Source organism: Sturnus vulgaris, chromosome Z, assembly GCF_052056855.1.
Source record: "Sturnus vulgaris isolate bStuVul1 chromosome Z, bStuVul1.hap1, whole genome shotgun sequence".
Classification (NCBI taxonomy): Eukaryota; Metazoa; Chordata; class Aves; order Passeriformes; family Sturnidae; genus Sturnus; species Sturnus vulgaris.
Window position 1 is genome coordinate 16,029,848 of NC_142283.1, and position 137,944 is coordinate 16,167,791.

A 137,944-nucleotide genomic window follows, 5' to 3' on the forward strand; every position below is an offset into this window, starting at 1 on the left:
TGTCACAAGGCTTTGTTCCTTCCAGGAAAATCCAAAGACTCACTTAGGTCCGTCCTTTCTAAACCATGGCCTGGGTTAATTGTCATAAAGATGAGCAGTGTAAGCCGTTCCTCAGCAGATGCCAATCTCTCTAAGAAATGCTGGATTTTGGCCCAAGTGTTGTTGTCAAGAGGACTGAAGTTCAGGATTTCAGCAGCAAGACAAGAGCAGGCAGCTTGGCAGGCCTCCAGCATCTCAAGCACTCACCTGCCTTGCAAATTCCTCTGCTTCCTGTAGCCATGGGCTAAACTCCTGTTCTTGACCTGCGGCCTTCTCCAGTTACCCATGGCACTGGCACCTGTTTGCTCCTTGCTGTGGCACATTATGAGAAGGTCTAGAAGAAAATGACGCAGGAGAATTCCACAGAACCTGCACTTTGTATCATTTGCCATGTATGCTGCTTGCAACTCTCCCCAGCAGCCATGGAGTTTGCAGTTCTGTGAGCTATGCGGTCCATAAAAGAAGAGACCAAGGTAGCTGAGGAAAACGGGGATCAATCTACTCGGCTCCTGCAGGCCAGAAATGAGAGTGCAGCAAAGGACTGAAAAACAGAGCACTACGCAGCACGCATCCATATCCACCATGGGCAGGACAGAGACTGAAAAGCCACATCCATGGAGGAATCTGACCTTGCAGGTTTCCCACAAGCCCAAGGGAGTGGGTTTCTGCAAAAGCCTCAGGAGTGCCTTAGTGTTGGACAGAGAACATTGTCAAGAGAAGGGCTGGCTTGGGAGCTGGTGGAAGTGGAGGGAACGGGCAAATGCGCCCATGGCTGCACCCACACGGTGAGGGCCACTCCAAGGGCACCCCCTGCTATGCACAGGACATGGGCACAGCCCTGCGCAGTCCTTGCCATATGGACAACACAAATGCTGCTCCAGTGTTAGGCAAACACATATGGGTGGTTTGTTATTTGGCTGTTTTTCTCCACTAAGGTTTTCCTTCTTCCTTCAGCAAGTCCTTCACTTGGTGGCTGATGTTAGCCCTGCAGTAAGGGAGTGGGAATGACAGGCATTAAAACGTAGGGAACTGTCTGGGATATTAGCATAGCGTGATTTCATCCATAGTATTTAAGCAAGTGTTCTTAGTTTAGTCAGAGGCATTGGTGGCCAAAGTAGTGGCTGTGTGTGCTTGGTGTCTGTTTTGCTTTCCTCTTGGATCCTTTGAGCTATGGCTTATGGACTGCAAGAGGGTTTTGTGCTGCCTCGGCACAGAGGAGAACTTTCTGGGCTTCTCTTTTGTCTTAGCTGTGGAGGAGGTTCGGTCGCTAGGCACAAATTCACAGAGTAACCTAGAGCGACGCTATTGTGATGTCAGCGGAGGGCTGCCACGTCACAGCATTGTCAGCTGCAGGTTGCCCTGATGCACACAAGGCATCAGCCTTCAGAGCAGCTCCTGGCGTGCTCATTGCAGGAGGATCCTCTCTTGAGGTGTTCTCTGGCAGTAGTGTGTGCCCTGAAAAGGGAGTCCTTTTTTTTTTGCCTGCTCTTGTACGAGTCTGCAGACTCACGCAGGCATCCTTTTGTCTTTTTTTCCTCTTTTCCTTGCACAGTCCGGGGACTTGTGCAAGAGGATTTCTTTCCCATTTTTGTGTTTTGTTTCCCAATCCACGGACTTGAGCAGCCCTGCTGAAATGATGGAGCAAGTCCGTAGAGCAGTTGGCAGGGTTTTTACCTCAGTGTCATCCCGCAAAATTTTTAATGGTCTGAGACGTAAGTAAAAGTTTTTTCCCCTCGGGCAGCACATTGAAACAAAAGTGCCATAAAAATGCCATATGTTTGCTAAAGCTCCTGCCAAGGGCTTCAGCAGGAAGAAGGGGGTGTCTCCTGCCCAGCAGGGTGTGGGCAACATTCAAAATACAGACTGGGAGAGCTTTGGAGGCATCTTTCTAAAAACTCTGCGGTTCTCTCCAGAACCGAGGGAAAGCACCTTTTTTCTGCATTCCATCCTTAAAGGATGTGCCTGTCTAACTGCACCCTCTGTGCGTGCTACAAGAGCGATTGGCTTTGCGCTGAAGGGCAAAGTGCCGAGCAGTTTGTGTGTCCTCCTGAACCCCGGAGCTGGGCCTGTGCTGTGTCTGAAGAGAACGGCACGTGCTAACAGGGGTTTGGGGAAGCTTTTCTGGGGAATTGTTGACAGCAAGCGTGTGGGAAATACGGCATACACTTCACAAAAATGATTTAAAACTGTCCAGGAAAAAGAGTGGAGAAAAAAGCAGCTTCGGCTGTAGGGTTGACAATGAGCTACAATGTAGGCACTGACTGCTAAGGAACAATTTGCATTTTCTCAGCCAGTTATCTTGTTCCTTAGAGGCAAGGCCAAGCAACAGGTAGACACAGCCTAGGGTATTGCCCCATACCCTTGCTTGCTGTGCAAAAGGAGTGTTGCTCGTGGAGCGATGGTGTGCAAGAGAAATGCTGTATGCTTGGGTGGCCTTGTTCTGTGGGATTCCTGTGCACAGAGAGTTTCTAAGAGCAGCTGGTTCCTTTTCCCTCTCCCCTGGCAGGTCGCCTAAGACGTGGAAGGACTCAAGTCCATGTTTTGGTGAGTGGTCTGGGCACCTGTGACAATGCTGGTGTCTGAGAATTGTGGAGCAAGCTGTGGGCTTGGCCTGTTGCAGTAGAGCACCACTCTTACAGGAAAGAAAGGGAGAACGAAAGAAAGAGAGAGGGAAAGAAAGAAAGAGAGAGAGAAAGAAAGAAAGAGAGAAAGAAAGAAAGAAAGAAAGAAAGAAAGAAAGAAAGAAAGAAAGAAAGAAAGAAAGAAAGAGAGAAAGAAAGAGAGAAAGAAAGAAAGAAAGAAAGAAAGAAAGAAAGAAAGAAAGAAAGAAAGAAAGAAAGAAAGAAAGAAAGAAAGAAAGAAAGAAAGAAAGAAAGAAAGTTCACGTCAATGTCTGTGTGAGCGCTACCACCAAGATTCCATCAGTTTCCTCCTCATCCATTGAAGACATTTTAACTAATGAAAGTCAGCTTTTGCAGACAGGACGCTGCATGCTGATTGTAGCCAGGCTGAGATATCTCCTTCAGAAGCATATGCAGTCCTGTCCAAAAAAGAATCTCATCACCCCTCCTGATCTGAGTTTTAATGACTGAGTGTCGCACTTGAATCCAAATTCATGACTTCTCCTTACGATGGCTAGGGATAGGGCTCAGGAGAAAGAAGGTCCTAAATGACAGGTTACTCCCTGTCCCTCACACTGCTGTCTGTCTGCAGAGCACCACACCAGCAGCAGAACCTCCTCGGGCTCGCTCTCTTCCTCCAGAGGCTGAAGGGGAGGCAAAGGACAACAAATATCCATGGGCTGTCAGTCCAGATCCGGAGCATGCTGAACCTGTAAGTGGCAGCTTTGGCTGGTACACTGCAAAGCTTTGGTGCAGTGCAGAGCTGCAGGTTTCTGATCAGGCAGCACTTGCCGTTTGTGGTTGAAGATGCTGGGGCTGGAGTCCTGCCATGACGCAGCACTTCAGCCCAGCCACTGACACGTGGCAAATGGGATCTGAATTTTCACATGCAGGCATCATTTTCCTGGCATTCTGACAGGGACTGTGAACTTCCCTTGGCGTTCGATAAGCAGTAGCATGATGTCCTTTAGTGCTACTGGTGTGAAAGTGAGCCCCGCTGTGCACGGTGTCAGTGCAGCCTCTGTGTTGTCAGCGGAGAGAGCAGAGCCAAGGCACAGTTCACAGCCTTGTGGGGTACAGAAGAGCCATTGCTGCCTGCAGGGAGCTCCCCCCTCCACACACTGTCTAGCTAGCTACAGTCACTGCGTCGATGACACCCTTAACTCTGGCATGCCCCAAGTTTACTTGGGTCAGAGTGCTGAGGAGCTCTGCATGGCAGAGACAAGGTCTGTCTCTGAAGGGCTGGAAGGCAGTTCCTGCTGCGTTCTCCCCCGTGCTTGAAATCCTGAGGGAAAGCCAGTTGAGCAGAGCTGAGCAGGGAAATGTTCCCTGCTTCTATTCAGACACTTCATAGCACCTCAAGAGTTATTTACTTACTCCCACACAACAGCTTCTGCCTTCAGGTGAGCCGTGTGTGCACTTCCTGCCTGTCCCAGCTCTCAGGAGTCCTTATGTCTTGTTTGTGCTTTTTCCCTGCCCATTCCTTGCAGGCGCCAACAGGAGAGCTTCTTGCCTGTCAGGTCTCCTCGGCCCAGGCAGGAAAAGCCGAGTGGCAGGAAAGCATGGATAGAGTGCGCAGGGCCCGGCAGTTCAGGTGTGTGCTAAGCTTTCTCTCTTTTCTCTGGGCAGGGCTGGGCATTGCTGGCCTTTAGGAGGCCCAGCGCCAAAGAACAAATTTGGCTATCTCATCATTTGACTTGCTCAGCACAGCAAAGGGAAGGCAGCTCTTGGGCAGGTCTGGTTGCTGCCTCCTGGGACTCGCTTGTCAAACCTTGCCAAAAAGCATTCTGAACTGGAGCAGGGTAGAAGGAAGGGAGGTTCAGGCTGGGCCTCAGGAGAAGCATAGAACCTCAGAGGCATTAATGCAGCAGAAGAAGCTTGTCAGAGAGCTTGTGCAGATTCCACCTCTGGAAATTTGGAAAACTCCACTGGACGGAGCCTGGAGCAGGCTGTCCAGATGCCATAGCTGACCCCAAGTGCTTGGAGTTGAAGACTGGGCTAGAAGCTTCCTGCAGCCCCTGCCAGCCCAAACCATCATGGGATGCTTTGATTATGGGATTGGAAATTCATATCCACCTCCTCTCCAAGCTCTAGCTTGAGGACTCTTTCCTTGGTGCACTACTGAAAGCAAGAGGAATTGTTGCAGTACTCATCTAGACTTCCCAAGGATGTCTTAGCCAAAGAAGAATTTTTGCAAGTCTGATATGCACTCTATCAGAGAGGAGTGTAAGACCTAGCAGGCAGGAAGCTGTTAAGCTGAGAGAAGCTGAGCTTTCTGGAAGGGTTTTGTGGCTTCTGGAAGCTTGTTTGGCTTTCTCACTGGTGACTCTGTCACCTGCACGAATGACAAAGAGAGATGCTGGTCTAGGGAGGGAAGTGCAGCATTCTCTTGAGGTGCAACTAGAGGGCTGTTGGAAGTCCCCGAGAGTGCCCTACGTGGGACATGGTATGTAGTCCTGCATTTGCAAGGAGACTGTGTTGCTATTAATGGTTTGCTTGTCTGTCTCCTTGTTGTAGACGGAAGGAGTTGGCCGCATTTGAGAGGAAGTGCCACTCCTCACTAGAGAGGGCATTTGAAGTGGCGGCAGAGCCAGCAGAGCAATCGCAGCCTCGCAGGGATCAGCTGAAGGAAGAGTCAGTGCCAAAGGTATGCTCACCTTATTCCTAGGCAGCATCTCTGCGAGAGGGTGTTGTCCTAGCAAGACTGCCTCAAATGCTTCTTCTGGCAGCAAGCTAAGACCGAGAATGTCTTGTTGTTGTTGTTGTTGTTTCTCTACAAAACTGGTCCCCTCCGCTTCCAGGTTTGCCGCCCGCAGCAGCCAGCCCCCAGGGTTCTGGAGAGGCTGCTGCAGGAGTTGTCTCGCCAAGGGCACATCCTGTCCCAGGTGTGCAGAGACAAGGCGCTGCTGGCACAAGAGAACGCGGCCCTGGAAGCCCGACTGGCAGCCACAGAGCGGGACCTACGAGGCCTTTCCGAGCAGCTGGTAGAGGCCAGGTAAAGGCAGGGTGGGACATGATTGAAGGTCTGTAATTCCAAAGGTGGTAAGCATTATGTCAGGATTTAGTGCCTCCTGTGTGCTTTCCAACTGTTTCTCAGACAGAGAGGTGACGAGACACGAGAAAAACCAGAAATGGATACTGTGCGCTGAATGTTGTTTCTCTGACCGCTCAGGCTCTCAAAGCCTTTTGGAACACTGGCTTGGGACCCTTTGCACATTCCCCTGACAAATGCAAAGCAAGCCAACTTGGCACTGAATTGGTTTCCAGGGAAACTGTGCAGATGTTTGCTGAAGGCAGAAGTTTTCCTCTGCTTTTGGTTTCTCCTTTGGTGACTCTGAACATCGGTCTTTCCTCGCCAAGTAGTCCGACATGGGATTTTCACAATTCAAGGTTCTTCCATGTGAATGTTGCAAGTAGGATGCCGGTGCTTTGGGTGAAGCTGGAGGGTCCAGCAGAAAATCTTGAGACCTTCCTGAGCTAACTCTTGTGAAGTATAGTGCAGAACCTACAGTTGCTTACACGCAGCAACAGCAGGAGCAGCAGCAGGAGAAGGGAAAGGTCTTCAGCCTTCTCGAGAGTCTCTGGGGATTCTTGCTGAGCACTGATTCTTGCTCACTTGTCCACCCACCTCTGTAACCTGTCAAGATCCCTTTGGCTGCTTCCTCTTCCTTTCTAAAGAGTGCCAAGGCATTTGGGCACTGCTGCCTTAGTTAGCCACAAATAAATGTAGCAAGTGTTCTTGTTCGTGACATTCCAGAAGTTTAAATGACAGGATACCTGTCCCACCTGCGAGACAGTTCTTGTGCAGATAAAAACCTGGTTCTGGTTTCTTACTCATGCTGCTAGAAGCCAGAGGGAGCTTTCATATATGGTTTGGTGCATTCCTTTAGTCGCTTTTACTTCGAGAGTGTCTGGCAAACAAAGTATCTCTACGTACACTAAGAATGGCTTTAAACTTTGATGGGTCAGGCAGGAGAACCCTGTGTTCTGTCCAGCTGCAGAGTGACTTGGAAGTGCTGATGAGCTCAGGGCTGTGAGCAGAGGCTGGGCTTTTGCTCATTAGTAGAGACTTTGAGGGCACAGCCACCCATATGGGATATGTCAGACAAGAGCAATTGGAGCTTTGGCTGCTGAGATCAAACTCAGCTGGGCTTTCTGTGCTGGGCTAGGTCATGAGGAAAGGCTGGCCAATCACCTGGAGGGGCCTGCTTTGCCATTTGAAGTGGTAGAAATAGTCTTGCTGTATCTAAGTTTCCATGCAAGCCATTTTCCATACTCAGGTGTGGGAATCTTAAGGCAGACCTTCCCGGAAAACCTGCCCCAGTGTTCCTGCCAGGAACAATTGCTCTTCATCTTCACACCTTGTAGGTCAGAGAAGGAGAGCCTGCAGTGCAGCCTGCTGGAGGCTCAGCAGCACGTGTCAGAGCTGGAGATGGCCAGGAGCCGTCTGGAAGGCCAAGTTCGCTCAGCCGCGCAGGCCAAGGAGGTGATCCTGGGTGAGAGGCTCGTGCACTTTGTTTCTGGTGATCTTCCTGCCTGGTGCAGTTGCTCTGAAGCCAGCTCTGTCCGCAGAGCTTCCCAGGAGTGAAGGAGCTGGGGGCAGGTCCCTCCTTCGCTGAAAGTGAAAGGGCTTAAGGTCAGCCGAGTCCTCTGCTTGTGTAGTGTCTGACTGTTGCCGTTTGTCATGTTTGCAGCGGACGTGAAGGGCCTTCGGCGTGAGCTGCAAGCTGTAAGATCTTTCAGCAAGCAGCAATGTGAAAAGATGGCTCAAGAGCTGCGCTGGGCAGAAGAGCAGTGCAGCAAGGCTCTGCGACTCTGGCAGTGTGCTCAGGAAGAGGACAAGAGGAAGCTCCTGAAAAAACTGGTAGGAAACAATACGCTTGAGTATTTCTCATGCAAGCTTGGTGGGCTGGCTTAGCAGAAGAGCAGCCCGAGTATGTGGCATGGCCGCAAGCCTGTGCTGTCGGCTACGTTGTGGGAGGGATGAAGCTTCCATTTTTTTCTTTGGGGAGCTTGGCTGAGACTTCATCTGGAAGTGTCTTCTTCCTCTCATCAGGAGAGCGAGCTTGAACAGCAGCAGTTGGAGGCACAGGAGCTGCTGGAGCAACGGGAAAAGTCCCTGGCAGAGGTACAGAGGGAGCAGGAAAAAAGCCTGCTGAAGATGAGGCAGGGAGTTGCCATCATGCAACCTGAATGAGAAAAGCTAGAAAGCCAGTCAAGAGTCTTGGCTGCCACACAAGTGGTGTGTGGCAAGTTTAAAGCTGACTTCACTTCGTTTCTGTGCAGCTCCAGTGCAAGAAAAATGAGCTCTTCTGCAAGGTGCGCCAGCTGCAGCAAAAGCTAAAGCAAAGCCAGCAGCAGGTGGAGTGCCTGAGACTGGAGCTGGAAGAGGAGCAAGAGAATGGGCAGGTGAGCCTGACTAGCCAGGTAGCAGAGGGAAGGGCAGCAAGAGGGGCAAGAACTGGCGACCTCAGGAAAGGGGGGCAAGGCCTACTGCAGGCACTGGAAGCACAGAGCCTGGCAGGCTCCAGCGGTGAGCAGCAGGAAGAAGAGTTAGCATGGAAGGGTTAGAGCTGGATAAAGAAGTATGTGGCTGAACGGAAGTGCTTTTGAGAGTGGAACAGGAGAAACTTGAGCATGACGGCAGGAGCCAGTAAGATTCTTCTTGACAGATTATCAAAGCAGAGCTGCAGGATGCTCAAAGGAAGATGAAGGCAATGGAGAAGAGGCACAAAAAAGACAGGGAAAGGATGCAAGAGATGCAGCTGCAGTACAGGCTGGCTGAAGAAAAGCAGGTGAGTGGAGGGCAGTAGGCACTGCAGTCCCGCAACAAGTGGTGTCTCCTCACCTTTGCCCTGCAAAGCAGCAGGTGGATGGGGGCAATGACTCTGGCTGCCATGCTCTGTGGTGTCCATCACAGCTGATCAGAAGGACACTGGCTGGGGCCGCTGAACCTCAGCTGCTGCCCTGGCCAGCGGGGCTAGTGCTGTGGCCAGTGGCCAGAAACCCTCTGAATGTATTTCTGCTGTGCCTCTTAGTGCTCGCTTTGTTTTTTGAGGGCTTTGTTCAGGTGAACATGGCGGCCCACGCAGCTTCTGCACAAGTTGTCTCCATCTGTGGTGAATGCAGACCTCAAAAGGGGGTGAAATTTAAAGTTGCTCTATCTCTTTCACAGTCTCTAACATGGCTGGCTGTGACAAGCTGGAGTCTCCTGCTGCTTGGCGGGGTTTGACTTGAGGTGCAAGAGTTGAGAGCTCAGCTTGCAGCCTAACACAAGTGTTGTTCCTACGGGCTTGCTTTTGAAATGCGCAGTCTGGGGGAACTCTTCCAGCCACCGTCCTGACACAAACACCTTTCTTTGTCCCAGATGGATGCGGGCCATGCCATGGAAGCTGCCGCTGCAGCAGCATCCTCCAGAGAAGCCTCCTCTCCACAGCCTGAAAATCCGAGCACCAGCAGCTCGCCCAGCTCAAGCCAGGAGGCAGAGCGGCTGCACCAGGAGAGAGAGGAGCAGTGCCTGGAGCTGCTGAGTACGTCCTGTGCATTTCTTGTGCGACTGGGCAGTGTGTTGTGTGTGTGCCTCAGCATGAGCTGGACCACGTGTTCCTCCTCACTTTGGTGTCACACAGACATTTTGGACTCCCTAGAGAAGCTGTTGTTGTGCTTGGAGGCAGCCAGGGAGCACTTGGGGCGTTCCTTTTGCCTCTGAGGGCAGCTGGGAGAGGCTGGGCTTTGCCTGTGCTTCCCTATGCAGCAAAAGCAAAAGCGGGGGGAGTGTTTCCCGAGCAGCAGCAAATGCCGCAGTGAATGCTTGTGTGCTAGTCTGGCCAAATGGATCAGAATAGCTGGCTTCCTAGATGGCCCTTCAAGTCCTGACTTGTCACCAGTCATTGCAGACAGAATACTTCAGAGGAATCGATTGGCTGTGGGGCTGGTTTCACCCTGGTGTTGGGTTTATGACCGTTAGTCCTTCTACAATTCCTTCTACAGCTCATTTTGATAGGAATTCTACCTTTTGGTTAGTCCGACCTCCTTGAAAAGAACATCAGGTAACAGCACAAATAAGAGAGGAAGAGGTTATTTCAGTAGACCCCAAATGTTCAAAATTTATATTCTTAGAACAATCGCTAGGAAGCAGAGAGGAAGAGTGTTGGTTACAGATTTAAGCACAGAAGCATGAACGGGACGGGCCTGCTGTGGAACGCATCTCGAGCTGTTTTGTTTTCTTTCAAGCATTAGTCTGATTGCACAGGTGGCACAACGGGAAGATGTCAGCAGCTCATGTCCTCGGCAGCAGCCGCAGGACGTGATGTTACAACGGCCTTTGAAAGTTTCTTGACCAGTCACAAAAAGGAGAAGCGTATTGACAGTAGTTGCATCTAACCACTATCAGTACATGTACCTTTGGTTGAGCAATGCTTGCTTACTTTGAATACAATACCCACTTGTAAGCCTTAGAATACAATGCACAGAGCTCCAATATTAAGCTTAGACCTTGCTGATATTTTGCTAGATACAATTTTCTGCAGCTTAAAGAGTTCTTTCAGCCAAGCGTTAATACAATGACCATTGTTCAAGTTGTCCTTTCTTTCTACTTTTCATATAACTTTTCTGCTGACTACTGCTTAGCTCTACTTGCAGTTCTGCTGTTTCTGAGGCCTTTTAAGGTTTTCAAGGAATTTAAGAATGAAGGATTTCTGAATTGTAAGGATTGCCACAGAAGAGGTCTTTGTCAAGTGCAGCAAAGGAAGAAAAGCAGGGTCCTTTTTTTACAGTCCCTCTTTGATATGTTCGTTGCATGCTTAGGAAATGCATCAAAGAGACTCATCTATGTGGCATGGTCAGATGAAACTGCCTTGCAGGCAATTGTCAGGAGCAAGCTTGCAGCCCCTCTGCTGCATGTCCCTCCGGTCATGGGCACTTTGTCACGGCTAATGCCCAGCCCGTGAATGCTCTTGGAATAGTAAGCAGCGGCCTGAATCCCAGCACAGATCATACTCTAGGAAAGCACACCGGGGCCTTGGTGACTCTGCAGTACAACCAACAAAGCTGCTTCTCGGAACCGCTAATAACTGCCAGCGCTGTGCTGTCCCAGATTACCTGGTCAGGTACAGAACACAGCCCGTTTTACTCAGTGTCTGCCATCAGCCGTTGGGACAAAAGGTGGATTGATCTCTTCCTCCATGTGTCTGAACACAGAGACAATCATATTCTGTCTTGAGTGGGGTCAACATCTCGTAAGGGAGCTCGCTCTGGCTCTGGCTTCTTCCCAGTGGTTGTCAGTGCCCATGTGTGGGCTTAGGCAGCCTTTTTGTCATACGTGCCCTGCCACTGATGGCTGATGTGAGTGCAGAGGCTGGAGCCTTCCTTAGCTGTGAGATTTCAGCTGCCAGCCCATTGCTGCAGCTTTGCCTGGACTGGTGGAAGGATCAGCATCTCATTTGGGCAGCTGTCTGTGTCACGGCAGCGCCTGTGGAGCGGCCCTGTCCTTGTCACCCGTCTCAGCTGTGCCCATTTGGGACGATGGGGCACGTGTTCTACGGCCGAGTGCAGTGCTAGTGAGTGCTGCACCTCAGGCTGAAGACGAGCTGTTTAGTTCTTCAGTACAGGGGGAATGGGCAAAATTGTCTTCAGAACTTAGCCTGCTCATAAATGAAGGGGATCCCAATTCTTACAGCCACAGCTCTTGGATTTATATGAGCTGCTGTTCTTTGAATATGTCAAGGCATTTTTTAGGCAAACTGCTGAGAGGTAGAGAAGGCCCTCTCCTCTCCTAGAAACCACTCCTCAATATTCTATTTCCTCAGCTGAAAGCAGTTGGTGAAAAAAATCCATCCCAGATCCCAGAGTGCCTTTAATCTTTGCGAGTATGAAACCTTTTGTTGAATCTCACAAGAGAGTGTTTATTCCCAAGAAAGGGAAGAGGCATGATTTTTCAGCTCTCCTTCCCGTTTATAGATGACAACCAGTTGCCTTGGTGCCTGTTCTTTTCTGATCTCTGTTCACTGGGATGGTGTCTTCACGGGCTTAGTTTTTTCTCAAGGTAACCCGTCAAAGGAGTGTGGGGAACCTGACTCCATGCAGGCCACGTGTGCTACAGAGCTGCCTGTCTTGCTGGGGCTCTTGTTGTCGTTGTCGTTGTTGCCATGGTTGTTAGCCAACTGACCATAAATTGCTCATAGTCCCAGAGAGTGGAGCTGCGTTTGAGATCTCCTGGAAGTCAGGAACTCTGTTTTCAAGTTTGCTTCTTGCATTTGTTTTCTTTCAGGGCATGTTGTGAGCATGGGGAATCTGGAAAAGGAATACACCGGATGGGAAGTTATTGGCAGTGGGTGAGTGCAGCCACACTTACTTCTACAGAACCATGGGCCAGCTGTTTTGCTGCTGTAATATCAAGTGGGAAGTCAGGCAAGCTGCAGGCATCTTCGGACCCTGGCTTTAGATTGTCTCTGTCTCAGTACTGACCACTGGGCATCATCAAAGAGAACTGGATGCTGACAATGTCTTGCCTGCCTCAAGGAGCAGGACCTGGAAGCCCTCCTGTCCCTCGAGTGCGTGGCACCAGTTTGCTTATTTTCTGAGGAGATATGGTTTTGTATGATTGAAAGTATTACGGCCACACTGATTCAGAAGAAAAAATTCATGAGAGCAGCTTCCCACATGATAGGTGTCAGATAAGAGCTCTCAGTAGTATTTCTTTACATTATTTTGCGGAAAACAATATTCAGTGGTCAGGACAAGAAGAAAGGCTGCGTTGCGTTGCCTGAGTTTTGTAGAGAGAATCAAAAGAGAGTGGTGAGAAGGCCCAACAAGACTGTGTGTTTCAGTGCCTAGAAAGGCTCGAGACAGGCACAGACAGAAAAAAAAGGCAAAGAAAACCCCTGCCTCCATAATCTAGTGTGTACATTTGGGATTTGTCGCAGCCCTTTGTCTTCCTTTTGGATCCCGCTTATCTCTTGTGCATGCTGCGTGGCAGAGGGCTGCTGGGCTGCTGTGCTTTTAGCTAAAGAATAGATGAACTCTTGTGTTTGCAAAACACTGCAGGTAGCAGAGAGCTCCTGCCTGGGCAGCCTTTTGCTCCTCAGCACTCAATCGCTTCTCTGTTTTTGCCGCTGTTCTGTTTCTAGGAGTTTTGGAACCGTTTATAAGGCCTTTGAAGCTGCCACAGGACGAGCGGTAAGTGCCAACAGCCCATGAATAGTTTGCAACCCTTGAGTGCTTTTCCCTGGTGATGTTATCTGTGGCCAGAGCTGTGGGCTGCCTGTCTTGGCTGCCAAGGCTGTCGCTGCATTTTGAAGAGACTTTGTCCTTCCTACCTGCCTGAATGAGTGCAAGGATGGCAGTGGTATCTTTCAGAGAAGGACACACCTGCTTGGATTTACAGGATAAATATGCATAGATTAGCTGCCTGCAACAGCCATCATTCTGGCCCAATTCCTTTTTAGCCGAGGTTCAGACACAAATAGCATTTCCCATTGTTTTACATCACATGGTTCAGTTGGAAAATATAATGCAAGATCTAAAGAAAGAGAGATCTTGTCTGGGGAGCACTTTTGCTTTTCACACCTAGGGAACCTGGCACACATGCACACGCACACACATGCACACACCCCAACCTACACACACAGAGATCGATGAGAAGAAGCTGATGAAGAGCCTTAAAGAACACAGCCTTGTGTTGGTCCTGTGTCGGTGACATCCCATTACAGAGATGCTGTTTGTACTGCACAGTACAAATAGGGGTGTTTTGGAGAGTCCCAGTGCTCTTTGGGGCTAAAAGTTGAAAGTCGTGAATTCTCATTTCTGGCTCTCAGCAAACACAACTCCATCGTCCTGGTAATTGCTTTATCCACCTACAGTGCTGCGCTCAGGAACCGCACTTGGAGGGAGGTCTATAAGGCGTCCAAAAGGCCTAAAGCCCGCTTATAACCTGGGGTGTGTCCATAGTGTACCACACAAAGGGTTCTTCCTTTTTAAATCCACTAAAGAACTACAAGTTTAAACTGTGACAAGAATGTTCTTCAGTGATGCAAAATGCAAACGGAAGAAGTTAGGATGTGCTAGGATTGTAACTCTATTTTGAGTCGTCTTGGAGTTCTTTTTGGACAGCATTTTCTCCCTAATGTATACGTGCGCTTTGGTGCACAGTCAAGAATGGCAGCACTTTCTGAAACGCTGGTCAAAGCCCCTAGAAATGCTAATGTATTTTCAGCGGTTTTCATTTCTTTTCACAATCGAGCAAAGGGCAAAATTGAGGAAAATTGCTTTTGACTCGCAAAACGCGTGTAAATGAGAATAGCGGTGATAAACAAGGGCCATTTGAGAATTCTGTGTGTGCAGAGAGTGTTGTTGTTGCTTTGTGGTTGATGTTGAGAGTCCCTTTCAACTGAGGGCACAAGGCATCCTGGCCCGCCAGCGTGTGGAGAAAGAGGCTCTTGTAATGTCTGTTCCTAACGGCTCCCAACACGGTTGTAGGTGGCCGTAAAGCAAATTGATCTCCAGCACCAGGGCTGCGAGGAGGTTTTAAAAGAACTCCTGGTGATAAGGGAAAAGAAGAACCCCAATATTGTTACCTACCTAGAAAGGTAAGTAGTTCTGGTCTTTTTCTGGCAATGTTCGCTTCCATACTTGCAAGGCAGAGGTTTAAAAGCTCTTTACTCACTGGCAGAAAATTGATCTTTCTACGAACATCAGTCCACTCCTGTAGCAGGCATAGGAGGAGATAGCATTTTGTCCTCATTCGTGGTTCCTGCAAGAGACAGCTTGAAGATGGTCCTCAGAAGCGTGGCTCTCTTACTGAGCCAGCAGCCTGCACGTTCACTCGCTGCATGTTCTTTTGCTGTTTCGGGGTGTGATTTTTTCCGGATGTCGGAGGAGGAGGAGGTCTGGGAAACCAACACAGAAATGATTTCCCATGCACTGTTTTCACTATTTTCCATTGCCTTGCATGCCAAAAGACTAGGCTAAGAGAAACATCATTTGCCAGGTTTGAAATGGTTTTTCCTGTTTGTGACTGTCCTCTATGCAAGGTTTTCCAAAGGGTGTCGGCAGTGCTGCACACCCACGTGCCCTGGGAAAAGGTGTGAAAGCTGTGTCTCCTCGTTGCTGGAATTAATGGTGGGATTTATGTATGAAGATGATGAAGCAGCTGCTGTGATGTATCCATATGCTGGGATGCTTCCAGATTTATCTTTGCCATGGCAAAAGTGACTTTTTTCCCTGCTTGCCACCTGAGCCGTCTCCTTCTGTGCGGATGTGCGTTCCTCATTTGAGACGGCACAGATTGCAAGCACTGGATAGTCTAGGTGGAGCGTGTCTTCATTTCATTCCATCCTCATTTACGTGTGACCTGGAAACAAAACTCTACTGTAGGCATTTCTTCGGTGCAGCAATTTAACTGTGCACATTCAGCCCCACGCTGTTGTTTTCATCTTCCAGCTACCTGGAAAATGGGGATGTCTGGCTGGTGCTGGAGTACATGGACGGAGGTTCTTTAGCTGCAGTGGTGAGCCAGAAAAGGATGGTTGTAGGACACATAGCAACTGTCTGTCGGGAGGTAAGGGATCCTGCTTGTACTTTGGATGCCTTGGACAGGCTCGTCCTTTGAAAGCGCTGCTAAGTGAGTGATTCCGTGTTCAGAGCTTGCTTTCTGTGCTGCTCTTATTGTTCAGAGAAGAGCGAGCATCTGCACTGCACTGCTTGCCGGTGTCCCTGCCCTTACTATAGTCTGCTAATTTCTCTTATCTACTGGTGTTGAGCTCTGTCTCTTCTTCATTTTCATTTTCTGCCTGTAATTGCAAAGAAGTCAATGCAGAAAGCTTCTGGATGTGCCAGTGTTAAACCAACAGCAAAGGCAAAGAGGGACTCTGCTATCACAGGTCTCAGCTTCAAAGGATGGCATGGCACCCACCATGCTGCTTGCTGCTGAAAACTGACACATGAGCTACTTCGACCCTCGTCCTGTGGTCTCCCGCCCGACAATGATCCCCTTGGTACCTGAGGCAGGGACTTTTCCTTTTTTGGAAAACCATTGCTTGTCCTCAGGATGGGGAAGAGCGCATTTGCTGTAGCAGCAGTCATTGCACTGTCTTTGCAGGGCACAGTCTCCTGCAACGACTGATGTTTCCCCCTCAGAAAGGAATATGCCTTCCCTTGGAAAGATGCTGCTCTCCTAGGGATGCAGCGGCAAGCTCTTCCTCTTGGCAGCACTCACTGTTCCTGTGACATCTGTCAATCTTCAGGAGCAGTTTCCTTTAAAGCGTGTGATGACGTCGGATCAGGCCAACTTTTGTCCTCCTCTTTCTTTTTTCTCTCTCAGTGCCTGCAAGGCCTGGCTTTCCTTCATGCCAACCAGGTGATCCACAGAGACATCAAAAGCAGCAACATCCTTCTGGGCCAGGACGGCTCCGTCAAGTTAGGTGGGTGTTCCTGCTCAGGAGCCGCTCCCCGGGGAGGCAATGTGGGGCTGCTTTTGAGTGGCTGCCAGGTGCCCGGCAGTGGTGCTGGTGAGAGTGCACAGGGCACTGCTGCAAGCTCAGGGTGCAGCTGCAAGGTGCTGAGAGGTCTAGAAAGGAAACACGGTGTCAAGAGTAGGTTTGCTTTGTGCTTTGTGCTCCTTCCGGAAGGAGGGAGTTACAGTGTAAACCACCAGGTGAATGAAGAAAAGCCACGGTGTGAATAGTAGGGGGGGGGAGGTTGCTAAGTGGACAGTTGCCCATGTCCTTGGCTGCAGCCCTGAGGAAGGAGAGCACAGCTGCTTTTGCAGCTGGATTCCGCACTGCATTCTGAGACTTAGAGAGAGGAACTCTTTTCCTTGGTTTCCTACTTGAAGCAGTGTTTGTTTTTCTCCTCAGCTGATTTTGGCCTCTGTGCTGTGCTCGTCCCTGAGCGCAGCAAACGGAGGTCGATGGTCGGGACCACCTGCTGGATGGCGCCCGAGGTTGTGAGAGGAGAGCCATACGGCCCCAAAGTGGACACCTGGTCCCTTGGCATCGTGGGAATAGAAATGGCCAAAGGAAGGGCTCCTTATATTTGGAAAACCCAGGACACGGTAAGGTGCAAATACGCTCAGATGCCGCTGTCCTACTGCTCTGTCACAACGGGATTAGACAAAATCCCATTCCCACAGCTGGAACTGGTTCCACCAAGGCCCACTTGCCAAATGTCCCTGGGGCCCACATAAACTTCCAAGGCAAGACCTGTTGAAGGTTGCAATAGCTGGGGCTGCATTGAGGCCTTTTTTATTCTGGTTGGGAAGGTTCATCTCTTACCATCTGCTAGGCAAGAAATTGCCACTGCAAACTGCAGCGTAAAATATGGGCTCAAGGTGAGCGCTTAAGGATGTGGAAAGATCACACAGAGTTCTTGTGTTTCCATTTACTTCAGGCCAAATACCTGATAGGCAAGCGAGGGGCACCGTATCTGCACAAGCTCAGGCTACCCTCTGGCTTGTGTGAATTTCTGGGCTGCTGCCTGCAGATGGATGTGCACAGGCGAGGCTCTGCCGAGGAACTTCTGCAGGTACATTGCAAAGCGGCTGCAGCCAAACAGCTGCTCCCTGTCAGGCTTTGCTCCTCGGCCAAACTCCAGGGCATTGGATGGGCTTCCCCATAATAATCTCCTCTCTGGGCGCTTTTCAAATGAAAACCAAGTAGGATCCAAGACTAGTTGAGGTTAGAATGGACCAGTGAAGGTCATTTAGCCTAAACTCCCTGCCACTGGCAAGGGCATCTTCAAGTAGGTTAGGTTGCTCAGAGCCCCACCCAACATGTCCTTGAATGTTGCCAAGTGTGGGGCACCTCCCAGCTCTCTGGGTAAGCTGTGCCAGCATTTCAGCACTCTCCTGGTAAAGAGTTTCTTCCTTAGAGGCAATCTGAATGGACTCTCTTTTAGCTTGGCATCATTCCCTCTTGTCCTGTTGTAATGGGCCCTGCTAATAGATGTATCCCCATCTTTCTTAGAAGCCCTTCAAATATTGAAAGGTCTCCCCAGGGCTTGCCCTTCTGCAGGCTAAGCAAGCCCAATTCTCACCGCCGTTCCGGAGAGGACAGCTCCCACCTTCTGGTCATTTGCAAGGCCCTCTTTTGCTCTTGGATGGTGGATTCAGGTTTCCCTGGTAGCAAAGGAACTGAAGTACTGTAGTGCTGGGGATGAAGGCCTGAAGTGGGGCTTGAAGAGCACAGCAGAAGAAATCCCTGCCAAGCGGTTCTAGATTGGTCTGTGGGAAGAGAGGGGCGGTGGGAGGCTGACTGTGAGCATCCCAGGGCACCCAGCTTGTCCCTCCTGCCCCACTCTTCGAGCTTTCTGCCAGCCAAACGGGGACAGCTGAGCAGGATTTGTGCCAGCCCCATGCACTGCCTGGCCCACTCAAGTCGATGAGAACCGCTGCAGCTTTGCTGCCAGGTTTTGTGGCGGACAGGAGCTGGTGACTGGGCCACTTCCTTAGCTGCCCCTGCTGTGGAGGAAGATGGCAGGCAGCACAGGAGGGCGGGCATGCCAAGGCAGGCACTGCTCTTCCTGCAAGCCAGAGCTGAGTCCATCTGCACTCTGCCACTTGTGTCTGTGTGTTTCTGGCGCTAGAGGAATCCAGCTTGAGCCTCTTAGAAGGTCAGCTTGGAAAATCATGGTTCCTTTTTCCTTTGTGTCTTTTAAATTGGTTTCTTTTGTTTCTGTTTCCTTTGGACAGCATCCATTTCTCAAATTAGCGGAGCCTCTCTCCAGCTTCTTCTGAAGCCCGATTGCTGTCATCCCTGCAGCAAAGTAATGAAGGAAGCAGAGGAGATGGCAGGGACCACTTCAGCGCTTTGAGAACACAGCTCTGAGAGCAGGCAGAGATCCTGAGGAGAGAGGGGCCAGGAAACAGGCAGCCGTGACTGCGGGAACGGAATGTGACATCTCCTTTTGTCCCATCTGCTGCTTCTCCTTCCAAATTTCTGATTAGGACAGCATTGTGGGGGGGGCACAAAGCCATGACTAATGTGCAATTTTCAGTTGGGGCTTTGTGTGGTGCATGAAGGTTCTGCTGATTATCTGGGGAGCTTGGCTGGGACTTCATCTGGAACTTGTCTTGGTTTGAAAGACAAGTAGCTGCTAAGAAAGGCAGGAGCCTCTCTTTAAAATGGAGAATGTAAAATTATTATAATTTTGGAATTAAGGGGACACTCAGGCAAAGATATGGGGATAGGGATTACAGTTTTTTGCTAATATATCTAACAAGACAAAAAAAAAAAAAAAAAAAATTAAAAAAAACCAAAAAACAAAAAAACCTAACCAGAAACATAGCTATGAAATTAAAACCAAACAGAACAGGAACCCAGTTCCAGTCCTTCTCGGCCACAGGCATCCTTCCCCGTGGTGCAGTTACCAGTGGTGGACAGGGGCAGATCCCATGCAGCTGCAGGGGTGCTGGGAGTGATGGCGGCAGTACTGTGGATGGGAAAGGGATGGAGGAGAGACTTTGCACACAGCGCCGGTCCCGGTGCTCAGCAGGGTGCTTGGAGATAGCAGGCTGAGGTGAGAAGGCAGCAGTGCGGGGTCTAAGAGCCAAAAAAGATGGCTCCCGGCATTGGGATGGCGGGGGATGGTGGGTAGCAGCAGCGGTCGTCCTCCTTTGACTCCACAAGCAAACGAGAGCGAACCAGTGCCTCCCCATCTCCTGTTCTGGCTTCTGATCTCGCAGTTTTTCCCCCTTCCTCCGCCCCCCCCCTTTCCCCTGCCTTTCTCCTGCCACTAGCCACCCATGCTAGGTCCTACCCAACAAATTTCTTAGCATAACAATGGGGAAAATTCCACAGAGAGAAAAGGGAAAAAATCAACCCCCAACAAAGTGTCTTCCTCCCCTCACCAGGCAAGCAAGCAGGACCGACAGAGTTCAGAGGCACAGCAGAGGCTGGCGCAGAGGGAAAACTTCCTGACTGAAGTACAGAAGGAGGAGGAGGAGGAGAAAAGGCTGCTTGAGATGAAGGAGGACGTTGCCACTGCAATATATGATATAATGTAATTCGTGGATAGTTGTAAATTAATGCGGAATAAGCAGTTTTGGTATGAATAAAGTAACAAAGGAAACTCAGAAACCAAAAAGAGAACCACGGATGAAAAGGACGCAGATTGCTTCATCACAACATTGTAACAGCCAACAAAAGCAGGACAGCCCAGATTAACAGGTGAATAGGCGTGGCCACAGAGATGGCTCACTCCAAAACTGTCCAGGCAACACCCAAACGATGAGCTCCCAACAAGCACCTACGATTAAGATAACCAGAACCAGAAAAAATACATCTCAATACCAGCTTCCAGTAAACCAAGGCCTGCCTTCGTCAGAATTCATCATCTCCCAGCAAAACGCAGAGAAAGAAAACCACATGAATATGCGAAACGACAAAAGGAGACCAAGACCTCTGCTCCTGGCTAGGAAAAGCTGTATATAAACTGGACTGACACAGCGTTTTTGTGAACATTGGGGGATCCGGTGCGGTAGAGTTCGGATGGTAGCGTGTTAACACGGCGCTGATCCCGGGGTCGGCATTGCTCTTTGCAATTGTGGCTGTCGTGGACCGTATCCTGATCGTGAAATAAAGTATCGCTTATTTTTGATTATACTCAATTCCGATGAATATCTTTATTATTTATAACACTGCTAAATCAGCCCGCAGCACAGCAGCAGGGGAAAAGGCCTCTCAGCTGTGCAGGTGCGATAAGCTGCCATCAATGCACAGGAAAACTGCATTTCATCTTTATGAGGGAGAGGAAAACTGGTTTAGCAGCGGGAGAAGGAGGAATTATGCTCTTGAACTTTCCTTCTTTCCTTCTGTCAATTACAGGCAGATCTCTGTGGCTCATAGGTGTGCCCGTGACTGGTAGCAAAAGGGGGAATCTCCAGGGCCACATCCAGGTTTGGCCCATGAGATACTAGGAGTGGGAGAGTAGCCCTGGGTGGTCTCACCTCTAAACTGTGGGCAGACTGTGTCTTGGAGGTAGGTGCCATAGCCAAAGTCCATCCTTTCAGTCTATCTGGTGGCCAGGTCCAGGAGGAGGTTTTTGGGTTTGATATCTCGGTGCAGGGCCCTACAAGGGTAGAGCAGGACAGGGAGACCGGGACAGGGTGCGGGACAGTGGCCCAGGGACAGAAGGAACTAGAGCAAGAGACGCCGAGGGTGAGCAGAGTCGTCGCTGCCGCTGCTGCTGCTGAAGCGCCGGCACCGTTTGTCCCATCCCCGCTCGGCCGCGCGCGCCCCGGGGCGGCTCTGGCCACTTGGCTCCGGGGCCGAAGCGGGCTCGGCCGGAGGCACGGAGCGGCTCCTTCTTCCTCCTGCGACGACGCCAAAACCACCGACTCGTTTAGCCGCTTCTTTAATTTCCGTCCACCCTGCAACTTTCCCCTGGTGCTCGCATCCCCCGGGCCTCATCCCGCCCGCTCGACCCGCACTGCCACCTCTTGCTCACAAGCAAAGCGCTGTGCGCACATTCCCCTGCAGCATAACAAAGTGCTGAATGAGGAGCCTGCCCGTGCCAGGCAGAGCCAGCCGCGTGGCAGGGCAGAGCAGCAGATGAGGAGGGAGAAATCCAGGCCCTGCGGGGCAGCCATGCTCCCCCGAGCGCTCGGGGTGTGGAGGCGAAGCGGCGCCCGGAGCTGCGCTCTCCTGTCCAGCGCTGCTCGTGTTCCCTTGTCCGCTCCCAGGTGAAAATCGGAGACTGTGGATACGATGAAAAGAAAAGCATTGATCCGCTCTTCTTGCCGCCGTTCGGATGCCAATCCGATAGAGCAGCTCAGCTCTCAGCCGGCTCCCTCCTCCATTGCCAATCCAGCACTTTCACACTGGAGCAAAGGTCCTCTCTGCTGAGAAACTGCCAGCTGGTTTATTTCTCCTGCTGTTTATTGACACGGGTAGGAAACCAGAGCAGTTGAATCCCCAGTCTGTGTAAACACGTTAACTTTGCCACCTTAATCCAAGGCAAAGAGTCTTGAGCTGTGCACAATGGCACACAAATCACCTTTGTTGAAGCTGTGTATTGTCACTGGTGAGGGTAAAATATACACGCAGATCCTATTCCCTCTCTCTAGAACTCACACTCGACCAAAGCACTGTATACTTTTGAGATCTTACATTTGCATGTTTCTTGTGTTTCCAGCATTGCTTTCAGAGAAAAAGAAGGGAAGGCAAATTGTGTGTAGAGTGTATATAACATGGTAAGTCATAGGTCTTAGAATTGAGAGGAATTTGGAATTAACGTGATGTAGAACTTGTGCAACACGGAAAAGGCGAGCATATAAATAAAGAAATCCATGGATGTGAACATCTTCAATTGTTTCCTTCCATTTCCATTTCACTTTGGGAAAGCTGTTTCCGTTTTCCAAGAATCTTTTCCACAGTTATGTTTGTTCTTTTCAAGCTCTGTTCTTTACTGGAGAGCAACGCTGAGCTTCTGTGGCACACAAGATGTGCCACAGCGTCTTTTGCAGCTTTTCTCGGCTTTCAACACTGTGTGTGCAGCAAGACTCTTGCAGCAAAGCAGGACAAATGTTTTGAGAAAATGTTTTGCAACTTGTCCTTTCTTTTCCTTCTGGACTGGAGAGTTGTGCCATTGGCTAGGTTTTCATTTAGACTATTGTGCCCTTGGAAAAGAGGAGGTGGTACTAGGACTTGTTAGGGAATACAAGCCTGGGTGAACTCAGAGGAAGCAGCTGCAGAGCCTGCAGCCAGAAGGAGAGAGTTGTGCCATAGATAATCATTCAAACACCTCCAAGTACATCTTGAAAGTGACCTGGAATGTGAAGATGCTCTGACAGAGGTAGTTGGTTTTTGTGTTCAGTTCAGATGGTTCTGCAGTTTGTGCCTTGGTACAAATCAAGAGTACAATCAATTCCTTAGAAGCACCAGAAGAAGCATGATCCAACAGGGACGACAACTGAAAGAATTTGAAAAGGACAAATGCAGGGAATGACTTGGTTATCTTAGAAGGGTAACCTTTTCTCAGAATTCCTAAGATATTCTCGATGCTTTTGACCTTCTTAACGAGGCCCTTTGCATCCTAGATCTGTCAGGAAGTGTGAACCCAGAGATTGGGTGACTGCGGAAAAGATGACCTGTTCCTCTGCAGTGACACTGAGGGGGAAAGAGGAGCGGGGAGCCTGAGCACTCTGTGCACATAAAAATTCAGATCCCATTTGCCACGTGTCAGTGGCTGGGCTGAAGCGCTTCATCATGGCAGGACTCCAGCCCCAGCATCTTCAGCCACAAAGGGCAAGTGCTGCCTGATCAGAAACCTGCAGCTCTGCACTGCACCAAAGCTTTGCAGTGTACCAGCCAAAGGTGCCACTTACAGGTTCAGCATGCTCCGGATCTGGACTGACAGCCCATGGATATTTGTTGTCCTTTGCCTCCCCTTCAGCCTCTGGAGGAAGAGAGCGAGCCCGAGGAGGTTCTGCTGCTGGTGTGGTGCTCTGCAGACAGACAGCAGTGTGAGGGACAGGGAGTAACCTGTCATTTAGAACCTTCTTTCTCTGCAGCTCTATCTATAGCTGTCCTAAGGAGGAATAATAAGGAAGTTTTGAAGGAAACAGAAGTCTAAGTCTTTAAAACAAACTTCAAATGCGTTAATGAGACCCATTAGACAGTACTATGGATGGTTCTGATGAGACATTCCACCCTGGCTGCAATAAATTGGTAAAATTCTGTCTGAAGGTCTCAACCTGATTTATCTGATTAAAGCCTCTGAAATGGAAAATTTGAAAATAGACCGCGATCCCTTTCCTCCTAGTGGACACTGAAGTTTCACAGAGGCTTCTGGTTTCACGGGTGAAGTCAAGGCAAGCAGTGCTACTCCTTGCTGCTGGTGCTCTGCCAGAGAGCCCCGGCTGGGCAGGGATGGCACCCACTGTGCCGTGGGCTGTTCCTCCCAGCAGAGCTGGGCGGTGCTTTTGAGGCAGTAGTGACAAGAGGCGGGAGAAGGAAGGGCCCTTTTCCTGCGCCAGCAGCTATGTAGACGCCAGGGCCACGTTCAGGGCAGAGCTTGGGTCCGCACAAAGGAAAGCAGAGGGAGAGGGCAGGAAAAGGCTTCCTGTCAAGCCTTCTTTGGTGTGTGAAAAGAAGGGAGCCGAGTGACAGGATGAGCAGCAGGGCCCGAGGCCTCCTCGGTGCCTGCAGGGAGGGGCGGCTGCCGCTGGGGGGCGCCATGGGAAGGGAAGGCCCCTGCTTGGGGCGGGCGGGGCGGGGCAGCCGCCAGGGGGCGCCTGGGGCGGGACCCCTCCGTGAGGGGGGAGAGCGTCGGGCAGCTGCGAAGCAGCGCGGAGCCCCAGACTGTGGGGACTGTGCGTCCCCAGCGCACGGCGCCGGGGCCTTGGACAGCGCCAGGGCAGGGACAGCTTCAGCGCGGGCTGACGAGGTAGGCAATCTCCCCGTGGAGCGCGGCAGTTAGGGAGTTTTGATTCCCAGACCTGCGCTGAGCTGGCAGGCCACAAAGCCTCCTCAAGTGCCTCCTGTCCAGGCTTCGTGCAATGCCTTTGCTGGCAGGCTCCAATCAGCCAGGCTGGCGGCAGGCTTGGCTCATGTTACAAAGAGCTGCCGACCACAATAAAAAAAGAGAAAACCCAAACCAGAAGGGGAGTGTTACTTCCCAGGCTGAGCTCCTCACAGGCGGAGGCAAGATTCCTCTGCTTCCCAGAAAGACGCAGAAATAGGGCATGAGGGCACTCTGTGCCCCATACCTTCATGCCCAGGACGTTGCCATTGCAGGCCTGGGAATGCTGCTTGCTGTCACAAGGCTTTGTTCCTTCCAGGAAAATCCAAAGACTCACTTAGGTCCGTCCTTTCTAAACCATGGCCTGGGTTAATTGTCATAAAGATGAGCAGCGTAAGCCGTTCCTCAGCAGATGCCAATCTCTCTAAGAAATGCTGGATTTTGGCCCAAGTGTTGTTGTCAAGAGCACTGAAGTTCAGGATTTCAGGAGCAAGACAAGAGCAGGCAGCTTGGCAGGCCTCCAGCATCTCAAGCACTCACCTGCCTTGCAAATTCCTCTGCTTCCTGTAGCCAGGGGCTAAACTCCTGTTCTTGACCTGTGGCCTTCTCCAGTTACCCACGGCACTGGCACCTGTTTGCTCCTTGCTGTGGCACATTATGAGAAGGTCTAGAAGAAAATGACGCAGGAGAATTCCACAGAACCTGCACTTTGTATCATTTGCCATGTATGCTGCTTGCAACTCTCCCCAGCAGCCATGGAGTTTGCAGTTCTGTGAGCTATGCGGTCCATAAAAGAAGAGACCAAGTTAGCTGAGGAAAACGGGGATCAATCTACTCGGCTCCTGCAGGCCAGAAATGAGAGTGCAGCAAAGGACTGAAAAACAGAGCACTACGCAGCACGCATCCATATCCACCATGGGCAGGACAGAGACTGAAAAGCCACATCCATGGAGGAATCTGACCTTGCAGGTTTCCCACAAGCCCAAGGGAGTGGGTTTCTGCAAAGGCCTCAGGAGTGCCTTAGTGTTGGACAGAGAACATTGTCAAGAGAAGGGCTGGCTTGGGAGCTGGTGGAAGTGGAGGGAACGGGCAAATGCGCCCATGGCTGCACCCACACGGTGAGGGCCACTCCAAGGGCACCCCCTGCTATGCACAGGACATGGGCACAGCCCTGCGCAGTCCTTGCCATATGGACAACACAAATGCTGCTCCAGTCTTAGACAAACACATATGGGTGGTTTATTATTTGGCTGCTTTTCTCCACTAAAGTTTTCCTTCTTCCTTCAGCAAGTCCTTCACTTGGTGGCTGATGTTACCCCTGCAGTAAGGGAGTGGGAATGACAGGCATTAAAACGTAGGGAACTGTCTGGGATATTAGCATAGCGTGATTTCATCCATAGTATTTAAGCAAGTGTTCTTAGTTTAGTCAGAAGCATTGGTGGCCAAAGTAGTGGCTGTGTGTGCTTGGTGTCTGTTTTGCTTTCCTCTTGGATCCTTTGAGCTATGGCTTATGGACTGCAAGAGGGTTTTGTGCTGCCTCGGCACAGAGGAGAACTTTCTGGGCTTCTCTTTTGTCTTAGCTGTGGAGGAGGTTCGGTCGCTAGGCACAAATTCACAGAGTAACCTAGAGCGACGCTATTGTGATGTCAGCGGAGGGCTGCCACGTCACAGCATTGTCAGCTGCAGGTTGCCCTGATGCACACAAGGCATCAGCCTTCAGAGCAGCTCCTGGCGTGCTCATTGCAGGAGGATCCTCTCTTGAGGTGTTCTCCGGCAGTAGTGTGTGCCCTGAAAAGGGAGTCCTTTTTTTTTTGCCTGCTCTTGTACGAGTCTGCAGACTCACACAGGCATCCTTTTGTCTTTTTTTCCTCTTTTCCTTGCACAGTCCGGGGACTTGTGCAAGAGGATTTCTTTCCCATTTTTGTGTTTTGTTTCCCGGTCCACGGACTTGAGCAGCCCTGCTGAAATGATGGAGCAAGTCCGTAGAGCAGTTGGCAGGGCTTTTTCCTCGGTGTCATCCCACAAAATTTTTAATGGTCTGAGACGTAAGTAAAAGTTTTTTCCCTTCGGGCAGCACATTGAAACAAAAGTGCCATAAAAATGCCATATGCTTGCTAAAGCTCCTGCCAAGGGCTTCAGCAGGAAGAAGGGGGTGTCTCCTGCCCAGCAGGGTGTGGGCAACTTCCAAAATACAGACTGGGAGAGCTTTGGAGGCATCTTTCTAAAAACTCTGCGGTTCTCTCCAGAACCGAGGGAAAGCACCTTTTTCCTGCATTCCATCCTTAAAGGATGTGCCTGTCTAACTGCACCCTCTGTGCGTGCTACAAGAGCGATTGGCTTTGCGCTGAAGGGCAAAGTGCCGAGCAGTTTGTGTGTCCTCCTGAACCCCGGAGCTGGGCCTGTGCTGTGTCTGAAGAGAACGGCACGTGCTAACAGGGGTTTGGGGAAGCTTTCCTGGGGAATTGTTGACAGCAAGCGTGTGGGAAATACGGCATACACTTCACAAAAATGATTTAAAACTGTCCAGGAAAAAGAGTGGAGAAAAAAGCAGCTTCGGCTGTAGGGTTGACAATGAGCTACAATGTAGGCACTGACTGCTAAGGAACAATTTGTATTTTCTCAGCCAGTTATCTTGTTCCTTAGTGGCAAGGCCAAGCAACAGGTAGACACAGCCTAGGGTATTGCCCCGTACCCTTGCTTGCTGTGCAAAAGGAGTGTTGCTCGTGGAGCGATGGTGTGCAAGAGAAATGCTGTATGCTTGGGTAGCCTTGTTCTGTGGGATTCCTGTGCACAGAGAGTTTCTAAGAGCACCTTGTTCCTTTTCCCTCTCCCCTGGCAGGTCGCCTGAGACGTGGAAGGACTCAAGTCCATGTTTTGGTGAGTGGTCTGGGCACCCGTGACAATGCTGGTGGCTGAGAATTGTGGAGCAAGCTGTGGACTTGGCCTGTTGCAGTAGAACACTAGTCTGACAGGAAAGAAAGAGAGAAAGAAAGAAAGAGAGAGAGAAAGAAAGAGAGAGAAAGAAAGAAAGAAAGAGAAAGAAAGAGAGAGAGAAAGAAAGAGAGAGAAAGAAAGAAAGAGAAAGAAAGAGAGAGAGAAAGAAAGAAAGAAAGAAAGAAAGAAAGAAAGAAAGAAAGAAAGAAAGAAAGAAAGAAAGAAAGAAAGAAAGAAAGAAAGAAAGAAAGAAAGAAAGAAAGAAAGAAAGAAAGAAAGAAAGAAAGAAAGAAAGAAAGTTCACGTCAATGTCTGTGTGAGCGCTACCACCAAGATTCCATCAGTTTCCTCCTCTTCCATTGAAGACATTTTAACTAATGAAAGTCAGCTTTTGCAGACAGGACGCTGCATGCTGATTGTAGCCAGGCTGAGATATCTCCTTCAGAAGCATATGCAGTCCTGTCCAAAAACGAATCTCATCACCCCTCCTGATCTGAGTTTTAATGACTGAGTGTCACACTTGAATCCAAATTCATGACTTCTCCTTACGATGGCTAGGGATAGGGCTCAGGAGAAAGAAGGTCCTAAATGACAGGTTACTCCCTGTCCCTCACACTGCTGTCTGTCTGCAGAGCACCACACCAGCAGCAGAACCTCCTCGGGCTCGCTCTCTTCCTCCAGAGGCTGAAGGGGAGGGAAAGGACAACAAATATCCATGGGCTGTCAGTCGAGATCCGGAGCATGCTGAACCTGTAAGTGGCAGCTTTGGCTGGTACACTGCAAAGCTTTGGTGCAGTGCAGAGCTGCAGGTTTCTGATCAGGCAGCACTTGCCGTTTGTGGCTGAAGATGCTGGGGCTGGAGTCCTGCCATGACGCAGCACTTCAGCCCAGCCACTGACACGTGGCAAATGGGATCTGAACTTTCACATGCAGGCATCATTTTCCTGGCATTCTGACAGGCACTGTGAACTTCCCTTGGCGTTCGATAAGCAGTAGCATGATGTCCTTTAGTGCTACTGGTGTGAAAGTGAGCCCCGCTGTGCACGGTGTCAGTGCAGCCTCTGTGTTGTCAGCGGAGAGAGCAGAGCCAAGGCACAGTTCACAGCCTTGTGGGGTACAGAAGAGCCATTGCTGCCTGCAGGGAGCTCCCCCCTCCACACACTGTCTAGCTAGCTACAGTCACTGCGTCGATGACACCCTTAAGTCTGGCATGCCCCAAGTTTACTTGGGTCAGAGTGCTGAGGAGCTCTGCATGGCAGAGACAAGGTCTATCTCTGAAGGGCTGGAAGGCAGTTCCTGCTGCCTTCTCCCCCGTGCTTGAAATCCTGAGGGAAAGCCAGTTGAGCAGAGCTGAGCAGGGAAATGTTCCCTGCTTCTATTCAGACACTTCATAGCACCTCAAGAGTTATTCAGTTACTCCCATCAACACGCCCACACAACAGCTTCTGCCTTCAGGTGAGCTGTGTGTGCACTTCCCGCCTGTCCCAGCTCTCAGGAGTCCTTATGTCTTGTTTGTGCTTTTTCCCTGCCCATTCCTTGCAGGTGCCAACAGGAGAGCTTCTTGCCTGTCAGGACTCCTCGGCCCAGGCAGGAAAAGCGGAGTGGCAGGAAAGCATGGATAGAGTGCGCAGGGCCCGGCAGTTCAGGTGTGTGCTAAGCTTTCTCTCTTTTCTCTGGCAGGGCTGGGCATTGCTGGCCTTTAGGAGGGCCACGCCAAAGAACAAATTTGGCTTTCTCATCATTTGACTTGCTCAGCACAGCAAAGGGAAGGCAGCGGATGGGGAGGTCTGGCTGCTGCCTCCTGGGACTTGCTTGTCAAACCTTGCCAAAAAGCATTCTGAACTGGAGCAGGGTAGAAGGAAGGGAGGTTCAGGCTGGGCCTCAGGAGAAGCATAGAACCTCAGAGGCATTAATGCAGCAGACAAGCTTGTCAGAGAGCTTGTGCAGATTCCACCTCTGGAAATTTGGAAAACTGCGCTGGACGGAGCCTGGAGCAGGCTGTCCAGACACCATAGCTGACCCCAAGTGCTTGGAGCTGAAGACTGGGCTAGAAGCTTCCTGCAGCCCCTGCCAGCCCAAACCATCATGGGATGCTTTGATTATGGGATTGGAAATTCATATCCACCTCCTCTCCAAGCTCTAGCTTGAGGGCTCTTTCCTTGGTGCACTACTGAAAGCAAGAGGAATTGTTGCAGTACTCATCTAGACTTCCCAAGGATGTCTTAGCCAAAGAAGAATTTTTGCAAGTCTGATATGCACTCTATCAGAGAGGAGTGTAAGACCTAGCAGGCAGGAAGCTGTTAAGCTGAGAGAAGCTGAGCTTTCTGCAAGGGTTTTGTGGCTTCTGGAAGCTTGTTTGGCTTTCTCACTGGTGACTCTGTCACCTGCACGAATGACAAAGAGAGATGCTGGTCTAGGGAGGGAAGTGCAGCATTCTCTTGAGGTGCAACTAGAGGGCTGTTGGAAGTCCCTGAGAGTGCCCTACGTGGGACATGGTATGTAGTCCTGCATTTGCAAGGAGACTGTGTTGCTATTAATGGTTTGCTTGTCTGTCTCCTTGTTGTAGACGGAAGGAGTTGGCCGCATTTGAGAGGAAGTGCCACTCCTCACTAGAGAGGGCATTTGAAGTGGCGGCAGAGCCAGCAGAGCAATCGCAGCCTCGCAGGGATCAGCTGAAGGAAGAGTCAGTGCCAAAGGTATGCTCACCTTATTCCTAGGCAGCATCTCTGCGAGAGGGTGTTGTCCTAGCAAGACTGCCTCAAATGCTTCTTCTGGCAGCAAGCTAAGACCGAGAATGTCTTGTTGTTGTTGTTGTTTCTCTACAAAACTGGTGCCCTCCGTTTCCAGGTTTGCCGCCTGCAGCAGCCAGCCCCCAGGGTTCTGGAGAGGCTGCTGCAGGAGTTGTCTCGCCAAGGGCACATCCTGTCCCAGGTGTGCAGAGACAAGGCGCTGCTGGCACAAGAGAACGCGGCCCTGGAAGCCCGACTGGCAGCCACAGAGCGGGACCTACGAGGCCTTTCCGAGCAGCTGGTAGAGGCCAGGTAAAGGCAGGAGGAGACGCTGGGTGGGACATGATTGAAGGTCTGTAATTCCAAAGGTGGTAAGCATTATGTCAGGATTTAGTGCCTCCTGTGTGCTTTCCAACTGTTTCTCAGACAGAGAGGTGACGAGACACGAGAAAAACCAGAAATGGATACTGTGCGCTGAATGTTGTTTCTGTGACCGCTCAGGCTCTCAAAGCCTTTTGGGGCACTGGCTTGGGACCCTTTGCACATTCCCCTGACAAATGCAAAGCAAGCCAACTTGGCACTGAATTGGTTTCCAGGGAAACTGTGCAGATGTTTGCTGAAGGCAGAAGTTTTCCTCTGCTTTTGGTTTCACCGTTGGTGACTCTGAACTTCGGTCTTTCCTCGCCAAGTAGTCCGACATGGGATTTTCACAATTCAAGGCTCTTCCATGGGAATGTTGCAAGTAGGATGCTGGTGCTTTGGGTGAAGCTGGAGGGTCCAGCTGAAAATCTTGAGACCTTTCTGAGCTAACTCTTGTGAAGTGCAGTGCAGGACTTATAGTTGCTTACAAGCAGCATCAGCAGCAGCAGCAACAGCAGGAGCAGCAGCAGGAGAAGGGAAAGGTCTTCAGCCTTCTTGAGAGTCTCTGGGGATTCTTGCTGAGCACTGATTCTTGCTCATTTGTCCACCCACCTCTGTAACCTGTCAAGATCCCTTTGGCTGCTTCCTCTTCCTTTCTAAAGAGTGCCAAGGCATTTGGGCACTGCTGCCTTAGTTAGCCACAAATAAATGTAGCAAGTGTTCTTGTTCGTGACATTCCAGTAGTTTAAATGACAGGATACCTGTCCCACCTGTGAGACAGTTCTTGTTCAGATAAAAACCTGGTTCTGGTTTCTTACTCATGATGCTAGAAGCAGGAGGGAGCTTTCATATATGGTTTGGTGCATTCCTTTAGTCCCTTTTACTTCCAGAGTGTCTGGCAAACAAAGTATCTCTACGTACATTCTGTCCAGCTGCAGAGTGACTTGGAAGTGCTGATGAGCTCAGGGCTGTGAGCAGAGGCTGGGCTTTTGCTCATTAGTAGAGACTTTGAGGGCACAGCCACCCATATGGGATATGTCAGACAAGAGCAATTGGAGCTTTGGCTGCTGAGATCAAACTCAGCTGGGCTTTCTGTGCTGGGCTAGGTCATGAGGAAAGGCTGGCCAATCACCTGGAGGGGCCTGCTTTGCCATTTGAAGTGGTAGAAATAGTCTTGCTGTATCTAAGTTTCCATGCAAGCCATTTTCCATACTCAAGTGTGGGAATCTTAAGGCACACCTTCCCGGAAAACCTGCCCCAGTGTTCCTGCCAGGAACAATTGCTCTTCATCTTCACACCTTGTAGGTCAGAGAAGGAGAGCCTGCAGTGCAGCCTGCTGGAGGCTCAGCAGCACGTGTCAGAGCTGGAGATGGCCAGGAGCCGTCTGGAAGGCCAAGTTCGCTCAGCCGCGCAGGCCAAGGAGGTGATCCTGGGTGAGAGGCTCGTGCACTTTGTTTCTGGTGATCTTCCTGCCTGGTGCAGTTGCTCTGAAGCCAGCTCTGTCCGCAGAGCTTCCCAGGAGTGAAGGAGCTGGGGGCAGGTCCCTCCTTTGCTGAAAGTGAAAGGGCTTAAGGTCAGCCGAGTCCTCTGCCTGTGTAGTGTCTGACTGTTGCCGTTTGTCATGTTTGCAGCGGACGTGAAGGGCCTTCGGCGTGAGCTGCAAGCTGTAAGATCTTTCAGCAAGCAGCAATGTGAAAAGATGGCTCAAGAGCTGCGCTGGGCAGAAGAGCAGTGCAGCAAGGCTCTGCGACTCTGGCAGTGTGCTCAGGAAGAGGACAAGAGGAAGCTCCTGAAAAAACTGGTAGGAAACAATACGCTTGAGTATTTCTCATGCAAGCTTGGTGGGCTGGCTTAGCAGAAGAGCAGCCCGAGTATGTGGCACGGCCGCAAGCCTGTGCTGTTGGCTACGTGTTGCTGGGCCAGGCAGCAGAGGGCTACAAGGGCTCGTACTTGAGACCCTGAGAAGCCCCAGAGGCCGGTGCCAGGACAGGAAATGCAGCCACGGTTTCAGGACGGGCATAAGCCAAGTGTCCCAGGAGGCTGCGTGATCACCACCCAAAGCATGGCCGCAAAGGGGCAGGATCTTCCCCACACCCTCATGCCATGTAGCAGACTGCTGACCTTGCTGCCAACTGCAGTCCCAGCAACTGGTTCCCTTGCTTTCTATCCTTCCACGGTGGACAGAGCTCCTCCCTTTAGCCTTGAAGGGTATGCAACAGGCCACATGTTGCTGGCATTTCAGCTGGTGGCCTGACTTGTGACTAGGGCATGGAGGTGCTGGCCTCATCCTCAGCCTGCAGTGCAGCTGCAGCTTTTCCTTGATCAAAGGACACGGGGAATTGGAGCAGAGAACATCTAAGAAGAGAAATGCTGAGGAGAGAGGGGCCAGGAAACAGCCAGCCAACAGAGTGGGGTGGGGAAGGAAGGCAGCGTCTCCTTTCCTTCCACCTGCTGACCTTCCTCTTAAGTTTCTTGTTGGGACACGAGTGCTGGAGGGCACAAAGGCACTACTGTGCTCTCTTCAGGTGGGGGGTTGTGGGAGGGATGAAGCTTCCATTTTTTTCTTTGGGGAGCTTGGCTGGGACTTCATCTGGAAGTGTCTTCTTCCTCTCATCAGGAGAGCGAGCTTGAACAGCAGCAGTTGGAGGCACAGGAGCTGCTGGAGCAACGGGAAAAGTCCCTGGCAGAGGTACAGAGGGAGCAGGAGAAAAGCCTGCTGAAGATGAGGCAGGGAGTTGCCATCATGCAACCTGAATAAGAAAAGCTAGAAAGCAGAGCCAGTCAAGAGTCTTGGCTGCCACACAAGTGGTGTGTGGCAAGTTTAAAGCTGACTTCTCTTCGTTTCTGCGCAGCTCCAGTGCAAGAAAAATGAGCTCTTCTGCAAGGTGCGCCAGCTGCAGCAAAAGCTAAAGCAAAGCCAGCAGCAGGTGGAGTGCCTGAGACTGGAGCTGGAAGAGGAGCAAGAGAATGGGCAGGTGAGCCCGACTAGCCAGGTAGCAGAGGGAAGGGCAGCAAGAGGGGCAAGAACTGGCGACCTCAGGAAAGGGGGGCAAGGCCTACTGCAGGCACTGGAAGCACAGAGCCTGGCAGGCTCCAGCGGTGAGCAGCAGGAAGAAGAGTTAGCATGGAAGGGTTAGAGCTGGATAAAGAAGTATGTGGCTGAACGGAAGTGCTTTTGAGAGTGGAACAGGAGAAACTTGAGCATGACGGCAGGAGCCAGTAAGATTCTTCTTGACAGAATTTCAAAGCAGAGCTGCAGGATGCTCAAAGGAAGATGAAGGCAATGGAGAAGAGGCACAAAAAAGACAGGGAAAGGATGCAAGAGATGCAGCTGCAGTACAGGCTGGCTGAAGAAAAGCAGGTGAGTGGAGGGCAGTAGGCACTGCAGTCCCGCAACAAGTGGTGTCTCCTCACCTTTGCCCTGCAAAGCAGCAGGTGGATGGGGGCAATGACTCTGGCTGCCATGCTCTGTGGTGTCCATCACAGCTGATCAGAAGGACAGTGGCTGGGGCCGCTGAACCTCAGCTGCTGCCCTGGCCAGCGGGGCTAGTGCTGTGGCCAGTGGCCAGAAACCCTCTGAATGTATTTCTGCTGTGCCTCTTAGTGCTCGCTTTGTTTTTTGAGGGCTTTGTTCAGGTGAACATGGCGGCTCACACAGCTTCTGCACAAGTTGTCTCCATCTGTGGTGAATGCAGACCTCAGAAGGGGGTGAAATTTAAAGTTGCTCTTTCCCTTTCACAGTCTCTAACATGGCTGGCTGTGACAAGCTGGAGTCTCCTGCTGCTTGGCGGGGTTTGACTTGAGGTGCAAGAGTCGAGAGCTCAGCTTGCAGCCTAACACCAGTGTTGTTCCTAAGGGCTTGCCTTTGAAATGCGCAGCCTGGGGCAACTCTTCCAGCCACCGTCCTGACACAAACACCTTTCTTTGTCCCAGATGGATGCGGGCCATGCCATGGAAGCTGCCGCTGCAGCAGCATCCTCCAGAGAAGCCTCCTCTCCACAGCCTGAAAATCCGAGCACCAGCAGCTCGCCCAGCTCAAGCCAGGAGGCAGAGCGGCTGCACCAGGAGAGAGAGGAGCAGTGCCTGGAGCTGCTGAGTACGTCCTGTGCATTTCTTGTGCGACTGGGCAGTGGGTTGTGTGTGTGCCTCAGCATGAGCTGGACCACGTGTTCTTCCTCACTTTGGTGTCACACAGACATTTTGGACTCCCTAGAGAAGCTGTTGTTGTGCTTGGAGGCAGCCAGGGAGCACTTGGGGCGTTCCTTTTGCCTCTGAGGGCAGCTGGGAGAGGCTGGGCTTTGCCTGTGCTTCCCTATGCAGCAAAAGCAAAAGCGGGGGGAGTGTTTCCCGAGCAGCAGCAAATGCCGCAGTGAATGCTTGTGTGCTAGTCTGGCCAAATGGATCAGAATAGCTGGCTTCCTAGATGGCCCTTCAAGTCCTGACTTGTCACCAGTCATTGCAGACAGAATACTTCAAAGGAATCGATTGGCTGTGGGGCTGGTTTCACCCTGGTGTTGGGTTTATGACCGTTAGTCCTTCTACAATTCCTTCTACAGCTCATTTTGATAGGAATTCTACCTTTTGGTTAGTCCGACCTCCTTGAAAAGAACATCAGGTAACAGCACAAATAAGAGAGGAAGAGGTTATTTCAGTAGACCCCAAATGTTCAAAATTTATATTCTTAGAACAATCGCTAGGAAGCAGAGAGGAAGAGTGTTGGTTAGGGATTTAAGCACAGAAGCATGAACGGGACGGGCCTGCTGTGGAACGCGTCTCGAGCTGTTTTGTTTTCTTTCAAGCATTAGTCTGATTGCACAGGTGGCACAACGGGAAGATGTCAGCAGCTCATGTCCTCGGCAGCAGCCGCAGGACGTGATGTTACAACGGCCTTTGAAAGTTTCTTGACCAGTCACAAAAAGCAGAAGCGTATTGACAGTAGTTGCATCTAACCACTATCAGTACCTGTACCTTTGGTTGAGCAATGCTTGCTTACTTTGAATACAATACCCACTTGTAAGCCTTAGAATACAATGCACAGAGCTCCAATATTAAGCTTAGACGTTGCTAATATTTTGCTAGATACAATTTTCTGCAGCTTAAAGAGTTCTTTCAGACAAGCGTTATTACAATGACCATTTTTCTAGTTATCCTTTCTTTCTACTTTTCATATAACTTTTCTGCTGATTACTGCTTAGCTCTACTTGCAGTTCTGCTGTTTCTGAGGCCTTTTAAGGGTTTCAAGGAATTTAAGAATGAAGGATTTCTGAATTGTAAGGATTGCCACAGAAGAGGTCTTTGTCAAGTGCAGCAAAGGAAGAAAAGCAGGGTCCTTTTTTTACAGTCCCTCTTTGATATGTTCGTTGCATGCTTAGGAAATGCATCAAAGAGACTCATCTATGTGGCATGGTCAGATGAAACTGCCCTGCAGGCAATTGTCAGGAGCAAGCTTGCAGCCCCTCTGCTGCATGTTGCTCCGGCCATGGGCACTTTGTCACAGCTAATGCCCAGCCCGTGAATGCTCTTGGAATAGTAAGCAGCGGCCTGAATGCCAGCAACAGATCATACTCTAGGAAAGCACACCGGGGCCTTGGTGACTCTGCAGTACAACCAACAAAGCTGCTTCTCGGAACCGCTAATAACTGCCAGTGCTGTGCTGTCAGAGATTACCTGGTCAGGTACAGAACACAGCCCGTTTTACTCAGTGTCTGCCATCAGCCGTTGGGACAAAAGGTGGATTGATCTCTTCCTCCATGTGTCTGAACACAGAGACAATCATATTCTGTCTTGAGTGGGGTCAACACTCCTCGTAAGGGAGCTCACTCTGGCTCTGGCTTCTTCCCAGTGGTTGTCAGTGCCCATGTGTGGGCTTAGGCAGCCTTTTTGTCATACGTGCCCTGCCACTGATGGCTGATGTGAGTGCAGAGGCTGGAGCCTTCCTTAGCTGTGAGATTTCAGCTGCCAGCCCATTGCTGCAGCTTTGCCTGGACTGGTGGAAGGATCAGCATCTCATTTGGGCAGCTGTCTGTGTCACGGCAGCGCCTGTGGAGCGGCCCTGTCCTTGTCACCCGTCTCAGCTGTGCCCATTTGGGACGATGGGGCACGTGTTCTACGGCCGAGTGCAGGGCTAGTGAGTGCTGCACCTCAGGCTGAAGACGAGCTGTGTAGTTCTTCAGTACAGGGGGAATGGGCAAAATTGTCTTCAGAACTTAGCCTGCTCATAAATGAAGGGGATCCCAATTCTTACAGCCACAGCTCTTGGATTTATATGAGCTGCTGTTCTTTGAAAATGTCAAGGCATTTTTTAGGCAAACTGCTGAGAGGTAGAGAAGGCCCTCTCCTCTCCTAGAAACCACTCCTCAATATTCTATTTGCTCAGCTAAAAGCAGCTGGTGAAAAAAATCCATCCCAGATCCCAGGGTGCCTTTAATCTTTGCGAGTATGAAACCTTTGGTTGAATCTCACAAGAGAGTGTTTATTCCCAAGAAAGGGAAGAGGCATGATTTTTCAGCTCTCCTTCCCGTTTATAGATGACAACCAGTTGCCTTGGTGCCTGTTCTTTTCTGATCTCTGTTCACTAGGATGGTGTCTCCACGGGCTTAGTTTTTTCTCAAGGTAACCCGTCAAAGGAGTGTGGGGAACCTGACTCCATGCAGGCCACGTGTGCTACAGAGCTGCCTGTCTTGCTGGGGCTCTTGTTGTCGTTGTCATTGTTGCCATGGTTGTTAGCCAACTGAGCATAAATTGCTCAGAGTCCCAGAGAGTGGAGCTGCGTTTGAGATCTCCTGGAAGTCAGGAACTCTGTTTTGAAGTTTGCTTCTTGCATTTGTTTTCTTTCAGGGCATGTTGTGAGCATGGGGAATCTGGAAAAGGAATACACCGGATGGGAAGTTATTGGCAGTGGGTGAGTGCAGCCACACTTACTTCTACAGAACCATGGGCCAGCTGTTTTGCTGGTGTAATATCCAGTGGGAAGTCAGGCAAGCTGCAGGCATCTTCGGACCCTGGCTTTAGATTGTCTCTGTCTCAGTACTGACCACTGGGCATCATCAAAGAGAACTGGATGCTGACGATGTCTTGCCTGCCTCAAGGAGCAGGACCTGGAAGCCCTCCTGTCCCTCGAGTGCGTGGCACTAGTTTGCTTATTTTCTCAGGAGACATGGTTTTGTATGAATCAAAGTATTACGGCCACACTGATTCAGGAAGAAAAAACTTATGAGAGCGGTTGCCCACATGATAGGTGTCAGATAAGAGCTCTCAGTAGTATTTCTTTACATTATTTTGTGGAAAACAATATTCAGTGGTCAGGACAAGAAGAAAGGCTGCGTTGCGTTGCCTGAGTTTTGTAGAGAGAATCAAAAGAGAGTGGTGAGAAGGCCCAACAAGACTGTGTGTTTCAGTGCCTAGAAAGGCTCGAGACAGGCACAGACAGAAAAAAAAGGCAAAGAAAACCCCTGCCTCCACAATCTAGTGTGTACATTTGGGATTTGTAGCAGCCCTTTGTCTTCCTTTTGGATCCCACTTATATCTTGGGCACGCTGCATGGCAGAGGGCTGCTGGGCTGCTGTGCTTTTAGCTAAAGAATAGATGAACTCTTGTGTTTGCAAAACACTGCAGGTAGCAGAGAGCTCCTGCCTGGGCAGCCTTTTGCTCCTCAGCACTCAATCGCTTCTCTGTTTTTGCCGCTGTTCTGTTTCTAGGAGTTTTGGAACCGTTTATAAGGCCTTTGAAGCTGCCACAGGACGAGCAGTAAGTGCCAACAGCCCATGAATACTTTGCAACCCTTGAGTGCTTTTCCCTGGTGATGTTATCTGTGGCCAGAGCTGTGGGCTGCCTGTCTTGGCAGCCAAGGCTGTCGGTGCATTTTGAACAGACTTTGTCCTTCCTACCTGCCTGAATGAGTGCTAGGATGGCAGTGGTATCTTTCAGAGAAGGACACACCTGCTTGGATTTACAGGATAAATATGCATAGATTAGCTGCTGGCAACAGCCATCATTCTGGCCCAATTCCTCTTTAGCCGAGGTTCAGACACAAATAGCATTTCCCATTGTTTTACATCACATAGTTCAGGTTGGAAAATATAATGCAAGACCTAAAGAAAGAGAGATCTTGTCTGGGGAGCACTTTTGCTTTTCACACCTAGGGAACCTGGTACACATGCACACACACCTACACGCACAACCACCTACACAGAGATCGATGAGAAGAAGCTGATGAAGAGCCTTAAAGAACACAGCTTTGTGTTGGTCCTGTGTCGGTGACATCCCATTACAGAGATGCTGTTTGTACTGCACAGTACAAATAGGGGTGTTTTGGAGAGTCCCAGTGCTCTTTGGGGCTAAAAGTTGAAAGTCGTGAATTCTCATTTCTGGCTCTCAGCAAACACAACTCCATCGTCCTGGTAATTGCTTTATCCACCTACAGTGCTGTGCTCAGGAACCGCACTTGGAGGGAGGTCTATAAGGCGTCCAAAAGGACTAAAGCCTGCTTATAACCTGGGGTGTGTCCATAGTGTACCACAGAAAGGGTTCTTCCTTTTTAAATCCACTAAAGAACTACAAGTTTAAACCGTGTCCAAGAATGTTCTTCAGTGATGCAAAATGCAAACGGAAGAAGTTAGGATGTGCTAGGATTGTAACTCTATTTTGAGTCGTCTTGGAGTTCTTTTTGGACAGCATTTTCTCCCTAATGTATACGTGCGCTTTGGTGCACAGTCAAGAATGGCAGCAGTTTCTGAAATGCTGCTCAAAGCCCCTAGAAATGCTAATGTATTTTCAGTGGTTTCCATTTCTTTTCACAATAGAGCAAAGAGCAAAATTGAGGAAAATTGCTTTTGACTCACAAAACATGTGTAAATGAGAATAGTGGTGATAAACAAGGGCCATTTGAGAATTCTGTGTGTGCAGAGAGTGTTGTTGTTGCTTTGTGGTTGATGTTGAGAGTCCCTTTCAACTGAGGGCACAAGGCGTCCTGGCTCGCCAGCGTGTGGAGAAAGAGGCTCTTGTAATGTCTGTTCCTAACGGCTCCCAACACGGTTGTAGGTGGCCGTAAAGCAAATTGATCTCCAGCACCAGGGCTGCGAGGAGGTTTTAAAAGAACTGCTGGTGATAAGGGAAAAGAAGAACCCCAATATTGTTACCTACCTAGAAAGGTAAGTAGTTCTGGTCTTTTTCTGGCAATGTTCGCTTCCATACAGCAAGGCAGAGGTTTAAAAGCTCTTTACTCACTGGCAGAAAATTGATCTTTCTACGAACATCAGTCCACTCCTGTAGCAGGCATAGGAGGAGATTGCATTTTGTCCTCATTCGTGGGTCCTGCAAGAGACAGCTTGAAGATGGTCCTCAGAAGCGTGGCTCTCTTACTGAGCCAGCAGCTTGCACGTTCACTCGCTGCATGTTCTTTTGCTGTTTCGGGGTGTGATTTTTTCCGGATGTTGGAGGAGGAGGTCTGGGAAACCAACACAGAAATGATTTCCCATGCACTTTTTTCACTATTTTCCATTGCCTTGCATGCCAAAAGACTAGGCTAAGAGAAACATCATTTGCCAGGTTTGAAGTGGTTTTTCCTGTTTGTGACTGTCCTCTATGCAAGGTTTTCCAAAGGGTGTCGGCAGTGCTGCACACCCCCGTGTCGTGGGTAAAAGCTGTGAAAACCGTGTCTCCTCGTTGCTGGAATTAATGGTGGGATTTGTGTATGAAGATGAGGAAGCAGCTGCTGGGATGTGTCTGCTTCCAGATTTATCTTTGCCATGGCAAAAGTGACTTTTTTCCCTGCTTGCCACCTGAGCCGTCTCCTTCTGTGCGGATGTGCGTTCCTCATTGAGACGGCACAGATTGCAAGCACTGGATAGTCTAGGTGGAGCGTGTCTTCATTTCATTCCATCCTCATTTACGTGTGACCTGGAAACAAAACTCTACTGTAGGCATTTCTTCGGTGCAGCAATTTAACTGTGCACATTCAGCCCCACGCTGTTGTTTTCATCTTCCAGCTACCTGGAAAATGGGGATGTCTGGCTGGTGCTGGAGTACATGGACGGAGGCTCTTTAGCTACAGTGGTGAGCCAGAAAAGGATGGTTGTAGGACACATAGCAACTGTCTGTCGGGAGGTAAGGGATCCTGCTTGTACTTTGGATGCCTTGGACAGGCTCGTCCTTTGAAAGCGCTGCTAAGTGAGTGATTCCGTGTTCAGAGCTTGCTTTCTGTGCTGCTCTTATTGTTCAGAGAAGAGCGAGCATCTGCACTGCACTGCCTGCCGGTGTCCCTGCCCTTACTATAGTCTGCTAATTTCTCTTATCTACTGGTGTTGAGCTCTGTCTCTTCTTCATTTTCATTTTCTGCCTGTAATTGCAAAGAAGTCAATGCAGAAAGCTTCTGGATGTGCCAGTTTTAAACCAACAGCAAAGGCAAAGAGGGACTCTGCTATCACAGGTCTCAGCTTCAAAGGATGGCATGGCACCCACCATGCTGCTTGCTGCTGAAAACTGACACATGAGCTACTTCGACCCTCGTCCTGTGGTCTCCCGCCCGACAATGATCCCCTTGGTACCTGAGGCAGGGACTTTTCCTTTTTTGGAAAACCGTTGCTTGTCCTCAGGATGGGGAGAGCGCATTCGCTGTAGCAGCAGTCATTGCACTGGCTTTGCAGGGCACAGTCTCCTGCAACGACTGATGTTTCCCCCTCAGAAAGGAATATGCCTTCCCTTGGAAAGATGCTGCTCTCCTCGTGATGCAGTAGCAAGCTCTTCCTCTTGGCAGCACTCACTGTTCCTGTGACATCTGTCAATCTTCAGGAGCAGTTTCCTTTAAAGCGTGTGATGACGTCGGATCAGGCCAACTTTTGTCCTCCTCTTTCTTTTTTCTCTCTCAGTGCCTGCAAGGCCTGGCTTTCCTTCATGCCAACCAGGTGATCCACAGAGACATCAAAAGCAGCAACATCCTTCTGGGCCGGGACGGCTCCGTCAAGTTAGGTGGGTGTTCCTGCTCAGGAGCCGCTCCCCGGGGAGGCAATGTGGGGCTGCTTTTGAGTGGCTGCCAGGTGCCCGGCAGTGGTGCTGGTGAGAGTGCACAGGGCACTGCTGCAAGCTCAGGACGCAGCTGCAAGGTGCTGAGAGGTCTAGAAAGGAAACAAGGTGTCAAGAGTAGGTTTGCTTTGTGCTTTGTGCTCCTTCCGGAAGGAGGGAGTTACAGTGTAAACCACCAGGTGAATGAAGAAAAGCCACGGTGTGAATAGTGGGGGGGCGGGGGGTTGCTAAGTGGACAGTTGCCCATGTCCTTAACTGCAGCCCTGAGGAAGGAGAGCACAGCTGCTTTTGCAGCTGGATTCCGCGCTGCATTCTGAGACTTAGAGAGGCGAACTATTTTCCTTGGTTTCCTACTTGAAGCAGTGTTTGTTTTTCTCCTCAGCTGATTTTGGCCTCTGTGCTGTGCTCGTCCCTGAGCGCAGCAAACGGAGGTCGATGGTCGGGACCACCTGCTGGATGGCGCCCGAGGTTGTGAGAGGAGAGCCATACGGCCCCAAAGTGGACACCTGGTCCCTTGGCATCGTGGGAATAGAAATGGCCAAAGGAAGGGCTCCTTATATTTGGAAAACCCAGGACACGGTAAGGTGCAAATACGCTCAGATGCTGCTGTCCTACTGCTCTGTCACAACGGGATTAGACAAAATCCCATTCCCACAGCTGGAACTAGTTCCACCAAGGCCCACTTGTCAAATGTCCCTGGGGCCCACATAAACTTCCAAGGCAAGACCTGTTGAAGGTTGCAATAGCTGGGGCTGCATTGAGGCCTTTTTTATTCTGGTTGGGAAGGTTCATCTCTTACCATCTGCTAGGCAAGAAATTGCCACTGCAAACTGCAGCGTAAAATATGGGCTCAAGGTGAGCACTTAAGGATGTGGAAAGATCACACAGAGTTCTTGTGTTTCCATTTACTTCAGGCCAAATACCTGATAGGCAAGCGAGGGGCACCGTATCTGCACAAGCTCAGGCTACCCTCTGGCTTGTGTGAATTTCTGAGCTGCTGCCTGCAGATGGATGTGCACAGGCGAGGCTCTGCCGAGGAACTTCTGCAGGTACAATGCAAAGCGGCTGCAGCCAAACAGCTGCTCCCAGTCAGGCTTTGCTCCTCGGCCAAACTCCAGGGCATTGGATGGGCTTCCCCATAATAATCTCCTCTCTGGGCGCTTTTCAAATGAAAACCAAGTAGGATCCAAGACTAGTTGAGGTTAGAATGGACCAGTGAAGGTCATTTAGCCTAAACTCCCTGCCACTGGCAAGGGAATCTTCAAGTAGGTTAGGTTGCTTAGAGCCCCACCCAACATGTCCCTGAATGCACCTCCCAGCTCTCTGGGTAAGCTGTGCCAGCATTTCAGCACTCTCCTGGTAAAGAGTTTCTTCCTTAGAGGCAATCTGAATGGACTCTTGTCGGAGAAGGGAGACACGGACACCAATTCGGTCATCTGCAAAGTCTCGTTTATTGATAATTAGAGTGGCAATTAAATACAGTGCTTAATTAACTCATGCATATTGCAAAAGCTAAGCTCATCATTGGTTGCCTTGCCATTTGCGTCACTATGCTGACCAGCTAACTTTGTGGCTACACTTTTGCAATTTCATGGCTAGCAGAGTTCTTTTAGTTCTTCTTTTACAGTCTGTCTTTGTTCATCTTATCACAATTCTACGTGCCTTCCTTTTACTGTGCCCTTGAGGCTGAGGCCTGCTTTGTTAGCCTGACTAAATTGATCTGACTATGGCCTCTCTCTTCTAGCCATTCCTGCACCAGGCTCTCTACACTTCCCCCGTTTTCTTTTTGAGCGAGAAGATTAGTATGCCAAGCCTTGCTAACAGTTTTTTGGATGAAATTCTGTAAGCAAGTTATCAAGCAAGGAAGCAACAAAGCTAAGCATAAGAATACGCCTAAGATCATGATAGCATACTTAATGATGGTCCGAATCCATCCTCCAAGGCCTAGGCTCTTTAGCCATTCATCAATGTCCCAACCATTTTCCTCCTTTAGGTCATGTAGTCTGTTTTGTATGTCTCGTATCTTTTTGTGAATGGATTTAGAGTGGTCAGACAAATTCATGCAGCACATTCCTTCAAATTCCTCACAACCGTGTCCTTGCGCTAGAAGTAGAAAATCAATGGCTGCTCTGTTTTGCAGTACTGCATGGTTAACACTTGAGACATCCCTGGCCATCATGTCTAACACCTGAGAGGTGGTGTTAAATTCATCTTTTGCCCAGCACCCTAACTGTTCAGCTAGGGCCATAGCTTTCCTGGCTGCTGCGTGAGGGAGGAGTACAGCAGTTGCTACCTGTCTAAAGTCACTCCAAAAGTGTGGTTGCCCTATGCCGGTGCAGTCAAGATCATGTAAACTGCGTTTTGTTCGATTGGCATTGCCTGCAAGTTGCATGAGAGTAGTTACATTGGGATGAAACATGGCTAGTTTCCCTAGATAGCAGGGTCCCCCTTGTGGCCTCACTGGAATACCATTCCAGGCACGATCCCCACAAATTAAAAATATTCCTGGGGGTAGTGCTCTTGCCTTTGTGATGTACCTACCGTTACATTTGGGGTAGAGTTGAGTATGAATTGTTGATAGACTAGTAAGGGCCGAATTAAGGGTTGCAAAGTTTTTGTCTTCTAAGGGCATAAAACTAAACCATCCTCCTGCGTTTCTTCCCATTGATGCGTTAGTGCTTCCGAAGAGGTCAATCTCTTCTGGAGGGGAGGCTAAGGCTTTGCCTAAAGCTAGGACAAATTCACATTGCCAGCATCCATCGTGTTGTGAGGGATTACTACTAGGGAAAGTACAACCCTGCAACAAATCGTCATCCCTTTTTGTAGGTAGGTTGCTATTATTAAGATACTCTGTAAACTCTTTTGGTTTCCAAACTGGCAATCCTACAAGACAAGTTTTGAAAGGATTCTGCGCTCCCCCCAAGCTCAAGCAGATTGATTCTTGCTTTGTTATGTTAGCAAATGTTACCCATACATTTTCTCTAGGTGTGTGCTCCATTGGAAAAGCATTTGTGCAAGCAAAGTTAATAAGCATAAGCAGTGTGATGAATATCATTTTCGTTGCTTACGTAGCTTCTTCCTTCTATACTTTGGATTTTCTGCTGCTATGTGCCACTGCTTTACTTCTTCTATGCACTGGTCTAACACTTCTTCTGGGTCAGTACCTGGCTTAACTGGCCCTACCCGAGGGAAAGGCAGATGTGGCACTTTATGCATACACCTGGCAGCAACAATGCGAGATCTGGCGTTAATGCGCTGCCTCCAGAGCCACTTAGCAGTCGCCCATCGGGCCCAAGCTAACATAAGCTGTTCTGGTGCCTCATATACGCTCCGGAGCTGTGCATATGGTACCCCTGCTTCTCCCTCTAGGGCTGCACCCCAGCTTGAGCGCCTTATGTTTTCACCCTGACACTTGGCACACCATAAATTATATACCGATTGTTGCCTTACCCACGAGCAATCCCCACAGCGCCCACACTTTAAAGCAACCCAAGCCTCACACCACGACCCCCCACATGCGCAACATGGACTGTCATTGAGGGGCTGTTCTTCCCTGTAGGCGTGGATCTCAAGCCAATCGGCCCAGTCCAATGGCGGTCGCTGCAGTGCTTCGCGGGCTACGCGGCTATACTGTCCCAGCTCTTGTAAATAGGGCTGCAAGATCACTGCTAGTTTCTGATGAATCCGTTCCCGGTCATTTGGTGTCAATCGTATCCCCAGGAATCCTTCCGCCCACTCGGTCATTTAGAATGGGCTTCACCCATCTAGCAGGGACCCAAACTGTTCCTGTGGGAGTAGAAACACAAACATAACCTCTGCCCCAGTATATTACCTCAGCGGGGCCATTCCATATCCCTGTCTTTGGATCCCGGTACTTTACCCACGCTTTTGCGCTTTCTGCCTTGTTACCTTCCCTTTTCCCTCTATGCCTAATTGCAGGCGGCTCTGACTCTTCCCCAAACACACACAAAAAATTCATGACATAAAGAACCTTAGCTAACTTTTCTTGTGGATCATCTATGGATTTGTGCTTGAGTAGGTACTGTTTAAGTGTCCCATTGGCTCTTTCTACTATGGCTTGTCCTGTGGGTGAGTGTGGTACTCCTGTGATGTGTTTAATTCCCCAGAGTCTCATGAACTGGCTTACTCTCTTGCCGACATAGGCTGGTCCATTGTCGGTCTTTATTTCCCTAGGCATTCCCATGACTGCAAAGCAACTTGTTAGGTGCCTTATTACATGGATTGCCTTTTCTCCTGTTTGTGCGGTAGCCCAAATGTACTTGCTGTAGGTGTCTATTGTGACGTGCACATATTTGAGCCTACCAAATTCTGCTACATGTGTAACGTCCATTTGCCAAATTTCATTACTTTCTAGACCCCGAGGATTTATCCCACACCCAAGACCCACCCCACTGTTGTGATGACTGCAGGTGGGACAAGCTCTCACTATTGCCTTAGCTTCTTGTATGCCTATTTTGAACTCGCGCACCAATCCCTTAGCATTCTGGTGAAATCGTGTGTGTGACTCTCTCGCCTCAATCCCCCTATCATCTGCTACATTCATGACCAATCTATCTGCCCTGGCATTGCCCTCACCCAAGCCTACATCCCACTTGTGGCTTCTGATGTGTATGATACAATAAGGCTTAAACCTTGCCCTTACTGCTCGCTTTAGCTGCAGTAAGAGTTCATAGAGTCTTTTGTTTTGCACCTCTTTCACAGAGGCGTCCTCAATTCTCTGTGCTACTCCTGCAACATAAAATGAATCAGTGACCACATTCAAAGGCCCTTGCAGTTCACTTAGTGCCCACACAACAGCAAGCAATTCCAATGTTTGTAAACTGTCCTCTGGAGCAGCGTCTATTATCTGCTTTTTCCATCGAGGGCCTTCTTTCCAGGTGATGGCTGCCCTCCTCGATTTCTTTCCGGCATCTGTGAATGCTGTAATGGCACCCGCTATCGGTTGTTCCGATCGTGTTGGCTTTAATACCCAGTCCCAATTTCCTAACCACTGAAGATGACGTGGTGTCAGCGATCCTGTGTTAACTGCTGCTCCAGCTTCCAGCAAAGCCGTTTGTAAGTCCTCAGAGTTGAGGAGGTACCAATCTAAGTCCTCCTTTTTCATGGGTAGGTGGATTGCGGTCGGGCCTGTTCCGGTGATTTCCAGAATCCTTACCCGACCCTTACGAATCAAGGTAGCTACTTGTTCGATTTTTGTACTGATTGTCCTTTTTGCTTGTAAAGGTGGGGTTATCCACTCTAGTACCTGTATCTCCCCCGTTTTCTTTTGTGTTTGTGTAAGTGCTCCAAGCAGATGATTAGGAGTATTCCAAATAGTGAGGTCTATAGGTAATGATACATCCTGGCGGGAGACAAATCCTTCATTGACGCAGCGAATAATGCCATTGAGAGCGTCTTTTTGTTGTGGTGTCATGGTTACAGGTGTGGTTGGATCGGTCCCCTTGAGCAGTGGCCTGAGGGATTCTAGTAAGGAGTTGGGTATTCCAACAATTGGTTTGAGCCACTGTAGATCTCCTAGTAAGCGTTGTGCTTCATTTAGGTTGGTGATTTTTGTTGCAATTTGAAGTTTTTGTGGCCGTACGATTTGATTTGTAATAGTCCATCCTAGGTACTTCCATGGTGTAGATTGCTGTATCTTTTCTGGAGCTATCATGAGAGATGCTTTTGCTAAAGTATTTTGAATTTCCTGCATTTGAATATTTGTAAATGCTGTTTTCTGGGCGAATAGGATGTCATCCATGTAGTGGTAAATAATTGTGTCGGGCCATTTTAGTCTTAGGGGTTGCAAGGCCGCATCAACATATAATTGGCACAAAGTAGGTGAGTTTTTCATGCCTTGTGGAAGAACAGTCCATTCATATCTTTTGTCAGGTTCCCCCCTGTTAATTGCCGGTAGGGTAAATGCAAATCTTTTTGTATCTTGGGGGTGTAAAGCTATAGTAAAAAAGCAGTCCTTTAAATCAATAATTAAAAGAGGCCAATGTTGTGGGAGCATGGCTGGATTGGGAAGTCCCGGTTGTAATGCTCCCATTGTTTCCATTTGATCATTTACTGCTCTTAAATCATGCAGAAGACGATATTTCCCTGATTTCTTTTTAATCACAAAAATTGGCGTGTTCCATGGGCTTGTGGAAAGTTTTAAATGTCCTTGTTGAAATTGTTCTTTCACGAGTTGATGTGCTTGTATTAGACTTTCCCTTTTTAGAGGCCATTGCTTAACCATTACCGGTTCATTGGTAGTCCAGGTGATTGGGATTGGGAAAGTCCAAGCAATGGCAATTACCCCAAAGGGTGCTCGTTGGATAGAACGACTCCAAGCTGAGCTAAAATGTCCCTTCCAATTAGACAATGTACCATGGGCGGTAATGCAACTATTGATAACACAGTTACCAAGTCCTGCCCATCTATAGTAACCCTTATTGGGGGCGTTTTCTTTGCGAGGGTGAACCCTCCGACGCCCGTCACGGTATCCGTGGTTTGTAATGATGGCCAATCACAGGGCCATTTTTCTGGAGAAACAATGCTGGTATCTGCTCCAGTGTCTAAAAGTCCCATCATTTTTATTGTACGTCCTGCATAGGTGAACTTCACCTCCTTTTTGGGTCTAGTATTGAGATCCATTGTGAGTAGAGCAACACCAGAGGATCCAAAACCTTGGTCCTTGCGCGGGGTTTGTGTTTGTGGTTGAACACCTCGGCTTAACTGTGGAAGTGGAATAAATTGAGCAATACGTTGATTTGCCTCAATCGTTAGAGGAGGAAAAGGAGTATAGACTATTATTTGTATTTCCCCAGTGTAGTCTGCATCGATGACACCTGGTAGTACAAACAGTCCTAAAATGGAGCTCGATGAACGTCCCACTATTAGTCCTCCAAAAGCTTGTCCTTTAATAGTTACTGGGCTTTGTACTCCAGTTGGGACTTTAGCGGGGCGTGTTGTTATCAATGATGTTTTTACTGCGGCTGCCAAATCGAGTCCCAGGCTCCCTGTTGTGGCTGGTTGCAGACAGGAGACGGCGCTGATGCTACGGCGGCTACTTGTGTCTGGGCGCGGCTGCCGGGCGCGCTCCGCCTGGAGTTTCCCGATTTGCGGCGACAAGCTGACGTGTTGTGGGTGTTGCTCTGGCAGTTCTGGCACCACACTCCTGGGGCTCGGCAGTCTCGTCGAAAATGGCCTCCGTTTCCGCATCTAAAGCATCGCGCCGAAGGAGGTCGATGGTTGTTCGCTGCGGCCGGTGCTGCTGTGGAAGCACGGAGGGGGGCAAGAGCGGCTAATACCTGCGATTGTGTGGACTCAGCTTGTTTCTGCAGCCCTAAGCCTATTTCCTTTAGTGCATTAACTAAGAAAACCTGCGACCCTGATGGCTGCAGCGCCATTCTTTCTAATGCCTCTTCTATCGTCCAATTAGCTCCTAGAGTTGACAATACCCTCTTTGTTGCCTCATTGCTATTTTGTAACGCACATTGCTTTAACATCGCCCCTCTCATATACTCTGGAACTCCTGCCCTATCAATAGCAGCGGTAGCCTTATCTACAAAGTCCCCAAAGGATTCCTCCCTTCCTTGTTTTATTCCCATATACATGGGTATACCTGAGCTATCTTTCACTTGATCTATAGCAGTTCTTACGATTCGCATGGCTTCTCTAACTCTGTCGGCCCCCGGGAGTAACTGAGTTTCTGACCTGCGGAATGCGCCCACTCCCATTAACTCATCTGCTGTAATTCCGGCTAACGGATCACCCTGACCCCTTTGTACCGCAACTGCCTCGGTAACAAGAGCTTGCCAGTGAGCATTAAATAGCATTTGCTGATGTGGTGTGAAAATTAATTTTGCTATGCTTTTTAGATCATTTGGCAGTAATAAATATGTGTCAAATAGATAGTCTAGCATTTGCTTGGCTGGCTCGCTCCGAAACCCGAACTGACTCACTGTCTGTCGTAACTGTGCTAGCAACTTCCAATCAAGTGGTTCATACTCTCCCACTTGTACAGCTTGTCCTTGTTGGTTTACTCCCTGTGTGTATGTTACAGGAAAGGTCCAGACTTTGACTGCGCTCACAGCGGCGTCATCCCCAGTCTCCAGGCCGTGTCTAGCTAGCATATTCCACGCCTCCCTCCTCTGCCTTGCCACTTCCCCCCGCAGGTCGCTTTCCGCCCTAGGGACAGGATTTGGCTCACTGGCAGGTTTAGGGATGCTAGGTTCAGGCCGACAAGGGGATTCTACGCCGCAAGGTTGGGATATTTCGCCCTCTGCAATTACCTCCTCTGCTTTGGCAGCGTTATTCCTCAGTTCTTCTGAGGGGGGTGCAGAGGGCCAAGTGCAACTAGCCCCATCGGCCATTTCTGCCGCGTCTCTAAGAATAGGTATTTCAACCCTTCTTGTGCTTGGTGCAAGGGGCTCATTATCACCATACTGAGCATTTCTTTTATATGCCTCTACTGCCTGCTGTGCCACCCTTTTCTCTGCCTGTTGCTTTAAGAGCGCGTTATGAACTACTTGCCAAATTTTTCCTAACTTTTTTGCTGTCTTATCATCTCCTAATACTGCCTCCCACAGTACATCCCCTAACTTACGCCACTCATTTAACTCATGCACACTATGAGGGTTAGTGAATAAGCCTTTAGCAGAACCCCAGGCTAACAACCCCGGTATGTCCTTCCTGGGATTAAGCTCTTTTAGCCCTAACTTATCTATATGTGCTATAAATAAATCATATGCTGCTTGCCTGTCCATTTTTTACCGTCGGCGCCGTTGCAACTCTCCGGCTTCGGCAGCACGTATGGCCCAGGACCACCTCTGTAGCTCCTGAGGGTGTCTTCCCTACGTCGTTTGACACCGACCCGGTTGCAGCAGGCCCCAAACTCAACTTCACCGACCGTGGCGCGTTCTCCCCCGTTTTCTTTTTTAGCGACGGAGGGACAGCGTCGGGGTCACCATTTGTCGGAGAAGGGAGACACGGACACCAATTCGGTCATCTGCAAAGTCTCGTTTATTGATAATTAGAGTGGCAATTAAATACAGTGCTTAATTAACTCATGCATATTGCAAAAGCTAAGCTCATCATTGGTTGCCTTGCCATTTGCGTCACTATGCTGACCGGCTAACTTTGTGGCTACACTTTTGCAATTTCATGGCTAGCAGAGTTCTTTTAGTTCTTCTTTTACAGTCTGTCTTTGTTCATCTTATCACAATTCTACGTGCCTTCCTTTTACTGTGCCCTTGAGGCTGAGGCCTGCTTTGTTAGCCTGACTAAATTGATCTGACTATGGCCTCTCTCTTCTAGCCATTCCTGCACCAGGCTCTCTACAGACTCTCTTTTAGCTTGGCATCATTCCCTCTTGTCCTCTTGTAATGGGCTCTGCTAATAGATGTATCCCCATCTTTCTTAGAAGTCCTTCAAATATTGAAAGGTCTCCCCAGGGCTTGCCCTTCTGCAGGCTAAGCAAGCCCAAGTCTCACCGCCGTTCCGGAGAGGACAGCTCCCACCTTCTGGTCATTTGCAAGGCCCTCTTTTGCTCTTGGGTGGTGGATTCAGGTTTACCTGGTAGCAAAGGAACTGAAGTACAGTAGTGCTGGGGATGAAGGCCCGAAGTGGGGCTTGAAGAGCACAGCAGAAGCAATCCCTGCCAAGCGGTTCTAGATTGGTCTGTGGGAAGAGAGGGGTGGTGGGAGGCTGACTGTGAGCATCCCAGGGCACCCAGCTTGCTCCTCCTGCTCCACTCTTCGAGCTTTCTGCCAGCCAAACGGGGACAGCTGAGCAGGATTTGTGCCAGCCCCATGCACTGCCTGGCCCACTCAAGTCGATGAGAACTGCTGCAGCTTTGCTGCCAGGTTTTGTGGCAGACAGGAGCTGGTGACTGGGCCACTTCCTTAGCTGCCCCTGCTGTGGAGGAAGATGGCAGGCAGCACAGGAGGGGGGGCATGCCAAGGCAGACACTGCTCTTCCTGCAAGCCAGAGCTGAGTCCATCTGCACTCTGCCACTTGTGTCTGTGTGTTTCTGGCGCTAGAGGAATCCAGCTTGAGCCTCTTAGAAGGTCAGCTTGGAAAATCATGGTTCCTTTTTCCTTTGTGTCTTTTAAATTGGTTTCTTTTGTTTCTGTTTCCTTTGGACAGCATCCATTTCTCAAATTAGCGGAGCCTCTCTCCAGCTTCTTCTGAAGCCCGATTGCTGGCATCCCTGCAGCAAAGTAATGAAGGAAGCAGAGGAGATGGCAGGGACCACTTCAGCACTTTGAGAGCACAGCTCTGAGAGCAGGCAGAAATGCTGAGGAGAGAGGGGCCAGGAAACAGGCAGCCGTGACTGCGGGAAAGGAATGTGACATCTCCTTTTGTCCCATCTGCTGATCCTCCTTCCAAATTTCTGATTAGGACAGCATTGTGGGGGGGGCACAAAGCCATGACTAATGTGTAATTTTCAGTTGGGGCTTTGTGTGGTGCATGAAGGTTCTGCTGATTATCTGGGGAGCCTGGCTGGGGCTTCACCTGGACCTTGTCTTGGTTTGAAAGACAAGTAGCTGCTAAGAAAGGTAGGAGCCTCTCTTTAAAATGGAGAATGTAAAATTATTATAATTTTGGAATTCAGGGGACACTCAGGCAAAGATATGGGGATAGGAATAACAGTTTTTTTGTTAATATATCTAACAAGACAAAAAAAAAAAAAAACAAAACAAAACAAAACCAAACGAAAACAAAAAAAAACAGCTATGAAATTAAAACCAAACAGAACAGGATCCCAGTTCCAGTCCTTCTCGGCCACAGGCATCCTTCCCCGTGGTGCAGTTACCAGTGGTGGACAGGGGCAGATCCCATGCAGCTGCAGGGGTGCTGGGAGTGATGGCGGCAGTACTGTGGATGGGAAAGGGATGGAGGAGAGACTTTGCACACAGCGCCGGTCCCGGAGCTCAGCAGGCTGCTTGGAGATAGCAGACTGAGAAGGCAGCAGTGCGGGGTCTAAGAGCCAAAAAAGATGGCTCCCGGCATTGGGATGGCGGGGGATGGTGGGTAGCAGCAGCGGTCGTCCTCCTCTGACTCCACAAGCAAACGGGAGCGAACCAGTGCCTCCCCATCTCCTGTTCTGGCTTCTGATCTCGCAGTTTTTCCCCCTTCCTCCGCCCTCCCCTTTCCCCTGCCTTTCTCCTGCCACTAGCCACCCATGCTAGGTCCTACCCAACAAATTTCTTAGCATAACAATGGGGAAAATTCCACAGAGAGAAAAGGGAAAAAATCAACCCCCAACAAAGTGTCTTCCTTCCCTCACCAGGCAAGCAAGCAGGAACGACAGAGTTCAGAGGCACAGCAGAGGCTGGCGCAGAGGGAAAACTTCCTGGCTGAAGTACAGAAGAAGGAGGAGGAGGAGAAAAGGCTACTTGAGAGGACGGAGGACGTTGCCACTGCAATATATGATATAATGTAATTCGTGGATAGTTGTAAATTAATGCGGAATAAGCAGTTTTGGTATGAATAAAGTAACAAAGGAAACTCAGAAACCAAAAAGAGAACGACGGATGAAAAGGACGCAGATTGCTTCATCACAACAGTGTAACAGCCAACAAAAGCAGGACAGCCCAGATTAACAGGTGAATAGGCGTGGCCACAGAGAGGCTCCCTCCAAAACCGTCCAGGCAACACCCAAACGATGAGCTCCCAATAAGCACCTACGATTAAGATAACAGAACCAGAAAAAATACATCTCAATACCAGCTTCCAGTAAACCAAGGCCTGCCTTCGTCAGAAGTCATCATCTCCCAGCCCAACGCAGAGAAAGAAAACCACATGAATATGCGAAACGACAAAAGGAGACCAAGACCTCTGCTCCTGGCTAGGAAAAGCTGTATATAAACTGGACTGACACAGCGTTTTTGTGAGCATTGGGGGATCCGGTGCGGTAGAGTTCGGATGGTAGCGTGTTAACACGGCGCTGATCCCGGGGTCGGCATTGCTCTTTGCAATTGTGGCTGTCGTGGACCGTATCCTGATCATGAAATAAAGTATCGCTTATTTTTGATTATACTCAATTCCGATGAATATCTTTATTATTTATAACACTGCTAAATCAGCCCGCAGCACAGCAGCAGGGGAAAAGGCCTGTCAGCTGTGCAGGTGCGATAAGCTGCCATCAATGCACAGGAAAACTGCATTTCATCTTTATGAGGGAGAGGAAAACTGGTTTAGCAGCGGGAGAAGGAGGAATTATGCTCTTGAACTTTCCTTCTTTCTTTCTGTCAATTACAGGCAGATCTCTGTGGCTCATAGGTGTGCCCGTGACTGGTAGCAAAAGGGGGAATCTCCAGGGCCACATCCAGGTTTGGCCCATGAGATATTAGGAGTGGGAGAGTAGCCCTGGGTGGTCTCACCTCTAAACTGTGGGGAGAGTGTGTCTTGGAGGTAGGTGCCATAGCCAAAGTCCATCCTTTCAGTCTATCTGGTGGCCAGGTCCAGGAGGATGTTTTTGGGTTTGATGTCGTGGTGCAGGACCTTACAGCTGCTGCACGGCCTCCAGCACCTGGCAGAACAGCCCCTGCGCCACCTCTCAGACAGGAACCCACCACCAGAACGAAATCCATGACGTCCTGAGACTGCACTGGGCACTTGATCACCAACAAGACGCTGTCAGAGAGCTCAAACCAATCCAGGAGCTGAACAACACCATGGAGCCCAGTGGATACCTTGTCCAAGATCTTGATTTCCAGAGAGGCACGGATGCTGTTGTGCTGCGGGAAGACCATGATGCCATCAGTGGGGCTGATGCCGTGCCAGAGGTCTGGAATCCAGCACTGGATGCCCTGCTCCCTCTGCTGAGCCCACGCTGCTCTCCCTCGAGGCTTCCTGGCGGCTTCCACATTCCCGGGCCTCGGCTTTCCCCGCCCATCACAGCCAGTTCCTACTGCTGGCCCCGGTCCCTCACCAGCTCTCCCCAATGACGGATGCAATCCCGCAACACACAATTGATGGCCACCTGCTAGCCAAGGGGAGCAGCGGGCTGAGTTTGCAGCCAGCTCTGCCGAACCCCATCCTCGTCCACTTTGGCAAAGCTGTTTCCGTTTTCCAAGAATCTTTTCCACAGTCATGTTTGTTCTTTTCAAGCTCTGCTCTTTACTGGAGAGCTACGCTGAGCTTCTGTGGCACACAAGATGTGCCACAGCGTCTTTTGCAGCTTTTCTCGGCTTTCAACACTGTGTGTGCAGCAAGACTCTTGCAGCAAAGCAGGACAAATGTTTTGAGAAAATGTTTTACAACTTGTCCTTTCTTTTCCTTCTGGACTGGAGAGTTGTGCCATTGGCTAGGTTTTCATTTAGACTATTGTGCCCTTGGAAAAGAGGAGGTGGTACTAGGACTTGTTAGGGAATACAAGCCTGGGTGAACTCAGAGGAAGCAGCTGCAGAGCCTGCAGCCAGAAGGAGAGAGTTGTGCCATAGATAATCATTCAAACACCTCCAAGTACATCTTGAAAGTGACCTGGAATGTGAAGATGCTCTGACAGAGGTAGTTGGTTTCTGTGTTCAGTTCAGATGGTTCTGCATTTTGAGCTTTGGTACAAATCAAGAGTACAATCAATTCCTTAGAAGCACCAGAAGAAGCATGATCCAACAGGGACGACAACTGAAAGAATTTGAAAAGGACAAATGCAGGGAATGACTTGGTTATCTTAGAAGGGTAACCTTTTCTCAGAATTCCTAAGATATTCTCGATGCTTTTGACCTTCTTAACGAGGCCCTTTGCATCCTAGATCTGTCAGGAAGTGTGAACCCAGAGATTGGGTGACTGCGGAAAAGATGACCCGTTCCTCTGCAGTGACACTGAGGGGGAAAGAGGAGCGGGGAGCCTGAGCACTCTGTGCACATAAAAATTCAGATCCCATTTGCCACGTGTCAGTGGCTGGGCTGAAGTGCTGGGTCGTGGCAGGACTCCAGCCCCAGCATCTTCAGCCACAAACGGCAAGTGCTGCCTGATCAGAAACCTGCAGCTCTGCACTGCACCAAAGCTTTGCAGTGTACCAGCCAAAGCTGCCACTTACAGGTTCAGCATGCTCCGGATCTGGACTGACAGCCCATGGATATTTGTTGTCCTTGGCCTCCCCTTCAGCCTCTGGAGGAAGAGAGCGAGCCCGAGGAGGTTCTGCTGCTGGTGTGGTGCTCTGCAGACAGACAGCAGTGTGAGGGACAGGGAGTAACCTGTCATTTAGAACCTTCTTTCTCCGCAGCTCTATCTACAGCTGTCCTAAGGAGGAATAATAAGGAAGTTTTGAAGGAAACAGAAGTCTAAGTCTTTAAAACAAACTTCAAATGCGTTAATGAGACCCATTAGACAGTACTATGGATGGTTCTGATGAGACATTCCACCCTGGCTGCAATAAATTGGTAAAATTCTGTCTGAAGGTCTCAACCTGATTTATCTGATTAAAGCCTCTGAAATGGAAAATTTGAAAATAGACCGCGATCCCTTTCCTCCTAGTGGACACTGAAGTTTCACAGAGGCTTCTGGTTTCACGGGTGAAGTCAAGGCAAGCAGTGCTGCTGCTGCTGCTGCTGGTGCTCTGCCAGAGAGCCCCGGCTGGGCAGGGATGGCACCCACTGTGCCGTGGGCTGTTCCTCCCAGCAGAGCTGGGCGGTGCTTTTGAGGCAGTAGTGACAAGAGGCGGGAGAAGGAAGGGCCCTTTTCCTGCGCCAGCAGCTATGTAGACGCCAGGGCCACGTTCAGGGCAGAGCTTGGGTCCGCACAAAGGAAAGCAGAGGGAGAGGGCAGGAAAAGGCTTCCTGTCAAGCCTTCTTTGGTGTGTGAAAAGAAGGGAGCCGAGTGACAGGATGAGCAGCAGGGCCCGAGGCCTCCTCGGTGCCTGCAGGGAGGGGCGGCTGCCGCTGGGGGGCGCCATGGGAAGGGAAGGCCCCTGCTTGGGGCGGGCGGGGCGGGGCAGCCGCCAGGGGGCGCCTGGGGCGGGACCCCTCCGTGAGGGGGGAGAGCGTCGGGCAGCTGCGAAGCAGCGCGGAGCCCCAGACTGTGGGGACTGTGCGTCCCCAGCGCACGGCGCCGGGGCCTTGGACAGCGCCAGGGCAGGGACAGCTTCAGCGCGGGCTGACGAGGTAGGCAATCTCCCCGTGGAGCGCGGCAGTTAGGGAGTTTTGATTCCCAGACCTGCGCTGAGCTGGCAGGCCACAAAGCCTCCTCAAGTGCCTCCTGTCCAGGCTTCGTGCAATGCCTTTGCTGGCAGGCTCCAATCAGCCAGGCTGGCGGTAGGCTTGCCTCATGTTACAAAGAGCTGCCGACCACAATAAAAAAAGAGAAAACCCAAACCAGAAGGGGAGTGTCACTTCCCAGGCTGAGCTCCTCACAGGTGGAGGCAATATTCCTCAGCTTCCCAGAAAGACGCAGAAATAGGGCATGAGGGCACTCTGTGCCCCATACCTTCATGCCCAGGACCTTGCCATTGCAGGCCTGGGAATGCTGCTTGCTGTCACAAGGCTTTGTTCCTTCCAGGAAACTCCAAAGACTCACTTAGGTCCGTCCTTTCTAAACCCTGGCCTGGGTTAATTGTCATAAAGATGAGCAGTGTAAGCCGTTCCTCAGCAGATGCCAATCTCTCTAAGAAATGCTGGATTTTGGCCCAAGTGTTGTTGTCAAGAGCACTGAAGTTCAGGATTTCAGGAGCAAGACAAGAGCAGGCAGCTTGGCAGGCCTCCAGCATCTCAAGCACTCACCTGCCTTGCAAATTCCTCTGCTTCCTGTAGCCATGGGCTAAACTCCTGTTCTTGACCTGCGGCCTTCTGCAGTTACCCACGGCACTGGCACCTGTTTGCTCCTTGCTGTGGCACATTATGAGAAGGTCTAGAAGAAAATGACGCAGGAGAATTCCACAGAACCTGCACTTTGTATCATTTGCCATGTATGCTGCTTGCAACTCTCCCCAGCAGCCATGGAGTTTGCAGTTCTGTGAGCTATGCGGTCCATAAAAGAAGAGACCAAGTTAGCTGAGGAAAACGGGGATCAATCTACTCGGCTCCTGCAGGCCAGAAATGAGAGTGCAGCAAAGGACTGAAAAACAGAGCACTACGCAGCACGCATCCATATCCACCATGGGCAGGACAGAGATTGAAAAGCCACATCCATGGAGGAATCTGACCTTGCAGGTTTCCCACAAGCCCAAGGGAGTGGGTTTCTGCAAAGGCCTCAGGAGTGCCTTAGTGTTGGACAGAGAACATTGTCAAGAGAAGAGCTGGCTTGGGAGCTGGTGGAAGTGGAGGGAACGGGCAAATGCGCCCATGGCTGCACCCACACGGTGAGGGCCACTCCAAGGGCACCCCCTGCTATGCACAGGACATGGGCACAGCCCTGCGCAGTCCTTGCCATATGGACAACACAAATGCTGCTCCAGTGTTAGGCAAACACATATGGGTGGTTTGTTATTTGGCTGTTTTTCTGCACTAAGGTTTTCCTTCTTCCTTCAGCAAGTCCTTCACTTGGTGGCTGATGTTAGCCCTGCAGTAAGGGAGTGGGAATGACAGGCATTCCAACGTAGGGAACTGTCTGGGATATTAGCATAGCGTGATTTCATCCATAGTATTTAAGCAAGTGTTCTTAGTTTAGTCAGAGGCATTGGTGGCCAAAGTAGTGGCTGTGTGTGCTTGGTGTCTGTTTTGCTTTCCTCTTGGATCCTTTGAGCTATGGCTTATGGACTGCAAGAGGGTTTTGTGCTGCCTCGGCACAGAGGAGAACTTTCTGGGCTTCTCTTTTGTCTTAGCTGTGGAGGAGGTTCGGTCGCTAGGCACAAATTCACAGAGTAACCTAGAGCGACGCTATTGTGATGTCAGCGGAGGGCTGCCACGTCACAGCATTGTCAGCTGCAGGTTGCCCTGATGCACACAAGGCATCAGCCTTCAGAGCAGCTCCTGGCGTGCTCATTGCAGGAGGATCCTCTCTTGAGGTGTTCTCCGGCAGTAGTGTGTGCCCTGAAAAGGGAGTCTTTTTTTTTTGCCTGCTCTTGTACGAGTCTGCAGACTCACACAGGCATCCTTTTGTCTTTTTTTCCTCTTTTCCTTGCACAGTCCGGGGACTTGTGCAAGAGGATTTCTTTCCCGTTTTTGTGTTTTGTTTCCCGGTCCACGGACTTGAGCAGCCCTGCTGAAATGATGGAGCAAGTCCGTAGAGCAGTTGGCAGGGCTTTTTCCTCGGTGTCATCCCGCCAAATTTTTAATGGTCTGAGACGTAAGTAGAAGTTTTTTCCCTTCGGGCGGCACATTGAAACAAAAGTGCCATAAAAATGCCATATGTTTGCTAAAGCTCCTGCCAAGGGCTTCAGCAGGAAGAAGGGGGTGTCTCCTGCCCAGCAGGGTGTGGGCAACTTCCAAAATACAGACTGGGAGAGCTTTGGAGGCATCTTTCTAAAAACTCTGCGGTTCTCTCCAGAACCGAGGGAAAGCACCTTTTTTCTGCATTCCATCCTTAAAGGATGTGCCTGTCTAACTGCACCCTCTGTGCGTGCTACAAGAGCGATTGGCTTTGCGCTGAAGGGCAAAGTGCCGAGCAGTTTGTGTGTCCTCCTGAACCCCGGAGCTGGGCCTGTGCTGTGTCTGAAGAGAACGGCACGTGCTAACAGGGGTTTGGGGAAGCTTTTCTGGGGAATTGTTGACAGCAAGCGTGTGGGAAATACGGCATACACTTCACAAAAATGATTTAAAACTGTCCAGGAAAAAGAGAGGAGAAAAAAGCAGCTTCGGCTGTAGGGTTGACAATGAGCTACAATGTAGGCACTGACTGCTAAGGAACAATCTGCATTTTCTCAGCCAGTTATCTTGTTCCTTAGTGGCAAGGCCAAGCAACAGGTAGACACAGCCTAGGGTATTGCCCCATACCCTTGCTTGCTGTGCAAAAGGAGTGTTGCTCGTGGAGCGATGGTGTGCAAGAGAAATGCTGTATGCTTGGGTGGCCTTGTTCTGTGGGATTCCTGTGCACAGAGAGTTTCTAAGAGCACCTGGTTCCTTTTCCCTCTCCCCTGGCAGGTCGCCTGAGACGTGGAAGGACTCAAGTCCATGTTTTGGTGAGTGGTCTGGGCACCCGTGACAATGCTGGTGGCTGAGAATTGTGGAGTAAGCTGTGGGCTTGGCCTGTTGAAGAAAGAAAGAAAGAAGGAAAGAAGGAAAGAAGGAAAGAAAGAAGGAAAGAAGGAAAGAAGGAAAGAAAGAAAGAAAGAAAGAAAGAAAGAGAGAGAGAGAGAGAGAAAGAAAGAAAGAAAGAAAGAAAGAAAGAAAGAAAGAAAGAAAGAAAGAAAGAAAGAAAGAAAGAAAGAAAGAAAGAAAGAAAGAAAGAAAGAAAGTTAGTTCACGTCAATGTCTGTGTGAGCACTACCACCAAGATTCCATCAGTTTCCTCCTCTTCCATTGAAGACATTTTAACTAATGAAAGTCAGCTTTTGCAGACAGGACGCTGCAGGCTGATTGTAGCCAGGCTGAGATATCTCCTTCAGAAGCATATGCAGTCCTGTCCAAAAATGAATCTCATCACCCCTCCTGATCTGAGTTTTAATGACTGAGTGTCGCACTTGAATCCAAATTCATGACTTCTCCTTACGACGGCTAGGGATAGGGCTCAGGAGAAAGAAGGTTCTAAATGACAGGTTACTCCCTGTCCCTCACACTGCTGTCTGTCTGCAGAGCACCACACCAGCAGCAGAACCTCCTCGGGCTCGCTCTCTTCCTCCAGAGGCTGAAGGGGAGGCAAAGGACAACAAATATCCATGGGCTGTCAGTCCAGATCCGGAGCATGCTGAACCTGTAAGTGGCAGCTTTGGTTGGTACACTGCAAAGCTTTGGTGCAGTGCAGAGCTGCAGGTTTCTGATCAGGCAGCACTTGCCGTTTGTGGCTGAAGATGCTGGGGCTGGAGTCCTGCCATGATGCAGCACTTCAGCCCAGCCACTGACACGTGGCAAATGGGATCTGAACTTTCAGATGCAGACATCATTTTCCTGGCATTCTGACAGGGACTGTGAACTTACCTTGGTGTTCGACAAGCAGTAGCATGCTGTCCTTTAGTGCTACTGGTGTGAAAGTGAGCCCCGCTGTGCACGGTGTCAGTGCAGCCTCTGTGTTGTCAGCGGAGAGAGCAGAGCCAAGGCACAGTTCACAGCCTTGTGGGGTACAGAAGAGCCATTGCTGCCTGCAGGGAGCTCCCCCCTCCACACACTGTCTAGCTAGCTACAGTCACTGCGTCGATGACACCCTTAACTCTGGCATGCCCCAAGTTTACTTGGGTCAGAATTCTGAGGTGCTCTGCATGGCAGAGACAAGGTCTATCTCTGAAGGGCTGGAACGCAGTTCCTGCTGCGTGCTCCCCTGTGGTTGAAATCCTGAGGGAAAGCCAGTTGAGCAGAGCTGAGCAGGGAAATGTTCCCTGCTTCTATTCAGACACTTCATAGCACCTCAAGAGTTATTCAGTTACTCCCATCAACACCCCCACACAACAGCTTCTGCCTTCAGGTGAGCCGTGTGTGCACTTCCTGCCTCTCCCAGCTCTCAGGAGTCCTTATGTCTTGTTTGTGCTTTTTCCCTGCCCATTCCTTGCAGGCGCCAACAGGAGAGCTTCTTGCCTGTCAGGATTCCTCGGCCCAGGCAGGAAAAGCCGAGTGGCAGGAAAGCATGGATAGAGTGCGCAGGGCCCGGCAGTTCAGGTGTGTGCTAAGCTTTCTCTCTTTTCTCTGGGTAGGGCTGGGCATTGCTGGCCTTTAGGAGGCCCAGCGCCAAAGAACAAATTTGGCTTTCTCATCATTTGACTTGCTCAGCACAGCAAAGGGAAGGCACCTCTTGGGCAGGTCTGGTTGCTGCCTCCTGGGACTCACTTGTCAAACCTTGCCAAAAAGCATTCTGAACTGGAGCAGGGTAGAAGGAAGGGAGGTTCAGGCTGGGCCTCAGGAGAAGCATAGAACCTCAGAGGCATTAATGCAGCAGAAGAAGCTTGTCAGAGAGCTTGTGCAGATTCCACCTCTGGAAATTTGGAAAACTGCGCTGGACGGAGCCTGGAGCAGGCTGTCCAGACACCATAGCTGACCCCAAGGGCTTGGAGCTGAAGACTGGGCTAGAAGCTTCCTGCAGCCCCTGCCAGCCCAAACCATCATGGCATGCTTTGATTATGGGATTGGAAATTCATATCCACCTCCTCTCCAAGCTATAGCTTGAGGGCTCTTTCCTTGGTGCACTACTGAAAGCAAGAGGAATTGTTGCAGTACTCATCTAGACTTCCCAAGGATGTCTTAGCCAAAGAAGAATTTTTGCAAGTCTGATATGCACTCTATCAGAGAGGAGTGTAAGACCTAGCAGGCAGGAAGCTGTTAAGCTGAGAGAAGCTGAGCTTTCTGGAAGGGTTTTGTGGCTTCTGGAAGCTTGTTTGGCTTTCTCACTGGTGACTCTGTCACCTGCACGAATGACAAAGAGAGATGCTGGTCTAGGGAGGGAAGTGCAGCATTCTCTTGAGGTGCAACTAGAGGGCTGTTGGAAGTCCCTGAGAGTGCCCTACGTGGGACATGGTATGTAGTCCTGCATTTGCAAGGAGACTGTGTTGCTATTAATGGTTTGCTTGTCTGTCTCCTTGTTGTAGACGGAAGGAGTTGGCCGCATTTGAGAGGAAGTGCCACTCCTCACTAGAGAGGGCATTTGAAGTGGCGGCAGAGCCAGCAGAGCAATCGCAGCCTCGCAGGGATCAGCTGAAGGAAGAGTCAGTGCCAAAGGTATGCTCACCTTATTCCTAGGCAGCATCTCTGCGAGAGGGTGTTGTCCTAGCAAGACTGCCTCAAATGCTTCTTCTGGCAGCAAGCTAAGACCGAGAATGTCTTGTTGTTGTTGTTGTTTCTCTACAAAACTGGTCCCCTCTGCTTCCAGGTTTGCCGCCCACAGCAGCCAGCCCCCAGGGTTCTGGAGAGGCTGCTGCAGGAGTTGTCTCGCCAAGGGCACATCCTGTCCCAGGTGTGCAGAGACAAGGCGCTGCTGGCACAAGAGAACGCGGCCCTGGAAGCCCGACTGGCAGCCACAGAGCGGGACCTACGAGGCCTTTCCGAGCAGCTGGTAGAGGCCAGGTAAAGGCAGGAGGAGATGCTGGGTGGGACATGATTGAAGGTCTGTAATTCCAAAGGTGGTAAGCATTATGTCAGGATTTAGTGCCTCCTGTGTGCTTTCCAACTGTTTCTCAGACAGAGAGGTGACGAGACACGAGAAAAACCAGAAATGGATACTGTGTGCTGAATGTTGTTTCTGTGACCGCTCAGGCTCTCAAAGCCTTTTGGGGCACTGGCTTGGGACCCTTTGCACATTCCCCTGACAAATGCAAAGCAAGCCAACTTGGCACTGAATTGGTTTCCAGGGAAACTGTGCAGATGTTTGCTGAAGGCAGAAGTTTTCCTCTGCTTTTGGTTTCTCCTTTGGTGACTCTGAACATCGGTCTTTCCTCGCAAAGTAGTCCGACATGGGATTTTCACAATTCAAGGCTCTTCCATGGGAATGTTGCAAGTAGGATGCCGGTGCTTTGGGTGAAGCTGGAGGGTCCAGCTGAAAATCTTGAGACCTTTCTGAGCTAACTCTTGTGAAGTGCAGTGCAGGACTTATAGTTGCTTACAAGCAGCATCAGCAGCAGCAGCAACAGCAGGAGCAGCAGCAGGAGAAGGGAAAGGTCTTCAGCCTTCTTGAGAGTCTCTGGGGATTCTTGCTGAGCACTGATTCTTGCTCATTTGTCCACCCACCTCTGTAACCTGTCAAGATCCCTTTGGCTGCTTCCTCTTCCTTTCTAAAGAGTGCCAAGGCATTTGGGCACTGCTGCCTTAGTTAGCCACAAATAAATGTAGCAAGTGTTCTTGTTCGTGACATTCCAGTAGTTTAAATGACAGGATACCTGTCCCACCTGTGAGACAGTTCTTGTTCAGATAAAAACCTGGTTCTGGTTTCTTACTCATGATGCTAGAAGCAGGAGGGAGCTTTCATATATGGTTTGGTGCATTCCTTTAGTCCCTTTTACTTCCAGAGTGTCTGGCAAACAAAGTATCTCTACGTACATTCTGTCCAGCTGCAGAGTGACTTGGAAGTGCTGATGAGCTCAGGGCTGTGAGCAGAGGCTGGGCTTTTGCTCATTAGTAGAGACTTTGAGGGCACAGCCACCCATATGGGATATGTCAGACAAGAGCAATTGGAGCTTTGGCTGCTGAGATCAAACTCAGCTGGGCTTTCTGTGCTGGGCTAGGTCATGAGGAAAGGCTGGCCAATCACCTGGAGGGGCCTGCTTTGCCATTTGAAGTGGTAGAAATAGTCTTGCTGTATCTAAGTTTCCATGCAAGCCATTTTCCATACTCAAGTGTGGGAATCTTAAGGCACACCTTCCCGGAAAACCTGCCCCAGTGTTCCTGCCAGGAACAATTGCTCTTCATCTTCACACCTCGTAGGTCAGAGAAGGAGAGCCTGCAGTGCAGCCTGCTGGAGGCTCAGCAGCACGTGTCAGAGCTGGAGATGGCCAGGAGCCGTCTGGAAGGCCAAGTTCGCTCAGCCGCGCAGGCCAAGGAGGTGATCCTGGGTGAGAGGCTCGTGCACTTTGTTTCTGGTGATCTTCCTGCCTGGTGCAGTTGCTCTGAAGCCAGCTCTGTCCGCAGAGCTTCCCAGGAGTGAAGGAGCTGGGGGCAGGTCCCTCCTTTGCTGAAAGTGAAAGGGCTTAAGGTCAGCCGAGTCCTCTGCCTGTGTAGTGTCTGACTGTTGCCGTTTGTCATGTTTGCAGCGGACGTGAAGGGCCTTCGGCGTGAGCTGCAAGCTGTAAGATCTTTCAGCAAGCAGCAATGTGAAAAGATGGCTCAAGAGCTGCGCTGGGCAGAAGAGCAGTGCAGCAAGGCTCTGCGACTCTGGCAGTGTGCTCAGGAAGAGGACAAGAGGAAGCTCCTGAAAAAACTGGTAGGAAACAATACGCTTGAGTATTTCTCATGCAAGCTTGGTGGGCTGGCTTAGCAGAAGAGCAGCCCGAGTATGTGGCACGGCCGCAAGCCTGTGCTGTTGGCTACGTGTTGCTGGGCCAGGCAGCAGAGGGCTACAAGGGCTCGTACTTGAGACCCTGAGAAGCCCCAGAGGCCGGTGCCAGGACAGGAAATGCAGCCACGGTTTCAGGACGGGCATAAGCCAAGTGTCCCAGGAGGCTGCGTGATCACCACCCAAAGCATGGCCGCAAAGGGGCAGGATCTTCCCCACACCCTCATGCCATGTAGCAGACTGCTGACCTTGCTGCCAACTGCAGTCCCAGCAACTGGTTCCCTTGCTTTCTATCCTTCCACGGTGGACAGAGCTCCTCCCTTTAGCCTTGAAGGGTATGCAACAGGCCACATGTTGCTGGCATTTCAGCTGGTGGCCTGACTTGTGACTAGGGCATGGGGCTGCTGGCCTCATCCTCAGCCTGCAGTGCAGCTGCAGCTTTTCCTTGATCAAAGGACACGGGGAATTGGAGCAGAGAACATCTGAGAAGAGAAATGCTGAGGAGAGAGGGGCCAGGAAACAGCCAGCCAACAGAGTGGGGTGGGGAAGGAAGGCGGCGTCTCCTTTCCTTCCACCTGCTGACCTTCCTCTTAAGTTTCTTGTTGGGACACGAGTGCTGGAGGGCACAAAGTCACTACTGTGCTCTCTTCAGGTGGGGGGTTGTGGGAGGGATGAAGCTTCCATTTTTTTCTTTGGGGAGCTTGGCTGGGACTTCATCTGGAAGTGTCTTCTTCCTCTCATCAGGAGAGCGAGCTTGAACAGCAGCAGTTGGAGGCACAGGAGCTGCTGGAGCAACGGGAAAAGTCCCTGGCAGAGGTACAGAGGGAGCAGGAGAAAAGCCTGCTGAAGATGAGGCAGGGAGTTGCCATCATGCAACCTGAATAAGAAAAGCTAGAAAGCAGAGCCAGTCAAGAGTCTTGGCTGCCACACAAGTGGTGTGTGGCAAGTTTAAAGCTGACTTCTCTTCGTTTCTGTGCAGCTCCAGTGCAAGAAAAATGAGCTCTTCTGCAAGGTGCGCCAGCTGCAGCAAAAGCTAAAGCAAAGCCAGCAGCAGGTGGAGTGCCTGAGACTGGAGCTGGAAGAGGAGCAAGAGAATGGGCAGGTGAGCCCGACTAGCCAGGTAGCAGAGGGAAGGGCAGCAAGAGGGGCAAGAACTGGCGACCTCAGGAAAGGGGGGCAAGGCCTACTGCAGGCACTGGAAGCACAGAGCCTGGCAGGCTCCAGCGGTGAGCAGCAGGAAGAAGAGTTAGCATGGAAGGGTTAGAGCTGGATAAAGAAGTATGTGGCTGAACGGAAGTGCTTTTGAGAGTGGAACAGGAGAAACTTGAGCATGACGGCAGGAGCCAGTAAGATTCTTCTTGACAGAATTTCAAAGCAGAGCTGCAGGATGCTCAAAGGAAGATGAAGGCAATGGAGAAGAGGCACAAAAAAGACAGGGAAAGGATGCAAGAGATGCAGCTGCAGTACAGGCTGGCTGAAGAAAAGCAGGTGAGTGGAGGGCAGTAGGCACTGCATTCCCGCAACAAGTGCTGTCTCCTCACCTTTCCCCTGCAAAGCAGCAGGTGGATGGGGGCAATGACTCTGGCTGCCATGCTCTGTGGTGTCCATCACAGCTGATCAGAAGGACACTGGCTGGGGCCGCTGAACCTCAGCTGCTGCCCTGGCCAGCGGGGCTAGTGCTGTGGCCAGTGGCCAGAAACCCTCTGAATGTATTTCTGCTGTGCCTCTTAGTGCTCGCTTTGTTTTTTGAGGGCTTTGTTCAGGTGAACATGGCGGCCCACGCAGCTTCTGCACAAGTTGTCTCCATCTGTGGTGAATGCAGACCTCAGAAGGGGGTGAAATGTAAAGTTGCTCTTTCCCTTTCACAGTCTCTAACATGGCTGGCTGTGACAAGCTGGAGTCTCCTGCTGCTTGGCGGGGTTTGACTTGAGGTGCAAGAGTTGAGAGCTCAGCTTGCAGCCTAACACAAGTGTTGTTCCTAAGGGCTTGCTTTTGAAATGCGCAGCCTGGGGCAACTCTTCCAGCCACCGTCCTGACACAAACACCTTTCTTTGTCCCAGATGGATGCGGGCCATGCCATGGAAGCTGCCGCTGCAGCAGCATCCTCCAGAGAAGCCTCCTCTCCACAGCCTGAAAACCCGAGCACCAGCAGCTCGCCCAGCTCAAGCCAGGAGGAAGAGCGGCTGCGCCAGGAGAGAGAGGAGCAGTGCCTGGAGCTGCTGAGTACGTCCTGTGCATTTCTTGTGCGACTGGGCAGTGGGTTGTGTGTGTGCCTCAGCATGAGCTGGACCACGTGTTCCTCCTCACTTTGGTGTCACACAGACATTTTGGACTCCCTAGAGAAGCTGTTGTTGTGCTTGGAGGCAGCCAGGGAGCACTTGGGGCGTTCCTTTTGCCTCTGAGGGCAGCTGGGAGAGGCTGGGCTTTGCCTGTGCTTCCCTATGCAGCAAAAGCAAAAGCGGGGGGAGTGTTTCCCGAGCAGCAGCAAATGCCGCAGTGAATGCTTGTGTGCTAGTCTGGCCAAATGGATCAGAATAGCTGGCTTCCTAGATGGCCCTTCAAGTCCTGACTTGTCACCAGTCATTGCAGACAGAATACTTCAGAGGAATCGATTGGCTGTGGGGCTGGTTTCACCCTGGTGTTGGGTTTATGACCGTTAGTCCTTCTACAATTCCTTCTACAGCTCATTTTGATAGGAATTCTACCTTTTGGTTAGTCCGACCTCCTTGAAAAGAACATCAGGTAACAGCACAAATAAGAGAGGAAGAGGTTATTTCAGTAGACCCCAAAAGAGTGTTGGTTAGGGATTTAAGCACAGAAGCATGAACGGGACGGGCCTGCTGTGGAACGCATCTCGAGCTGTTTTGTTTTCTTTCAAGCATTAGTCTGATTGCACAGGTGGCACAACGGGAAGATGTCAGCACCTCATGTCCTCGGCAGCAGCCGCAGGACGTGATGTTACAACGGCCTTTGAAAGTTTCTTGACCAGTCACAAAAAGCAGAAGCGTATTGACAGTAGTTGCATCTAACCACTATCAGTACCTGTACCTTTGGTTGAGCAATGCTTGCTTACTTTGAATACAATACCCACTTGTAAGCCTTAGAATACAATGCACAGAGCTCCAATATTAAGCTTAGACCTTGCTGATATTTTGCTAGATACAATTTTCTGAAGCTTAAAGAGTTCTTTCAGCCAAGCGTTAATACAATGACCATTGTTCTAGTTATCCTTTCTTTCTACTTTTCATATAACTTTTCTGCTGATTACTGCTTAGCTCTACTTGCAGTTCTGCTGTTTCTGAGGCCTTTTAAGGGTTTCAAGGAATTTAAGAATGAAGGATTTCTGAATTGTAAGGATTGCCACAGAAGAGGTCTTTGTCAAGTGCAGCAAAGGAAGAAAAGCACGGTCCTTTTTTTACAGTCCCTCTTTGATATGTTCGTTGCATGCTTAGGAAATGCATCAAAGAGACTCATCTATGTGGCATGGTCAGATGAAACTGCCTTGCAGGCAATTGTCAGGAGCAAGCTTGCAGCCCCTCTGCTGCATGTCCCTCCGGCCATGGGCACTTTGTCACGGCTAATGCCCAGCCCGTGAATGCTCTTGGAATAGTATGCAGCGGCCTGAATCCCAGCACAGATCATACTCTAGGAAAGCACACCGGGGCCTTGGTGACTCTGCAGTACAACCAACAAAGCTGCTTCTCGGAACCGCTAATAACTGCCAGCGCTGTGCTGTCCCAGATTACCTGGTCAGGTACAGAACACAGCCCGTTTTACTCAGTGTCTGCCATCAGCCGTTGGGACAAAAGGTGGATTGATCTCTTCCTCCATGTGTCTGAACACAGAGACAATCATATTCTGTCTTGAGTGGGGTCAACATCTCGTAAGGGAGCTCGCTCTGGCTCTGGCTTCTTCCCAGTGGTTGTCAGTGCCCATGTGTGGGCTTAGGCAGCCTTTTTGTCATACGTGCCCTGCCACTGATGGCTGATGTGAGTGCAGAGGCTGGAGCCTTCCTTAGCTGTGAGATTTCAGCTGCCAGCCCATTGCTGCAGCTTTGCCTGGACTGGTGGAAGGATCAGCATCTCATTTGGGCAGCTGTCTGTGTCATGGCAGCGCCTGTGGAGCGGCCCTGTCCTTGTCACCCGTCTCAGCTGTGCCCATTTGGGACGATGGGGCACGTGTTCTACGGCCGAGTGCAGGGCTAGTGAGTGCTGCACCTCAGGCTGAAGACGAGCTGTGTAGTTCTTCAGTACAGGGGGAATGGGCAAAATTGTCTTCAGAACTTAGCCTGCTCATAAATGAAGGGGATCCCAATTCTTACAGCCACAGCTCTTGGATTTATATGAGCTGCTGTTCTTTGAATATGTCAAGGCATTTTTTAGGCAAAGTGCTGAGAGGTAGAGAAGGCCCTCTCCTCTCCTAGAAACCACTCCTCAATATTCTATTTGCTCAGCTGAAAGCAGCTGGTGATAAAAATCCATCCCAGATCCCAGGGTGCCTTTAATCTTTGCGAGTATGAAACCTTTGGCTGAATCTCACAAGAGAGTATTTATTCCCGAGAAAGGGAAGACTCATGATTTTTCAGCTCTCCTTCCCGTTTTATAGATGACAACCAGTTGCCTGGGTGCCTGTTCTTTTCTGATCTCTGTTCACTGGGATGGTGTCTCCACGGGCTTAGTTTTTTCTCAAGGTAACCCGTCAAAGGAGTGTGGGGAACCTGACTCCATGCAGGCCACGTGTGCTACAGAGCTGCCTGTCTTGCTGGGGCTCTTGTTGTCGTTGTCGTTGTTGCCATGGTTGTTAGCCAAGTGACCATAAATTGCTCATAGTTCCAGAGAGTGGAGCTGCGTTTGAGATCTCCTGGAAGTCAGGAACTCTGTTTTGAAGTTTGCTTCTTGCATTTGTTTTCTTTCAGGGCATGTTGTGAGCATGGGGAATCTGGAAAAGGAATACACCGGATGGGAAGTTATTGGCAGTGGGTGAGTGCAGCCACACTTACTTCTACAGAACCATGGGCCAGCTGTTTTGCTGGTGTAATATCAAGTGGGAAGTCAGGCAAGCTGCAGGCATCTTCGGACCCTGGCTTTAGATTGTCTCTGTCTCAGTACTGACCACTGGGCATCATCAAAGAGAACTGGATGCTGACAATGTCTTGCCTGCCTCAAGGAGCAGGACCTGGAAGCCCTCCTGTTCCTCGAGTGCATGGCACCAGTTTGCTTATTTTCTGAGGAGATATGGTTTTGTATGATTCAAAGTACTACGGCCACACTGATTCAGGAAGAAAAAACTCATGAGAGCAGCTTCCCACATGATAGGTGTCAGATAAGAGCTCTCAGTAGTATTTCTTTACATTATTTTGCGGAAAACAATATTCAGCCGTCAGGACAAGAAGAAAGGCTGCGTTGCGTTGCCTGAGTTTTGTAGAGAGAATCAAAAGAGAGTGGTGAGAAGGCCCAACAAGACTGTGTGTTTCAGTGCCTAGAAAGGCTCGAGACAGGCACAGACAGAAAAAAAAGGCAAAGAAAACCCCTGCCTCCATAATCTAGTGTGTACATTTGGGATTTGTCGCAGCCCTTTGTCTTCCTTTTGGATCCGCTTATCTCTTGTGCATGCTGCGTGGCAGAGGGCTGCTGGGCTGCTGTGCTTTTAGCTAAAGAATAGATGAACTCTTGTGTTTGCAAAACAATGCAGGCAGCAGAGTGCTCCTGCCTGGGCAGCCTTTTGCTCCTCAGCACTCAATCGCTTCTCTGTTTTTGCCGCTGTTCTGTTTCTAGGAGTTTTGGAACCGTTTATAAGGCCTTTGAAGCTGCCACAGGACGAGCGGTAAGTGCCAACAGCCCATGAATATTTTGCAACCCTTGAGTGCTTTTCCCTTGTGATGTTATCTGTGGCCAGAGCTGTGGGCTGCCTGTCTTGGCAGCCAAGGCTGTCGCTGCATTTTGAAGAGACTTTGTCCTTCCTACCTGCCTGAATGAGTGCAAGGATGGCAGTGGTATCTTTCAGAGAAGGACACACCTGCTTGGATTTACAGGATAAATATGCATAGATTAGCTGCTGGCAACAGCCATCATTCTGGCCCAATTCCTCTTTAGCCGAGGTTCAGACACAAATAGCATTTCCCATTGTTTTATATCACATGGTTCAGTTGGAAAATATAATGCAAGACCTAAAGAAAGAGAGATCTTGTCTGGGGAGCACTTTTGCTTTTCACACCTAAGGAACCTGGTACACACGCACACACTCACACACACACACACACGCACACACCCCAACCTACACACACAGAGATCGATGAGAAAAAGCTGATGAAGAGCCTTAAAGAACACAGCCTTGTGTTGGTCCTGTGTCGGTGACATCCCATTACAGAGATGCTGTTTGTACTGCACAGTACAAATAGGGGTGTTTTGGAGAGTCCCAGTGCTCTTTGGGGCTAAAAGTTGAAAGTCGTGAATTCTCATTTCTGCCTCTCAGCAAACACAACTCCATCGTCCTGGTAATTGCTTTATCCACCTACAGTGCTGTGCTCAGGAACCGCACTTGGAGGGAGGTCTATAAGGCGTCCAAAAGGCCTAAAGCCCGCTTATACCCTGGGGTGTGTCCATAGTGTACCACAGAAAGGGTTCTTCCTTTTTAAATCCACTAAAGAACTACAAGTTTAAACTGTGACAAGAATGTTCTTCAGTGATGCAAAATGCAAACGGAAGAAGTTAGGATGTGCTAGGATTGTAACTCTATTTTGAGTCGTCTTGGAGTTCTTTTTGGACAGCATTTTGTCCCTAATGTATACGTGCGCTTTGGTGCACAGTCAAGAATGGCAGCAGTTTCTGAAACGCTGCTCAAAGCCCCTAGAAATGCTAATGTATTTTCAGTGGTTTCCATTTCTTTTCACAACAGAGCAAAGAGCAAAATTGAGGAAAATTGCTTTTGACTCACAAAACGTGTGTAAATGAGAATAGTGGTGATAAACAAGGGCCATTTGAGAATTCTGTGTGTGCAGAGAGTGTTGTTGTTGCTTTGTGGTTGATGTTGAGAGTCCCTTTCAACTGAGGGCACAAGGCGTCCTGGCTCGCCAGCGTGTGGAGAAAGAGGCTCTTGTAATGTCTGTTCCTAACGGCTCCCAACACGGTTGTAGGTGGCCGTAAAGCAAATTGATCTCCAGCACCAGGGCTGCGAGGAGGTTTTAAAAGAACTGCTGGTGATAAGGGAAAAGAAGAACCCCAATATTGTTACCTACCTAGAAAGGTAAGTAGTTCTGGTCTTTTTCTGGCAATGTTCGTTTCCATACTTGCAAGGCAGAGGTTTAAAAGCTCTTTACTCACTGGCAGAAAATTGATCTTTCTACGAACATCAGTCCACTCCTGTAGCAGGCATAGGAGGAGATTGCATTTTGTCCTCATTCGTGGGTCCTGCAAGAGACAGCTTGAAGATGGTCCTCAGAAGCGTGGCTCTCTTACTGAGCCAGCAGCTTGCACGTTCACTCGCTGCATGTTCTTTTGCTGTTTCGGGGTGTGATTTTTTCCGGATGTTGGAGGAGGAGGAGGTCTGGGAAACCAACACAGAAATGATTTCCCATGCACTGTTTTCACTATTTTCCATTGCCTTGCATGCCAAAAGACTAGGCTAAGAGAAACATCATTTGCCAGGTTTGAAATGGTTTTTCCTGTTTGTGACTGTCCTCTATGCAAGGTTTTCCAAAGGGTGTTGGCATTGCTGCACACCCCCGTATCGTGGGTAAAAGCTGTGAAAACCGTGTCTCCTCGTTGCTGGAATTAATGGTGGGATTTGTGTATGAAGATGATGAAGCAGCTGCTGGGATGTGTCTGCTTCCAGATTTATCTTTGCCATGGCAAAAGTGACTTTTTTCCCTGCTTGCCACCTGAGCCGTCTCCTTCTGTGCGGATGTGCGTTCCTCATTGAGACGGCACAGATTGCAAGCACTGGATAGTCTAGGTGGAGCGTGTCTTCATTTCATTCCATCCTCATTTACGTGTGACCTGGAAACAAAACTCTACTGTAGGCATTTCTTCGGTGCAGCAATTTAACTGTGCACATTCAGCCCCACGCTGTTGTTTTCATCTTCCAGCTACCTGGAAAATGGGGATGTCTGGCTGGTGCTGGAGTACATGGACGGAGGCTCTTTAGCTGCAGTGGTGAGCCAGAAAAGGATGGTTGTAGGACACATAGCAACTGTCTGTCGGGAGGTAAGGGATCCTGCTTGTACTTTGGATGCCTTGGACAGGCTCGTCCTTTGAAAGCGCTGCTAAGTGAGTGATTCCGTGTTCAGAGCTTGCTTTCTGTGCTGCTCTTATTGTTCAGAGAAGAGCGAGCATCTGCACTGCACTGCCTGCCGGTGTCCCTGCCCTTACTATAGTCTGCTAATTTCTCTTATCTACTGGTGTTGAGCTCTGTCTCTTCTTCATTTTCATTTTCTGCCTGTAATTGCAAAGAACTGAATGCAGAAAGCTTCTGGATGTGCCAGTTTTAAACCAACAGCAAAGGCAAAGAGAGACTCTGCTATCACAGGTCTCAGCTTCAAAGGATGGCATGGCACCCACCATGCTGCTTGCTGCTGAAAACTGACACATGAGCTACTTCGACCCTCGTCCTGTGGTCTCCCGCCCGACAATGATCCCCTTGGTACCTGAGGCAGGGACTTTTCCTTTTTTGGAAAACCGTTGCTTGTCCTCAGGATGGGGAGAGCGCATTCGCTGTAGCAGCAGTCATTGCACTGGCTTTGCAGGGCACAGTCTCCTGCAACGACTGATGTTTCCCCCTCAGAAAGGAATGTGCCTTCCCTTGGAAAGATGCTGCTCTCCTAGGGATGCAGCGGCAAGCTCTTCCTCTTGGCAGCACTCACTGTTCCTGTGACATCTGTCAATCTTCAGGAGCAGTTTCCTTTAAAGCGTGTGATGACGTCGGATCAGGCCAACTTTTGTCCTCCTCTTTCTTTTTTCTCTCTCAGTGCCTGCAAGGCCTGGCTTTCCTTCATGCCAACCAGGTGATCCACAGAGACATCAAAAGCAGCAACATCCTTCTGGGCCGGGACGGCTCCGTCAAGTTAGGTGGGTGTTCCTGCTCAGGAGCCGCTCCCCGGGGAGGCAATGTGGGGCTGCTTTTGAGTGGCTGCCAGGTGCCCGGCAGTGGTGCTGGTGAGAGTGCACAGGGCACTGCTGCAAGCTCAGGACGCAGCTGCAAGGTGCTGAGAGGTCTAGAAAGGAAACAAGGTGTCAAGAGTAGCTTTGCTTTGTGCTTTGTGCTCCTTCCGGAAGGAGGGAGTTACAGTGTAAACCACCAGGTGAATGAAGAAAAGCCACGGTGTGAATAGTGGGGGGGCGGGGTGTTGCTAAGTGGACAGTTGCCCATGTCCTTGGCTGCAGCCCTGAGGAAGGAGAGCACAGCTGCTTTTGCAGCTGGATTCCGCACTGCATTCTGAGACTTAGAGAGAGGAACTCTTTTCCTTGGTTTCCTCCTTGAAGCAGTGTTTGTTTTTCTCCTCAGCTGATTTTGGCCTCTGTGCTGTGCTCGTCCCTGAGCGCAGCAAACGGAGGTCGATGGTCGGGACCACCTGCTGGATGGCGCCCGAGGTTGTGAGAGGAGAGCCATACGGCCCCAAAGTGGACACCTGGTCCCTTGGCATCGTGGGAATAGAAATGGCCAAAGGAAGGGCTCCTTATATTTGGAAAACCCAGGACACGGTAAGGTGCAAATACGCTCAGATGCCGCTGTTCTACTGCTCTGTCACAACGGGATTGGACAAAATCCCATTCCCACAGCTGGAACTGGTTCCACCAAGGCCCACTTGTCAAATGTCCCTGGGGCCCACATAAACTTCCAAGGCAAGACCTGTTGAAGGTTGGAATAGCTGGCGCTGCATTGAGGCCTTTTTTATTCTGGTTGGGAAGGTTCATCTCTTACCATCTGCTAGGCAAGAAATTGCCACTGCAAACTGCAGCGTAAAATATGGGCTCAAGGTGAGCACTTAAGGATGTGGAAAGATCACACAGAGTTCTTGTGTTTCCATTTACTTCAGGCCAAATACCTGATAGGCAAGCGAGGGGCACCGTATCTGCACAAGCTCAGGCTACCCTCTGGCTTGTGTGAATTTCTGGGCTGCTGCCTGCAGATGGATGTGCACAGGCGAGGCTCTGCCGAGGAACTTCTGCAGGTACAATGCAAAGCGGCTGCAGCCAAACAGCTGCTCCCTGTCAGGCTTTGCTCCTCGGCCAAACTCCAGGGCATTGGATGGGCTTCCCCATAATAATCTCCTCTCTGGGCGCTTTTCAAATGAAAACCAAGTAGGATCCAGGACTAGTTGAGGTTAGAATGGACCAGTGAAGGTCATTTAGCCTAAACTCCCTGCCACTGGCAAGGGAATCTTCAAGTAGGTTAGGTTGCTTAGAGCCCCAGCCAACATGTCCTTGAATGTTGCCAAGTGTGGGGCACCTCCCAGCTCTCTGGGTAAGCTGTGCCAGCATTTCAGCACTCTCCTGGTAAAGAGTTTCTTCCTTAGAGGCAATCTGAATGGACTCTCTTTTAGCTTGGCATCATTCCCTCTTGTCCTGTTGTAATGGGCCCTGCTAATAGATGTATCCCCATCTTTCTTAGAAGTCCTTCAAATATTGAAAGGTCTCCCCAGGGCTTGCCCTTCTGCAGGCTAAGCAAGCCCAATCCTCATCGCCGTTCCGGAGGACAGCTCCCACCTTCTGGTCATTTGCAAGGCCCTCTTTTGCTCTTGGGTGGTGGATTCAGGTTTACCTGGTAGCAAAGGAACTGAAGTACTGTAGTGCTGGGGATGAAGGCCTGAAGTGGGGCTTGAAGAGCACAGCAGAAGCAATCCCTGCCAAGCGGTTCTCGATTGGTCTGTGGGAAGAGAGGGGCGGTGGGAGGCTGACTGTGAGCATCCCAGGGCACCCAGCTTGCTCCTCCTGCTCCACTCTTCGAGCTTTCTGCCAGCCAAACGGGGACAGCTGAGCAGGATTTGTGCCAGCCCCATGCACTGCCTGGCCCACTCAAGTCGATGAGAACTGCTGCAGCTTTGCTGCCAGGTTTTGTGGCAGACAGGAGCTGGTGACTGGGCCACTTCCTTAGCTGCCCCTGCTGTGGAGGAAGATGGCAGGCAGCACAGGAGGGGGGGCATGCCAAGGCAGGCACTGCTCTTCCTGCAAGCCAGAGCTGAGTCCATCTGCACTCTGCCACTTGTGTCTGTGTGTTTCTGGCGCTAGAGGAATCCAGCTTGAGCCTCTTAGAAGGTCAGCTTGGAAAATCATGGTTCCTTTTTCCTTTGTGTCTTTTAAATTGGTTTCTTTTGTTTCTGTTTCCTTTGGACAGCATCCATTTCTCAAATTAGCGGAGCCTCTCTCCAGCTTCTTCTGAAGCCCGATTGCTGGCATCCCTGCAGCAAAGTAATGAAGGAAGCAGAGGAGATGGCAGGGACCACTTCAGCACTTTGAGAGCACAGCTCTGAGAGCAGGCAGAAATGTTGAGGAGAGAGGGGCCAGGAAACAGGCAGCCGTGACTGCGGGAAAGGAATGTGACATCTCCTTTTGTCCCATCTGCTGATCCTCCTTCCAAATTTCTGATTAGGACAGCATTGTGGGGGGGGGCACAAAGCCATGACTAATGTGTAATTTTCAGTTGGGGCTTTGTGTGGTGCATGAAGGTTCTGCTGATTATCTGGGGAGCCTGGCTGGGGCTTCACCTGGATCTTGTCTTGGTTTGAAAGACAAGTAGCTGCTAAGAAAGGTAGGAGCCTCTCTTTAAAATGGAGAATGTAAAATTATTATAATTTTGGAATTCAGGGGACACTCAGGCAAAGATATGGGGATAGGGATAACAGTTTTTTGCTAATATATCTAACAAGACAAAAAAAAAACCCAACAAAACAAAAGCAAACGAAAACAAAAAAAACAGCTATGAAATTAAAACCAAACAGAACAGGATCCCAGTTCCAGTCCTTCTCGGCCACAGGCATCCTTCCCCGTGGTGCAGTTACCAGTGGTGGACAGGGGCAGATCCCATGCAGCTGCAGGGGTGCTGGGAGTGATGGCGGCAGTACTGTGGATGGGAAAGGGATGGAGGAGAGACTTTGCACACAGCGCCGGTCCCGGTGCTCAGCAGGGTGCTTGGAGATAGCAGACTGAGGTGAGAAGGCAGCAGTGCGTGGTCTAAGAGCCAAAAAAGATGGCTCCCAGCATTGGGATGGCGGGGGATGGTGGGTAGCAGCAGCGGTCGTCCTCCTCTGACTCCACAAGCAAACGGGAGCGAACCCGTGCCTCCCCATCTCCTGTTCTGGCTTCTGATCTCGCAGTTTTTCCCCACTTCCTCCGCCCCCCCTTTCCCCTGCCTTTCTCCTGCCACTAGCCACCCATGCTAGGTCCTACCCAACAAATTTCTTAGCATAACAATGGGGAAAATTCCACAGAGAGAAAAGGGAAAAAATCAACCCCCAACAAAGTGTCTTCCTCCCCTCACCAGGCAAGCAAGCAGGAACGACAGAGTTCAGAGGCACAGCAGAGGCTGGCGCAGAGGGAAAACTTCCTGGCTGAAGTACAGAAGGAGGAGGAGGAGGAGAAAAGGCTACTTGAGATGAAGGAGGACGTTGCCACTGCAATATATGATATAATGTAATTCGTGGATAGTTGTAAATTAATGCGGAATAAGCAGTTTTGGTATGAATAAAGTAACAAAGGAAACTCAGAAACCGAAAAGAGAACGACGGATGAAAAGGACGCAGATTGCTTCATCACAACATTGTAACAGCCAACAAAAGCAGGACAGCCCAGATTAACAGGTGAATAGGCGTGGCCACAGAGATGGCTCACTCCAAAACCGTCCAGGCAACACCCAAACGATGAGCTCCCAACAAGCACCCGCGATTAAGATAACAGAACCAGAAAAAATACATCTCAATACCAGCTTCCAGTAAACCAAAGCCTGCCTTCGTCAGAATTCATCATCTCCCAGCAAAACGCAGAGAAAGAAAACCACATGAATATGCAAAACGACAAAAGGAGACCAAGACCTCTGCTCCTGGCTAGGAAAAGCTGTATATAAACTGGACTGACACAGCGTTTTTGTGAACATTGGGGGATCCGGTGCGGTAGAGTTCGGATGGTAGCGTGTTAACACGGCGCTGATCCCGGGGTCGGCATTGCTCTTTGCAATTGTGGCTGTCGTGGACCGTATCCTGATCATGAAATAAAGTATCGCTTATTTTTGATTATACTCAATTCCGATGAATATCTTTATTATTTATAACACTGCTAAATCAGCCCGCAGCACAGCAGCAGGGGAAAAGGCCTGTCAGCTGTGCAGGTGCGATAAGCTGCCATCAATGCACAGGAAAACTGCATTTCATCTTTATGAGGGAGAGGAAAACTGGTTTAGCAGCAGGAGAAGGAGGAATTATGCTCTTGAACTTTCCTTCTTTCTCTCTGTCAATTACAGGCAGATCTCTGTGGCTCATAGGTGTGCCCGTGACTGGTAGCAAAAGGGGGAATCTCCAGGGCCACATCCAGGTTTGGCCCATGAGATATTAGGAGTGGGAGAGTAGCCCTGGGTGGTCTCACCTCTAAACTGTGGGGAGACTGTGTCTTGGAGGTAGGTGCCATAGCCAAAGTCCATCCTTTCAGTCTATCTGGTGGCCAGGTCCAGGAGGATGTTTTTGGGTTTGATGTCGTGGTGCAGGACCTTACAGCTGCTGCACGGCCTCCAGCACCTGGCAGAACAGCCCCTGCACCACCTCTCAGACAGGAACCCACCACCAGAACGAAATCCATGATGTCCTGAGACTGCACTGGGCACTTGATCACCAACAAGACGCTGTCAGAGAGCTCAAACCAATCCAGGAGCTGAACAACACCATGGAGCCCAGTGGATACCTTGTCCAAGATCTTGATTTCCAGAGACGCACGGATGCTGTTGTGCTGCGGGAAGACCATGATGCCATCAGTGGGGCTGATGCCATGCCATTGGTCTGGAATCCAGCACTGGATGCCCTGCTCCCTCTGCTGAGCCCACGCTGCTGTCCCTCGAGGCTTCCTGGCGGCTTCCACATTCCCGGGCCTCGGCTTTCCCCGCCCATCACAGCCAGTTTCTACTGCTGGTCCCGGTCCCTCAACAGTTCTGTCCAATGACGGATGCAATCCCGCAACACACAATTGATGGCCACCTGCTAGCCAAGGGGAGCAGCGGGCTGAGTTTGCAGCCAGCTCTGCCGAACCCCATCCTCGTCCACCTTCCTCCTCCTCCCCCGACCCCCGCCCAACCCCCCACTCACCGAGGCGCCGTCCCCGAGTAGACGCTGCCGAAGCCGCCGCGCCGCAGCATTGAACCCAGGCGGTGTCGCTCCTGCAGGGCCTCCTGCGCCTTCCCTGCGGGCTGTCGGCGGTAAGCCCGGGTCCACGAACGGCCCCCGACCGTCCCCCAAGGCCCCCGGGACGGGCACCCCCGTCTGAACGGAGCACTGGAGCCTCGGCCTCGGCGGCCATCACACCGAGTTTCTGCCGCTGGCCCCGAGAGCGACCGCCCCGCGCGCGTCCTCCGCGGGCCCCGAGAGGAGTCGGAACCGGAGCCAGGGCCGAGGCCGGAGCCGGGCACGGAGTCACGACAGGCGCAGCCCAAGGGATGGCGATGCTGCCCAAGTCCCAGCTACTGATGCCCGCCCAGCAGCGCCACGGGCAGCAGGGCAAGGGCCGGGCGAAAGCGAGACCGCGGCGGGACTGCGGGGCTGGTGAGGGCGCAGCCCCGCCCGGGGCTGGGACAGGCCGGGAGCATGGCCTGGCCTGGAAGGTGGACAGAGAGACCCGGAGTGGGAGGGGTAGAGCAGGACAGGGAGACCGGGACAGGGTGCGGGACAGTGGCACAGGGACAGAAGGAACTAGAGCAAGAGACGCCGAGGGTGAGCAGAGTCGTCGCTGCCGCTGCTGCTGCTGAAGCGCCGGCACCGTTTGTCCCATCCCCGCTCGGCCGCGCGCGCCCCGGGGCGGCTCTGGCCACTTGGCTCCGGGGCCGAAGCGGGCTCGGCCGGAGGCACGGAGCGGCTCCTTCTTCCTCCTGCGACGACGCCAAAACCACCGACTCGTTTAGCCGCTTCTTTAATTTCCGTCCACCCTGCAACTTTCCCCTGGTGCTCGCATCCCCCGGGCCTCATCCCGCCCGCTCGACCCGCACTGCCACCTCTTGCTCACAAGCAAAGCGCTGTGCGCACATTCCCCTGCAGCATAACAAAGTGCTGAATGAGGAGCCTGCCCGTGCCAGGCAGAGCCAGCCGCGTGGCAGGGCAGAGCAGCAGATGAGGAGGGAGAAATCCAGGCCCTGCGGGGCAGCCATGCTCCCCCGAGCGCTCGGGGTGTGGAGGCGAAGCGGCGCCCGGAGCTGCGCTCTCCTGTCCAGTGCTGCTCGTGTTCCCTTGTCCGCTCCCAGGTGAAAATCGGAGACTGCGGATACGATGAAAAGAAAAGCATTGATCCGCTCTTCTTGCCGCCGTTCGGATGCCAATCCGATAGAGCAGCTCAGCTCTCAGCCGGCTCCCTCCTCCATTGCCAATCCAGCACTTTCACACTGGAGCAAAGGTCCTCTCTGCTGAGAAAATGCCAGCTGGTTTATTTCTCCTGCTGTTTATTGACACGGGTAGGAAACCAGAGCAGTTGAATCCCCAGTCTGTGTAAACACGTTAACTTTGCCACCTTAATCCAAGGCAAAGAGTCTTGAGCTGTGCACAATGGCACACAAATCACCTTTGTTGAAGCTGTGTATTGTCACTGGTGAGGGTAAAATATACACGCAGATCCTATTCCCTCTCTCTAGAACTCACACTCGACCAAAGCACTGTATACTTTGGAGATCTTACATTTGCATGTTTCTTGTGTTTCCAGCATTGCTTTCAGAGAAAAAGAAGGGAAGGCAAATTGTGTGTAGAGTGTATATAACATGGTAAGTCATAGGTCTTAGAATTGAGAGGAATTTGGAATTAACGTGATGTAGAACTTGTGCAACACGGAAAAGGGGAGCATATAAATAAAGAAATTCATGTATGTGAACATCTTCAATTGTTGCTTTCCATTTTCATTTCACTTTGGGAAAGCTGTTTCCGTTTTCCAAGAATCTTTTGAACAATCATGTTTGCTCTTTTCAAACTCAGTTCTTTACTGGAGAGCTACGCTGAGCTTCTGTGGCACACAAGATGTGCCACAGCGTCTTTTGCAGCTTTTCTCGGCTTTCAACACTGTGTGTGCAGCAAGACTCTTGCAGCAAAGCAGGACAAATGTTTTGAGAAAATGTTTTACAACTTGTCCTTTCTTTTCCTTCTGGACTGGAGAGTTGTGCCATTGGCTAGGTTTTCATTTAGACTATTGTGCCCTTGGAAAAGAGGAGGTGGTACTAGGACTTGTTAGGGAATACAAGCCTGGGTGAACTCAGAGGAAGCAGCTGCAGAGCCTGCAGCCAGAAGGAGAGAGTTGTGCCATAGATAATCATTCAAACACCTCCAAGTACATCTTGAAAGTGACGTGGAATGTGAAGATGCTCTGACAGAGGTAGTTGGTTTCTGTGTTCAGTTCAGATGGTTCTGCAGTTTGTGCCTTGGTACAAATCAAGAGTACAATCAATTCCTTAGAAGCACCAGAAGAAGCATGATCCAACAGGGACGACAACTGAAAGAATTTGAAAAGGACAAATGCAGGGAATGACTTGGTTATCTTTAGCTGTAGAAGGGTAACCTTTTCTCAGAATTCCTATGATATTCTCGATGCTTTTGACCTTCTTAACGAGGCCCTTTGCATCCTAGATCTGTCAGGAAGTGTGAACCCAGAGATTGGGTGACTGCGGAAAAGATGACCTGTTCCTCTGCAGTGACACTGAGGGCGAAAGAGGAGCGGGGAGCCTGAGCACTCTGTGCACATAAAAATTCAGATCCCATTTGCCACGTGTCAGTGGCTGGGCTGAAGCGCTTCATCATGGCAGGACTCCAGCCCCAGCATCTTCAACCACAAACGGCAAGTGCTGCCTGATCAGAAACCTGCAGCTCTGCACTGCACCAAAGCTTTGCAGTGTACCAGCCAAAGCTGCCACTTACAGGTTCAGCATGCTCCGGATCTGGACTGACAGCCCATGGATATTTGTTGTCCTTTGCCTCCCCTTCAGCCTCTGGAGGAAGAGAGCGAGCCCGAGGAGGTTCTGCTGCTGGTGTGGTGCTCTGCAGACAGACAGCAGTGTGAGGGACAGGGAATAACCTGTCATTTAGAACCTTCTTTCTCCGCAGCTCTATCTACAGCTGTCCTAAGGAGGAATAATAAGGAAGTTTTGACGGAACCGGAAGTCTAAGTCTTTAAAATAAACTTCAAATGCGTTAATGAGACCCATTAGACAGTACTATGGATGGTTCTGAATGAGACATTCCACCCTGGCTGCAATAAATTGGTAAAATTCTGTCTGAAGGTCTAAACCTGATTTATTTGATTAAAGCCTCTGAAATGGAAAATTTGTAAACACATCGCGATCCCTTTCCTCCTAGTGATGTGGACACTGAAGTTTCACAGAGGCTTCTGGTTTCACGGGTGAAGTCAAGGCAAGCAGTGCTACTCCTTGCTGCTGGTGCTCTGCCAGAGAGCCCCGGCTGGGCAGGGATGGCACCCACTGTGCCGTGGGCTGTTCCTCCCAGCAGAGCTGGGCGGTGCTTTTGAGGCAGTAGTGACAAGAGGCGGGAGAAGGAAGGGCCCTTTTCCTGCGCCAGCAGCTATGTAGACGCCAGGGCCACGTTCAGGGCAGAGCTTGGGTCCGCACAAAGGAAAGCAGAGGGAGAGGGCAGGAAAAGGCTTCCTGTCAAGCCTTCTTTGGTGTGTGAAAAGAAGGGAGCCGAGTGACAGGATGAGCAGCAGGGCCCGAGGCCTCCTCGGTGCCTGCAGGGAGGGGCGGCTGCCGCTGGGGGGCGCCATGGGAAGGGAAGGCCCCTGCTTGGGGCGGGCGGGGCGGGGCAGCCGCCAGGGGGCGCCTGGGGCGGGACCCCTCCGTGAGGGGGGAGAGCGTCGGGCAGCTGCGAAGCAGCGCGGAGCCCCAGACTGTGGGGACTGTGCGTCCCCAGCGCACGGCGCCGGGGCCTTGGACAGCGCCAGGGCAGGGACAGCTTCAGCGCGGGCTGACGAGGTAGGCAATCTCCCCGTGGAGCGCGGCAGTTAGGGAGTTTTGATTCCCAGACCTGCGCTGAGCTGGCAGGCCACAAAGCCTCCTCAAGTGCCTCCTGTCCAGGCTTCGTGCAATGCCTTTGCTGGCAGGCTCCAATCAGCCAGGCTGGCGGCAGGCTTGGCTCATGTTACAAAGAGCTGCCGACCACAATAAAAAAAGAGAAAACCCAAACCAGAAGGGGAGTGTTACTTCCCAGGCTGAGCTCCTCACAGGTGGAGGCAAGATTCCTCAGCTTCCCAGAAAGACGCAGAAATAGGGCATGAGGGCACTCTGTGCCCCATACCTTCATGCCCAGGACCTTGCCATTGCAGGCCTGGGAATGCTGCTTGCTGTCACAAGGCTTTGTTCCTTCCAGGAAAATCCAAAGACTCACTTAGGTCCGTCCTTTCTAAACCCTGGCCTGGGTTAATTGTCATAAAGATGAGCAGTGTAAGCCGTTCCTCAGCAGATGCCAATCTCTCTAAGAAATGCTGGATTTTGGCCCAAGTGTTGTTGTCAAGAGCACTGAAGTTCAGGATTTCAGGAGCAAGACAAGAGCAGGCAGCTTGGCAGGCCTCCAGCATCTCAAGCACTCACCTGCCTTGCAAATTCCTCTGCTTCCTGTAGCCATGGGCTAAACTCCTGTTCTTGACCTGCGGCCTTCTCCAGTTACCCATGGCACTGGCACCTGTTTGCTCCTTGCTGTGGCACATTATGAGAAGGTCTAGAAGAAAATGACGCAGGAGAATTCCACAGAACCTGCACTTTGTATCATTTGCCATGTATGCTGCTTGCAACTCTCCCCAGCAGCCATGGAGTTTGCAGTTCTGTGAGCTATGCGGTCCATAAAAGAAGAGACCAAGTTAGCTGAGGAAAACGGGGATCAATCTACTCGGCTCCTGCAGGCCAGAAATGAGAGTGCAGCAAAGGACTGAAAAACAGAGCACTACGCAGCACGCATCCATATCCACCATGGGCAGGACAGAGACTGAAAAGCCACATCCATGGAGGAATCTGACCTTGCAGGTTTCCCACAAGCCCAAGGGAGTGGGTTTCTGCAAAAGTCTCAGGAGTGCCTTAGTGTTGGACAGAGAACACTGTCAAGAGAAGGGCTGGCTTGGGAGCTGGTGGAAGTGGAGGGAACGGGCAAATGCGCCCATGGCTGCACCCACACGGTGAGGGCCACTCCAAGGGCACCCCCTGCTATGCACAGGACATGGGCACAGCCCTGCGCAGTCCTTGCCATATGGACAACACCAATGCTGCTCCAGTGTTAGGCAAACACATATGGGTGGTTTGTTATTTGGCTGTTTTTCTGCACTAAGGTTTTCCTTCTTCCTTCAGCAAGTCCTTCACTTGGTGGCTGATGTTACCCCTGCAGTAAGGGAGTGGGAATGACAGGCATTAAAACGTAGGGAACTGTCTGGGATATTAGCATAGCGTGATTTCATCCATAGTATTTAAGCAAGTGTTCTTAGTTTAGTCAGAAGCATTGGTGGCCAAAGTAGTGGCTGTGTGTGCTTGGTGTCTGTTTTGCTTTCCTCTTGGATCCTTTGAGCTATGGCTTATGGACTGCAAGAGGGTTTTGTGCTGCCTCGGCACAGAGGAGAACTTTCTGGGCTTCTCTTTTGTCTTAGCTGTGGAGGAGGTTCGGTCGCTAGGCACAAATTCACAGAGTAACCTAGAGCGACGCTATTGTGATGTCAGCGGAGGGCTGCCACGTCACAGCATTGTCAGCTGCAGGTTGCCCTGATGCACACAAGGCATCAGCCTTCAGAGCAGCTCCTGGCGTGCTCATTGCAGGAGGATCCTCTCTTGAGGTGTTCTCCGGCAGTAGTGTGTGCCCTGAAAAGGGAGTCTTTTGTTTTTTGCCTGCTCTTGTACGAGTCTGCAGACTCACACAGGCATCCTTTTGTCTTTTTTTCCTCTTTTCCTTGCACAGTCCGGGGACTTGTGCAAGAGGATTTCTTTCCCATTTTTGTGTTTTGTTTCCCAATCCACGGACTTGAGCAGCCCTGCTGAAATGATGGAGCAAGTCCGTAGAGCAGTTGGCAGGGTTTTTACCTCAGTGTCATCCCGCAAAATTTTTAATGGTCTGAGACGTAAGTAAAAGTTTTTTCCCCTCGGGCAGCACATTGAAACAAAAGTGCCATAAAAATGCCATATGTTTGCTAAAGCTCCTGCCAAGGGCTTCAGCAGGAAGAAGGGGGTGTCTCCTGCCCAGCAGGGTGTGGGCAACTTCCAAAATACAGACTGGGAGAGCTTTGGAGGCATCTTTCTAAAAACTCTGCGGTTCTCTCCAGAACCGAGGGAAAGCACCTTTTTTCTGCATTCCATCCTTAAAGGATGTGCCTGTCTAACTGCACCCTCTGTGCGTGCTACAAGAGCGATGGGCTCTGCGCTGAAGGGCAAAGTGCCGAGCAGTTTGTGTGTCCTCCTGAACCCCGGAGCTGGGCCTGTGCTGTGTCTGAACAGAACGGCACGTGCTAACAGGGGTTTGGGGAAGCTTTTCTGGGGAATTGTTGACAGCAAGCGTGTGGGAAATACGGCATACACTTCACAAAAATGATTTAAAACTGTCCAGGAAAAAGAGAGGAGAAAAAAGCAGCTTCGGCTGTAGGGTTGACAATGAGCTACAATGTAGGCACTGACTGCTAAGGAACAATTTGCATTTTCTCAGCCAGTTATCTTGTTCCTTAGTGGCAAGGCCAAGCAACAGGTAGACACAGCCTAGGGTATTGCCCCATACCCTTGCTTGCTGTGCAAAAGGAGTGTTGCTCGTGGAGCGATGGTGTGCAAGAGAAATGCTGTATGCTTGGGTGGCCTTGTTCTGTGGGATTCCTGTGCACAGAGAGTTTCTAAGAGCACCTGGTTCCTTTTCCCTCTCCCCTGGCAGGTCGCCTAAGACGTGGAAGGACTCAAGTCCATGTTTTGGTGAGTGGTCTGGGCACCTGTGACAATGCTGGTGTCTGAGAATTGTGGAGCAAGCTGTGGGCTTGGCCTGTTGCAGTAGAGCACCACTCTGACAGGAAAGAAAGGGAGAACGAAAGAAAGAGAGAGGGAAAGAAAGAAAGAGAGAGAGAAAGAAAGAAAGAGAGAAAGAAAGAAAGAGAGAAAGAAAGAAAGAAAGAAAGAAAGAAAGAAAGAAAGAAAGAAAGAAAGAAAGAAAGAAAGAAAGAAAGAAAGAAAGAAAGAAAGAAAGAAAGAAAGAAAGAAAGAAAGTTCACGTCAATGTCTGTGTGAGCGCTACCACCAAGATTCCATCAGTTTCCTCCTCATCCATTGAAGACATTTTAACTAATGAAAGTCAGCTTTTGCAGACAGGATGCTGCATGCTGATTGTAGCCAGGCTGAGATATCTCCTTCAGAAGCATATGCAGTCCTGTCCAAAAATGAATCTCATCACCCCTCCTGATCTGAGTTTTAATGACTGAGTGTCGCACTTGAATCCAAATTCATGACTTCTCCTTACGATGGCTAGGGATAGGGCTCAGGAGAAAGAAGGTCCTAAATGACAGGTTACTCCCTGTCCCTCACACTGCTGTCTGTCTGCAGAGCACCACACCAGCAGCAGAACCTCCTCGGGCTCGCTCTCTTCCTCCAGAGGCTGAAGGGGAGGCAAAGGACAACAAATATCCATGGGCTGTCAGTCCAGATCCGGAGCATGCTGAACCTGTAAGTGGCAGCTTTGGCTGGTACACTGCAAAGCTTTGGTGCAGTGCAGAGCTGCAGGTTTCTAATCAGGCAGCACTTGCCGTTTGTGGTTGAAGATGCTGGGGCTGGAGTCCTGCCATGACGCAGCACTTCAGCCCAGCACTGACACGTGGCAAATGGGATCTGAATTTTCACATGCAGGCATCATTTTCCTGGCATTCTGACAGGGACTGTGAACTTCCTTTGGCGTTCGATAAGCAGTAGCATGCTGTCCTTTAGTGCTACTGGTGTGAAAGTGTGCCCCGCTGTGCACGGTGTCAGTGCAGCCTCTGTGTTGTCAGCGGAGAGAGCAGAGCCAAGGCACAGTTCACAGCCTTGTGGGGTACAGAAGAGCCATTGCTGCCTGCAGGGAGCTCCCCCCTCCACACACTGTCTAGCTAGCTACAGTCACTGCTTCGATGACACCCTTAACTCTGGCATGCCCCAAGTTTACTTGGGTCATAGTGCTGAGGAGCTCTGCATGGCAGAGACAAGGTCTGTCTCTGAAGGGCTGGAACGCAGTTCCTGCTGCGTGCTCCCCCGTGCTTGAAATGCTGAGGGAAAGCCAGTTGAGCAGAGCTGAGCAGGGAAATGTTCCCTGCTTCTATTCAGACACTTCATAGCACCTCAAGAGTTATTTACTTACTCCCACACAACAGCTTCTGCCTTCAGGTGAGCCGTGTGTGCACTTCCTGCCTCTCCCAGCTCTCAGGAGTCCTTATGTCTTGTTTGTGCTTTTTCCCTGCCCATTCCTTGCAGGCGCCAACAGGAGAGCTTCTTGCCTGTCAGGTCTCCTCGGCCCAGGCAGGAAAAGCCGAGTGGCAGGAAAGCATGGATAGAGTGCGCAGGGCCCGGCAGTTCAGGTGTGTGCTAAGCTTTCTCTTTTTTCTCTGGGCAGGGCTGGGCATTGCTGGCCTTTAGGAGGTCCAGCGCCAAAGAACAAATTTGGCTTTCTCATCATTTGACTTGCTCAGCACAGCAAAGGGAAGGCACCTCTTGGGCAGGTCTGGTTGCTGCCTCCTGGGACTCGCTTGTCAAACCTTGCCAAAAAGCATTCTGAACTGGAGCAGGGTAGAAGGAAGGGAGGTTCAGGCTGGGCCTCAGGAGAAGCATAGAACCTCAGAGGCATTAATGCAGCAGAAGAAGCTTGTCAGAGAGCTTGTGCAGATTCCACCTCTGGAAATTTGGAAAACTCCACTGGACGGAGCCTGGAGCAGGCTGTCCAGATGCCATAGCTGACCCCAAGTGCTTGGAGTTGAAGACTGGGCTAGAAGCTTCCTGCAGCCCCTGCCAGCCCAAACCATCATGGCATGCTTTGATTATGGGATTGGAAATTCATATCCACCTCCTCTCCAAGCTCTAGCTTGAGGGCTCTTTCCTTGGTGCACTACTGAAAGCAAGAGGAATTGTTGCAGTACTCATCTAGACTTCCCAAGGATGTCTTAGCCAAAGAAGAATTTTTGCAAGTCTGATATGCACTCTATCAGAGAGGAGTGTAAGACCTAGCAGGCAGGAAGCTGTTAAGCTGAGAGAAGCTGAGCTTTCTGCAAGGGTTTTGTGGCTTCTGGAAGCTTGTTTGGCTTTCTCACTGGTGACTCTGTCACCTGCACGAATGACAAAGAGAGATGCTGGTCTAGGGAGGGAAGTGCAGCATTCTCTTGAGGTGCAACTAGAGGGCTGTTGGAAGTCCCCGAGAGTGCCCTACGTGGGACATGGTATGCAGTCCTGCATTTGCAAGGAGACTGTGTTGCTATTAATGGTTTGCTTGTCTGTCTCCTTGTTGTAGACGGAAGGAGTTGGCCGCATTTGAGAGGAAGTGCCACTCCTCACTAGAGAGGGCATTTGAAGTGGCGGCAGAGCCAGCAGAGCAATCGCAGCCTCGCAGGGATCAGCTGAAGGAAGAGTCAGTGCCAAAGGTATGCTCACCTTATTCCTAGGCAGCATCTCTGCGAGAGGGTGTTGTCCTAGCAAGACTGCCTCAAATGCTTCTTCTGGCAGCAAGCTAAGACCGAGAATGTCTTGTTGTTGTTGTTGTTTCTCTACAAAACTGGTCCCCTCTGCTTCCAGGTTTGCCGCCCGCAGCAGCCAGCCCCCAGGGTTCTGGAGAGGCTGCTGCAGGAGTTGTCTCGCCAAGGGCACATCCTGTCCCAGGTGTGCAGAGACAAGGCGCTGCTGGCACAAGAGAACGCGGCCCTGGAAGCCCGACTGGCAGCCACAGAGCGGGACCTACGAGGCCTTTCTGAGCAGCTGGTAGAGGCCAGGTAAAGGCAGGAGGAGACGCTGGGTGGGACATGATTGAAGGTCTGTAATTCCAAAGGTGGTAAGCATTATGTCAGGATTTAGTGCCTCCTGTGTGCTTTCCAACTGTTTCTCAGACAGAGAGGTGACGAGACACGAGAAAAACCAGAAATGGATACTGTGCGCTGAATGTTGTTTCTCTGACCGCTCAGGCTCTCAAAGCCTTTTGGAACACTGGCTTGGGACCCTTTGCACATTCCCCTGACAAATGCAAAGCAAGCCAACTTGGCACTGAATTGGTTTCCAGGGAAACTGTGCAGATGTTTGCTGAAGGCAGAAGTTTTCCTCTGCTTTTGGTTTCTCCTTTGGTGACTCTGAACATTGGTCTTTCCTCGCCAAGTAGTCCGACATGGGATTTTCACAATTCAAGGCTCTTCCATGTGAATGTTGCAAGTAGGATGCCGGTGCTTTGGGTGAAGCTGGAGGGTCCAGCAGAAAATCTTGAGACCTTCCTGAGCTAACTCTTGTGAAGTATAGTGCAGAACCTACCGTTGCTTACACGCAGCAACAGCAGGAGCAGCAGCAGGAGAAGGGAAAGGTCTTCAGCCTTCTCGAGAGTCTCTGGGGATTCTTGCTGAGCACTGATTCTTTGCTCACTTGTCCACCCACCTCTGTAACCTGTCAAGATCCCTTTGGCTGCTTCCTCTTCCTTTCTAAAGAGTGCCAAGGCATTTGGGCACTGCTGCCTTAGTTAGCCACAAATAAATGTAGCAAGTGTTCTTGTTCGTGACATTCCAGAAGTTTAAATGACAGGATACCTGTCCCACCTGCGAGACAGTTCTTGTGCAGATAAAAACCTGGTTCTGGTTTCTTACTCATGCTGCTAGAAGCCAGAGGGAGCTTTCATATATGGTTTGGTGCATTCCTTTAGTCGCTTTTACTTCGAGAGTGTCTGGCAAACAAAGTATCTCTACGTACACTAAGAATGGCTTTAAACTTTGATGGGTCAGGCAGGAGAACCCTGTGTTCTGTCCAGCTGCAGAGTGACTTGGACGTTCTGATGAGCTCAGGGCTGTGAGCAGAGGCTGGGCTTTTGCTCATTAGTAGAGACTTTGAGGGCACAGCCACCCATATGGGATATGTCAGACAAGAGCAATTGGAGCTTTGGCTGCTGAGATCAAACTCAGCTGGGCTTTCTGTGCTGGGCTAGGTCATGAGGAAAGGCTGGCCAATCACCTGGAGGGGCCTGCTTTGCCATTTGAAGTGGTAGAAATAGTCTTGCTGTATCTAAGTTTCCATGCAAGCCATTTTCCATACTCAGGTGTGGGAATCTTAAGGCAGACCTTCCCGGAAAACCTGCCCCAGTGTTCCTGCCAGGAACAATTGCTCTTCATCTTCACACCTTGTAGGTCAGAGAAGGAGAGCCTGCAGTGCAGCCTGCTGGAGGCTCAGCAGCACGTGTCAGAGCTGGAGATGGCCAGGAGCCGTCTGGAAGGCCAAGTTCGCTCAGCCGCGCAGGCCAAGGAGGTGATCCTGGGTGAGAGGCTCGTGCACTTTGTTTCTGGTGATCTTCCTGCCTGGTGCAGTTGCTCTGAAGCCAGCTCTGTCCGCAGAGCTTCCCAGGAGTGAAGGAGCTGGGGGCAGGTCCCTCCTTCGCTGAAAGTGAAAGGGCTTAAGGTCAGCCGAGTCCTCTGCTTGTGTAGTGTCTGACTGTTGCCGTTTGTCATGTTTGCAGCGGACGTGAAGGGCCTTCGGCGTGAGCTGCAAGCTGTAAGATCTTTCAGCAAGCAGCAATGTGAAAAGATGGCTCAAGAGCTGCGCTGGGCAGAAGAGCAGTGCAGCAAGGCTCTGCGACTCTGGCAGTGTGCTCAGGAAGAGGACAAGAGGAAGCTCCTGAAAAAACTGGTAGGAAACAATACGCTTGAGTATTTCTCATGCAAGCTTGGTGGGCTGGCTTAGCAGAAGAGCAGCCCGAGTATGTGGCATGGCCGCAAGCCTGTGCTGTCGGCTACGTTGTGGGAGGGATGAAGCTTCCATTTTTTTCTTTGGGGAGCTTGGCTGGGACTTCATCTGGAAGTGTCTTCTTCCTCTCATCAGGAGAGCGAGCTTGAACAGCAGCAGTTGGAGGCACAGGAGCTGCTGGAGCAACGGGAAAAGTCCCTGGCAGAGGTACAGAGGGAGCAGGAAAAAAGCCTGCTGAAGATGAGGCAGGGAGTTGCCATCATGCAACCTGAATGAGAAAAGCTAGAAAGCCAGTCAAGAGTCTTGGCTGCCACACAAGTGGTGTGTGGCAAGTTTAAAGCTGACTTCTCTTCGTTTCTGTGCAGCTCCAGTGCAAGAAAAATGAGCTCTTCTGCAAGGTGCGCCAGCTGCAGCAAAAGCTAAAGCAAAGCCAGCAGCAGGTGGAGTGCCTGAGACTGGAGCTGGAAGAGGAGCAAGAGAATGGGCAGGTGAGCCCGACTAGCCAGGTAGCAGAGGGAAGGGCAGCAAGAGGGGCAAGAACTGGCGACCTCAGGAAAGGGGGGCAAGGCCTACTGCAGGCACTGGAAGCACAGAGCCTGGCAGGCTCCAGCGGTGAGCAGCAGGAAGAAGAGTTAGCATGGAAGGGTTAGAGCTGGATAAAGAAGTATGTGGCTGAACGGAAGTGCTTTTGAGAGTGGAACAGGAGAAACTTGAGCATGACGGCAGGAGCCAGTAAGATTCTTCTTGACAGAATTTCAAAGCAGAGCTGCAGGATGCTCAAAGGAAGATGAAGGCAATGGAGAAGAGGCACAAAAAAGACAGGGAAAGGATGCAAGAGATGCAGCTGCAGTACAGGCTGGCTGAAGAAAAGCAGGTGAGTGGAGGGCAGTAGGCACTGCATTCCCGCAACAAGTGGTGTCTCCTCACCTTTGCCCTGCAAAGCAGCAGGTGGATGGGGGCAATGACTCTGGCTGCCATGCTCTGTGGTGTCCATCACAGCTGATCAGAAGGACAGTGGCTGGGGCCGCTGAACCTCAGCTGCTGCCCTGGCCAGCGGGGCTAGTGCTGTGGCCAGTGGCCAGAAACCCTCTGAATGTATTTCTGCTGTGCCTCTTAGTGCTCGCTTTGTTTTTTGAGGGCTTTGTTCAGGTGAACATGGTGGCCCACGCAGCTTCTGCACAAGTTGTCTCCATCTGTGGTGAATGCAGACCTCAGAAGGGGGTGAAATGTAAAGTTGCTCTTTCCCTTTCACAGTCTCTAACATGGCTGGCTGTGACAAGCTGGAGTCTCCTGCTGCTTGGCGGGGTTTGACTTGAGGTGCAAGAGTTGAGAGCTCAGCTTGCAGCCTAACACAAGTGTTGTTCCTACGGGCTTGCTTTTGAAATGCGCAGTCTGGGGGAACTCTTCCAGCCACCGTCCTGACACAAACACCTTTCTTTGTCCCAGATGGATGTGGGCCATGCCATGGAAGCTGCCGCTGCAGCAGCATCCTCCAGAGAAGCCTCCTCTCCACAGCCTGAAAACCCGAGCACCAGCAGCTCGCCCAGCTCAAGCCAGGAGGAAGAGCGTCTGCGCCAGGAGAGAGAGGAGCAGTGCCTGGAGCTGCTGAGTACGTCCTGTGCATTTCTTGTGCGACTGGGCAGTGGGTTGTGTGTGTGCCTCAGCATGAGCTGGACCACGTGTTCCTCCTCACTTTGGTGTCACACAGACATTTTGGACTCCCTAGAGAAGCTGTTGTGCTTGGAGGCAGCCAGGGAGCACTTGGGGCGTTCCTTTTGCCTCTGAGGGCAGCTGGGAGAGGCTGGGCTTTGCCTGTGCTTCCCTTTGCAGCAAAAGCAAAAGCGGGGGGAGTGTTTCCCGAGCAGCAGCAAATGCCGCAGTGAATGCTTGTGTGCTAGTCTGGCCAAATGGATCAGAATAGCTAGCTTCCTAGATGGCCCTTCAAGTCCTGACTTGTCACCAGTCATTGCAGACAGAATACTTCAGAGGAATCGATTGGCTGTGGGGCTGGTTTCACCCTGGTGTTGGGTTTATGACCGTTAGTCCTTCTACAATTCCTTCTACAGCTCATTTTGATAGGAATTCTACCTTTTGGTTAGTCCGACCTCCTTGAAAAGAACATCAGGTAACAGCACAAATAAGAGAGGAAGAGGTTATTTCAGTAGACCCCAAATGTTCAAAAATTATATTCTTAGAACAATCGCTAGGAAGCAGAGAGGAAGAGTGTTGGTTACAGATTTAAGCACAGAAGCATGAACGGGACGGGCCTGCTGTGGAACGCGTCTCGAGCTGTTTTGTTTTCTTTCAAGCATTAGTCTGATTGCACAGGTGGCACAACGGGAAGATGTCAGCAGCTCATGTCCTCGGCAGCAGCCGCAGCTGATGTTACAACGGCCTTTGAAAGTTTCTTGACCAGTCACAAAAAGCAGAAGCGTATTGACAGTAGTTGCATCTAACCACTATCAGTACATGTACCTTTGCTTGAGCAATGCTTGCTTACTTTGAATACAATACCCACTTGTAAGCCTTAGAATACAATGCACAGAGCTCCAATATTAAGCTTAGACCTTGCTGATATTTTGCTAGATACAATTTTCTGCAGCTTAAAGAGTTCTTTCAGCCAAGCGTTAATACAATGACCATTGTTCAAGTTGTCCTTTCTTTCTACTTTTCATATAACTTTTCTGCTGACTACTGCTTAGCTCTACTTGCAGTTCTGCTGTTTCTGAGGCCTTTTAAGGGTTTCAAGGAATTTAAGAATGAAGGATTTCTGAATTGTAAGGATTGCCACAGAAGAGGTCTTTGTCAAGTGCAGCAAAGGAAGAAAAGCAGGGTCCTTTTTTTACAGTCCCTCTTTGATATGTTCGTTGCATGCTTAGGAAATGCATCAAAGAGACTCATCTATGTGGCATGGTCAGATGAAACTGCCTTGCAGGCAATTGTCAGGAGCAAGCTTGCAGCCCCTCTGCTGCATGTCCCTCCGGTCATGGGCACTTTGTCACGGCTAATGCCCAGCCCGTGAATGCTCTTGGAATAGTAAGCAGCGGCCTGAATGCCAGCACAGATCATACTCTAGGAAAGCACACCGGGGCCTTGGTGACTCTGCAGTACAACCAACAAAGCTGCTTCTCGGAACCGCTAATAACTGCCAGTGCTGTGCTGTCAGAGATTACCTGGTCAGGTACAGAACACAGCCCGTTTTACTCAGTGTCTGCCATCAGCCGTTGGGACAAAAGGTGGATTGATCTCTTCCTCCATGTGTCTGAACACAGAGACAATCATATTCTGTCTTGAGTGGGGTCAACATCTCGTAAGGGAGCTCGCTCTGGCTCTGGCTTCTTCCCAGTGGTTGTCAGTGCCCATGTGTGGGCTTAGGCAGCCTTTTTGTCATACGTGCCCTGCCACTGATGGCTGATGTGAGTGCAGAGGCTGGAGCCTTCCTTAGCTGTGAGATTTCAGCTGCCAGCCCATTGCTGCAGCTTTGCCTGGACTGGTGGAAGGATCAGCATCTCATTTGGGCAGCTGTCTGTGTCACGGCAGCGCCTGTGGAGCGGCCCTGTCCTTGTCACCCGTCTCAGCTGTGCCCATTTGGGACGATGGGGCACGTGTTCTACGGCCGAGTGCAGGGCTAGTGAGTGCTGCACCTCAGGCTGAAGACGAGCTGTGTAGTTCTTCAGTACAGGGGGAATGGGCAAAATTGTCTTCAGAACTTAGCCTGCTCATAAATGAAGGGGATCCCAATTCTTACAGCCACAGCTCTTGGATTTATATGAGCTGCTGTTCTTTGAATATGTCAAGGCATTTTTTAGGCAAAGTGCTGAGAGGTAGAGAAGGCCCTCTCCTCTCCTAGAAACCACTCCTCAATATTCTATTTGCTCAGCTGAAAGCAGCTGGTGATAAAAATCCATCCCAGATCCCAGGGTGCCTTTAATCTTTGCGAGTATGAAACCTTTGGCTGAATCTCACAAGAGAGTATTTATTCCCGAGAAAGGGAAGACTCATGATTTTTCAGCTCTCCTTCCCGTTTTATAGATGACAACCAGTTGCCTGGGTGCCTGTTCTTTTCTGATCTCTGTTCACTGGGATGGTGTCTCCACGGGCTTAGTTTTTTCTCAAGGTAACCCGTCAAAGGAGTGTGGGGAACCTGACTCCATGCAGGCCACGTGTGCTACAGAGCTGCCTGTCTTGCTGGGGCTCTTGTTGTCGTTGTCGTTGTTGCCATGGTTGTTAGCCAACTGACCATAAATTGCTCATAGTCCCAGAGAGTGGAGCTGCGTTTGAGATCTCCTGGAAGTCAGGAACTCTGTTTTGAAGTTTGCTTCTTGCATTTGTTTTCTTTCAGGGCATGTTGTGAGCATGGGGAATCTGGAAAAGGAATACACCGGATGGGAAGTTATTGGCAGTGGGTGAGTGCAGCCACACTTACTTCTACAGAACCATGGGCCAGCTGTTTTGCTGGTGTAATATCAAGTGGGAAGTCAGGCAAGCTGCAGGCATCTTCGGACCCTGGCTTTAGATTGTCTCTGTCTCAGTACTGACCACTGGGCATCATCAAAGAGAACTGGATGCTGACAATGTCTTGCCTGCCTCAAGGAGCAGGACCTGGAAGCCCTCCTGTTCCTCGAGTGCATGGCACCAGTTTGCTTATTTTCTGAGGAGATATGGTTTTGTATGATTCAAAGTACTACGGCCACACTGATTCAGGAAGAAAAAACTCATGAGAGCAGCTTCCCACATGATAGGTGTCAGATAAGAGCTCTCAGTAGTATTTCTTTACATTATTTTGCGGAAAACAATATTCAGCCGTCAGGACAAGAAGAAAGGCTGCGTTGCGTTGCCTGAGTTTTGTAGAGAGAATCAAAAGAGAGTGGTGAGAAGGCCCAACAAGACTGTGTGTTTCAGTGCCTAGAAAGGCTCGAGACAGGCACAGACAGAAAAAAAAGGCAAAGAAAACCCCTGCCTCCATAATCTAGTGTGTACATTTGGGATTTGTCGCAGCCCTTTGTCTTCCTTTTGGATCCGCTTATCTCTTGTGCATGCTGCGTGGCAGAGGGCTGCTGGGCTGCTGTGCTTTTAGCTAAAGAATAGATGAACTCTTGTGTTTGCAAAACAATGCAGGCAGCAGAGTGCTCCTGCCTGGGCAGCCTTTTGCTCCTCAGCACTCAATCGCTTCTCTGTTTTTGCCGCTGTTCTGTTTCTAGGAGTTTTGGAACCGTTTATAAGGCCTTTGAAGCTGCCACAGGACGAGCGGTAAGTGCCAACAGCCCATGAATATTTTGCAACCCTTGAGTGCTTTTCCCTTGTGATGTTATCTGTGGCCAGAGCTGTGGGCTGCCTGTCTTGGCAGCCAAGGCTGTCGCTGCATTTTGAAGAGACTTTGTCCTTCCTACCTGCCTGAATGAGTGCAAGGATGGCAGTGGTATCTTTCAGAGAAGGACACACCTGCTTGGATTTACAGGATAAATATGCATAGATTAGCTGCTGGCAACAGCCATCATTCTGGCCCAATTCCTCTTTAGCCGAGGTTCAGACACAAATAGCATTTCCCATTGTTTTATATCACATGGTTCAGTTGGAAAATATAATGCAAGACCTAAAGAAAGAGAGATCTTGTCTGGGGAGCACTTTTGCTTTTCACACCTAAGGAACCTGGTACACACGCACACACTCACACACACACACACACGCACACACCCCAACCTACACACACAGAGATCGATGAGAAAAAGCTGATGAAGAGCCTTAAAGAACACAGCCTTGTGTTGGTCCTGTGTCGGTGACATCCCATTACAGAGATGCTGTTTGTACTGCACAGTACAAATAGGGGTGTTTTGGAGAGTCCCAGTGCTCTTTGGGGCTAAAAGTTGAAAGTCGTGAATTCTCATTTCTGCCTCTCAGCAAACACAACTCCATCGTCCTGGTAATTGCTTTATCCACCTACAGTGCTGTGCTCAGGAACCGCACTTGGAGGGAGGTCTATAAGGCGTCCAAAAGGCCTAAAGCCCGCTTATACCCTGGGGTGTGTCCATAGTGTACCACAGAAAGGGTTCTTCCTTTTTAAATCCACTAAAGAACTACAAGTTTAAACTGTGACAAGAATGTTCTTCAGTGATGCAAAATGCAAACGGAAGAAGTTAGGATGTGCTAGGATTGTAACTCTATTTTGAGTCGTCTTGGAGTTCTTTTTGGACAGCATTTTCTCCCTAATGTATACGTGCGCTTTGGTGCACAGTCAAGAATGGCAGCAGTTTCTGAAACGCTGGTCAAAGCCCCTAGAAATGCTAATGTATTTTCAGTGGTTTCCATTTCTTTTCACAACAGAGCAAAGAGCAAAATTGAGGAAAATTGCTTTTGACTCACAAAACGTGTGTAAATGAGAATAGTGGTGATAAACAAGGGCCATTTGAGAATTCTGTGTGTGCAGAGAGTGTTGTTGTTGCTTTGTGGTTGATGTTGAGAGTCCCTTTCAACTGAGCATCCTGGCCCGCCAGCGTGTGGAGAAAGAGGCTCTTGTAATGTCTGTTCCTAACGGCTCCCAACACGGTTGTAGGTGGCCGTAAAGCAAATTGATCTCCAGCACCAGGGCTGCGAGGAGGTTTTAAAAGAACTGCTGGTGATAAGGGAAAAGAAGAACCCCAATATTGTTACCTACCTAGAAAGGTAAGTAGTTCTGGTCTTTTTCTGGCAATGTTCGTTTCCATACTTGCAAGGCAGAGGTTTAAAAGCTCTTTACTCACTGGCAGAAAATTGATCTTTCTACGAACATCAGTCCACTCCTGTAGCAGGCATAGGAGGAGATTGCATTTTGTCCTCATTCGTGGGTCCTGCAAGAGACAGCTTGAAGATGGTCCTCAGAAGCGTGGCTCTCTTACTGAGCCAGCAGCTTGCACGTTCACTCGCTGCATGTTCTTTTGCTGTTTCGGGGTGTGATTTTTTCCGGATGTTGGAGGAGGAGGAGGTCTGGGAAACCAACACAGAAATGATTTCCCATGCACTGTTTTCACTATTTTCCATTGCCTTGCATGCCAAAAGACTAGGCTAAGAGAAACATCATTTGCCAGGTTTGAAATGGTTTTTCCTGTTTGTGACTGTCCTCTATGCAAGGTTTTCCAAAGGGTGTTGGCATTGCTGCACACCCCCGTATCGTGGGTAAAAGCTGTGAAAACCGTGTCTCCTCGTTGCTGGAATTAATGGTGGGATTTGTGTATGAAGATGATGAAGCAGCTGCTGGGATGTGTCTGCTTCCAGATTTATCTTTGCCATGGCAAAAGTGACTTTTTTCCCTGCTTGCCACCTGAGCCGTCTCCTTCTGTGCGGATGTGCGTTCCTCATTGAGACGGCACAGATTGCAAGCACTGGATAGTCTAGGTGGAGCGTGTCTTCATTTCATTCCATCCTCATTTACGTGTGACCTGGAAACAAAACTCTACTGTAGGCATTTCTTCGGTGCAGCAATTTAACTGTGCACATTCAGCCCCACGCTGTTGTTTTCATCTTCCAGCTACCTGGAAAATGGGGATGTCTGGCTGGTGCTGGAGTACATGGACGGAGGCTCTTTAGCTGCAGTGGTGAGCCAGAAAAGGATGGTTGTAGGACATATAGCAACTGTCTGTCGGGAGGTAAGGGATCCTGCTTGTACTTTGGATGCCTTGGACAGGCTCGTCCTTTGAAAGCGCTGCTAAGTGAGTGATTCCGTGTTCAGAGCTTGCTTTCTGTGCTGCTCTTATTGTTCAGAGAAGAGCGAGCATCTGCACTGCACTGCCTGCCGGTGTCCCTGCCCTTACTATAGTCTGCTAATTTCTCTTATCTACTGGTGTTGAGCTCTGTCTCTTCTTCATTTTCATTTTCTGCCTGTAATTGCAAAGAACTGAATGCAGAAAGCTTCTGGATGTGCCAGTTTTAAACCAACAGCAAAGGCAAAGAGAGACTCTGCTATCACAGGTCTCAGCTTCAAAGGATGGCATGGCACCCACCATGCTGCTTGCTGCTGAAAACTGACACATGAGCTACTTCGACCCTCGTCCTGTGGTCTCCCGCCCGACAATGATCCCCTTGGTACCTGAGGCAGGGACTTTTCCTTTTTTGGAAAACCGTTGCTTGTCCTCAGGATGGGGAGAGCGCATTCGCTGTAGCAGCAGTCATTGCACTGGCTTTGCAGGGCACAGTCTCCTGCAACGACTGATGTTTCCCCCTCAGAAAGGAATGTGCCTTCCCTTGGAAAGATGCTGCTCTCCTAGGGATGCAGCGGCAAGCTCTTCCTCTTGGCAGCACTCACTGTTCCTGTGACATCTGTCAATCTTCAGGAGCAGTTTCCTTTAAAGCGTGTGATGACGTCGGATCAGGCCAACTTTTGTCCTCCTCTTTCTTTTTTCTCTCTCAGTGCCTGCAAGGCCTGGCTTTCCTTCATGCCAACCAGGTGATCCACAGAGACATCAAAAGCAGCAACATCCTTCTGGGCCGGGACGGCTCCGTCAAGTTAGGTGGGTGTTCCTGCTCAGGAGCCGCTCCCCGGGGAGGCAATGTGGGGCTGCTTTTGAGTGGCTGCCAGGTGCCCGGCAGTGGTGCTGGTGAGAGTGCACAGGGCACTGCTGCAAGCTCAGGACGCAGCTGCAAGGTGCTGAGAGGTCTAGAAAGGAAACAAGGTGTCAAGAGTAGGTTTGCTTTGTGCTTTGTGCTCCTTCCGGAAGGAGGGAGTTACAGTGTAAACCACCAGGTGAATGAAGAAAAGCCACGGTGTGAATAGTGGGGGGGCGGGGGGTTGCTAAGTGGACAGTTGCCCATGTCCTTGGCTGCAGCCCTGAGGAAGGAGAGCACAGCTGCTTTTGCAGCTGGATTCCGCACTGCATTCTGAGACTTAGAGAGGCGAACTCTTTTCCTTGGTTTCCTACTTGAAGCAGTGTTTGTTTTTCTCCTCAGCTGATTTTGGCCTCTGTGCTGTGCTCGTCCCTGAGCGCAGCAAACGGAGGTCGATGGTCGGGACCACCTGCTGGATGGCGCCCGAGGTTGTGAGAGGAGAGCCATACGGCCCCAAAGTGGACACCTGGTCCCTTGGCATCGTGGGAATAGAAATGGCCAAAGGAAGGGCTCCTTATATTTGGAAAACCCAGGACACGGTAAGGTGCAAATACGCTCAGATGCTGCTGTCCTACTGCTCTGTCACAACGGGATTAGACAAAATCCCATTCCCACAGCTGGAACTAGTTCCACCAAGGCCCACTTGTCAAATGTCCCTGGGGCCCACATAAACTTCCAAGGCAAGACCTGTTGAAGGTTGGAATAGCTGGCGCTGCATTGAGGCCTTTTTTATTCTGGTTGGGAAGGTTCATCTCTTACCATCTGCTAGGCAAGAAATTGCCACTGCAAACTGCAGCGTAAAATATGGGCTCAAGGTGAGCACTTAAGGATGTGGAAAGATCACACAGAGTTCTTGTGTTTCCATTTACTTCAGGCCAAATACCTGATAGGCAAGCGAGGGGCACCGTATCTGCACAAGCTCAGGCTACCCTCTGGCTTGTGTGAATTTCTGGGCTGCTGCCTGCAGATGGATGTGCACAGGCGAGGCTCTGCCGAGGAACTTCTGCAGGTACATTGCAAATCGGCTACAGCCAAACAGCTGCTCCCTGTCAGGCTTTGCTCCTCGGCCAAACTCCAGGGCATTGGATGGGCTTCCCGATAATAATCTCCTCTCTGGGCGCTTTTCAAATGAAAACCAAGTAGGATCCAAGACTAGTTGAGGTTAGAATGGACCAGTGAAGGTCATTTAGCCTAAACTCCCTGCCACTGGCAAGGGAATCTTCAAGTAGGTTAGGTTGCTTAGAGCCCCACCCAACATGTCCTTGAATGTTGCCAAGTGTGGGGCACCTCCCAGCTCTCTGGGTAAGTTGTGCCAGTGTTTCAGCACTCTCCTGGTAAAGAGTTTCTTCCTTAGAGGCTATCTGAATGGACTCTCTTTTAGCTTGGCATCATTCCCTCTTGTCCTGTTGTAATGGGCCCTGCTAATAGATGTATCCCCATCTTTCTTAGAAGTCCTTCAAATATTGAAAGGTCTCCCCAGGGCTTGCCCTTCTGCAGGCTAAGCAAGCCCAATTCTCACCGCCGTTCCGGACAGGACAGCTCCCACCTTCTGGTCATTTGCAAGGCCCTCTTTTGCTCTTGGATGGTGGATTCAGGTTTCCCTGGTAGCAAAGGAACTGAAGTACAGTAGTGCTGGGGATGAAGGCCCGAAGTGGGGCTTGAAGAGCACAGCAGAAGCAATCCCTGCCAAGCGGTTCTAGATTGGTGTGTGGGAAGAGAGGGGTGGTGGGAGGCTGACTGTGAGCATCCCAGGGCACCCAGCTTGTCCCTCCTGCTCCACTCTTCGAGCTTTCTGCCAGCCAAACGGGGACAGCTGAGCAGGATTTGTGCCAGCCCCATGCACTGCCTGGCCCACCCAAGTCGATGAGAACTGCTGCAGCTTTGCTGCCAGGTTTTGTGGCAGACAGGAGCTGGTGACTGGGCCACTTCCTTAGCTGCCCCTGCTGTGGAGGAAGATGGCAGGCAGCACAGGAGGGGGGGCATGCCAAGGCAGACACTGCTCTTCCTGCAAGCCAGAGCTGAGTCCATCTGCACTCTGCCACTTGTGTCTGTGTGTTTCTGGCGCTAGAGGAATCCAGCTTGAGCCTCTTAGAAGGTCAGCTTGGAAAATCATGGTTCCTTTTTCCTTTGTGTCTTTTAAATTGGTTTCTTTTGTTTCTGTTTCCTTTGGACAGCATCCATTTCTCAAATTAGCGGAGCCTCTCTCCAGCTTCTTCTGAAGCCCGATTGCTGTCATCCCTGCAGCAAAGTAATGAAGGAAGCAGAGGAGATGGCAGGGACCACTTCAGCGCTTTGAGAGCACAGCTCTGAGAGCAGGCAGAAATGCTGAGGAGAGAGGGGCCAGGAAACAGGCAGCCGTGACTGTGGGAAAGGAATGTGACATCTCCTTTTGTCCCATCTGCTGATCCTCCTTCCAAATTTCTGATTAGGACAGCATTGTGGGGGGGGGGGCACAAAGCCATGACTAATGTGTAATTTTCAGTTGGGGCTTTGTGTGGTGCATGAAGGTTCTGCTGATTATCTGGGGAGCCTGGCTGGGGCTTCACCTGGACCTTGTCTTGGTTTGAAAGACAAGTAGCTGCTAAGAAAGGTAGGAGCCTCTCTTTAAAATGGAGAATGTAAAATTATTATAATTTTGGAATTCAGGGGACACTCAGGCAAAGATATGGGGATAGGGATTACAGTTTTTTGTTAATATATCTAACAAGACAAAAAAAAAAAACCAACAAAACCAAACCAAACGAAAACAAAAAAAACCAGCTATGAAATTAAAACCAAACAGAACAGGATCCCAGTTCCAGTCCTTCTCGGCCACAGGCATCCTTCCCCGTGGTGCAGTTACCAGTGGTGGACAGGGGCAGATCCCATGCAGCTGCAGGGGTGCTGGGAGTGATGGCGGCAGTACTGTGGATGGGAAAGGGATGGAGGAGAGACTTTGCACACAGCGCCGGTCCCGGTGCTCAGCAGGGTGCTTGGAGATAGCAGACTGAGGTGAGAAGGCAGCAGTGCGGGGTCTAAGAGCCAAAAAAGATGGCTCCCGGCATTGGGATGGCGGGGGATGGTGGGTAGCAGCAGCGGTCGTCCTCCTCTGACTCCACAAGCAAACGGGAGCGAACCAGTGCCTCCCCATCTCCTGTTCTGGCTTCTGATCTCGCAGTTTTTCCCCCTTCCTCCGCCCCCCCCCCTTTCCCCTGCCTTTCTCCTGCCACTAGCCACCCATGCTAGGTCCTACCCAACAAATTTCTTAGCATAACAATGGGGAAAATTCCACAGAGAGAAAAGGGAAAAAATCAACCCCCAACAAAGTGTCTTCCTTCTCTCACCAGGCAAGCAAGCAGGAACGACAGAGTTCAGAGGCACAGCAGAGGCTGGCGCAGAGGGAAAACTTCCTGGCTGAAGTACAGAAGAAGGAGGAGGAGGAGAAAAGGCTGCTTGAGATGAAGGAGGACGTTGCCACTGCAATATATGATATAATGTAATTCGTGGATAGTTGTAAATTAATGCGGAATAAGCAGTTTTGGTATGAATAAAGTAACAAAGGAAACTCAGAAACCGAAAAGAGAACGACGGATGAAAAGGACGCAGATTGCTTCATCACAACATTGTAACAGCCAACAAAAGCAGGACAGCCCAGATTAACAGGTGAATAGGCGTGGCCACAGAGAGGCTCCCTCCAAAACCGTCCAGGCAACACCCAAACGATGAGCTCCCAATACGCACCCGCGATTAAGATAACAGAACCAGAAAAAATACATCTCAATACCAGCTTCCAGTAAACCAAGGCCTGCCTTCGTCAGAATTCATCATCTCCCAGCAAAACGCAGAGAAAGAAAACCACATGAATATGCGAAACGACAAAAGGAGACCAAGACCTCTGCTCCTGGCTAGGAAAAGCTGTATATAAACTGGACTGACACAGCGTTTTTGTGAACATTGGGGGATCCGGTGCGGTAGAGTTCGGATGGTAGCGTGTTAACACGGCGCTGATCCCGGGGTCGGCATTGCTCTTTGCAATTGTGGCTGTCGTGGACCGTATCCTGATCATGAAATAAAGTATCGCTTATTTATGATTATACTCAATTCCGATGAATATCTTTATTATTTATAACACTGCTAAATCAGCCCGCAGCACAGCAGCAGGGGAAAAGGCCTGTCAGCTGTGCAGGTGCGATAAGCTGCCATCAATGCACAGGAAAACTGCATTTCCTCTTTATGAGGGAGAGGAAAACTGGTTTAGCAGCAGGAGAAGGAGGAATTATGCTCTTGAACTTTCCTTCTTTCTTTCTGTCAATTACAGGCAGATCTCTGTGGCTCATAGGTGTGCCCGTGACTGGTAGCAAAAGGGGGAATCTCCAGGGCCACATCCAGGTTTGGCCCATGAGATATTAGGAGTGGGAGAGTAGCCCTGGGTGGTCTCACCTCTAAACTGTGGGGAGAGTGTGTCTTGGAGGTAGGTGCCATAGCCAAAGTCCATCCTTTCAGTCTATCTGGTGGCCAGGTCCAGGAGGATGTTTTTGGGTCTGATGTCGTGGTGCAGGACCTTACAGCTGCTGCACGGCCTCCAGCACCTGGCAGAACAGCCCCTGCGCCACCTCTCAGACAGGAACCCTCCAGCAGAACGAAATCCATGACGTCCTGAGACTGCACTGGGCACTTGATCACCAACAAGACGCTGTCAGAGAGCTCAAACCAATCCAGGAGCTGAACAACACCATGGAGCCCAGTGGATACCTTGTCCAAGATCTTGATTTCCAGAGACGCACGGATGCTGTTGTGCTGCGGGAAGACCATGATGCCATCAGTGGGGCTGATGCCGTGCCATTGGTCTGGAATCCAGCACTGGATGCCCTGCTCCCTCTGCTGAGCCCACGCTGCTCTCCCTCGAGGCTTCCTGGCGGCTTCCACATTCCCGGGCCTCGGCTTTCCCCGCCCATCACAGCCAGTTTCTACTGCTGGTCCCGGTCCCTCAACAGTTCTGTCCAATGACGGATGCAATCCCGCAACACACAATTGATGGCCACCTGCTAGCCAAGGGGAGCAGCGGGCTGAGTTTGCAGCCAGCTCTGCCGAACCCCATCCTCGTCCACCTTCCTCCTCCTCCTCCTCCCCCGACCCCCGCCCAACCCCCCACTCACCGAGGCGCCGTCCCCGAGTAGACGCTGCCGAAGCCGCCGCGTCGCAGCACTGAACCCAGGCTGTGTCGCTCCTGCAGGGCCTCCTGCGCCTTCCCTGCGGGCTGTCGGCGGTAAGCCCGGGTCCACGAACGGCCCCCGACCGTTCCCCAAGCCCCCCGGGCCGGGCACCCCCGTCTGAACGGAGCACCGGAGCCTCGAGGTCGGCGGCCATCACACCGAGTTTCTGCCGCCGGCCCCGAGAGCGACCGCCCCGCGCGCGTCCTCCGCGGGCCCCGAGAGGAGTCGGAACCGGAGCCAGGGCCGAGGCCGGAGCCGGGCACGGAGTCACGACAGGCGCAGCCCAAGGGATGGCGATGCTGCCCAAGTCCCCGCTACTGATGCCCGCCCAGCAGCGCCACGGGCAGTACGGCAAGGACCGGGCGAAGGCGAGACCGCGGCGGGACTGCGGGGCTGGTGAGGGCGCAGCCCCGCTCGGGGCCGGGACAGGCCAGGAGCATGGCCCTGCCTGGAAGGTGAACAGAGAGACCCGGAGTGGGAGGGGTAGAGCAGGACAGGGAGACCGGGACAGGGTGCGGGACAGTGGCACAGGGACAGAAGGAACTAGAGCAAGAGACGCCGAGGGTGAGCAGAGTCGTCGCTGCCGCTGCTGCTGCTGAAGCGCCGGCACCGTTTGTCCCATCCCCGCTCGGCCGCGCGCGCCCCGGGGCGGCTCTGGCCACTTGGCTCCGGGGCCGAAGCGGGTTCGGCCGGAGGCACGGAGCGGCTCCTTCTTCCTCCTGCGACGACGCCAAAACCACCGACTCGTTTAGCCGCTTCTTTAATTTCCGTCCACCCTGCAACTTTCCCCTGGTGCCTCATCCCGCCCGCTCGACCCGCACTGCCACCTCTTGCTCACAAGCAAAGCGCTGTGCGCACATTCCCCTGCAGCATAACAAAGTGCTGAATGAGGAGCCTGCCCGTGCCAGGCAGAGCAGCAGATGAGGAGGGAGAAATCCAGGCCCTGCGGGGCAGCCATGCTCCCCCGAGCGCTCGGGGTGTGGAGGCGAAACGGCGCCCGGAGCTACGCTCTCCTGTCCAGCGCTGCTCGTGTTCCCTTGTCCGCTCCCAGGTGAAAATCGGAGACTGCGGATACGATGAAAAGAAAAGCATTGATCCGCTCTTCTTGCCGCCGTTCGGATGCCAATCCGATAGAGCAGCTCAGCTCTCAGCCGGCTCCCTCCTCCATTGCCAATCCAGCACTTTCACACTGGAGCAAAGGTCCTCTCTGCTGAGAAACTGCCAGCTGGTTTACTTCTGCTGCTGTTTATTGACACGGGTAGAAAACCAGAGCAGTTGAATCCCCAGTCTGTGTAAACACGTTAACTTTGCCACCTTAATCCAAGGCAAAGAGTCTTGAGCTGTGCACAATGGCACACAAATCACCTTTGTTGAAGCTGTGTATTGTCACTGGTGAGGGTAAAATATACACGCAGATCCTATTCCCTCTCTCTAGAACTCACACTCGACCAAAGCACTGTATACTTTGGAGATCTTACATTTGCATGTTTCTTGTGTTTCCAGCATTGCTTTCAGAGAAAAAGAAGGGAAGGCAAATTGTGTGTAGAGTGTATATAACATGGTAAGTCATAGGTCTTAGAAGTGAGAGGAATTTGGAATTAATGTGATGTAGAACTTGTGCAACACGGAAAAGGGGAGCATATAAATAAAGAAATTCATGTATGTGAACATCTTCAGTTGTTTCTTTCCATTTTCATTTCACTTTGGGAAAGCTGTTTCCATTTTCCAAGAATCTTTTGAACAATCATGTTTGCTCTTTTCAAACTCAGTTCTTTACTGGAGAGCTACGCTGAGCTTCTGTGGCACACAAGACGTGCCACAGCGTCTTTTGCAGCTTTTCTCGGCTTTCAACACTTTGTGTGCAGCAAGACTCTTGCAGCAAAGCAGGACAAATGTTTTGAGAAAATGTTTTACAACTTGTCCTTTCTTTTCCTTCTGGACTGGAGAGTTGTGCCATTGGCTAGGTTTTCATTTAGACTATTGTGCCCTTGGAAAAGAGGAGGTGGTACTAGGACTTGTTAGGGAATACAAGCCTGGGTGAACTCAGAGGAAGCAGCTGCAGAGCCTGCAGCCAGAAGGAGAGAGTTGTGCCATAGATAATCATTCAAACACCTCCAAGTACATCTTGAAAGTGACCTGGAATGTGAAGATGCTCTGACAGAGGTAGTTGGTTTCTGTGTTCAGTTCAGATGGTTCTGCAGTTTGTGCCTTGGTACAAATCAAGAGTACAATCAATTCCTTAGAAGCACCAGAAGAAGCATGATCCAACAGGGACGACAACTGAAAGAATTTGAAAAGGACAAATGCAGGGAATGACTTGGTTATCTTGGAAGGGTAACCTTTTCTCAGAATTCCTAAGATATTCTCGATGCTTTTGACCTTCTTAACGAGGCCCTTTGCATCCTAGATCTGTCAGGAAGTGTGAACCCAGAGATTGGGTGACTGCGGAAAAGATGACCTGTTCCTCTGCAGTGACACTGAGGGGGAAAGAGGAGCGGGGAGCCTGAGCACTCTGTGCACATAAAAATTCAGATCCCATTTGCCACGTGTCAGTGGCTGGGCTGAAGTGCTGGGTCGTGGCAGGACTCCAGCCCCAGCATCTTCAGCCACAAACGGCAAGTGCTGCCTGATCAGAAACCTGCAGCTCTGCACTGCACCAAAGCTTTGCAGTGTACCAGCCAAAGCTGCCACTTACAGGTTCAGCATGCTCCGGATCTGGACTGACAGCCCATGGATATTTGTTGTCCTTTGCCTCCTCTTTAGCCTCTGGAGGAAGAGAGCGAGCCAGAGGAGGTTCTGCTGCTGGTGTGGTGCTCTGCAGACAGACAGCAGTGTGAGGGACAGGGAATAACCTGTCATTTAGAATCTTCTTTCTCCGCAGCTCTATCTACAGCTGTCCTAAGGAGGAATAATAAGGAAGTTTTGAAGGAAACAGAAGTCTAAGTCTTTAAAACAAACTTCAAATGCGTTAATGAGACCCATTAGACAGTACTATGGATGGTTCTGATGAGACATTCCACCCTGGCTGCAATAAATTGGTAAAATTCTGTCTGAAGGTCTCAACCTGATTTATCTGATTAAAGCCTTTGAAATGGAAAATTTGAAAATAGACCGCGATCCCTTTCCTCCTAGTGATGTGGACACTGAAGTTTCACAGAGGCTTCTGCTCTCACGGGTGAAGCCAAGGCAAGCAGTGCTACTCCTTGCTGCTGGTGCTCTGCCAGAGAGCCCCGGCTGGGCAGGGATGGCACCCACTGTGCCGTGGGCTGTTCCTCCCAGCAGAGCTGGGCGGTGCTTTTGAGGCAGTAGTGACAAGAGGCGGGAGAAGGAAGGGCCCTTTTCCTGCGCCAGCAGCTATGTAGACGCCAGGGCCACGTTCAGGGCAGAGCTTGGGTCCGCACAAAGGAAAGCAGAGGGAGAGGGCAGGAAAAGGCTTCCTGTCAAGCCTTCTTTGGTGTGTGAAAAGAAGGGAGCCGAGTGACAGGATGAGCAGCAGGGCCCGAGGCCTCCTCGGTGCCTGCAGGGAGGGGCGGCTGCCGCTGGGGGGCGCCATGGGAAGGGAAGGCCCCTGCTTGGGGCGGGCGGGGCGGGGCAGCCGCCAGGGGGCGCCTGGGGCGGGGCGGGACCCCTCCGTGAGGGGGGAGAGCGTCGGGCAGCTGCGAAGCAGCGCGGAGCCCCAGACTGTGGGGACTGTGCGTCCCCAGCGCACGGCGCCGGGGCCTTGGACAGCGCCAGGGCAGGGACAGCTTCAGCGCGGGCTGACGAGGTAGGCAATCTCCCCGTGGAGCGCGGCAGTTAGGGAGTTTTGATTCCCAGACCTGCGCTGAGCTGGCAGGCCACAAAGCCTCCTCAAGTGCCTCCTGTCCAGGCTTCGTGCAATGCCTTTGCTGGCAGGCTCCAATCAGCCAGGCTGGCGGCAGGCTTGGCTCATGTTACAAAGAGCTGCCGACCACAATAAAAAAAGAGAAAACCCAAACCAGAAGGGGAGTGTTACTTCCCAGGCTGAGCTCCTCACAGGTGGAGGCAAGATTCCTCAGCTTCCCAGAAAGACGCAGAAATAGGGCATGAGTGCACTCTGTGCCCCATACCTTCATGCCCAGGACCTTGCCATTGCAGGCCTGGGAATGCTGCTTGCTGTCACAAGGCTTTGTTCCTTCCAGGAAAATCCAAAGACTCACTTAGGTCCGTCCTTTCTAAACCATGGCCTGGGTTAATTGTCATAAAGATGAGCAGCGTAAGCCGTTCCTCCGCAGATGCCAATCTCTCTAAGAAATGCTGGATTTTGGCCCAAGTGTTGTTGTCAAGAACAATGAAGTTCAGGATTTCAGCAGCAAGACAAGAGCAGGCAGCTTGGCAGGCCTCCAGCATCTCAAGCACTCACCTGCCTTGCAAATTCCTCTGCTTCCTGTAGCCATGGGCTAAACTCCTGTTCTTGACCTGTGGCCTTCTCCAGTTACCCACGGCACTGGCACCTGTTTGCTCCTTGCTGTGGCACATTATGAGAAGGTCTAGAAGAAAATGACGCAGGAGAATTCCACAGAACCTCCCGCAAAATTTTTAATGGTCTGAGACGTAAGTAGAAGTCTTTTCCCTTCGGGAAGCACATTGAAACAAAAGTGCCATAAAAATGCCATATGTTTGCTAAAGCTCCTGCCAAGGGCTTCAGCAGGAAGAAGGGGGTGTCTCCTGCCCAGCAGGGTGTGGGCAACTTCCAAAATACAGACTGGGAGAGCTTTGGAGGCATCTTTCTAAAAACTCTGCGGTTCTCTCCAGAACCGAGGGAAAGCACCTTTTTTCTGCATTCCATCCTTAAAGGATGTGCCTGTCTAACTGCACCCTCTGTGCGTGCTACAAGAGCGATTGGCTTTGCGCTGAAGGGCAAAGTGCCGAGCAGTTTGTGTGTCCTCCTGAACCCCGGAGCTGGGCCTGTGCTGTGTCTGAAGAGAACGGCACGTGCTAACAGGGGTTTGGGGAAGCTTTTCTGGGGAACTGTTGACAGCAAGCGTGTGGGAAATACGGCATACACTTCACAAAAATGATTTAAAACTGTCCAGGAAAAAGAGAGGAGAAAAAAGCAGCTTCGGCTGTAGGGTTGACAATGAGCTACAATGTAGGCACTGACTGCTAAGGAACAATTTGTATTTTCTCAGCCAGTTATCTTGTTCCTTAGTGGCAAGGCCAAGCAACAGGTAGACACAGTCTAGGGTATTGCCCCGTACCCTTGCTTGCTGTGCAAAAGGAGTGTTGCTCGTGGAGCGATGGTGTTCAAGAGAAATGCTGTATGCTTGGGTAGCCTTGTTCTGTGGGATTCCTGTGCACAGAGAGTTTCTAAGAGCAGCTGGTTCCTTTTCCCTCTCCCCTGGCAGGTCGCCTGAGACGTGGAAGGACTCAAGTCCATGTTTTGGTGAGTGGTCTGGGCACCCGTGACAATGCTGGTGGCTGAGAATTGTGGAGCAAGCTGTGGACTTGGCCTGTTGCAGTAGAGCACCACTCTGACAGGAAAGAAAGAGAGAAAGAAAGAAAGAGAGAGAGAAAGAAAGAGAGAGAAAGAAAGAAAGAAAGAGAAAGAAAGAGAGAGAGAAAGAGAGAGAAAGAAAGAAAGAGAAAGAAAGAGAGAGAGAAAGAAAGAAAGAAAGAAAGAAAGAAAGAAAGAAAGAAAGAAAGAAAGAAAGAAAGAAAGAAAGAAAGAAAGAAAGAAAGAAAGAAAGAAAGAAAGAAAGAAAGAAAGAAAGAAAGAAAAAGAAAGAAAGTTCACGTCAATGTCTGTGTGAGCGCTACCACCAAGATTCCATCAGTTTCCTCCTCTTCCATTGAAGACATTTTAACTAATGAAAGTCAGCTTTTGCAGACAGGACGCTGCAGGCTGATTGTAGCCAGGCTGAGATATCTCCTTCAGAAGCATATGCAGTCCTGTCCAAAAATGAATCTCATCACCCCTCCTGATCTGAGTTTTAATGACTGAGTGTCGCACTTGAATCCAAATTCATGACTTCTCCTTACGACGGCTAGGGATAGGGCTCAGGAGAAAGAAGGTTCTAAATGACAGGTTACTCCCTGTCCCTCACACTGCTGTCTGTCTGCAGAGCACCACACCAGCAGCAGAACCTCCTCGGGCTCGCTCTCTTCCTCCAGAGGCTGAAGGGGAATCAAAGGACAACAAATATCCATGGGCTGTCAGTCCAGATCCGGAGCATGCTGAACCTGTAAGTGGCAGCTTTGGCTGGTACACTGCAAAGCTTTGGTGCAGTGCAGAGCTGCAGGTTTCTGATCAGGCAGCACTTGCCGTTTGTGGTTGAAGATGCTGGGGCTGGAGTCCTGCCATGACGCAGCACTTCAGCCCAGCCACTGACACGTGGCAAATGGGATCTGAACTTTCACATGCAGGCATCATTTTCCTGGCATTCTGACAGGGACTGTGAACTTTCCTTGGCGTTTGATAAGCAGTAGCATGATGTCCTTTAGTGCTACTGGTGTTAAAGCGAGCCGCGCTGTGCACGGTGTCAGTGCAGCCTCTGTGTTGTCAGCGGAGAGAGCAGAGCCAAGGCACAGTTCACAGCCTTGTGGGGTACAGAAGAGCCATTGCTGCCTGCAGGGAGCTCCCCCCTCCACACACTGTCTAGCTAGCTACAGTCACTGCTTCGATGACACCCTTAACTGTGGCATGCCCCAAGTTTACTTGGGTCAGAATTCTGAAGAGCTCTGCATGGCAGAGACACGGTCTATCTCTGAAGGGCTGGAAGGCAGTTCCTGCTGCGTTCTCCCCCGTGCTTGAAATCCTGAGGGAAAGCCAGTTGAGCAGAGCTGAGCAGGGAAATGTTCCCTGCTTCTATTCAGACACTTCATAGCACCTCAAGAGTTATTCAGTTACTCCCATCAACACGCCCACACAACAGCTTCTGCCTTCAGGTGAGCTGTGTGTGCACTTCCCGCCTGTCCCAGCTCTCAGGAGTCCTTATGTCTTGTTTGTGCTTTTTCCCTGCCCATTCCTTGCAGGCGCCAACAGGAGAGCTTCTTGCCTGTCAGGTCTCCTCGGCCCAGGCAGGAAAAGCGGAGTGGCAGGAAAGCATGGATAGAGTGCGCAGGGCCCGGCAGTTCAGGTGTGTGCTAAGCTTTCTCTTTTTTCTCTGGGCAGGGCTGGGCATTGCTGGCCTTTAGGAGGCCCAGCGCCAAAGAACAAATTTGGCTTTCTCATCATTTGACTTGCTCAGCACAGCAAAGGGAAGGCAGCTGATGGTCAGGTCTGGCTGCTGCCTCCTGGGACTCGCTTGTCAAACGTTGCCAAAAAGCATTCTGAACTGGAGCAGGGTAGAAGGAAGGGAGCTTCAGGCTGGGCCTGAGGAGAAGCATTGAACCTCAGAGGCATTAATGCAGCAGAAGATGCTTGTCAGAGAGCTTGTGCAGATTCCACCTCTGGAAATTTGGAAAACTGCGCTGGACGGAGCCTGGAGCAGGCTGTCCAGATGCCATAGCTGACCCCAAGTGCTTGGAGCTGAAGACTGGGCTAGAAGCTTCCTGCAGCCCCTGCCAGCCCAAACCATCATGGGATGCTTTGATTATGGGATTGGAAATTCATATCCACCTCCTCTCCAAGCTATAGCTTGAGGGCTCTTTCCTTGGTGCACTACTGAAAGCAAGAGGAATTGTTGCAGTACTCATCTAGATTTCCCAAGGATGTCTTAGCCAAAGAAGAATTTTTGCAAGTCTGATATGCACTCTATCAGAGAGGAGTGTAAGACCTAGCAGGCAGGAAGCTGTTAAGCTGAGAGAAGCTGAGCTTTCTGCAAGGGTTTTGTGGCTTCTGGAAGCTTGTTTGGCTTTCTCACTGGTGACTCTGTCACCTGCACGAATGACAAAGAGAGATGCTGGTCTAGGGAGGGAAGTGCAGCATTCTCTTGAGGTGCAACTAGAGGGCTGTTGGAAGTCCCTGAGAGTGCCCTACGTGGGACATGGTATGTCGTCCTGCATTTGCAAGGAGAATGTGTTGCTATTAATGGTTTGCTTGTCTGTCTCCTTGTTGTAGACGGAAGGAGTTGGCCGCATTTGAGAGGAAGTGCCACTCCTCACTAGAGAGGGCATTTGAAGTGGCAGCAGAGCCAGCAGAGCAATCGCAGCCTCGCAGGGATCAGCTGAAGGAAGAGTCCGTGCCAAAGGTATGCTCACCTTATTCCTAGGCAGCATCTCTGCGAGAGGGTGTTGTCCTAGCAAGACTGCCTCAAATGCTTCTTCTGGCAGCAAGCTAAGACCGAGAATGTCTTGTTGTTGTTGTTTCTCTACAAAACTGGTGCCCTCCGCTTCCAGGTTTGCCGCCCGCAGCAGCCAGCCCCCAGGGTTCTGGAGAGGCTGCTGCAGGAGTTGTCTCGCCAAGGGCACATCCTGTCCCAGGTGTGCAGAGACAAGGCGCTGCTGGCACAAGAGAACGCGGCCCTGGAAGCCCGACTGGCAGCCACAGAGCGGGACCTACAAGGCCTTTCCGAGCAGCTGGTAGAGGCCAGGTAAAGGCAGGAGGAGACGCTGGGTGGGACATGATTGAAGGTCTGTAATTCCAAAGGTGGTAAGCATTATGTCAGGATTTAGTGCCTCCTGTGTGCTTTCCAACTGTTTCTCAGACAGAGAGGTGACGAGACACGAGAAAAACCAGAAATGGATACTGTGCGCTGAATGTTGTTTCTGTGACTGCTCAGGCTCTCAAAGCCTTTTGGGGCACTGGCTTGGGACCCTTTGCACATTCCCCTGACAAATGCAAAGCAAGCCAACTTGGCACTGAATTGGTTTCCAGGGAAACTGTGCAGATGTTTGCTGAAGGCAGAAGTTTTCCTCTGCTTTTGGTTTCACCGTTGGTGACTCTGAACTTCGGTCTTTCCTCGCCAAGTAGTCCGACATGGGATTTTCACAATTCAAGGCTCTTCCATGTGAATGTTGCAAGTAGGATGCCGGTGCTTTGGGTGAAGCTGGAGGGTCCAGCTGAAAATCTTGAGACCTTTCTGAGCTAACTCTTGTGAAGTATAGTGCAGGACTTATAGTTGCTTACAAGCAGCAACAGCAGCAGCAGCAGCAGGAGAAGGGAAAGGTCTTCAGCCTTCTCGAGAGTCTCTGGGGATTCTTGCTGAGCACTGATTCTTTGCTCACTTGTCCACCCACCTCTGTAACCTGTCAAGATCCCTTTGGCTGCTTCCTCTTCCTTTCTAAAGAGTGCCAAGGCATTTGGGCACTGCTGCCTTAGTTAGCCACAAATAAATGTAGCAAGTGTTCTTGTTCGTGACATTCCAGAAGTTTAAATGACAGGATACCTGTCCCACCTGCGAGACAGTTCTTGTTCAGATAAAAACCTGGTTCTGGCGTCTTACTCATGCTGCTAGAAGCCAGAGGGAGCTTTCATATATGGTTTGGTGCATTCCTTTAGTCCCTTTTACTTCGAGAGTGTCTGGCAAACAAAGTATCTCTACGTACACTAAGAATGGCTTTAAACATTGATGAGTCAGGCAGGAGAACCCTGTGTTCTGTCCAGCTGCAGAGTGACTTGGAAGTGCTGATGAGCTCAGGGCTGTGAGCAGAGGCTGGGCTTTTGCTCATTAGTAGAGACTTTGAGGGCACAGCCACCCATATGGGATGTGACAGACAAGAGCAATTGGAGCTTTGGCTGCTGAGATCAAACTCAGCTGGGCTTTCTGTGCTGGGCTAGGTCATGAGGAAAGGCTGGCCAATCACCTGGAGGGGCCTGCTTTGCTATTTGAAGTGGCAGAAATAGTCTTGCTGTATCTAAGTTTCCATGCAAGCCATTTTCCATACTCAGGTGTGGGAATCTTAAGGCACACCTTCCCGGAAAAACTGCCCCAGTGTCCTGCCAGGAACAATTGCTCTTCATCTTCACACCTTGTAGGTCAGAGAAGGAGAGCCTGCAGTGCAGCCTGCTGGAGGCTCAGCAGCACGTGTCAGAGCTGGAGATGGCCAGGAGCCGTCTGGAAGGCCAAGTTCGCTCAGCCGCGCAGGCCAAGGAGGTGATCCTGGGTGAGAGGCTCGTGCACTTTGTTTCTGGTGATCTTCCTGCCTGGTGCAGTTGCTCTGAAGCCAGCTCTGTCCGCAGAGCTTCCCAGGAGTGAAGGAGCTGGGGGCAGGTCCCTCCTTCGCTGAAAGTGAAAGGGCTTAAGGTCAGCCGAGTCCTCTGCTTGTGTAGTGTCTGACTGTTGCCGTTTGTCATGTTTGCAGCGGACGTGAAGGGCCTTCGGCGTGAGCTGCAAGCTGTAAGATCTTTCAGCAAGCAGCAATGTGAAAAGATGGCTCAAGAGCTGCGCTGGGCAGAAGAGCAGTGCAGCAAGGCTCTGCGACTCTGGCATTGTGCTCAGGAAGAGGACAAGAGGAAGCTCCTGAAAAAACTGGTAGGAAACAATACGCTTGAGTATTTCTCATGCAAGCTTGGTGGGCTGGCTTAGCAGAAGAGCAGCCCGAGTATGTGGCACGGCCGCAAGCCTGTGCTACGTTGCTGGGCCAGGCAGCAGAGGGCTACAAGGGCTCGTACTTGAGACCCTGAGAAGCCCCAGAGGCCGGTGCCAGGACAGGAAATGCAGCCACGGTTTCAGGACGGGCATAAGCCAAGTGTCCCAGGAGGCTGCGTGATCACCACCCAAAGCATGGCCGCAAAGGGGCAGGATCTTCCCCACACCCTCATGCCATGTAGCAGACTGCTGACCTTGCTGCCAACTGCAGTCCCAGCAACTGGTTCCCTTGCTTTCTATCCTTCCACGGTGGACAGAGCTCTTCCCTTTAGCCTCGAAGTGTATGCAACAGGCCACATGTTGCTGGCATTTCAGCTGGTGGCCTGACTTGTGACTAGGGCATGGGGCTGCTGGCCTCATCCTCAGCCTGCAGTGCAGCTGCAGCTTTTCCTTGATCAAAGGACACGGGGAATTGGAGCAGAGAACATCTGAGAAGAGAAATGTTGAGGAGAGAGAGGCCAGGAAACAGCCAGCCAACAGAGTGGGGTGGGGAAGGAAGGCGGCGTCTCCTTTCCTTCCACCTGCTGACCTTCCTCTTAAGTTTCTTGTTGGGACACGAGTGCTGGAGGGCACAAAGTCACTGCTGTGCTCTCTTCAGGTGGGGGGTTGTGGGAGGGATGAAGCTTCCATTTTTTTCTTTGGGGAGCTTGGCTGAGACTTCATCTGGAAGTGTCTTCTTCCTCTCATCAGGAGAGCGAGCTAGAACAGCAGCAGTTGGAGGCACAGGAGCTGCTGGAGCAACGGGAAAAGTCCCTGGCAGAGGTACAGAGGGAGCAGGAGAAAAGCCTGCTGAAGATGAGGCAGGGAGTTGCCATCATGCAACCTGAATAAGAAAAGCTAGAAAGCAGAGCCAGTCAAGAGTCTTGGCTGCCACACAAGTGGTGTGTGGCAAGTTTAAAGCTGACTTCTCTTCGTTTCTGTGCAGCTCCAGTGCAAGAAAAATGAGCTCTTCTGCAAGGTGCGCCAGCTGCAGCAAAAGCTAAAGCAAAGCCAGCAGCAGGTGGAGTGCCTGAGACTGGAGCTGGAAGAGGAGCAAGAGAATGGGCAGGTGAGCCCGACTAGCCAGGTAGCAGAGGGAAGGGCAGCAAGAGGGGCAAGAACTGGCGACCTCAGGAAAGGGGGGCAAGGCCTACTGCAGGCACTGGAAGCACAGAGCCTGGCAGGCTCCAGCGGTGAGCAGCAGGAAGAAGAGTTAGCATGGAAGGGTTAGAGCTGGATAAAGAAGTATGTGGCTGAACGGAAGTGCTTTTGAGAGTGGAACAGGAGAAACTTGAGCATGACGGCAGGAGCCAGTAAGATTCTTCTTGACAGAATTTCAAAGCAGAGCTGCAGGATGCTCAAAGGAAGATGAAGGCAATGGAGAAGAGGCACAAAAAAGACAGGGAAAGGATGCAAGAGATGCAGCTGCAGTACAGGCTGGCTGAAGAAAAGCAGGTGAGTGGAGGGCAGTAGGCACTGCAGTCCCGCAACAAGTGGTGTCTCCTCACCTTTGCGCTGCAAAGCAGCAGGTGGATGGGGGCAATGCCTCTGGCTGCCATGCTCTGTGGTGTCCATCACAGCTGATCAGAAGGACAGTGGCTGGGGCCGCTGAACCTCAGCTGCTGCCCTGGCCAGCGGGGCTAGTGCTGTGGCCAGTGGCCAGAAACCCTCTGAATGTATTTCTGCTGTGCCTCTTAGTGCTCGCTTTGTTTTTTGAGGGCTTTGTTCAGGTGAACATGGCGGCCCACGCAGATTCTGCACAAGTTGTCTCCATCTGTGGTGAATGCAGACCTAAGAAGGGGGTGAAATTTAAAGTTGCTCTTTCCCTTTCACAGTCTCTAAAATGGCTGGCTGTGACAAGCTGGAGTCTCCTGCTGCTTGGTGGGGTTTGACTTGAGGTGCAAGAGTTGAGAGCTCAGCTTGCAGCCTAACACAAGTGTTGTTCCTAAGGGCTTGCCTTTGAAATGCGCAGCCTGGGGCAACTCTTCCAGCCACCGTCCTGACACAAACACCTTTCTTTGTCCCAGATGGATGTGGGCCATGCCATGGAAGCTGCCGCTGCAGCAGCATCCTCCAGAGAAGCCTCCTCTCCACAGCCTGAAAATCCGAGCACCAGCAGCTCGCCCAGCTCAAGCCAGGAGGCAGAGCGGCTGCACCAGGAGAGAGAGGAGCAGTGCCTGGAGCTGCTGAGTACGTCCTGTGCATTTCTTGTGCGACTGGGCAGTGGGTTGTGTGTGTGCCTCAGCATGAGCTGGACCACGTGTTCTTCCTCACTTTGGTGTCACACAGACATTTTGGACTCCCTAGAGAAGCTGTTGTTGTGCTTGGAGGCAGCCAGGGAGCACTTGGGGCGTTCCTTTTGCCTCTGAGGGCAGCTGGGAGAGGCTGGGCTTTGCCTGTGCTTCCCTATGCAGCAAAAGCAAAAGCGGGGGGACTGTTTCCCGAGCAGCAGCAAATGCCGCAGTGAATGCTTGTGTGCTAGTCTGACCAAATGGATCAGAATTGCTGGCTTCCTAGATAGCCCTTCAAGTCCTGACTTGTCACCAGTCATTGCAGACAGAATACTTCAGAGGAATCGATTGGCTGTGGGGCTGGTTTCACCCTGGTGTTGGGTTTATGACCGTTAGTCCTTCTACAATTCCTTCTACAGCTCATTTTGATAGGAATTCTACCTTTTGGTTAGTCCGACCTCCTTGAAAAGAACATCAGGTAACAGCACAAATAAGAGAGGAAGAGGTTATTTCAGTAGACCCCAAATGTTCAAAATTTATATTCTTAGAACAATCGCTAGGAAGCAGAGAGGAAGAGTGTTGGTTAGGGATTTAAGCACAGAAGCATGAACGGGACGGGCCTGCTGTGGAACGCGTCTCGAGCTGTTTTGTTTTCTTTCAAGCATTAGTCTGATTGCACAGGTGGCACAACGGGAAGATGTCAGCAGCTCATGTCCTCGGCAGCAGCCGCAGGACGTGATGTTACAACGGCCTTTGAAAGTTTTTTGACCAGTCACAAAAAGGAGAAGCGTATTGACAGTAGTTGCATCTAACCACTATCAGTACCTGTACCTTTGCTTGAGCAATGCTTGCTTACTTTGAATACAATACCCACTTGTAAGCCTTAGAATACAATGCACAGAGCTCCAATATTAAGCTTAGACCTTGCTGATATTTTGCTAGATACAATTTTCTGCAGCTTAAAGAGTTCTTTCAGCCAAGCGTTAATACAATGACCATTTTTCTAGTTATCCTTTCTTTCTACTTTTCATATAACTTTTCTGCTGATTACTGCTTACCTCTAATTGCAGTTCTGCTGTTTCTGAGGCCTTTTAGGGGTTTCAAGGAATTTAAGAATGAAGGATTTCTGAATTGTAAGGATTGCCACAGAAGAGGTCTTTGTCAAGTGCAGCAAAGGAAGAAAAGCAGGGTCCTTTTTTTACAGTCCCTCTTTGATATGTTCGTTGCATGCTTAGGAAATGCATCAAAGAGACTCATCTATGTGGCATAGTCAGATGAAACTGCCCTGCAGGCAATTGTCAGGAGCAAGCTTGCAGTCCCTCTGCTGCATGTCGCTCCGGCCATGGGCACTTTGTCACGGCTAATGCCCAGCCCGTGAATGCTCTTGGAATAGTAAGCAGCGGCCTGAATCCCAGCACAGATCATACTCTAGGAAAGCACACCGGGGCCTTGGTGACTCTGCAGTACAACCAACAAAGCTGCTTCTTGGAACCGCTAATAACTGCCAGTGCTGTGCTGTCCCAGATTACCTGGTCAGGTACAGAACACAGCCCGTTTTACTCAGTGTCTGCCATCAGCCGTTGGGACAAAAGGTGGAGTGATCTCTTCCTCCATGTGTCTGAACACAGAGACAATCATATTCTGTCTTGAGTGGGGTCAACATCTCGTAAGGGAGCTCACTCTGGCTCTGGCTTCTTCCCAGTGGTTGTCAGTGCCCATGTGTGGGCTTAGGCAGCCTTTTTGTCATACGTGCCCTGCCACTGATGGCTGATGTGAGTGCAGAGGCTGGAGCCTTCCTTAGCTGTGAGATTTCAGCTGCCAGCCCATTGCTGCAGCTTTGCCTGGACTGGTGGAAGGATCAGCATCTCATTTGGGCAGCTGTCTGTGTCACGGCAGCGCCTGTGGAGCGGCACTGTCCTTGTCACCCGTCTCAGCTGTGCCCATTTGGGACGATGGGGCACGTGTTCTACGGCCGAGTGCAGGGCTAGTGAGTGCTGCACCTCAGGCTGAAGACGAGCTGTGTAGTTCTTCAGTACAGGGGGAATGGGCAAAATTGTCTTCAGAACTTAGCCTGCTCATAAATGAAGGGGATCCCAATTCTTACAGCCACAGCTCTTGGATTTATATGAGCTGCTGTTCTTTGAAAATGTCAAGGCATTTTTTAGGCAAACTGCTGAGAGGTAGAGAAGGCCCTCTCCTCTCCTAGAAACCACTCCTCAATATTCTTTTTGCTCAGCTAAAAGCAGCTGGTGAAAAAAATCCATCCCAGATCCCAGGGTGCCTTTAATCTTTGCGAGTATGAAACCTTTGGTTGAATCTCACAAGAGAGTGTTTATTCCCAAGAAAGGGAAGAGGCATGATTTTTCAGCTCTCCTTCCCGTTTATAGATGACAACCAGTTGCCTTGGTGCCTGTTCTTTTCTGATCTCTGTTCACTAGGATGGTGTCTCCACGGGCTTAGTTTTTTCTCAAGGTAACCCGTCAAAGGAGTGTGGGGAACCTGACTCCATGCAGGCCACGTGTGCTACAGAGCTGCCTGTCTTGCTGGGGCTCTTGTTGTCGTTGTCATTGTTGCCATGGTTGTTAGCCAACTGAGCATAAATTGCTCAGAGTCCCAGAGAGTGGAGCTGCGTTTGAGATCTCCTGGAAGTCAGGAACTCTGTTTTCAAGTTTGCTTCTTGCATTTGTTTTCTTTCAGGGCATGTTGTGAGCGTGGGGAATCTGGAAAAGGAATACACCGGATGGGAAGTTATTGGCAGTGGGTGAGTGCAGCCACACTTACTTCTGCAGAACCATGGGCCAGCTGCTTTGCTGGTGTAATATCCAGTGGGAAGTCAGGCAAGCTGCAGGCATCTTCGGACCCTGGCTTTAGATTGTCTCTGTCTCAGTACTGACCACTGGGCATCATCAAAGAGAACTGGATGCTGACGATGTCTTGCCTGCCTCAAGGAGCAGGACCTGGAAGCCCTCCTGTCCCTCGAGTGCGTGGCACTAGTTTGCTTATTTTCTCAGGAGACATGGTTTTGTATGATTCAAAGTATTACGGCCACACTGATTCAGGAAGAAAAAACTTATGAGAGCGGTTGCCCACATGATAGGTGTCAGATAAGAGCTCTCAGTAGTATTTCTTTACATTATTTTGTGGAAAACAATATTCAGTGGTCAGGACAAGAAGAAAGGCTGTGTGGCGTTGCCTGAGTTTTGTAGAGAGAATCAAAAGAGAGTGGTGAGAAGGCCCAACAAGACTGTGTGTTTCAGTGCCTAGAAAGGCTCGAGACAGGCACAGACAGAAAAAAAAGGCAAAGAAAACCCCTGCCTCCACAATCTAGTGTGTACATTTGGGATTTGTAGCAGCCCTTTGTCTTCCTTTTGGATCCCGCTTATATCTTGGGCACGCTGCATGGCAGAGGGCTGCTGGGCTGCTGTGCTTTTAGCTAAAGAATAGATGAACTCTTGTGTTTGCAAAACAATGCAGGTAGCAGAGAGCTCCTGCCTGGGCAGCCTTTTGCTCCTCAGCACTCAATCGCTTCTCTGTTTTTGCCGCTGTTCTGTTTCTAGGAGTTTTGGAACCGTTTATAAGGCCTTTGAAGCTGCCACAGGACGAGCGGTAAGTGCCAACAGCCCATGAATAGTTTGCAACCCTTGAGTGCTTTTCCCTTGTGATGTTATCTGTGGCCAGAGCTGTGGGCTGCTTGTCTTTGCTGCCAAGGCTGTTGCTGCATTTTGAACAGACTTTGTCCTTCCTACCTGCCTGAATGAGTGCTAGGATGGCAGTGGTATCTTTCAGAGAAGGACACACCTGCTTGGATTTACAGGATAAATATGCATATATTAGCTGCTGGCAACAGCCATCATTCTGGCCCAGTTCCTCTTTTGCCGAGGTTCAGACACAAATAGCATTTCCCATTGTTTTACATCACATGGTTCAGTTGGAAAATATAATGCAAGACCTAAAGAAAGAGAGATCTTGTCTGAGGAGCACTTTTGCTTTTCATACCTAGGGAACCTGGTACACACACACACAAACACACCCCCACCTACACACACAGAGATCGATGAGAAGAAGCTGATGAAGAGCCTTAAAGAACACAGCCTTGTGTTGGTCCTGTGTCGGTGACATCCCATTACAGAGATGCTGTTTGTACTGCACAGTACAAATAGGGGTGTTTTGGAGAGTCCCAGTGCTCTTTGGGGCTAAAATTTGAAAGTCGTGAATTCTCATTTCTGCCTCTCAGCAAACACAACTCCATCGTCCTGGTAATTGCTTTATCCACCTACAGTGCTGCGCTCAGGAACCGCACTTGGAGGGAGGTCTATAAGGTGTCCAAAAGGACTAAAGCCCGCTTATAACCTGGGGTGTGTCCATAGTGTACCACAGAAAGGGTTCTTCCTTTTTAAATCCACTAAAGAACTACAAGTTTAAACTGTGTCCAAGAATGTTCTTCAGTGATACAAAATGCAAACGGAAGAAGTTAGGATGTGCTAGGATTGTAACTCTATTTTGAGTCGTCTTGGAGTTCTTTTTGGACAGTATTTTCTCCCTAATGTATACGTGCACTTTGGTGCACAGTCAAGAATGGCAGCACTTTCTGAAACGCTGGTCAAAGCCCCTAGAAATGCTAATGTATTTTCAGCGGTTTCCATTTCTTTTCACAATCGAGCAAAGAGCAAAATTGAGGAAAATTGCTTTTGACTCGCAAAACGTGTGTAAATGATAATAGTGGTGGATAAACAAGGGCCATTTGAGAATTCTGTGTGTGCAGAGAGTGTTGTTGTTGCTTTGTGGTTGATGTTGAGAGTCCCTTTCAACTGAGGGCACAAGGCATCCTGGCCCGCCAGCGTGTGGAGAAAGAGGCTCTTGTAATGTCTGTTCCTAACGGCTCCCAACACGGTTGTAGGTGGCCGTAAAGCAAATTGATCTCCAGCACCAGGGCTGCGAGGAGGTTTTAAAAGAACTCCTGGTGATAAGGGAAAAGAAGAACCCCAATATTGTTACCTACCTAGAAAGGTAAGTAGTTCTGGTCTTTTTCTGGCAATGTTCGTTTCCATACTTGCAAGGCAGAGGTTTAAAAGCTCTTTACTCACTGGCAGAAAATTGATCTTTCTACGAACATCAGTCCACTCCTGTAGCAGGCATAGGAGGAGATTGCATTTTGTCCTCATTCGTGGGTCCTGCAAGAGACAGCTTGAAGATGGTCCTCAGAAGCGTGGCTCTCTTACTGAGCCAGCAGCTTGCACGTTCACTCGCTGCATGTTCTTTTGCTGTTTCGGGGTGTGATTTTTTCCGGATGTTGGAGGAGGAGGAGGTCTGGGAAACCAACACAGAAATGATTTCCCATGCACTGTTTTCACTATTTTCCATTGCCTTGCATGCCAAAAGACTAGGCTAAGAGAAACATCATTTGCCAGGTTTGAAATGGTTTTTCCTGTTTGTGACTGTCCTCTATGCAAGGTTTTCCAAAGGGTGTCGGCATTGCTACACACCCCCGTGTCGTGGGTAAAAGCTGTGAAAACCGTGTCTCCTCGTTGCTGGAATTAATGGTGGGATTTGTGTATGAAGATGAGGAAGCAGCTGCTGGGATGTGTCTGCTTCCAGATTTATCTTTGCCATGGCAAAAGTGACTTTTTTCCCTGCTTGCCACCTGAGCCGTCTCCTTCTGTGCGGATGTGCGTTCCTCATTGAGACGGCACAGATTGCAAGCACTGGATAGTCTAGGTGGAGCGTGTCTTCATTTCATTCCATCCTCATTTACGTGTGACCTGGAAACAAAACTCTACTGTAGGCATTTCTTCGGTGCAGCAATTTAACTGTGCACATTCAGCCCCACGCTGTTGTTTTCATCTTCCAGCTACCTGGAAAATGGGGATGTCTGGCTGGTGCTGGAGTACATGGACGGAGGCTCTTTAGCTACAGTGGTGAGCCAGAAAAGGATGGTTGTAGGACACATAGCAACTGTCTGTCGGGAGGTAAGGGATCCTGCTTGTACTTTGGATGCCTTGGACAGGCTCGTCCTTTGAAAGCGCTGCTAAGTGAGTGATTCCGTGTTCAGAGCTTGCTTTCTGTGCTGCTCTTATTGTTCAGAGAAGAGCGAGCATCTGCACTGCACTGCCTGCCGGTGTCCCTGCCCTTACTATAGTCTGCTAATTTCTCTTATCTACTGGTGTTGAGCTCTGTCTCTTCTTCATTTTCATTTTCTGCCTGTAATTGCAAAGAAGTCAATGCAGAAAGCTTCTGGATGTGCCAGTGTTAAACCAACAGCAAAGGCAAAGAGAGACTCTGCTATCACAGGTCTCAGCTTCAAAGGATGGCATGGCACCCACCATGCTGCTTGCTGCTGAAAACTGACACATGAGCTACTTCGACCCTCGTCCTGTGGTCTCCCGCCCGACAATGATCCCCTTGGTACCTGAGGCAGGGACTTTTCCTTTTTTGGAAAACCGTTGCTTGTCCTCAGGATGGGGAGAGCGCATTCGCTGTAGCAGCAGTCATTGCGCTGGCTTTGCAGGGCACAGTCTCCTGCAACGACTGATGTTTCCCCCTCAGAAAGGAACATGCCTTCCCTTGGAAAGATGCTGCTCTCCTAGGGATGCAGCGGCAAGCTCTTCCTCTTGGCAGCACTCACTGTTCCTGTGACATCTGTCAATCTTCAGGAGCAGTTTCCTTTAAAGCGTGTGATGATGTCGGATCAGGCCAACTTTTGTCCTCCTCTTTCTTTTTTCTCTCTCAGTGCCTGCAAGGCCTGGCTTTCCTTCATGCCAACCAGGTGATCCACAGAGACATCAAAAGCAGCAACATCCTTCTGGGCCGGGACGGCTCCGTCAAGTTAGGTGGGTGTTCCTGCTCAGGAGCCGCTCCCCGGGGAGGCAATGTGGGGCTGCTTTTGAGTGGCTGCCAGGTGCCCGGCAGTGGTGCTGGTGAGAGTGCACAGGGCACTGCTGCAAGCTCAGGACGCAGCTGCAAGGTGCTGAGAGGTCTAGAAAGGAAACAAGGTGTCAAGAGTAGCTTTGCTTTGTGCTTTGTGTTCCTTCCGGAAGGAGGGAGTTACAGTGTAAACCACCAGGTGAATGAAGAAAAGCCACGGTGTTAATAGTCGGGGGGCGGGGGGGGGGGGGTGTTGCTAAGTGGACAGTTGCCCATGTCCTTGGCTGCAGCCCTGAGGAAGGAGAGCACAGCTGCTTTTGCAGCTGGATTCCGCACTGCATTCTGAGACTTAGAGAGGCGAACTCTTTTTCTTGGTTTCCTACTTGAAGCAGTGTTTGTTTTTCTCCTCAGCTGATTTTGGCCTCTGTGCTGTGCTCGTCCCTGAGCGCAGCAAACGGAGGTCGATGGTCGGGACCACCTGCTGGATGGCGCCCGAGGTTGTGAGAGGAGAGCCATACGGCCCCAAAGTGGACACCTGGTCCCTTGGCATCGTGGGAATAGAAATGGCCAAAGGAAGGGCTCCTTATATTTGGAAAACCCAGGACACGGTAAGGTGCAAATACGCTCAGATGCCGCTGTCCTACTGCTCTGTCACAACGGGATTAGACAAAATCCCATTCCCACAGCTGGAACTGGTTCCACCAAGGCCCACTTGTCAAATGTCCCTGGGGCCCACATAAACTTCCAAGGCAAGACCTGTTGAAGGTTGCAATAGCTGGGGCTGCATTGAGGCCTTTTTTATTCTGGTTGGGAAGGTTCATCTCTTACCATCTGCTAGGCAAGAAATTGCCACTGCAAACTGCAGCGTAAAATATGGGCTCAAGGTGAGCACTTAAGGATGTGGAAAGATCACACAGAGTTCTTGTGTTTCCATTTACTTCAGGCCAAATACCTGATAGGCAAGCGAGGGGCACCGTATCTGCACAAGCTCAGGCTACCCTCTGGCTTGTGTGAATTTCTGGGCTGCTGCCTGCAGATGGATGTGCACAGGCGAGGCTCTACCGAGGAACTTCTGCAGGTACAATGCAAAGCGGCTGCAGCCAAACAGCTGCTCCCTGTCAGGCTTTGCTCCTCGGCCAAACTCCAGGGCATTGGATGGGCTTCCCGATAATAATCTCCTCTCTGGGCGCTTTTCAAATGAAAACCAAGTAGGATCCAAGACTAGTTGAGGTTAGAATGGACCAGTGAAGGTCATTTAGCCTAAACTCCCTGCCACTGGCAAGGGAATCTTCAAGTAGGTTAGGTTGCTTAGAGCCCCAGCCAACATGTCCTTGAATGTTGCCAAGTGTGGGGCACATCCCAGCTCTCTGGGTAAGTTGTGCCAGTGTTTCAGCACTCTCCTGGTAAAGAGTTTCTTCCTTAGAGGCAATCTGAATGGACTCTCTTTTAGCTTGGCATCATTCCCTCTTGTCCTGTTGTAATGGGCCCTGCTAACAGATGTATCCCCATCTTTCTTAGAAGCCCTTCAAATATTGGAAGATCTCCCCAGGGCTTGCCCTTCTGCAGGCTAAGCAAGCCCAATTCTCACTGCCGTTCCGGACAGAACAGCTCCCACCTTCTGGTCATTTGCAGGGCCCTCTTTTGCTCTTGGGTGGTGGATTCAGGTTTCCCTGGTAGCAAAGGAACTGAAGTACTGTAGTGCTGGGGATGAAGGCCTGAAGTGGGGCTTGAAGAGCACAGCAGAAGCAATCCCTGCCAAGCGGTTCTCGATTGGTCTGTGGGAAGAGAGGGGTGGTGGGAGGCTGACTGTGAGCATCCCAGGGCACCCAGCTTGTCCCTCCTGCCCCACTCTTCGAGCTTTCTGCCAGCCAAACGGGGACAGCTGAGCAGGATTTGTGCCAGCCCCATGCACTGCCTGGCCCACTCAAGTCGATGAGAACTGCTGCAGCTTTGCTGCCAGGTTTTGTGGCAGACAGGAGCTGGTGACTGGGCCACTTCCTTAGCTGCCCCTGCTGTGGAGGAAGATGGCAGGCAGCACAGGAGGGGGGGCATGCCAAGGCAGGCACTGCTCTTCCTGCAAGCCAGAGCTGAGTCCATCTGCACTCTGCCACTTGTGTCTGTGTGTTTCTGGCGCTAGAGGAATCCAGCTTGAGCCTCTTAGAAGGTCAGCTTTGAAAATCATGGTTCCTTTTTCCTTTGTGTCTTTTAAATTGGTTTCTTTTGTTTCTGTTTCCTTTGGACAGCATCCATTTCTCAAATTAGCGGAGCCTCTCTCCAGCTTCTTCTGAAGCCCGATTGCTGGCATCCCTGCAGCAAAGTAATGAAGGAAGCAGAGGAGATGGCAGGGACCACTTCAGCGCTTTGAGAGCACAGCTCTGAGAGCAGGCAGAAATGCTGAGGAGAGAGGGGCCAGGAAACAGGCAGCCGTGACTGCGGGAAAGGAATGTGACATCTCCTTTTGTCCCATCTGCTGCTCCTCCTTCCAAATTTCTGATTAGGACAGCATTGTGGGGGGGGCACAAAGCCATGACTAATGTGCAATTTTCAGTTGGGGCTTTGTGTGGTGCATGAAGGTTCTGCTGATTATCTGGGGAGCTTGGCTGGGACTTCATCTGGAACTTGTCTTGGTTTGAAAGACAAGTAGCTGCTAAGAAAGGCAGGAGCCTCTCTTTAAAATGGAGAATGTAAAATTATTATAATTTTGGAATTAAGGGGACACTCAGGCAAAGATAGGGGGATAGGGATAACAGTTTTTTGCTAATATATCTAACAAGACAAAAACCCCCAAAAACCAAAAAACCAAAAAACCAAACCAGAAACATAGCTATGAAATTAAAACCAAACAGAACAGGATCCCAGTTCCAGTCCTTCTCGGCCACAGGCATCCTTCCCCGTGGTGCAGTTACCAGTGGTGGACAGGGGCAGATCCCATGCAGCTGCAGGGGTGCTGGGAGTGATGGCGGCAGTACTGTGGATGGGAAAGGGATGGAGGAGAGACTTTGCACACAGCGCCGGTCCCGGTGCTCAGCAGGGTGCTTGGAGATAGCAGGCTGAGGTGAGAAGGCAGCAGTGCGGGGTCTAAGAGCCAAAAAAGATGGCTCCCGGCATTGGGATGGTGGGGGATGGTGGGTAGCAGCAGCGGTCGTCCTCCTCTGACTCCACAAGCAAACGAGAGCGAACCAGTGCCTCCCCATCTCCTGTTCTGGCTTCTGATCTCGCAGTTTTTCCCCCTTCCTCCGCCCCCCCCCCTTTCCCCTGCCTTTCTCCTGCCACTAGCCACCCATGCTAGGTCCTACCCAACAAATTTCTTAGCATAACAATGGGGAAAATTCCACAGAGAGAAAAGGGAAAAAATCAACCCCCAACAAAGTGTCTTCCTCCCCTCACCAGGCAAGCAAGCAGGAACGGCAGAGTTCAGAGGCGCAGCAGAGGCTGGCGCAGAGGGAAAACTTCCTGGCTGAAGTACAGAAGGAGGAGGAGGAGGAGAAAAGGCTGCTTGAGATGAAGGAGGACGTTGCCACTGCAATATATGATATAATGTAATTCGTGGATAGTTGTAAATTAATGCGGAATAAGCAGTTTTGGTATGAATAAAGTAACAAAGGAAACTCAGAAACCGAAAAGAGAACCACGGATGAAAAGGACGCAGATTGCTTCATCACAACATTGTAACAGCCAACAAAAGCAGGACAGCCCAGATTAACAGGTGAATAGGCGTGGCCACAGAGATGGCTCACTCCAAAACCGTCCAGGCAACACCCAAACGATGAGCTCCCAACAAGCACCCGCGATTAAGATAACCAGAACCAGAAAAAATACATCTCAATACCAGCTTCCAGTAAACCAAAGCCTGCCTTCGTCAGAATTCATCATCTCCCAGCCCAACGCAGAGAAAGAAAACCACATGAATATGCGAAACGACAAAAGGAGACCAAGACCTCTGCTCCTGGCTAGGAAAAGCTGTATATAAACTGGACTGACACAGCGTTTTTTGTGAACATTGGGGGATCCGGTGCGGTAGAGTTCGGATGGTAGCGTGTTAACACGGCGCTGATCCCGGGGTCGGCGTTGCTCTTTGCAATTGTGGCTGTCATGGACCATATCCTGATCATGAAATAAAGTATCGCTTATTTATGATTATACTCAATTCCGATGACTATCTTTATTATTTATAACACTGCTAAATCAGCCCGCAGCACAGCAGCAGGGGAAAAGGCCTCTCAGCTGTGCAGGTGCAATAAGCTGCCATCAATGCACAGGAAAACTGCATTTCCTCTTTATGAGGGAGAGGAAAACAGGTTTAGCAGCGGGAGAAGGAGGAATTATGCTCTTGAACTTTCCTTCTTTCCTTCTGTCAGTTACAGGCAGATCTCTGTGGCTCATAGGTGTGCCCTTGACTGGTAGCAAAAGGGGGAATCTCCAGGGCCACATCCAGGTTTGGCCCATGAAATATTAGGAGTGGGAGAGTAGCCCTGGGTGGTCTCACCTCTAAACTGTGGGGAGAGTGTGTCTTGGAGGTAGGTGCCATAGCCAAAGTCCATCCTTTCAGTCTATCTGGTGGCCAGGTCCAGGAGGATGTTTTTGGGTTTGATGTCGTGGTGCAGGACCTTACAGCTGCTGCACGGCCTCCAGCACCTGGCAGAACAGCCCCTGCGCCACCTCTCAGACAGGAACCCTCCAGCAGAACGAAATCCATGACGTCCTGAGACTGCACTGGGCACTTGATCACCAACAAGACGCTGTCAGAGAGCTCCAACCAATCCAGGAGCTGAACAACACCATGGAGCCCAGTGGATACCTTGTCCAAGATCTTGATTTCCAGAGACGCACGGATGCTGTTGTGCTGCGGGAAGACCATGATGCCATCAGTGGGGCTGATGCCGTGCCATTGGTCTGGAATCCAGCACTGGATGCCCTGCTCCCTCTGCTGAGCCCACATGCTCTCCCTCGAGGCTTCCTGGCGGCTTCCACATTCCCGGGCCTCGGCTTTCCCCGCCCATCACAGCCAGTTTCTACTGCTGGCCCCGGTCCCTCACCAGCTCTCCCCAATGACGGATTGCAATCCCGCAACACACAATTGATGGCCACCTGCTAGCCAAGGGGAGCAGCGGGCTGAGTTTGCAGCCAGCTCTGCCGAACCCCATCCTCGTCCACCTTCCTCCTCCTCCCCCGACCCCCGCCCAACCCCCCACTCACCGAGGCGCCGTCCCCGAGTAGACGCTGCCGAAGTCGCCGCGCCGCAGCACTGAACGCAGGCTGTGTCGCTCCTGCAGGGCCTCCTGCGCCTTCCCTGCGGGCTGTCGGCGGTAAGCCCGGGTCCACGAACGGCCCCCGACCGTTCCCCAAGCCCCCCGGGCCGGGCACCCCCGTCTGAACGGAGCACCGGAGCCTCGGCCTCGGCGGCCATCACACCGAGTTTCTGCCGCTGGCCCCGAGAGCGACCGCCCCGCGCGCGTCCTCCGCGGGCCCCGAGAGGAGTCGGAACCGGAGCCAGGGCCGAGGCCGGAGCCGGGCGCGGAGTCACGACAGGCGCAGCCCAAGGATGGCGATGCTGCCCAAGTCCCCGCTACTGATGCCCGCCCAGCAGCGCAACGGGCAGTACGGCAAGGACCGGGCGAAGGCGAGACCGCGGCGGGACTGCGGGGCTGGTGAGGGCGCAGCCCCGCCCGGGGCCGCGACAGGCCGGGAGCATGGCCCTGCCTGGAAGGTGGACACAGAGACCCGGAGTGGGAGGGGTAGAGCAGGACAGGGAGACCGGGACAGGGTGCGGGACAGTGGCACAGGGACAGAAGGAACTAGAGCAAGAGACGCCGAGGGTGAGCAGAGTCGTCGCTGCCGCTGCTGCTGCTGAAGCGCCGGCACCGTTTGTCCCATCCCCGCTCGGCCGCGCGCGCCCCGGGGCGGCTCTGGCCACTTGGCTCCGGGGCCGAAGCGGGTTCGGCCGGAGGCACGGAGCGGCTCCTTCTTCCTCCTGCGACGACGCCAAAACCACCGACTCGTTTAGCCGCTTCTTTAATTTCCGTCCACCCTGCAACTTTCCCCTGGTGCCTCATCCCGCCCGCTCGACCCGCACTGCCACCTCTTGCTCACAAGCAAAGCGCTGTGCGCACATTCCCCTGCAGCGTAACAAAGCGCTGAATGAGGAGCCTGCCCGTGCCAGGCAGAGCAGCAGATGAGGAGGGAGAAATCCAGGCGCTGCGGGGCAGCACTGCTCCCCGGAGCGCTCGGGGTGTGGAGGCGAGGCCGCGCCCGGAGCTGCGCTCTCCTGTCCAGCGCTGCTCGTGTTCCCTTGTCCGCTCCCAGGTGAAAATCGAAGACTGCGGATACGATGAAAAGAAAAGCATTGATCCGCTCTTCTTGCCGCCGTTCGGATGCCAATCCGATAGAGCAGCTCAGCTCTCAGCCGGCTCCCTCCTCCATTGCCAATCCAGCACTTTCACACTGGAGCAAAGGTCCTCTCTGCTGAGAAACTGCCAGCTGGTTTATTTCTGCTGCTGTTTATTGACACGGGTAGGAAACCAGAGCAGTTGAATCCCCAGTCTGTGTAAACACGTTAACTTTGCCACCTTAATCCAAGGCAAAGAGTCTTGAGCTGTGCACAATGGCACACAAACCACCTTTGTTGGAACTGTGTATTGTCACTGGTGAGGGTAAAATATACACGCAGATCCTATTCCCTCTCTCTAGAACTCACACTCGACCAAAGCACTGTATACTTTGGAGATCTTACATTTGCATGTTTCTTGTGTTTCCAGCATTGCTTTCAGAGAAAAAGAAGGGAAGGCAAATTGCGTGTAGAGTGTATATAACATGGTAAGTCATAGGTCTTAGAAGTGAGAGGAATTTGGAATTAATGTGATGTAGAACTTGTGCAACACGGAAAAGGGGAGCATATAAATAAAGAAATCCATGCATGTGAACATCTTCAGTTGTTTCTTTCCATTTTCATTTCACTTTGGGAAAGTTGTTTCCGTTTTCCAAGAATCATTTGAACAATCATGTTTGCTCTTTTCAAACTCAGTTCTTTACTGGAGAGCTACGCTGAGCTTCTGTGGCACACAAGATGTGCCACAGCGTCTTTTGCAGCTTTTCTCGGCTTTCAACACTGTGTGTGCAGCAAGACTCTTGCAGCAAAGCAGGACAAATGTTTTGAGAAAATGTTTTACAACTTGTCCTTTCTTTTCCTTCTGGACTGGAGAGTTGTGCCATTGGCTAGGTTTTCATTTAGACTATTGTGCCCTTGGAAAAGAGGAGGTGGTACTAGGACTTGTTAGGGAATACAAGCCTGGGTGAACTCAGAGGAAGCAGCTGCAGAGCCTGCAGCCAGAAGGAGAGAGTTGTGCCATAGATAATCATTCAAACACCTCCAAGTACATCTTGAAAGTGACGTGGAATGTGAAGATGGTCTGACAGGTAGTTGGTTTCTGTGTTTAGTTCAGACGGTTCTGCAGTTTGTGCCTTGGTACAAATCAAGAGTACAATCAATTCCTTAGAAGCACCAGAAGAAGCATGATCCAACAGGGACGACAACTGAAAGAATTTGAAAAGGACAAATGCAGGGAATGACTTGGTTATCTTAGAAGGGTAACCTTTTCTCAGAATTCCTAAGATATTCTCGATGCTTTTGACCTTCTTAACGAGGCCCTTTGCATCCTAGATCTGTCAGGAAGTGTGAACCCAGAGATTGGGTGACTGCGGAAAAGATGACCCGTTCCTCTGCAGTGACACTGAGGGGGAAAGAGGAGCGGGGAGCCTGAGCACTCTGTGCACATAAAAATTCAGATCCCATTTGCCACGTGTCAGTGGCTGGGCTGAAGTGCTGGGTCGTGGCAGGACTCCAGCCCCAGCATCTTCAACCACAAACGGCAAGTGCTGCCTGATCAGAAACCTGCAGCTCTGCACTGCACCAAAGCTTTGCAGTGTACCAACCAAAGCTGCCACTTACAGGTTCAGCATGCTCCGGATCTGGACTGACAGCCCATGGATATTTGTTGTCCTTTGCCTCCTCTTTAGCCTCTGGAGGAAGAGAGCGAGCCCGAGGAGGTTCTGCTGCTGGTGTGGTGCTCTGCAGACAGACAGCAGTGTGAGGGACAGGGAGTAACCTGTCATTTAGAATCTTCTTTCTCCGCAGCTCTATCTACAGCTGTCCTAAGGAGGAATAATAAGGAAGTTTTGAAGGAAACAGAAGTCTAAGTCTTTAAAATAAACTTCAAATGCGTTAGTGGCACACATTAGACAGTACTATGGATGGTTCTGAATGAGACATTCCACCCTGGCCGCAATAAATTGGTAAAATTCTGTCTGAAGGTCTCATCCTGATTTATCTGATTAAAGCCTCTGAAATGGAAAATTTGAAAATAGACCGCGATCCCTTTCCTCCTAGTGATGTGGACACTGAAGTTTCACAGAGGCTTCTGGTTTCACGGGTGAAGCCAAGGCAAGCAGTGCTGCTGCTGCTGCTGCTGGTGCTCTGCCAGAGAGCCCCGGCTGGGCAGGGATGGCACCCACTGTGCCGTGGGCTGTTCCTCCCAGCAGAGCTGGGCGGTGCTTTTGAGGCAGTAGTGACAAGAGGCGGGAGAAGGAAGGGCCCTTTTCCTGCGCCAGCAGCTATGTAGACGCCAGGGCCACGTTCAGGGCAGAGCTTGGGTCCGCACAAAGGAAAGCAGAGGGAGAGGGCAGGAAAAGGCTTCCTGTCAAGCCTTCTTTGGTGTGTGAAAAGAAGGGAGCCGAGTGACAGGATGAGCAGCAGGGCCCGAGGCCTCCTCGGTGCCTGCAGGGAGGGGCGGCTGCCGCTGGGGGGCGCCATGGGAAGGGAAGGCCCCTGCTTGGGGCGGGCGGGGCGGGGCAGCCGCCAGGGGGCGCCTGGGGCGGGGCGGGACCCCTCCGTGAGGGGGGAGAGCGTCGGGCAGCTGCGAAGCAGCGCGGAGCCCCAGACTGTGGGGACTGTGCGTCCCCAGCGCACGGCGCCGGGGCCTTGGACAGCGCCAGGGCAGGGACAGCTTCAGCGCGGGCTGACGAGGCAGGCAATCTCCCCATGGAGCGCGGCAGTTAGGGAGTTTTGATTCCCAGACCTGCGCTGAGCTGGCAGGCCACAAAGCCTCCTCAAGTGCCTCCTGTCCAGGCTTCGTGCAATGCCTTTGCTGGCAGGCTCCAATCAGCCAGGCTGGGGGGCAGGCTTGGCTCATGTTACAAAGAGCTGCCGACCACAATAAAAAAAGAGAAAACCCAAACCAGAAGGGGAGTGTCACTTCCCAGGCTGAGCTCCTCACAGGCAGGGGCAATATTCCTCTGCTTCCCAGAAAGACGCAGAAATAGGGCATGAGGGCACTCTGTGCCCCATACCTTCATGCCCAGGACCTTGCCATTGCAGGCCTGGGAATGCTGCTTGCTGTCACAAGGCTTTGTTCCTTCCAGGAAAATCCAAAGACTCACTTAGGTCCGTCCTTTCTAAACCCTGGCCTGGGTTAATTGTCATAAAGATGAGCAGTGTAAGCCGTTCCTCAGCAGATGCCAATCTCTCTAAGAAATGCTGGATTTTGGCCCAAGTGTTGTTGTCAAGAGGACTGAAGTTCAGGATTTCAGCAGCAAGACAAGAGCAGGCAGCTTGGCAGGCCTCCAGCATCTCAAGCACTCACCTGCCTTGCAAATTCCTCTGCTTCCTGTAGCCAGGGGCTAAACTCCTGTTCTTGACCTGCGGCCTTCTGCAGTTACCCACGGCACTGGCACCTGTTTGCTCCTTGCTGTGGCACATTATGAGAAGGTCTAGAAGAAAATGACGCAGGAGAATTCCACAGAACCTGCACTTTGTATCATTTGCCATGTATGCTGCTTGCAACTCTCCCCAGCAGCCATGGAGTTTGCAGTTCTGTGAGCTATGCGGTCCATAAAAGAAGAGACCAAGTTAGCTGAGGAAAACGGGGATCAATCTACTCGGCTCCTGCAGGCCAGAAATGAGAGTGCAGCAAAGGACTGAAAAACAGAGCACTACGCAGCACGCATCCATATCCACCATGGGCAGGACAGAGATTGAAAAGCCACATCCATGGAGGAATCTGACCTTGCAGGTTTCCCACAAGCCCAAGGGAGTGGGTTTCTGCAAAGGCCTCAGGAGTACCTTAGTGTTGGACAGAGAACATTGTCAAGAGAAGGGCTGGCTTGGGAGCTGGTGGAAGTGGAGAGAACGGGCAAATGCGCCCATGGCTGCACCCACACGGTGAGGGCCACTCCAAGGGCACCCCCTGCTATGCACAGGACATGGGCACAGCCCTGCGCAGTCCTTGCCATATGGACAACACCAATGCTGCTCCAGTGTTAGGTAAACACATATGGGTGGTTTGTTATTTGGCTGTTTTTCTCCACTAAGGTTTTCCTTCTTCCTTCAGCAAGTCCTTCACTTGGTGGCTGATGTTAGTCCTGCAGTAAGGGAGTGGGAATGACAGGCATTCCAATGTAGGGAACTGTCTGGGATATTAGCATAGCGTGATTTCATCCATAGTATTTAAGCAAGTGTTCTTAGTTTAGTCAGAAGCATTGGTGGCCAAAGTAGTGGCTGTGTGTGCTTGGTGTCTGTTTTGCTTTCCTCTTGGATCCTTTGAGCTATGGCTTATGGACTGCAAGAGGGTTTTGTGCTGCCTCGGCACAGAGGAGAACTTTCTGGGCTTCTCTTTTGTCTTAGCTGTGGAGGAGGTTCGGTCGCTAGGCACAAATTCACAGAGTAACCTAGAGCGACGCTATTGTGATGTCAGCGGAGGGCTGCCACGTCACAGCATTGTCAGCTGCAGGTTGCCCTGATGCACACAAGGCATCAGCCTTCAGAGCAGCTCCTGGCGTGCTCATTACAGGAGGATCCTCTCTTGAGGTGTTCTCCGGCAGTAGTGTGTGCCCTGAAAAGGGAGTCTTTTTTTTTTGCCTGCTCTTGTACGAGTCTGCAGACTCACACAGGCATCCTTTTGTCTTTTTTTCCTCTTTTCCTTGCACAGTCCGGGGACTTGTGCAAGAGGATTTCTTTCCCGTTTTTGTGTTTTGTTTCCCGGTCCACGGACTTGAGCAGCCCTGCTGAAATGATGGAGCAAGTCCGTAGAGCAGTTGGCAGGGCTTTTTCCTCGGTGTCATCCCGCCAAATTTTTAATGGTCTGAGACGTGAGTAATAGTTTTTTCCCTTCGGGCAGCACATTGAAACAAAAGTGCCATAAAAATGCCATATGTTTGCTAAAGCTCCTGCCAAGGGCTTCAGCGGGAAGAAGGGGGTGTCTCCTGCCCAGCAGGGTGTGGGCAACTTCCAAAATACAGACTGGGAGAGCTTTGGAGGCATCTTTCTAAAAACTCTGCGGTTCTCTCCAGAACCGAGGGAAAGCACCTTTTTTCTGCATTCCATCCTTAAAGGATGTGCCTGTCTAACTGCACCCTCTGTGCGTGCTACAAGAGCGATTGGCTTTGCGCTGAAGGGCAAAGTGCCGAGCAGTTTGTGTGTCCTCCTGAACCCCGGAGCTGGGCCTGTGCTGTGTCTGAAGAGAACGGCACGTGCTAACAGGGGTTTGGGGAAGCTTTTCTGGGGAATTGTTGACAGCAAGCGTGTGGGAAATACGGCATACACTTCACAAAAATGATTTAAAACTGTCCAGGAAAAAGAGAGGAGAAAAAAGCAGCTTCGGCTGTAGGGTTGACAATGAGCTACAATGTAGGCACTGACTGCTAAGGAACAATTTGTATTTTCTCAGCCAGTTATCTTGTTCCTTAGTGGCAAGGCCAAGCAACAGGTAGACACAGTCTAGGGTATTGCCCCGTACCCTTGCTTGCTGTGCAAAAGGAGTGTTGCTCGTGGAGCGATGGTGTTCAAGAGAAATGCTGTATGCTTGGGTAGCCTTGTTCTGTGGGATTCCTGTGCACAGAGAGTTTCTAAGAGCAGCTGGTTCCTTTTCCCTCTCCCCTGGCAGGTCGCCTGAGACGTGGAAGGACTCAAGTCCATGTTTTGGTGAGTGGTCTGGGCACCCGTGACAATGCTGATGTCTGAGAATTGTGGAGCAAGCTGTGAGCTTGGCCTGTTGCAGTAGAGCACCACTCTGACAGGAAAGAAAGGGAGAACGAAAGAAAGAGAGAGGGAAAGAAAGAAAGAGAGAGAGAAAGAAAGAAAGAGAGAAAGAGAGAAAGAGAAAGAAAGAGAGAAAGAGAGAAAGAAAGAGAGAGAAAGAGAGAGAGAAAGAAAGAAAAAAAGAAAGAAAGAAAGAAAGAAAGAAAGAAAGAAAGAAAGAAAGAAAGAAAGAAAGAAAGAAAGAAAGAAAGAAAGAAAGAAAGAAAGAAAGAAAGAAAGAAAGAAAGAAAGAAAGAAAGAAAGAAAGAAAGAAAGAAAGAAAGAAAGAAAGAAAGAAAGAAAGAAAGAAAGAAAGAAAGTTCACGTCAATGTCTGTGTGAGCGCTACCACCAAGATTCCATCAGTTTCCTCCTCTTCCATTGAAGACATTTTAACTAATGAAAGTCAGCTTTTGCAGACAGGACGCTGCATGCTGATTGTAGCCAGGCTGAGATATCTCCTTCAGAAGCATATGCAGTCCTGTCCAAAAACGAATCTCATCACCCCTCCTGATCTGAGTTTTAATGACTGAGTGTCACACTTGAATCCAAATTCATGACTTCTCCTTACGATGGCTAGGGATAGGGCTCAGGAGAAAGAAGGTCCTAAATGACAGGTTACTCCCTGTCCCTCACACTGCTGTCTGTCTGCAGAGCACCACACCAGCAGCAGAACCTCCTCGGGCTCGCTCTCTTCCTCCAGAGGCTGAAGGGGAGGCAAAGGACAACAAATATCCATGGGCTGTCAGTCCAGATCCGGAGCATGCTGAACCTGTAAGTGGCAGCTTTGGCTGGTACACTGCAAAGCTTTGGTGCAGTGCAGAGCTGCAGGTTTCTGATCAGGCAGCACTTGCCGTTTGTGGTTGAAGATGCTGGGGCTGGAGTCCTGCCATGACGCAGCACTTCAGCCCAGCCACTGACACGTGGCAAATGGGATCTGAACTTTCACATGCAGGCATCATTTTCCTGGCATTCTGACAGGGACTGTGAACTTCCCTTGGCGTTCGATAAGCAGTAGCATGATGTCCTTTAGCGCTACTGGTGTGAAAGTGAGCCCCGCTGTGCACGGTGTCAGTGCAGCCTCTGTGTTGTCAGCGGAGAGAGCAGAGCCAAGGCACAGTTCACAGCCTTGTGGGGTACAGAAGAGCCATTGCTGCCTGCAGGGAGCTCCCCCCTCCACACACTGTCTAGCTAGCTACAGTCACTGCGTCGATGACACCCTTAATTGTGGCATGCCCCAAGTTTACTTGGGTCAGAGTGCTGAGGAGCTCTGCATGGCAGAGACAAAGTCTGTCTCTGAAGGGCTGGAACGCAGTTCCTGCTGCGTGCTCCCCCGTGCTTGAAATGCTGAGGGAAAGCCAGTTGAGCAGAGCTGAGCAGGGAAATGTTCCCTGCTTCTATTCAGACACTTCATAGCACCTCAAGAGTTATTTAGTTACTCCCATCAACACGCCCACACAACAGCTTCTGCCTTCAGGTGAGCTGTGTGTGCACTTCCCGCCTGTCCCAGCTCTCAGGAGTCCTTATGTCTTGTTTGTGCTTTTTCCCTGCCCATTCCTTGCAGGCGCCAACAGGAGAGCTTCTTGCCTGTCAGGACTCCTCGGCTCAGGCAGGAAAAGCCGAGTGGCAGGAAAGCATGGATAGAGTGCGCAGGGCCCGGCAGTTCAGGTGTGTGCTAAGCTTTCTCTCTTTTCTCTGGGCAGGGCTGGGCATTGCTGGCCTTTAGGAGGTCCAGCGCCAAAGAACAAATTTGGCTATCTCATCATTTGACTTGCTCAGCACAGCAAAGGGAAGGCAGCTCTTGGGCAGGTCTGGTTGCTGCCTCCTGGGACTCGCTTGTCAAACCTTGCCAAAAAGCATTCTGAACTGGAGCAGGGTAGAAGGAAGGGAGGTTCAGGCTGGGCCTCAGGAGAAGCATAGAACCTCAGAGGCATTAATGCAGCAGAAGAAGCTTGTCAGAGAGCTTGTGGAGATTCCACCTCTGGAAATTTGGAAAACTGCGCTGGACGGAGCCTGGAGCAGGCTGTCCAGACGCCATAGCTGACCCCAAGTGCTTGGAGCTGAAGACTGGGCTAGAAGCTTCCTGCAGCCCCTGCCAGCCCAAACCATCATGGCATGCTTTGATTATGGGATTGGAAATTCATATCCACCTCCTCTCCAAGCTCTAGCTTGAGGGCTCTTTCCTTGGTGCACTACTGAAAGCAAGAGGAATTGTTGCAGTACTCATCTAGACTTCCCAAGGATGTCTTAGCCAAAGAAGAATTTTTGCAAGTCCGATATGCACTCTATCAGAGAGGAGTGTAAGACCTAGCAGGCAGGAAGCTGTTAAGCTGAGAGAAGCTG

The 137,944-nt window shown here is 50.8% G+C and overlaps 4 protein-coding genes and 2 long non-coding RNA genes across 6 annotated transcripts; all 6 read left to right on the forward strand.

The window, feature by feature from the left end:
• Positions 1 to 5,472: 5,472 nt before the first annotated feature.
• LOC148219701 (uncharacterized) lies at positions 5,473 to 8,534 on the forward strand. The gene is made up of 4 exons (XM_088156637.1): positions 5,473 to 5,655; positions 7,355 to 7,524; positions 7,947 to 8,069; positions 8,333 to 8,534. The coding sequence occupies exons 2-4, from the start codon at positions 7,423 to 7,425 to the stop codon at positions 8,471 to 8,473; spliced, it is 366 nt and encodes a 121-aa protein (XP_088012763.1). The 5' UTR covers positions 5,473 to 5,655; positions 7,355 to 7,422; the 3' UTR covers positions 8,474 to 8,534.
• Positions 8,535 to 56,324: 47,790 nt separating this feature from the next.
• On the forward strand, positions 56,325 to 64,221 carry LOC148219702 (uncharacterized). The gene is made up of 4 exons (XM_088156561.1): positions 56,325 to 60,837; positions 61,761 to 61,890; positions 62,042 to 62,235; positions 63,915 to 64,221. The coding sequence occupies exons 1-4, from the start codon at positions 60,554 to 60,556 to the stop codon at positions 63,937 to 63,939; spliced, it is 633 nt and encodes a 210-aa protein (XP_088012687.1). The 5' UTR covers positions 56,325 to 60,553; the 3' UTR covers positions 63,940 to 64,221.
• Positions 64,222 to 65,146: 925 nt separating this feature from the next.
• Positions 65,147 to 77,385, forward strand: LOC148219703 (serine/threonine-protein kinase PAK 3-like). The gene is made up of 7 exons (XM_088156993.1): positions 65,147 to 65,644; positions 66,217 to 66,379; positions 69,072 to 69,135; positions 72,240 to 72,357; positions 73,119 to 73,218; positions 73,655 to 73,851; positions 76,631 to 77,385. Exons 1-7 carry the CDS (start codon positions 65,558 to 65,560, stop codon positions 76,781 to 76,783), a joined length of 882 nt encoding a protein of 293 aa, XP_088013119.1. The 5' UTR covers positions 65,147 to 65,557; the 3' UTR covers positions 76,784 to 77,385.
• Positions 77,386 to 88,087: 10,702 nt separating this feature from the next.
• On the forward strand, positions 88,088 to 91,454 carry LOC148219704 (uncharacterized). The gene is made up of 3 exons (XR_015799459.1): positions 88,088 to 88,269; positions 89,982 to 90,151; positions 90,574 to 91,454. It is a non-coding gene; the product is annotated as an uncharacterized LOC148219704 (long non-coding RNA).
• A 2,350-nt stretch (positions 91,455 to 93,804) lies between these two features.
• On the forward strand, positions 93,805 to 102,857 carry LOC148219705 (serine/threonine-protein kinase PAK 3-like). Its single transcript, XM_088156994.1, has 5 exons — positions 93,805 to 93,839; positions 97,710 to 97,827; positions 98,589 to 98,688; positions 99,125 to 99,321; positions 102,109 to 102,857. Exons 1-5 carry the CDS (start codon positions 93,805 to 93,807, stop codon positions 102,259 to 102,261), a joined length of 603 nt encoding a protein of 200 aa, XP_088013120.1. The 3' UTR covers positions 102,262 to 102,857.
• A 20,542-nt stretch (positions 102,858 to 123,399) lies between these two features.
• Positions 123,400 to 135,533, forward strand: LOC148219706 (uncharacterized). Its single transcript, XR_015799628.1, has 3 exons — positions 123,400 to 123,501; positions 123,947 to 124,143; positions 135,469 to 135,533. It is a non-coding gene; the product is annotated as an uncharacterized LOC148219706 (long non-coding RNA).
• Positions 135,534 to 137,944: the final 2,411 nt, after the last annotated feature.

Bases quoted from the DNA above. Each gene is read 5' to 3' on its own strand.
- LOC148219701 (XM_088156637.1), top strand. From the start codon at position 7,423: ATGGCTCAAGAGCTGCGCTGGGCAGAAGAGCAGTGCAGCAAGGCTCTG. The intron at 7,525-7,946 runs GTAGGAAACAAT...GTTTCTGTGCAG, and splicing joins GGAAGCTCCTGAAAAAACTG to CTCCAGTGCAAGAAAAATGA. The intron at 8,070-8,332 runs GTGAGCCTGACT...TCTTCTTGACAG, and splicing joins AGGAGCAAGAGAATGGGCAG to ATTATCAAAGCAGAGCTGCA.
- LOC148219702 (XM_088156561.1), top strand. From the start codon at position 60,554: ATGTTCCCTGCTTCTATTCAGACACTTCATAGCACCTCAAGAGTTATT. The intron at 60,838-61,760 runs GTGTGTGCTAAG...TCCTTGTTGTAG, and splicing joins CGCAGGGCCCGGCAGTTCAG to ACGGAAGGAGTTGGCCGCAT. The intron at 62,236-63,914 runs GTAAAGGCAGGA...TCATGTTTGCAG, and splicing joins GAGCAGCTGGTAGAGGCCAG to CGGACGTGAAGGGCCTTCGG.
- LOC148219703 (XM_088156993.1), top strand. From the start codon at position 65,558: ATGAAGGCAATGGAGAAGAGGCACAAAAAAGACAGGGAAAGGATGCAA. The intron at 66,380-69,071 runs GTACGTCCTGTG...GTTTTCTTTCAG, and splicing joins GCAGTGCCTGGAGCTGCTGA to GGCATGTTGTGAGCATGGGG. The intron at 69,136-72,239 runs GTGAGTGCAGCC...TTCATCTTCCAG, and splicing joins TGGGAAGTTATTGGCAGTGG to CTACCTGGAAAATGGGGATG.
- LOC148219705 (XM_088156994.1), top strand. From the start codon at position 93,805: ATGGGGCACGTGTTCTACGGCCGAGTGCAGGGCTA. The intron at 93,840-97,709 runs GTGAGTGCTGCA...TTCATCTTCCAG, and splicing joins TACGGCCGAGTGCAGGGCTA to CTACCTGGAAAATGGGGATG. The intron at 97,828-98,588 runs GTAAGGGATCCT...TTTCTCTCTCAG, and splicing joins TAGCAACTGTCTGTCGGGAG to TGCCTGCAAGGCCTGGCTTT.